The 130,314-nt window shown below is 44.5% G+C and overlaps 5 protein-coding genes across 11 annotated transcripts; all 5 read right to left on the bottom strand.

Moving 5' to 3' along the window:
• Positions 1-8,667: 8,667 nt before the first annotated feature.
• LOC121550476 (histone acetyltransferase KAT8) lies at positions 8,668-19,230 on the bottom strand. The gene is made up of 11 exons (XM_041862744.2): positions 18,847-19,230; positions 18,245-18,319; positions 17,909-18,087; positions 17,663-17,716; positions 17,380-17,544; positions 17,081-17,170; positions 16,700-16,840; positions 16,116-16,209; positions 15,567-15,717; positions 13,945-14,099; positions 8,668-8,941 (listed from the first exon to the last, which is right to left on the bottom strand). Exons 1-11 carry the CDS (start codon positions 19,175-19,177, stop codon positions 8,877-8,879), a joined length of 1,500 nt encoding a protein of 499 aa, XP_041718678.2. The 5' UTR covers positions 19,178-19,230; the 3' UTR covers positions 8,668-8,876.
• A 10,786-nt stretch (positions 19,231-30,016) lies between these two features.
• On the bottom strand, positions 30,017-40,896 carry rnf25 (ring finger protein 25). Of its 3 annotated transcripts, none has more exons than XM_045223308.1 (10): positions 40,823-40,896; positions 33,727-33,798; positions 33,070-33,166; positions 32,549-32,616; positions 32,345-32,414; positions 31,988-32,059; positions 31,632-31,778; positions 31,371-31,460; positions 31,036-31,173; positions 30,017-30,928 (listed from the first exon to the last, which is right to left on the bottom strand). In XM_045223308.1, the coding sequence occupies exons 1-10, from the start codon at positions 40,837-40,839 to the stop codon at positions 30,119-30,121; spliced, it is 1,581 nt and encodes a 526-aa protein (XP_045079243.1). In that variant the 5' UTR covers positions 40,840-40,896; the 3' UTR covers positions 30,017-30,118. The 3 variants fall into 3 exon arrangements, with proteins under 3 accessions (XP_045079243.1, XP_045079244.1, XP_045079242.1); XM_045223309.1 differs by having other exon boundaries at positions 32,549-32,556; XM_045223307.1 differs by lacking the exon at positions 33,727-33,798 and having other exon boundaries at positions 40,823-40,847.
• A 4,877-nt stretch (positions 40,897-45,773) lies between these two features.
• On the bottom strand, positions 45,774-51,687 carry LOC123480954 (ras-related protein Rab-35-like). Of its 5 annotated transcripts, none has more exons than XM_045223173.1 (7): positions 51,247-51,686; positions 49,333-50,445; positions 48,833-48,883; positions 48,582-48,705; positions 48,146-48,270; positions 46,669-46,793; positions 45,774-46,283 (listed from the first exon to the last, which is right to left on the bottom strand). In XM_045223173.1, exons 2-7 carry the CDS (start codon positions 49,391-49,393, stop codon positions 46,134-46,136), a joined length of 636 nt encoding a protein of 211 aa, XP_045079108.1. In that variant the 5' UTR covers positions 49,394-50,445; positions 51,247-51,686; the 3' UTR covers positions 45,774-46,133. The 5 variants fall into 5 exon arrangements, with proteins under 5 accessions (XP_045079108.1, XP_045079110.1, XP_045079109.1 ...); XM_045223175.1 differs by having other exon boundaries at positions 49,333-50,431; XM_045223174.1 differs by having other exon boundaries at positions 51,251-51,686.
• A 320-nt stretch (positions 51,688-52,007) lies between these two features.
• On the bottom strand, positions 52,008-57,939 carry LOC121550328 (THO complex subunit 6 homolog). The gene is made up of 13 exons (XM_041862554.2): positions 57,807-57,939; positions 57,369-57,460; positions 57,075-57,139; positions 56,775-56,878; positions 56,609-56,646; positions 56,417-56,465; positions 56,232-56,303; positions 55,921-56,023; positions 55,734-55,783; positions 53,706-53,768; positions 52,812-52,922; positions 52,547-52,675; positions 52,008-52,256 (listed from the first exon to the last, which is right to left on the bottom strand). The coding sequence occupies exons 1-13, from the start codon at positions 57,819-57,821 to the stop codon at positions 52,176-52,178; spliced, it is 972 nt and encodes a 323-aa protein (XP_041718488.2). The 5' UTR covers positions 57,822-57,939; the 3' UTR covers positions 52,008-52,175.
• A 10,258-nt stretch (positions 57,940-68,197) lies between these two features.
• Positions 68,198-81,320, bottom strand: LOC121550802 (serine/arginine repetitive matrix protein 2). The gene is made up of 14 exons (XM_045223338.1): positions 81,125-81,320; positions 79,486-79,740; positions 78,772-78,867; positions 74,382-74,567; positions 74,153-74,239; positions 73,972-74,059; positions 73,600-73,784; positions 73,399-73,512; positions 73,051-73,189; positions 70,919-72,870; positions 69,986-70,720; positions 69,760-69,846; positions 69,421-69,528; positions 68,198-68,899 (listed from the first exon to the last, which is right to left on the bottom strand). Exons 2-14 carry the CDS (start codon positions 79,731-79,733, stop codon positions 68,845-68,847), a joined length of 4,080 nt encoding a protein of 1,359 aa, XP_045079273.1. The 5' UTR covers positions 79,734-79,740; positions 81,125-81,320; the 3' UTR covers positions 68,198-68,844.
• Positions 81,321-130,314: the final 48,994 nt, after the last annotated feature.

Raw genomic sequence — 130,314 nt, 5'->3', positions numbered from 1 at the left:
CTGTTTAGAGCTGCCCTTCATAATGTCATTTAAACCCACATATGACTATGATATAAATTATTTCCATGTCCTGACCTAAATACATTCGGGAGCAGCTTATATGTATTTACTTGAGTTCGGGATGATTTTTTTGCACCAGATCACATTTTCTTACCATGGAGCTGCCCAAAATCATGGCTGACGACAAGTCGCCCACCCCACGCTACAGGGATGCAGGCCACCAGCAGATGCGGACCCTGCTCGTCCAGTGCAGAGTTGCCTCACTTGGTCGTGATATAGGCACTGCGGCTGCGGGCTCTGAGCACCCCCGCGCGAAGGTGCAGAAGATCCAGGCTCGGGCCCAAAACTATTTGTTGTTTGTATCCCTCCGGGCCTCTCGTTGATGGGTTCTCTTTGGGGTCGTGTTCTTCCTTGTGACATACACCATCGTTATTCCTTTTCTCCTCATGCTGTGCTCCTTCGATGCGCTATCAGTTGGGGCGCTCCGTGCAACACACCCGCCAGTCGGATAACAAATACAAAGAGAGATCATCAAACTACTGTCCAGCACCGTAAAATTAATTCCTGTTTTCCCCGTTTCTTACGTAGGCTGTACTTGCGTATCAAGCCACCTCAGGCCTATAATCCTCGGCAAGTAAACAATTGCCCATTGGAACTCAGAGTGATCCGGTTTGTCCCGAAACAAAGCGTAATAGATACAGCTCCTGGCGCTGGAACCGTTCATTTAGTTCTCCAGACAAAGAGGGCTCCATTGCAAAACTCATCTGGTACCAACTCGTTGCGTTATGGCTAGCAGCTTAAGCGTCTCTGTCAAGCAGGCTTCAACCCACTGTCTCTTAAAGCGATTCGGGAATTGAACAGAAATGAGAGAGTAGGCATCGACCACTGACATTGAAGCCCTGGTCAGGGATTGCGGCTGCGTGCCTCCCCCACCCTCCCCTGCAGCCTCTCGCATGGCTGTCCCGCCCCTGGGATCTATTTGGACATCTCGTGGCGAGATCCATGGGCAAGCAGTCCTTCAGCATCAGCGCGCTTCCTGGTGGTGGCATACGACCATCGTGGACATCCTAGACAGCCTGTTTGCAAGGTGGGGTCTGCCCCTCACCTACAGACTGGGCTCCAGCTAACCTCTGCCAAGTTCTCCTCCTTCCTCAGCAACAAGGAATCAAACACATCTGCACGGCCTACTACAACCAACAAGCTAACGGAGGAGTGGAATGCTTCAACCAAACGCTGAAGAAACGGCATCAGAGCACACCTGGTCCAGGGGTGCATGTTCCAAACCGGGCCCTGAACCAAACGCTAATGCACTACAGAGCAAGCAAACACACAATACAGGTTTCAGCGGCATCTCTCATCCTAGAGACGTGAGATGGAACTGCCGCCATTGGACAGACTCAAAACACAGGGTGTGGTAACACTGGCGACTAGGCGCGAGAACCAAGCAAAGAGCAGTCACCAGGCACCAAAGAGCAATGAAACAGCGCTCCGACAAGGCACAGTGTGGAAGCCGATCATCCAAGTGTCAGACTAGGTCCGAGGCCCGTCAGCCTCAGCGGTGCAACAAAATGGCCTTATTCTGGTTCCAGGTTGTTCGACAACTGAGGCCCACCGGCATTCATTCTGAGCAATCGATCGTGCTGGCATGCCAGCCACCCTAAGGTCCCCTGCCCCTCATGGAATATAAATGCCCACTCTTCTCTCACAGGCCAGTACAAACTGGACATACAGGCCAGGAGACACCACCTGATGGACCTCCTCCACCACTACCACCCGAGCCCCAGCCTTTGTGGGCACCCCAAGGGCCAAAGCCACAAGCGGTGGCGGCTGAAGATCGGCCTATGCGGGAACGACTCACCCTGCGATCATCTGGACGACTACATAACCTCCTTTCACACTTAGGCGTCTTAGCTAACCCAACAGGTTCATGGACGGAACTGTTTAGTTTTGGAGAGTTGTTGTTTACTCCTCTGCTGTTTAAGGGTTAATGTTTCTTATTACAGGTATCACTCTGCATTGTTTCCCTATGGACTTTTTTCTATGGTACCGTCCTGGTTTTGAAAAGGGGAAGGGGGGATGTCCTGTCACAATAGGCCGTGCTGTGTGGTTGTTATGGTTTACGACAGTGTGCCGCTCTAGGTATGAATGGGTTGTCAGAATGAGTGGCACGTCCTTAAGCGGCAGTGTGATGTACAATGTGAAACCATGCAGACGTATCGTTCTTCAACAGCTAAGATAGATATAAGCAGCCCTGCTTTGTGATCATTGCCTACATCAACAGCCAGGGTTGAATTAAATAGGACCTATGCCTAGGCACAATACTTTTTATTGCACATTTAATTAAATTGACGCATTTGGCAATGTTCAACTATAATTCATTGGCATAAAATGTACCATATAAACAAAAGTATTTACTGTGAAAGTTGATAGGGGCTTTGTCTCTCTGGATAAGAGAGTCTGCTTTAATGACTAAAATTATTTAAAATATAAATCACCCCTCTTCTCTCTCCCAACTGGCCCAGAAATCACCAACTTTGTGTCAACAGTTTATGGAAGGCCCTTTCCGTTTCAGTATGACAATGCCCCCGTGCACAAACCGAGGTCCACAGGAAATTGTTTGTTGAGATCGGGTGTGGAAGAACTTGACTGGCCTGCACAGAGCCCTGACCCTCAACCCCATCGAACACCTTTGGGATGAATTAGAAACGCCGACTGCGAGCCAGACCTATCGCCCAACATCAGTGCCCGACCTCACTAATGCTCGTGGCTGAATGGAAGCAAGTCCCAGCAATGTTTCCAACATCTAGTGAAAGCCTTCAGAGAAGAGTGGAGGCTGTTCTAGCAGCAAAGGGGGGACCAACTCACATATTAATGCCCATGATTTTGGAATGAGATGCCGACCAGAAGTATGTGAAGTATAACAGAGGTAACTATTTTGTATAATTCTGACAATATTTCTAAAATAGGCGATTCAACCAGGACAAAACTGCTCAGAGACAACCCTGGTTGGATCCTCTGCCGATCCCACGGGCAGTAAGTAGTCTTACTTGGGGAAGCAGTGAGTGGCGGACAGCACCCAGTCCCTGGTGATGAGGGAGCCCCCACATACATGTCCACTGGCCCCAATCTGAATGTCCACCTGCCACGGCCATGCTCCTTCTCGAGCTGCACTTCCTCAGGAGCTGTCCACACGCTGACAGAAAGGGACAGAACTTTGGTACAAGGGGGAAGGTGGGGTATGGTGGGATTAGGGGTAACATACCTCTCCCCGCTTGTCCCCCTTTTGTCACACACAAAACACCAATATTCCTTCAACACAGTTTATACAAATGCTAAGAGGAGCCTATAATTTACAAACAGATCAGGGCCAGCTGAGGGTGTACTTCTCCCTCACACAACATACCAGTGGCAGTCATGGCTCCGTCTGCATATATTATTCTACAATAATAACAGAGCAAAGCCCAGACAGCATTAAGCATATGGTAACATGTTTACCTTGAGCTTCACCTGTCCTCAAACCTGTGGAAGAGAATTGAAAGAGCAAATGTAAATTTCTTGATGTTCAGCTCTGTAGTAAAGGGTTTCTTTACCAAGAGATATTGAAAAAGTATAATCTTTTTAGAACTTTTTTTTTAAAGGTGGTTTTAGAGTTGAAGGTGAGGGGGATATACAGTGGCTTAAAAGTATTCACCCCCCTTGGCATTTTTCCTATTTTGATGCCTTAAAACCTGGAATTAAAATTGATTTTTGGGGGGTTTGTATCATTTGATTTACACAAGGTGCCTACCACTTTGAAGATGCAAAATATTTTTGTGTGAAACAAACAAGAAATAAGACCTTGAGCGTGCATAACTATTCACAGTACCTGCCGATGAAAAACATCCCCACAACATGACGCTGCCACCACCATGCTTCACTGTGGGGATGGTGTTCTCGGGATGATGAGAAGGTGTTAGGTTTGTACCAGACATAGCCGTTTTCCTTGATGGCCAAAAAGCTCAATTTCAGTCTCATCTGACCAGAGTACCTTCTTCCAAATGTTTGGGAGTCTCCACATGCCTTTTTTGACGAACACCAAACGTGTTTGCTTATTTTTTTCTTTAAGCAATGGCTTTTTTTCTGGCCAATCTTCCATAAAGCCCAGCTCTGTGGGTATACGGCTTAAAGTGGTCCTATGGACAGATACTCCAATCTCCGCTGTGGAGCTTTGCAGCTCCTTCAGGGTTATCTTTAGTCTCTTTGTTGCCTCTCTGATTAATGCCCTCCTTGCCTGGTCTGTGAGTTTTGGTGGGCGGCCCTCTCTTAGCAGGTTTATTGTGGTGCCATATTCTTTCCATTTTTTAATAATGGATTGAAATGGTGCTCCGTGGGATGTTCAAAGTTTCTGATATTTTTTTATAACCCAACCCCTGATCTGTACTTCTCCACAACTTTGTCCCTGACCTGTTTGGAGAGCTCCTTGGTCTTCATGGTGCCACTTGCTTAGTGGTGTTGCAGACTCTGGGGCCTTTCAGAACAGGTGTATATATACTGAAATCATGTGACAGATCATGTGACACTTAGATTGCACACAGGTGGACTTTATTTAACTAATTATGTGACTTCTGAATGTAATTAGTTGCACCAGACCTTATTTAGGGGCTTCATAGCAAAGGGGGTGAATACATATGCACGCACCACTTTTCCGTTATTTATTTTTTTTGAAATTTTTAAAACTAAGTTTCACTTCACCAATTTGGACTATTTTGATATAATATAATAGGGAAAATGCCAAGGGGGAAGAACACTTTTGCAAGGCACTGTATAGCGGATCAACCTTGCTATTGTACATCAAATCAATGTGTTACAAAAGGTATTAGCAGCGTTTCCCAAACTAGGGGTCGTCTGATTTGAAAATGGGGTTATCACTTTTTTCCCTTGTCAAACTGGGGTCACACACAAGAAACGTTTGGGAAACCCTGTTTTAGCCTATTATAATCGCCTATTAGCATCTACAAGCTTAAAAGGCAGTGAAAAGAAAATAGCCTTACTGGTGGCTGACAAAACAATGAAGAACTGGTTGCCAGGATTCACCATCCTGTTTCATAGTCATTACATTATCAGGAAAAAAAACGTTCAGGGGAAAATAGAATAGAGTAAAAGCCTATTCAAATTTCCAACTCAGTGTTGTTGCCATGAACAATCAAGCCATTGTTCTTACATTTACATTTTAGTCATTTAGCAGACGCTCTTATCCAGAGCTACTTACAGTTAGTGAATGCATACATGTTTTTTGTGGGTTTTTTCATACTGGCGCCCCGTGGGAAACGAACCCACGTCCCCGCGGCAAACCCTCCCCTACCTTGGATGACGCTGGACCAATTGTGCAAGCCGCCCATGGGTCTCCCGGTCGCGGCCGGCTGCGACAGAGCCTGGACTCGAACCAGGATCTCTAGTGGCACAGCTAGCACTGCGCCACTCGGGAGTCAAAGCGAGCGGAACGGAATCGTTGGTCCTTACCTGGGTGAAGGTAGTGTCCACTGTATAAAAGGAAAAATCTGCTGCAAAACCCACTTTTTTTTTTTTTTACTTAACTAATGCAGTAGTCAGAACCAGCACCGACTGAGAAGAGCTGTTAAGGGAATGCGTTGATACCAAAACATTGTTTTATTTCAGAATAACTGAGCACTATCCGTGCCCGCTAGTTGAGTCCGTTTCAGGGTGAATCTCAGAAGAACGTGGTCGACCAGTACAGGAGGCAGGGAAGGAGGGGGGAATAGGGGATAAGGTGGAAACGTGTGTAATTACCTGCATATTCTACCTGAGCGAAGTTAGCCAATCAGAACTTGCTGCTCCCTCTCCTAACTGCTCTTAGCTAAGAGCAGAGGTTATCGATACAAAACACACAAAAATACAGGCCTAAGGATAACGAAACATGTCATGAAATGTAACTAGTCTCCCTGTGTCATATTGACTTTGATTCTGTGCTAGAGGTTTCTAAATTATGTGCATTTCCTATAGGCTAGGAGAGTTGTGTGCAACCCACACCCAGTTGAAGGGATACTTCGGATAGCGCAATGACTGGAAGTCTATGGGTAACACTGCCTTCAGAAAATATTTACACCCCTAGACTTTTTCCACATTTGTTGTGTTACAGCCTGAAATTAAAATGGGTTAATTGAGATTGTGTCACTGGCCTACACACAATACCCCATAATGTCAAAGTAGAATTATATTTTTTGAAATTTTTACAAATTAATAATAATATGCCATTTAGCAGACGCTTTTATCCAAAGCGACTTAGTCATGCGTGCATACATTTTTGTGTATGGGTGGTCCCGGGGATCGAACCCACTACCTTGGCGTTACAAGCGCCGTGCTCTACCAGCTGAGCAATATGTCAATATATGAGTCAATATGTCTTCAACCCTTTATGGCAAGCCTTAAGTTCAGGAGTAAAAATGTCCTTAAGTCACATAATAAGTCGCATGGACTCACTCTGTGTGCAATAATAGAGTTTAACATTATTTTTGAATGACTACCTCATCTCTGTACCCCACACATACAAGTATCTGTAAGGTCCCTCAGTTGAGCAGTGAATTTCAAACATAGATTCAACCACAAAGACCAGGGAGGTTTTCCAATGCCTCGCAAAGAAGGGCACCTATTGGTAGATGGGTAAAAAAAAAAAAAAGAAGCTGACTGAATATGTGAAGCATGGTTAAGTTATTAATTACACTTTGGATGGTGTATCAATACACCCAGTCACTACAAAATATACAGGCGTCCTCCTAACTCAGTTGCCAGAGAGGAAGGAAACCGCTCATGGATTTCACGAGACCAATGGTGACTTTAAAAAACTGTTAAAGAGTTTAATGGCTGTGATAGGAGAAAATGGATCAACAACATTGTGGTTACTCCACAATACTAACCTAAATGACAGTGAAAAGAAGGAAGCCCATACAGAACATAAATATTCCAAAACATGCATCCTGTTTGCAATAAGGCACTAAAGTAAAACTGCAAAAAATTTGGCAAAGAAATTAACTTTGTGTCCTGAATACAAAGCCTTGTCTGGGGCAAATCCAACACAACACATCACTTAGTACCACTCTTCATATTTTCAAGCATGGTGGTGGCTGCATCATGTTATGGGTATGCTTGTCATCGGCAAGGACTAGGGAGTTTTTTGTAGGGATAAAAATAAACGGAATAGAGCTAAGCACAGGCAAAATCCTAGAGGAAAACCTGGTTCCAGTCTGCTTTCCAACAGACACTGGGAGACAAATTCACCTTTCAGCTGGACAATAACCTAAAAACACAAGACCAAATATACACTGGTTGCTTACCAAGAAGACATTGAATGTTCCTGAGAGGTGTAGTTACAGTTTTGACTTAAATCAGCATGAATATCTATGGCAAGACTTGAAAATGGCTGTCTAGCAATGATCAACAGCCAACATGACAGAGCTTGAAGAATAAAAAAATCATAATGTGCAAATATTGTACAATCCAGGTGTGCAAAGCTCTTAGAGACTTACCCAGAAAGACTCACAGCTGTACTTATTGACAATGGTGATTCTAACATGTATTGTATGAGATATTTCTGGATTTTATTTTCAATACATTTACAAACATTTCAAAAATCATGTTTTCACTTTGTCATTAAAGGGTAGTGTGTAAATGGGTAAAAAAAAAAAAAAGTTTTTTGGCCTGTAACAAAAGGTGGAATAAATCAAGGGGCAAAACTGCCTCTTACTCTTCATACTGGACACAGAGACATAATAAATGGTATCCACAAGTATCCCTTTAAGACGGTCCTGAAACAGTGCAGCTCAGCTGACTAGTAAGTGTTTGCCTGACGACTCACCCTGACTTTAATTCTGCTGCTCTATAGATCGCTACATACATTTAGTCAATCTGAAACTGTGACTTCAAAATGAGGGGCGTTGTACAAAACAAATTCATCAGCTATTGGATCGTCTAACAAATCTAACCAATCAGAGTATCAAAGTTGATAACATCATCATGTAGGCCGGCTTTGGCCCAACCCATCGGTTTCTGGGACCAATCAGAACGGTCTGAATGTGTTCGCATTCTAGAAATTGTCGAGGAGGCAAATCCAGACTCATGGTGGAGAAGAAGCGTTAGTTGGCCGGAGCGATGTGGGTGAGTAGCCAGGTAAAGTAAGTGTACCGGTATTCAGGTATGTTAGAGCAAAAGTCTGCAAACCTAACACTAGGAGGAGTGTTGTCCACCCCTGCCGTCCCATTCAATTCCTTTAACTTCTTATCACCACCATGACTTTATAGGCAAAGTCGTTAAGACAAGTGTCTTACGGGAATTTGTTGAGAAAATACCTAATGCCTCCATGTGAAATCTAATACCAACTGCTTTCTCTCACTTCATGTCATATCACTTCACACAATTGAGTAACAACTGTGTGCCATATAATACCATTGTTATTTAACAATTTTGCCATTTTTTTATTGCATCCCTGATTGTTATTAGCGGTATTTTTAAAGCATATAGGAGTAGTCTTCACTCAGTCTTCATAGTAGTTGCTTCAGGTGCCTTTGCACCCCGCCAAGGGGAAAATATATCTAGGAGAAACACTGCTATTGAGTCGAGTAGAAATCATGTCAGTACAAATCACTAGGTTCAATGAAAGAGAAAAGACCATCCAAGTGAATATCACTATTCTTGTTTATTAAAAAAACTGAAAAGACTGAAGGATGCTAGTAATATACTATATATAATGTTGGTTCCTCTTTACAACAAATAGTTTAAACTGGGGCAAAATAGAACAAGTGGAGGGAAGGAGGGATTTGGAGAATGAATACCATGCGTGTGTGGGTTGGTTGGGTGGTCTGGCATGATGTCAGCAGCTCCTCCCCTCACTTCTTGGAGAACTTGGCTTGCTTATGTTTGGGTGGGGCCCATTTCAGACACACTGTGTCAACTGAGGAGACAAGAGAAACACTAGTCAGGCTTACACACACACAGAGTGGTACTATGACGTCATCCTCATGAGACAACAGCATACTGTATACTAGTGCTGAGCGATTACGGCTTTGAGGTCGGTTCGGTACAATTATTTTAAAAATAATCCTGTTTTCATTTTTTACATTAAAATGCACTATGCATTTGTGGGTTGAATATTGTAACACAGAATAAAACAATTAATAAAAAGTCCCATGATGGTAGTGACTGCCCATTACTGCTTATCACACAGTGCATTCGGAAAGTGTTCAGACCCCTTCACTTTTTCCACATTTTGTTACATTACAGCCTTATTCTAAAATTGATTACATTGTTGTTTTTACCCCTCATCAATCTACACACAATACCCCATAATGACAAAGCAAAAACAGGTTTTTAGAAATTTCAGCAAAATTAATATTAAAAAAAACAACAAATATAATATTTACATAAGTATTCAGACCCTTTACTCAGTACTTTGTTGAAGCACCTTTGGCAGCGATTACAGCCTTGAGTCTTCTTGGGTATGACGCTACAAGTGTGGCACACCTTTATTTGGAGAGTTTCTCCCATTCTTCTCTGCAGATCCTCTCAAGCTCTGTCAGGTTGGATGGGGAGCGTCGCTGCACAGCTGTTTTCAGGTCTCTCCAGAGATGTTAGATCGGGTTCAAGTCCGGGCTCTGGCTGGGCCACTCAAGAACATTCAGAGACTCTTCCCGAACCCACTCCTGCGTTGTCTTGCCTGTGTGCTCAGGGTCGTTGTCCTGTTGGAAGGTGAACCTTCGCCCCAGTCTGAGGTCGTGAGCACTCTGGAGCAGGTTTTCATCAAGGGTCTCTCTTTACTTTGCGGCGTTCATCTTTCCCTCGATCCTGACTAGTCTCCCAGTCCCTGCCACTGAAAGACATCCCCACAACATGATGCTGCCACCACCATGCTTCACCGTAGGGATGGTGCCAGGTTTCCTCCAGACGTGACACTTAGCATTCAGGCCAAAGAGTTCAATCTTGGTTTCATTAGACCAGAGAATCTTGTTTCTCATGGTCTGAGAGTCCTTTAGTTGCCTTTTGGCAAACTCCAAGCGGGCTGTCATGTGCCTTTTACTGAAGAGTTGCTTCCGTCTGGCCACTCTACGATAAATGTTTGATTGGTGGTGCTGCAGAGATGGTTGTCCTTCCGGAAGGTTATCTCGTCTCCACAGAGGAAATCTGGAGCCCCGTCAGAGTGACCATCGGGTTCTTGGTCACCTCCCTGACCACGGCCCTTCTCCCCCGATTGCTGAGTTTGGCCAGGCGGCCAGCTCTAGGAAGAGTCTTGGTGGTTCCAAACTTCTTCCATTTAAGAAAGATGGAGGCCAATGTGTTCTTGGGAACCTTCAATGCTGCAGAAATGTTTTGGTACCCTTCCCCAGATCTGTGCCTCGACACAATCCTGTCTCGGAGCTCTACGGACAATTCCTTCGACCTCATGGCTTGGTTTATGCGCTGACATGCACTGTCAACTGTGGGACCTTATATAGACAGGTGTGTGCCTTTCCAAATCATGTCCAATCAATTGAATTTACCACAGGTTGACTCAAAATCAAGTTGTAGAAACATCTCTAGGATGATCAATGAAAACAGGATGCACCGGAGCTCAATTTCAAGTCTCATAGCAAATGGTCTGAATACTTATGTGAATAAGGTTGCACCTCTGGGTAAGACTTTTTTTTGCCTATGGCACATTCTAATGCCTTGATTCCATCTGAAATACACAGCAAAATTACTGATTACTTTACCTCCCAGATTGGATTGGGGGGTTAGGGGGCAGTGTATTGTTAGTTGTTTTGGATATTGCCTAGGTTTTGGCCTATATGATCAGGACTATTTTCTAAGTAAGATAACATTTAGCGTTTAACATTTTACCTGTCATCTCGAGATTAAAGTGTTATTTACAGTTTTACTGTATGAATTGCCACAATGATGTTTGTTCTTCAAATTATGTATTTTATTAAAACAGAAAAATGAAGTAAATAGCTCACATTATCTTGAAAAATAAAAAGGTGTTTTTCCAGATTTGAGTTTTTCCACAATTTTTAATTTTTATTTAACCTTTATTTAAATAGGCAAGTCAGTTAAGAACAAATTCTTTTTTACAATGACCCCGGCCAAACCCTCCCCTAACCTGGACAACGCTGGGCCAATTGTGTGCTGCCCTATCGGACACCCGATCACGGCCAGTTGTGATACAGCCCGGGATCGAACCCTGGTCTGTAGCGACGCCTCTAGCACTGCGATGCAGTGCCTTAGACCGCTGCGCCACTCAGGTTTTCGCTCTTAAAGTCACACTTTGTTAATAGAAAAACAACTAAATTGGATGTTACAAAGCTTAAACCACATCAGGAGACCACTTCTAAGGTCTGGGAAAAAATCTCATCCATTTTTATTTCTGGGTGTAGTTACCCTTTAATTCAAGTGTGCACCTAGCAAGAGGCTGTTGTTTAGCTGTGTTTTTGTAGGGCACGTGATGGTAGAAACAAATACCCACTGGATTTATGAAAATAATCATGATATCATTCTGCCAGGTAAAGTATAGGCTACTTTCTAGTTACCATTTAATTAGTTTTTGGGAAAGCCTTTCCATCTACCAGAAGACTTTTCATTAGCATCATTGCTAACGGCTACACAAAGTGTTAGATGCGTACACCGCACATACAGGGGAATTCTCGTTGTTTATTCAGAAAGTTGCAAGAAATACAAATCACTGATGCATTCTGTTCATGTCTTATGATAAACTTGGGCAATTAATTAATACATTTAGTTGATTCTCTACTAAGGCAATACATGTTTTAATATTGTTGAATCCCATTTTAATGCCTGGATTCCATATTTTGGCCAGAATTAGGCTCTTCACTACCTATTGCTGCGGTCAAAACATTCGATGAAAACATCTTCATCGAATGTTTTCATAATGTATCTGTAGATAATCGCCAAAAAGACTAGGCCTCCCAATAGCCTATCCAAATTAGGGAGCCAAATGAACGGCTTTCTCACCGATGCGATTCGATAGGCTACAGTGACTGACGAGACGAGAGTCACTCACTTTAGCGTCACTGTCTGGCAAGCCCCGACATCCTAGGAAAGGAAACCCTTTGGTTTACTTGTCCCGATGTGATACCATGGACATATAACCATATGGCATGATCTATGGGCAAAGGATATAGGAGATCACCTCTATTCAGTCAGTTCCACACCTTTTAGAAACTAGTCAACACTTGCTCTTAAGTTGTCAAGCAACGCAAAATAAATAATCTACTATGTGTCATGACTCTGTGTGGCTGGCTATGTGAAACACGCGAAAGAAAATAACTGACTGTCAGAAAACAATAGTTCGGCTAAGTCGTGGATTTCAACTCATCGTTACCACTTACATTACATTGGTCGGGCAAATTCAAGAGCATCATGCTCTCTCCCTCCTCCGTGTAAAGATATTTGACTGCAACCACAGATCTGTATATAATGAGGAGATGCTCATGTCTTCGCCCTAACAATAGCAGGCGACAAGCTTAGCTCCAAAATAAGCCCATAGAAACGCATTGGGCTTATTTTGGACAGATTTTGGCAAGAGTTAAAACCTCTCGCTTCGCCTCTTCCTCTCTTTTCACTTCCCTGTCGTCGCTCGATTTGTTACTGGACAAGCACCTATCCTATCAACAGATCGCTAGAAGATACATATCGTTCATTCTAGCAGGAGAGGGCTCGACGGACTAGCGAATTTAAACTTAAATGAAAAGTTGCCTAGCTAATATGAAGTGGAAAATGGAAAACACCGTCTGTCTCTTCCCTCCCTCTCCGTATCTGCCCCACATAGACTGGACAAGTAGGCGCGTAATGGATTATGGCCATTGTAGTTAATTACCACATTTTCTTCTCTAAACTATGTAGAATATTGGCCTGTTGGAAACTACAACTCCCTACTACATCACACAGTTCGGGCTTGATCTGATTCATCTCTAGAGCGCATTGAGCTCGCAGACAAAACCCGAACTAAATGGAATTCAAATAATTGAACCGACATCTGTCAATTAGCTCAGCACTACTTTATACACATTAATGCACACAACACACACCCTTCTTTCAGCTGTGCCAAGTCAAAGAGAACCGTGAGAAACAGGAGAGAGTGGGACTGGGAGAAAGAAGGAGAGATGTGGCTGTGGTGGGACCCACAAGTCTTTAAATTCTGTGTTTTCCTTCTTGCTTTCACTTATCAAGTCCTTCAGATAAGTACTCACTAAGGAGAGGACTGGGGGTTTGTCTCAAATGGCACCCTATTCCCTATATAGTGCACTATATAGGGAATAATAATAATTAGGTGGGTGCTTAGATTTGTTCTATTTCACACATGTACAAGTGTGTATTATACGCATGTGAATTGGACATTTGGTTTTTTGCATATCCCTGAGACACCCTCGGAGAGCGGGGTCAGAGCCAGGGATCAGCCATTATTGACTGCGACCCTGAAGCAATTAGGGTTAAATGCCTTGCTCAAGGGTACATCAACAGATTGTTCACCTTGTCGGCTCAGGGATTCAAATCTAATTTGATTTGTCACATGGGCCCGAATACAACAGGTGTAGACCTTACCGTGAAATGCTTACTCACAAACCCTTAACTAACAATGCAGTTCAAGAAATAGAGTTAAGAAAATATTTACTAAATAAAGTATAAAATAAAAAGTAACAATAAAATAACAATAACGAGGCTATATACAGGGGATACCGGTACCGAGTCAATGTGCGGGGATACAGGTTAGTCGAGGTAATTTGTACATGTAGGTAGGGGTAAAGTGACTATGCATTCGAACCAGCGACCTTTCAATGACTGGCCCAACGTTCTTAACCGCTAGGCTACCTGCCACCCTGGGGGGGGGCCATTCGGGCTCTGGTCAGTAGTGCACTATATAGGGAATAAGGTACCATTTAGGAAGTGAAAAGGTAACGTGTCTACCTGTGATTGGCGGCTTCTTGTACTGGGCACTCTTGAGGTGTTCTTCAACCAGTTTGGGCGTGACACAGATGACGTGCTGGCCCTTCCAGTATTTCACCATGTTGAGGGACTGCAGCGTACTGATGATGTCACCCTGGGTGATACTGGTCATCTGACTGTGGAGGGGGAAGAGCATTGAGAATCTGGGGCTGAGTGTGTGTGAGGTCATATGTGTACAGGTATGACGTGGAAGTACTTGGCATATGTACAAGTGAATGCAAGTGTACCTATGATGTGTATGTGCAAGTGGATGGATATTCACATACATGAGGATGTACAGTGCATTCGGAAAGTATTTCCACATTGTTACGTTACAGACTTATTCTAAAATTCATTAAATCAATCTACACACAATACCCCATAATGGCAAAGCGAAAACAGTGTTTTAGAAATGTCTGCAAATTTATAAAAAATGCAAAAACAGAAATACCTTATTTACATAAGTGTTCAGACCCTTTGCGATGAGACTCGAAATTGAGCTCAGGTGCATCCTGTTTACTACACCTTGACTGGACATGATTTGGAAAGGTACACACCTGTCTATATAAGGTCCCACAGTTGACAGTGCATGTCAGAGCAAAAACCAAGCCATGAGGTCAAAGGAATTATCCATAGAGCTCCAAGACAGGATTGTGTCGAGGCACAGATCTGGGGAAGGGTACCAAAAAATGTCTGCAGCATTGAAGGTCCCCAAGAACACAGTGGCCTCCATCACTCTTAAATGGAAGAAGTTTGTAACCACCAAGACTCTTCCTAGAGCTGGCCGCCCGGCCAAACTGAGCAATCGGGAGAGAAGGGCCTTGGTCAGGGAGGTGACCAAGAACCTGATGGTCACTCAGACAAAGCTTCAGAGTTCCTCTGTGGAGATGGGAGAACCTTCCAGAAGGACAACTATCATGTCTGGAGGAACCCTGGCACCATCCCTATGGTGAATCACGGTGGTGGTAGCATCATGCTGTGGGGATGTTTTTCAGCGGCAGGGACTGGGAGCCTTGTCAGGATCAAGGGAAAGATGAACGGAGCAAAGTACAGAGAGACCCTTGATGAAAACCTGCTCCAGAGTGCTCAGGACCTCAGACTGGGGCGAAGGTTCACCTTCCAACAGGACAACGCAGGAGTGGCTTCATGACAAGTCTCTGAATGTCCTTGAGTGGCCCAGCCAGAGCCCGGACTTGAACCCGATCCAACATCTCTGGAGAGACCTGAAAATAGCTCCCCATCCAACCTGACAGATCTTGAGAGGATCTGCAGAGAAGAATGGGAGAAACTCCCCAAATACAGGTGTGCCAAGATTGTAGCATCATACCCAAGAAGATTTGAGGCCGTAATTGCTGCCAACAGTGCTTCAACAAAGTACTGAGTAAAGGGTCTGAATACTTTTTTTTAGCTAAAGTTTCTACAAACCTGTTTTTGCTTTGTCATTATGGGCTATTGTGTGTAGATTGATGAGGGGGAAAAAACTATTTTATCCATTTTAGAATAAGGCTGTAACGTAACAAAATGTGGAAAAAGTCAAGGGGTCTGAATACTTTCCGAAATGGTGAAATGAAAGAGGTTACTTGTGTGTGTGTGTGTGTGTTTACCTTAGGTCTTTGATGGAGAGCGTGCCCCTGAAGTCCCTGAGGATCTCAAGCAGCACCCAGGACCAGTAGCTCCTGTAGCTTAGCTTGCCCAGGTCTGACAGGGGCTTCTCTGGAGAACCCACTGTACTCTCCAATTTAGACAGCTCATAACCTAGAGGGAGAGAGAGGAGAGAGAGCACGTGATAGTGTGTGTTATAGCTGGGACGATAAACCGAAAATGATCGTCACCAACCAAACCGACCATTTAGCGACAACATTTTACTGATATCGATAATAACGATAAGTAGCCTTTACGGGAGCAATGTGGAGTTTGAAATGGAATAAGCCTAAGCCTGCTAATATGAGCTATTTCTAACGGGACAATTGCTAACATTCAAAGTAGCAGTAGTAGTTTAAAGGGTAAAATAAAATAACTGGTGCATAATAATTGTATTAACTTATCGTACAATTTATCGTTAACCTTATAATTCAGTCAATTTATCTGATTTTTGTCCATATTACCCAGCTCTAGTGTGTGTGTGTGTGTGTGTGTGTGTGTATCCCACTCACTGAAGGCTATGAGGAACTTTCCGTAACCTCTGCGCTGGTAGGGCGGGAGGGTGAGGATACACGCCACGTTATTCCCATCTGGCGACTCTTTCTCCTGTGGATCACACATAACAGGCTCAGCTTTTATAGGCCAATACTATACCAGTTACCTGTTCACCTAAAACAATTAACAATTTCCTTCAGATTTGGGACTTTCCTCAAGACATGAGACATTTGAATAACAATCAGGTAGCTTAGTGGTTAAGAGTGTTGCGCCAGTAACCGAAAGGTCGCTGGTTCTAATCCCCAAGCCGACTAGGTGAAAAATCTGTCGACGTGCCCTTGAGCAAGTCACTTAACCCTAATTGCTCATGTAAGTCGCTCTGGATAAGAGCGTCTGCTAAATACAAAAAAAATAAAATAAAAAAATCTGTTACTAATCTCCCCCCTAAAAAAACAGCTACATTACAGATATCAGTTTTTACTTTGGACAAGCAGCCACAGATATCCCCATCCCAGTACTGGGACCAGTGTTTACTTTGGAGAAGTATCCCACTATGTGTGCTCCCATATAACCCCATCCCTGTACTGGGACCAGTGTTTACTTTGGAGAAGTATCCCACTATGTGTGCTCCCTGCCTGTTGACTTCAGTTAGGATGTAAAAGACAAAAGGCTCCACGTCAAAGTACAGGGTCTTGTGGTCCAGGAAGAGCTTGGCCAGTAGACACAGGTTCTGACAGTAGATCTACAGAAAGAGACAAGGGTCAGTATTACCATCAGTGGGTTTGTTCATTTTAATACATTTTGCAGATGCTCAATGAAGTAGAGTCGGGTGTGTTAGTGCTGGGCTGGAACAAACATATGCAAACCAGGGGTACCCCCGAGACCTAAGTTGAGAGGTCTAGGTTGTTATTGTTCCCAGTTGCTTTCAGGCCACAGTTTGGGATCATTCTCTGTGGTCTGGTCCTGCCTCCTGTGTTCTTACCTTGTGGTCGCGTCCGTCCACTTCATACACAGAGATGTTGCTCCGCCTGTAGATCTCTTTCCCAGGAGGCTGCCTCCACTGACATTGGGACTGGAGGATCAGATTCAGTGAGGAAGAGAGGAAAGGTAGAGAGGAAGTAGAGGTGGAGAAGGATGAAACATGAGTATGTGGTTCAAAGCTTTTCAACTATATATTGGTAAAATAGAAGTGCTAGTCTCCAATGCTAGATGGTAATGAAAGCCAACAGCAATGCTGAAGCTAACAGTGCTTTTAAACTGTTGAAGCTGAAAGTCACTGACCAGGTGGTATCTGAAGGTCTTCTCGTACTTCATGTACTTGAGGCAGTACTCGCAGATCCACAGCTTGGGCTGCTTGCCGTAGTCCTCTGGGAATGGGGAGAAGTACCAGGCGTCAATCTCAAAGTTACCAATCTGGATCTTGTCCACGTACTTCACTTTAGTGATCTGGGTGAGAGGGAGCGAGGCAAGGACACATTTATACTTCTCCCCGCTCTAGGAATTGTATTGTTTTACTACTACATTTATCAAAATGGTGTCTAACATTAGAACTACACACGCTTACAGCCTCATGCTCCTTCTCCAGGGCAGCTGTGGTGGGGTCCATCTCTGCGTACGTCTGGAGGGTGAGAGGACTTCCATTAGAAAACCGAACAGAGGGAGCCCATTTAATATCTGAATCTAACTCATCTGACTGACAGAAGAACAGTTTAGAAATGTACAAAGTGGATTTGATCCCCCGCCGTGGGGGTATGTAGTCCAGAGGCTCAGGCTGCTGTGTTCACCACTAGAACCTCCTGCACTAGCCTACCTTCTGCACGTGGTTGATCTCATCATGTTTGCGTTTCTGGTTGCGGGTGATCTTCCTCTCAGGCTGTTCCCCCAGCTCGCCCCCTCCTCCCCCCTCAGCGATTTTTGTCACTGCGTCCTTCGCCGTCTTGGTCAGTGCCAGGCGAGCCTTGCCCACCCACTCATCCAGACGTCTGTTAACTACAGGGCCAGGGGAGAGGTAGAGAGAGAGGGGTGGAGGAGGAGAAGGAAGACATGATAAAGGGAGGTAGAGGAAAGTAGAAGGAGAGGTGTATGAAAAGATAGAGGAGCATGGAAGTACTGTGTGTGTGTGTGTGTGTGTGTGTGTCCCACTCACATCCAACATAGTGTACGTAGAACTCCTCTCTGCCCTCCTGTTCGTTCAGCCTGGACTGGATAACTTCAGCAGAATCTGAAAGAAAGAGGTTGAGTTTTACTGAATTAACTGTAGCGATCTCAGTAAAAAAAAAAAAACACATCTAGCTAGCTAGCTAGTTTACAGCTCATAGAACTTGATGGCCTTCAATGTACACTATAAACAAAACCACAATTTCACAAATCTAATGTCCAAGAAGCAAACTTGAACTTGAGATCACCAACAATAAGTCGATAAAATACCTGCACAGTTAAACATTTCGTGACTAAGTTCTCTATCAGTCTGAAGATGGTGGTCCTCTGTAGCTCAGCTGGTAGAGCACGGCGCTTGTAACGCCAAGGTAGTGGGTTCGATCCCCGGGACCACCCATACACAAAAAATTTATGCACGCACGACTGTAAGTCGCTTTGGATAAAAGCGTCTGCTAAATGGCATATTATATTATATTATATTATTATGGTGAACCAGTCGGAACGCACTGATAAATACACTAGTGTTCTGCCGCTACATTACAGCCTTATCAAACGTAGTTAACTATTATTGGCTTATAAACAAATACTTACGCCATGTCTTGTCGGCTCGCTGACATAAATACGTCTCTCCGATTTCGACTGACACCTCTTGTTCCCTACCCAACAACACTCCTTCCCCGTTGCGCTGAGGAATCGAGTCCCCGGCTTCTCTTTCCCGATCAATGGCCTCCGACTCGTCCTCCTCCCCGCCACTGCCATTAGATGAACAAGGGGCTTGTATTCTGTTGTCCAAGTCTTCCCGGTCCGTTACGTTGTGTCCTGGGTCGATTGCATCGTCCATTCGGTCCTCTGGAAGATTGTTGTTGTAGTTATTATCTCGAATATGACGCTCGTTCGTCGTTAGCACTGTTCCGGCAGACATCTTGTCTTATTTCAAAACACTGCATGCCCCCGGACGATATGAGTTTGCGCAGTGCAGAGGGGGGCATTCTCCACTTTTCTAAACACGTTGCTCTTCTAGCAGATCTAGGATCAGATTATCTTCCCCCATTCGCCGTACATTGGGGGGGGTGGGGAGTAATCTGACCCTGTATCAGTGCTTAGACTGAGGAAAAGTGCACTGTGCTGGCAAATTTGCCAAACAATTTGATTCATTCAATCAATCAGTCCACCATTCAATCAATCAAACAAACATGTGTTATTTGTGTAGGAGGGAAACGTTCTTCGGAAAACCGTAATAACCAGTGGTGCAGTACTATTTTTTTAGGTGAGGGAGCGCAAAATTTTTTAAAATGACGTAATCATTTCCTCAGTCAAAGTTTGTACCGAGAGATGTAGCCTATTTATTAGCCTATCATTACAGCGCTCTCCAACCCTGTTCCTGGCGCGCTACCCTCCAACCCCAGTTGTAACTAACCTGACTCATTTCATAAACCAGTTAATTATTAGAATCAGGTGCGCTGGATTAGGGTTGGAATGAAAACCTACAGGATGTTAGCTCTCCAGGAACAGGGTTGGATATCACTGTTATAGAATATGCAAGCGCATACTCATTTTTACATTTTTGTCATTTAGCAGACGCTCTTATCCAGAGCGATTTACAGGAGCAATTAGGGTTAAGTGCCTTGCTCAAGGGCACATCGACAGATTTTTCACCTAGTCGGCTCGGGGATTAGAACCAGCGACCTTTCGGTTACTGGCACAACGCTCTTAACCACTAAGCTACCTGCCTATGCCCACATATATTGTCTCAAGAACATGTTCTATTTTTAATACCCTCAAATACCAAGTTAGGCATACCAAATTACAAAATAGGCCATCATCACTGTCAATCGTGAATGATAATTAGGCCGATTCACGTTTTACCGATGAAACCGCATCTGCATGCCAATCATTTAATTGATGTCAATCAATTTAATGGGAATAGCCTATGCATTTTGATCTTCTTGAATTACTGTTTCATGAGCGAATTAGAGTAGATGGTGTTATCAAACTATTAGTCTTTCTTGTATTTTGTTTCAATCAAAGCATCTTGCGTAGTGGCTCTGTTGAGTTTTGGCGCATGATACATTTTTTTTTTTTACTATTAAGCTTCAGCTAGCCATCTTAAAATCTCATTAGAAATTAAGTGTTTTTGGCGTAACAGTAGTGTTGAACAGTAACGTTATAGGCCTACTATGCTATGCTATTATATTCGGTTCTGTTATGTAAAATACTGGTTAATAGTTATGTGATGTGGCGAGACATTGTTTCAGATTTGATCAAACTTTACTAAACGAGCACCATTGTGAGAAGTGAATCTTCCATTTGTAATAATAATAATACTATCAATTCATGTATTTGCATAATTCGTTTTAAAACAGCCATAAAATCAAGCTTTTAGTTTATTAATGCATCTCAATAAACTATAACCTAAATGCATTATTACCTCCAACTTGGCCCAATTCACATTTCCAATTTCCCATCCTGACATACCAAGCTAACGGGCCCTGGGTCTCAACCAATAGCCAATATACTGTAGGCAACTTCCAGAGAGGGTCAGGCTCTTGGGCATTGCGGTGGCCACTCTGTCTTGGGTGTCCTCGGCAGAACGTCGCCGTAACCAAGTTGTCACATATCGTTTTAGGTTCCACTGCGCAAGAGGGAGTCGGTGAAGTTTTATGAACAGCAAGGCAGACATTGTGAATTTAGAATATTTTTTTAGACCTTCTGATTTGCTAAAGTTGTCAAGCCTCCAAAGGGCCTCCGCAATGCACACATGTAGCCACGACCAGAGAGAAGACAGGGAAGAAACCACCATTTACCTACCTCTAGGCACAGTGAGGCGAAGACTTTTGGAGGATGGTATGGTGTCAAGAAGGGCAGCGAGGAAGCAACTTCTCTCCATGAAAAACATCAGGGGACAGACTGATATTCTGCAAAAGGTACAGGGATTGGACTGCTGAGGACTGGGGTAAAGTCCTTTTCTCTGATTAATCCCCTTTCCGATTGTTTGGGGCATCCTGAGAAAAGCTTGTCCGGAGAAGACAAGGTGAGCGCTACCATCAGTCCTGTGTCATGCCAACAGTAAAGCATCCTGAGACCAACTTTTGACCACGACTGTATATGAATTATATGTATTTTCAAATGTGTTTCTTTTAGACCAGCCCTGGTGCCACAATGGTTGTGGTAAGACTTCCCTAGTTCTGACTTCACCTCAGTCCATTACTCTTCAGTCATCTCATAGCTGTGCTGTCCCACACAAACACAGTTCAGACCAGCAAACATTTCAACTGACAGAGGCTTTATTTGTATTTTTTCTCTCCTTTAGAGGACAGCCCCTCTTTCTGGCCCTCCCTTCCCAACTCTCAGTATGGGGGGGCCAGGCAGTCGCCGATCAACATTGATACTAACCAGATGACCTTTGACCCCAGTCTCCGCAACCTCACCTTCAGTGACATCACTAATCCACACAGCATCAAGTTCCTCACCAACAATGGACACACAGGTACTCTTTTGTTGAATCTCCTTGGTCCTGTCCTTATAGTGTGTCTGTAGGATGTGTTGTCTAGCCTTCTTTAAAGTAATCTCAGTAGCTCAGGACACAGGTATCATTTTCTCATTAACAGTTGTTAGAGAATACACAATACCATATTAACTTATACTACGGTAATACCGCAACTTATTTTCGTCCTCCCAATGAGCTGTATGTTAGAGGAGGGCCTGATGGAGGTGAGAGGAGGGGGGCTCTCTCATGCCTACACGGCTGGCATGATGCATTTCCACTGGGGAGGCGACTCACTCTGCCACCCAGGCTCTGAGCACACAGTGGATTCAGTCAGATACCCTATGGAGGTGAGATACTTTACTTGGAGAGAGAGAGTGTGTGTGCAGTAGCGGTGCGTGTGAAAATCACTGGGGAAGCCAAGCTCCCCCCTCAAAAAGCCATATTACAACCTATGTGTTGTGATAATTGCGTTGTTTGCTGTATAGCCTGTTAATTCATATGCCTTGCGACCGTGATATATAGGCCTAAAGGCCGAGACAATAAGAAGACACAGTGGCAGAATGAATTCAACCACACCTTTGTTTTATCACAAATCCGGATAGTAACCTCTGTCCAGTGATGTCCACAAAGCATATTGCAGGTACAGTAACAGACAGTTACATGACCTACAGCATGGTCAAGCAAGTTAATGTTTCCGACATTTTCGGACCACTAAACAACTATTGATTTAAAACCACAGAGAGTTACTGCAAGTCACAAAGAAAACAAGAGCTGCCTCCACTATTTCAACTTCAACATTTCAACATCATCAAATCACATCTGCTTAGTCTAATACAGTGACAACTAAAAGATACCAAAAACAATTTAGTCCAATCCAGGGGCGGTGTGTTCATTAGGGCGATATGGGCGACGCACTGCCAAACGGGAAAAGGAAGGGATTTTTTTTCTAATCAATTATATCACGGCAACAGTAGTTATCAGTGTTCTAATCTAGACGTCTGATCTGCCACTAAATGTCCAATCAGGCTAAAGTCGTGCTTCAAATGGCCCCGCCCCTTTTGGGGCGATTTCAGTCAGGTTGAAAATCGCCCCAGAAGTCTCTCATAGACTCTCATGTAAAATCTTTTTTTTTCAAATATCAGAGCTTTCAATACAATCTCTATGGGTTCCGGGAGGGCTTGCACTTACGCGCTTTCATCATACGTAACATAACCATGAACGTAACTAAGAAAAGAGCGGGTAGCAGCGTGTAAGGCAGAGCAAATAAGTGTCCAAAAACCGGCTGACAGCCAAAATACGAAATACTACCTAAGACTGAAACAAATAACAAAACAGGGAGAACACTTCTCAAGTACCTGTTCATAGGTCTCCGATCAGACACTGCGTAGTACTGCTGGACATAGTGAAACTAGCAGAGAAAACTGAGCAAGGGAACACAGGGAAGTGAGGGCATAAATACACAGGTGAACAGGTAGACAAAGGTGACACCAATAGGATACTGATTAGTCCAGACTGTGAGTGAGGAGGTGCCTAAGGTTGTCGGAGGATGACACCTAGTGGGTCGCTACGGAACTGCGACCCCCTCCTGTAACAGGATTGTGTATATAAAACTAGGCTACCCCTGGCCTGCCCTGCTCTTGCTGATGTAAATTCCTGGGTGCTGCTTAACCAATGGCTGTGCTGTATACGGTGGCACTTCAGGAAGCAAGTCAAAGGCTTCTTCCGCTAAAAAAAAGTATTTGTCCAAAAAATTCAATATCTGTGCGTGCGGACTAGGCCTACTGATGTCCTGTTCAGTTTGAGAGAGGGAGCGCGAAGATGAGAAGGGACGACCGGGGTTTCGCTTGCTACTGCTATAATTTATTTTAATAAAAACACTATGTTTCATTGCCCATAATGAAGCTATTTATCAGAGTTATTAACCTCACAATAAGCCAATTCGAGTAATTACATAACTTACATTACTAGGAAGCGGCAGCCGCGGAGATGGCCAGCGCATCGGTGCTGAAAGTAGGCTAATTCAAGAAGGCCTAATTCATTTAAACAGTCTTCATTTAAATTAGACTTTAGGCTACTAGCAACAAGAGGGCTTTGTGTTGGAGCCTATTTCTTCCTATTCAAGAAATAAGAGGTAGGCCTACCTGTTTGACAGATGAAATTATAGTCTACTATCTATAGATTTTGTCAGCCAATTCCTTCAGTTACCATGCACTTCTTAAATAGCTCAGTGTCAGTGAAGGGCTTGGTGTGTTAAGTTAAAACCAGGGTTCGAATTGAGGGGGTATGTATTTGAGGATAAATGGCTAAAATCATAGGCCCTACCCCTTGTTAGGTTAAGATTTGTTTTTAATTAAATGGACCTGATTATATAAAGTGATCTGTAACAATGCTTTAGTCCACAATGCTTTATGCTAGAAACAAGCTGTAAAATGCAGGGGAAAGACATGACTGATACATATGGGATAGCTTTGGTTTGTGTCTATGATATTCAGAGGCTGAGCTACAAACATCTATAGCCGAGGAGACAAAAAAATGTACTTTGCTTGGGAAGTTCAGTATTGTGTGATTCTGTGACTATCACTTTACATTCAACATGCTATTAAACACCATACGAACTCTAAATCAGTCAGGAGCAAGTCTGCTAGAAGGAAAAGGGTGGCGGGGTTGGAAAGTAATAAAGGTGAATATATATATATATTTTTAAAGGATATGTATGTATGTATGTGTGTGTGTGTGTATGTATATATATAAAAAAAACATGTTACATTGATGGAAGTTACAATCTATCTGCAATATTAAGCTGATCCACCCCCCCCCCAAAAAAAGAAGTCTGGTAGAAGGAAATTAATTATAGATTAATTATATATAGCCTGCCATTTAAGAAATAAATGGTGATGTATTTGTGACAGCTACAGGCTGGCAGGATTTCAACAACACATCAACAACATGCCTATACATTTCGCATTTAGGCTGTATAAAATGAAATGTAAAAAAATTGTTACTTAGAATTAAATAATAATGAAACGAAAAATGCCTTATTAGGCTATACAGTTGTCGTGGAAATTCACCACTAAGGACTCAAATTCAAAGTAAATTAAGCAATCTTTATTATCACGGCCGGAGAGGTTCACAAACTCAATGCAAGCCTGATGAAACTCTGAAAAGGGGCGTTCCCTTTTCAGTCCTTTTATACTGCTACACAAACAAGTCATATAAGCATGGTTGGTTCCTGCATGAGTTTGACTGATACCATAGCCTTACCTTGATACTGAGATATTGTATCGTCACTCCTTCTAGTTCACAGAGCGATGTTCTGGGCGTACTGCCAAATTGCTTATCAGTGAAAGTGTGGATTCCTCCTTTGTACAATCAATCAGTCACTCGCATGAACCCAACCAAGTTGGTTATTAGAAAAGCAGCATTGTGCTAAACATACGTTCATACACACAATAACATTTCCATCACACAGTCATTCACTTTTAGAAACACGAGTTTGGCAAGTCTTTGGTTTGAGGATCATGAGCGTACCCGGCTCCACGAGAGGGCTAAAGGGGGCTTAGCCCCCTCAGTTCAAACTTGTGCCCCCTCAGTTTTAGTTTTATGTTGCTATATAAAAATAGCAAAAAAGTTAAAATGATTGAGTTACAGGTAGCACAAAATAAATCTGTATCTCCGCTGCGCTTTTGTCAGCACAATGGACGGAGCGCCCGGTGGTGTGTGTAGGGGGGCTATGGAAAGTCACTGGGGCAGTTAGGTATGACTCCTTTGGGTTTCCATAAAAAGCGGGATATAATCTCTGTGAGGCTAAGAGAATAACATGAAACGCCTTTCATCCCGACATTGACTGACACTGAATTGATTATGACCTAGCTGGAGCCTGAAGAGGAGAGGGTGTGCTCTGACCCTTTCCCCAGGCTTGGAGAGAAATTGACTCCACCACAAAATGTTCCTGGGTGTGGCAGGGAAGTTGTGTCACTGCTGGGGGGAAAGGGGGGAGACAACCCCAGAATACTCCCTTACCTGCTTCATCAAAGGCCCATGGAGGGAAGTTTGTGCCCCCTCATCGCCAAAAGGTTAATGGAGTTGAGGGAAAAGTGTTCATCTGCCTCGGGGCAACTGCTATGATGTTCCTTTATTTGCTCAGCCAATCTACATTCACCAAATGGACATACCCATATTGGTCAATATGTATCATGTACCCAGTGCCCTTTTGGAATGTGCCATTATGCCTTGTTGTCACATGTCCATTAGTTTGGGTAGTGTCTGCGTTTAAGGAGGGTGGTTAGAAATACTGAACTGTAAAGATTTCAGTTGAAGGGAAAATGAACACTGTTACGTCCCGAAAATGTTTGAGGTTACTGTTTGTGTGAGGAACGTGTCTCGAGCATAATTTAAAATGTCGAAAACAGGATAAGGGGAGAGGTGTGTGGCGAAGACGTGCTATAGGCACGACTCCCGCCAATTCGTGCACACTATTTGTTTCATTGTGTCAATGTTTATAAATGCTCCGTGAAATATATATTCATCAGTGAAGTTTCTGTTAATCCCAACATATCCCCCCCATTAATTTAAAATGTTTGGTTACGGAAATGATAATTCATTAAATATAATATACATTCATACCATTCTCATTCTCCAAGTGGAAACGTTGTTTAGAGCGCTTGCAAACTGCGCAACACTTGTGATAAATAACTTTTGGTTTATTTAATTGCATTTACCAGTTTACTGTCAATTTCTTCATTGTCTTTGGTTGGAGAGCATGTGTCTGGTTTCTTCATCATGTTTAATTTTGCGTGAACGCGCACGCTTTAGCGTGCATAGATATACCTGGCCTGCGCGCCAAGAATAGGTGTGGCCAAATGTATTTAAGTACCGGTTTGGGGATGTTAGTTCACTTTTGGGTAACTCAAGGGGAGGCTGTATCTGAGCCTGGTAGACTTCACCTCATTAGTTAAGACAGGTTTTGCCTGATGAGTCTTTTTCGTTTGAATGCTGACATTGAAGTACAGTGTATATACTGTATTTGTAAATATCACTGTCATCTTTGTCCTTACGACTGCTAGAAGGCCCATATTTTACGCTGATACAGCGCAGTGAAGATGGGCTACAGATTTCGCACCAACCTGTCACTTCAAAAGCACTCAGTGGTCTCAGTATTTGAACTTTATGTTTGTGGTATAGCGTGATATAAGCAGAATTCAATATAATTCTGATGCAAGAACCCCCTCAAACAAAGTAACTTTATCCTGGCGCCAGATCTGATCACGCGGTGAGCTATGCATGCCTAGTTTGTTAATGTAGCTTAGCAGACACTCTTATATTCATTCCCATGCCCTTATCAGTCAACACAAATTATTTTGTATTAGAACATGATAGTTTCCCAAATGAACAGAAAGTTACAAGTGCATATAGGCCTACCTGATGATATGCGGCTGTTGTGTTAAAACACAATTGTAATTTTCTCAAATTCATTGATGATCAAATACTTCAGTTGTAACTGGTTCTGTTGCGCTACATTTTTACTGTTGATAGACAACTTTAGCACTGTTCCAAACTTAGACTATCCCTTTTTTTTTTTTTTTTATATATTAGGCTGTATAGAAATCAAAACATCTCAGGTGCTGCAGCATGCACTCATTCCGTTGTCATGCTCTGTTGTGGAATTTAAAAATATTCTGCTTGTCTCCAGTCATGTACAATGACATAGAACTGCATGAAATGCGTTTATAAGAAGGCACATTTTTCTCGGACCGCAAATAAGATATACTGGATTCATGCAGTGCTTTTATTATAATGGAGATCTTTTCACCCTTGTATGCAGTGGTCTGCAAATCCACACCCTTCTGGCTACTTTGCCATGTAATGCTTACAAAACAAAGAACAGCTTCTAAAACTGCATATCTAAAGGCTCTAGTATGTCCTAGGAGTGAAGGTAAATGGTAGACATGTTCTCTGCTATCCACTTTGTGTTTTAACACTGCAATATAACTTTTTTGGGCGACTGACCAAATTCACATAGAAATGTGAGTTATAGATCTGTCATTCTCAGTGAAAGCAAGTCTAAGAAGCGGTAGATCTGTTCTGTTCGCTATTTCTATGCTTCCTGATCTTAAGTTTCATTTTTGCGTCTTTTACATTAGGTAAGTACACCAGCTTCAAACAGCTGAAAATACAACACTTTTGGTTATGGAAAATACACTATATATCAGGGTTCTTCAATTCCGGTCCTGGAGGGCCGAAACACCTCTGTTTTTCATCCTCTCCTTCTAATCAGGGGCTAATTCAGACCTGAGACACCAGGTGAGTGCTATTAACTACCAGGTAGAAATAAAAAACAGAAGTGTTTCGGCCCTCCAGGACCGGAATTGAAGAACCCTGCTATATATACACAAAAGTATGTGGACACCCATTTAAATGAGTGGATTCAGCTATTTCAGCCACACCCGTTGCTGACATGTATATAAAATCAAGCACACAGCCATGCAACCTTCATAGACAAACATTAGCAGTAGAATGGCCTTACTGAAGAGCTCAGTGACTTTCAACGTGGCACCGTCATAGGATACCACCTTTCCAACAAGTCTGTTCGTAACATTTCTGTCCTACTAGAGCTGCCCTGGTCAACTGTAAGTGTTGTTATTGTGAAGTGGAAACTTCAAGGAGCAACAACGGCTCAGCCATGAAGTGATAGGCCACACAAGCTCACAGAACGGGATCGCGTATCATGTAAAAATCGTCTGTCCTCAGTTGCAACACTCACTACCGAGTTCCAAACTGCCTCTGGAAGCAATGTCAGCACAAGAACTGTTCGTCGGGCAGCCGCACACAAGCCTAAGATCACCATGCGCAATGCCAAGTGTCGGTTGGAGTGGTGTAAAGCTCGCCACCATTGGACTCTGGAGCAGTGGAAACGCGTTCTCTGGAGTGATGAATCACACTTCACCATTTGGCAGTCCGACAGACAAATCTGGGCTTGGCGTATGCCAGGACAACGCTACCTGCCCCAATGCATAGTGCCAACTGTAAAGTTTGGTGGAGGGGGAATAATGGTCTGGGGCTGTTTTTCATGGTTCGGGCTAGGCCCCATAGTTCCAGTGAAGGGAAATGTTAACGCTACAGCATACAATGACATTCTAGACGATTCTGTGCTTCCAACTTTGTGGCAACAGTTTGGGAAGGCCCTTTCCTGTTTCAGCATGACAATGCCCCCCTTGCACAAAGCGAGGTCCATACAGAAATGGTTTGTCGAGATCTGTGTGGAAGAACCTGACTGACCTCAACCCCATCAAATACCTTTGGGATTAATTGGAATGCCGACTGTGAGCCAGACCTAATTGCCCAACATCAGTGCCCGACCTCACTAATGCTCGAGGCTGAATGGAAGCAAGTCCCCACAGCAATGTTCCAACATCTAGTGGAAAACCTTCCCAGAAGAGTGGAGGCTGTTATAGCAGCAAAGGGGGGACCAACTCCATATTAATGCCCATGATTTTGGAATGAGATGTTCGACAAGCAGGTGTCCACATACTTTTGGTCATGCACTGTATATTTCACAAGGGTTTAGATGGGACTATGATTCTCTACATTGCTTTTTTTGTCACTGAAATTAGGCGAACTATTAGAATTTCTGCATAGTGCACATTTAATTATTATTTGGGGTATAGGGGAGGATCACTTTTAAATACATTTTACTGAAGGGAGGGCCATCTATTTTTATTTCAGAGGTGTGATTTCCTCCAGGTATCCCTCATAAATAATGTACAGTGCCTAAACTAATCCTGTCCCACTCTCAGGTGGAGCTGTTTCCTAAAACCCTGAAGTACAGAGCCATCTACCGGCCAATGCAGCGCCTCAACGGGCGCCCCGTCTACACTTCCCTCAGGGTGTCAGTGTCCCCACTGGGCAGTATTAGCAACGGCCAGACTTCCAGCATGGGGGCTCTCTCGCCCGGCCTACTACTACTAATGACTATCCTACTGATGCTGGACGCCCAGGGGGAGGGGAGGTATGCAGAAATAAGGGGTGGACGGAAAGCAGGAGGAAAAAGGGAACTGGATGGGGGAAAATAAGTTGTTGAGGTGTATGATGTTCAAGGGAGGTCAATTTCAGCTGATTTCTGTCAATAATAAATGTACTGTATGTTCCCTCAGACAAATGTGGCCGTCATTTCTTAGTATCTTATGCAGCAAAAAGAATGCTTCAGCATAAACTAAACAACTGCCCACTGACAACAACAATTCAAACAGTAATAGGAAAGAAGGCAGGACACACCGGTTCACTTAGGTGCCAGACAGTGCAAAGCTTTATTTTAGCTGTGTCGAGAATGTAAATGGAGGTGCAGACATAGTTGTTCTTAGTTCCTCCTTTGTCCCTTTGTCATAGAGCAGCACCCTCTCTCCCCACCTCTCCCTCTCCCACTCTCTGATGGAAGCCCCTCCCACCAGCCATGTGAGCCCCACCTTCTCTGCTACGGGGGTAGTTGACACCTCCCCTGCTTCGCTGACCTCGCCCGTTCCAGTAGCGATGGTACCCGCCCCCCCGAGCATCCCATTGGTCCGTTCCTCTGAAATGCCTCTCCTGCCTTTGGTCAGGCTGTTGCGCTGAACCGCGAGGGCCCCTCCTCCTTCCCCTCTCCCTATGGCCTAGCCCAGCCTCCATTTCCATGTCATTGCTAGGTGGGATGTCCGTTTTAGAGGTGTCCAGGCTTGATTTCCTTATTGGCTGACCGTCTTTAGGAACTGGAGCCTCTTGTTGGCCTAGCTCTGTACGTCCCTCCCCTTCTTCCTTCTCCAATTGGCTTAACTGTGCTTGTCCCAGTTCTGGGTGGCTAGAGTTCTCCTGAAGTCTGGCTTTGTTTGGTGCGTCATGAGAGTTGGCAGGAGGAGCACTGTGGAAGTTGTCATGTTTCTCTGAGGACAGAGAGAGTTTGTCCAGATGGTCAGTGGGGGGGACAGGTCTCCCTGGGTGGGTGTGGGGCCTGCCTCTCCCTCTCCTCCTGGGGCCCCTGAAGTGGCCCTGCGGCCCCTGGTGATGGCACTGGTGACCTGGCCCTCCCCTGCGATGCGAGTGGCCAGCGTGCTGCAGCTGTGGTGCTGTGATCTGATTGGTGGAGGCAGGGGGAAGGGAGGGCAGTGATTGGCTGAGAGAGGCATCCCCGTCAGCGCTGATGTCTGAGTTGGGAGGCGGCTGTGAAAAACAAGTCGCAACGTTGTTTAATTAATGTATCTTATCAGGAAAGTGCGCACACACACTTCAGCAAATATTTGTTGCTAAGCCCCGCCTTGCTTCCTTACCTCATTAATGTGTATGAGGAAGCGGTTAGACTCCGCCTCTGTGTCGATAATCCCACCTTTTGCTTTCTGACGCTCCAAAAGGTTCTGGAGCTCAGCCCACTTCTGCCGGAACGCCACCCCTATCACCGCTCCCTCCAGCTGAGTAGAGGTCAGCACAAATGCATGGCTTTATTTGCAATAGTAGCCACTATAATTTAAGGGGTTTTGTGTCCCTCAAGTAAGTGGTGTAGTTAAAATTGCAAGCCATGAAATAAATATATAGTACAGTGCTGTAGAGAAAAAAGAACAGCTGCAAGAGTACAGTATGTTGTCAGTGTGTGCAATTGTGTCTTTACCTTTGGAAAGCTAGGGGCGGGATTAGACAGGAGCTGGTCAACGTTGTAAGTCAGAGGTTCTCTACACACGGGACACACAACCGTTAGCTCCTACAGGGGGAGGGAGAAAGAAAATCACCACAAAGTGAATCATCACTGTAAAATCTCCAGGAATATAGCTAAAAAAAAAAATCCCCATCCCCCCAAAAATTGTGTTTCACTTCAGGAACTCTCAGGCGCTCCCCCTCAATTCCACCGCTGCATATGGATACTTGATCTCACCTCATCGTCGGTCCTCTCCCGTGTCTTGTCCTGCTCCAGCTCCTTCTCCCTCTCCTGGAGTTCAGTCTCAGAGTGGGTGATGTAGCGGCCTAGGCAGTGGGAGTGGAAGTAGTGGTAGCATCTGGTCTTGGTGAACGCCTCCCCATCCTGGGACAGACCAGAAACACATAAGGGAGGACAAGGTTTACATCAAACAATGCTGCGGTCCCATTTTGGGTCCACTTGCTCACTCCCCCACATGGATTTCAAAAGCATTGGATTGGTGTAAACATGGGCTACAGAGAGTTTCAAACAGGAAGACTAGTTTAAACTTTCATCTTGTGTGGACTAATGGTAATACTAATTAAACAGCCCACCTTGAATCCGTAAAGGCAGATGACGCAGTTCCCATGTGGAATATTACTCTCCGTCAGGATCTCTTTGGCTTTCTGAGAGACAGAAAAGAGGGACCGAGTCAGGTACTTGATATTCATCTCCATTTATACATTTCTAAATGAAAAAAAAATCAGGACAAAGGGCATCCTCGATCCACAGTTCTAATTATAATATCACAAATATAGTTCTTAAATTACTGTGGTCTCCAACTAAAAGATTTCAAATAAGAACAGAGAGAATGAGAGAAAGAGAAAATGAGGGAGAGAGGAAGGGGGAAATAAAGGGAGAGAGAGAGAGAGAGAGAGAGAGAGAGAGAGAGAGAGAGAGAGAGAACTGGCCTCAATGAGCTGGTACAACACAGGGGAACCCAGGCAGGACTCCGCCTCTGTCTGCAGACATTTCTGCACACTGGAAGAGAGAGACAAATCATGGAGCAATACAAGCAACAGGGGACACATACAAAATGAAACTACCCTTCATCAGAGCAGTGGATAAGAATACAATGAACCTAAGATGGAGAACAACAGATTTACTCTAGTTACCTGCACAGCTTGTCATCAGAAAGACCCCGAGGGTTGTGGATGGAAATGGAGGGAGGAGAGGAGGGATACTTAGGAAGAGAGCGAGATAGAGAGAGATCAGTGTGTAACATTTGGAAGTGGCATGTCCTGAGAATTAAAGGGACAGGGCAGGGTTCTAAGGACAGGACATTATGAAAGCATGAGGAAAAACTTTCACATGAGTCAGAGAGAAACAATATGACAGGAAGTGTTGTTGCTACATGGAGAGTTAGCTCAAGACTCACACAGGGACCCCTCAACTCCGGTCCTGGAGAGCTACTGGGTAAGCAGGCTTTTGTTACATCCCTGCACCAATACACAAAAGTGTACACACCCTGTAGGTAGCTCTCCAGGAGCAGGGAAGGCCAGTATATCTAGGGGGTACACAAAACTTTTTTTTTTTTTTTTACACAAGAAACCTAAATGCATGCTCTAAGCCAGGCGATGGGGAATTATTTGTCCAATCAAATGGATTGCAAAGGAAGAAGAGAATATGAGCATACCTGCAAGTCGAGAGTCAAAGTTAGGGTGAGTCGCACAAACTGAGAGAGGGAATCTTCACCCGTGGAGGGGTATAGAACCAGGCTCACCTCCCATCCCCTATAAGAGAGAGCAACAGAGAATGTCAATTAAACACACACGCACACACTTCAAAGTCTATCAGCTATTCATCTACTCTTATCTATTGGCCAGGGGAGGCTAATCAGTCATACGTTATAGTTAAACAACCGGGGATAGAAAAGAGAGCAGAAAGAGATGTTTAAGCGTGAACGCTGATAGACCTCTTCAGAGAGCAGTTGGGAGGACAGGATGTTGAACACAGAGGAGGGAACGCAACAATCAGCTGAGCGTGATGCAACAGACCTGTAATCTCCCTCTATCTGGCCCATCCTCCTGATGCTACATAAAACATAGTACACTCCACCTCTGATACAATGGTGGGTGTTTGTGTGCCTATAGTATTCTAGTCGGGTCACAGATCTGTACTGTACGTGCTTAAGCTGTCATTTGTTGCTATGCCACACCAGCCCAAACAGATCTGCAACCAGGCTACAGCTGGTATTCATATAGATTCATGAGTCAGCAAAATCCTGCTGCCATAGAAGTGAGGTCTTAGTGGTGCTCTGCGGCCTGGGCTATCATCAAACTGAGTGGCTCACCCGTCATCTCTCTTGTTAGTCTGCAGCTCTTCCAGATAGATGGACTGGAGAACCTCAATCTCAGACAGCACACTGTAGAGAGGAGATGTAGCCAATGTCAATGAATGATGCAACAATCTGATGTTACAGCAACAATTGCTTGAATTGTAACTTATTAACTTACTGCAGAGCAGGATCATTAGCTAGCTAAACCAAATGTAAAATGTAGAACCTGCATAGCTCAGTGAATCATGTGTGGCAAATTATCAAACTAGCTATAAAATGACAACAGGGTCGTTCAACCTCAAAAAGCACAAGCAAGAGGATTGACACCCACCATCTCAGATTGTTCTGAAATTGTTTCTGTTAGAAACAGATAAGATTACCATTCCTGCAACATTATTTTGTCTAAATATAATTTGATCTCTGAGAAACTAAACTAATTGATTGCACCCAAATTGGCTATTTGAATTAATAGGATTCATATAATATTAAATAAATATAGTACCAAACACCTGATTTGGACCAAACTTTTTTCCAACAATGAGTTAGACATGAGGAATCCAAAGAAATTGTCAAAAGCCACCCATGGACGCCCATGCCAATCCCACCCCAACAACGAGTATATAGTATCAGTTCTCTATGTCAGACAAGTAGTATGGAGCTGCGGCTCAGAGTATTGTTTCTTCATCCTATGTAATGTTTTCTCAGTGAATTTGGTGATGGTTTTTACCCCCCTGTTCAGAGAAATTAGTAATTAAAGTTGTTAGGTTTATGTCCCATCCTACATCCTGATATTACCAGGTTCTGACCACTACATGGTGTGGTTCCAGGTGTTTTTTAAGAACCCCCCCATGCTTTGGTTGTTGTCCACTAACTTTTTAGCATTTGTGACACAAATCCAATGCAAGTCAATGGTGCCTATATTAGAATTTTCACGCTTCATGTCCAAATCATTCTAAAGTATCTCAAAATGTATTGTGTACTATATATGATTTGGATATGAAGCGCGAAAATGATAATATAGGTACAGTGCCTATAGAAAGTCTACACCCCCTTGAACTTTCACATTTTGTTGCATTACAACGTGGGATTGAAATAGATTTATTGTAACTTTTTGTCATTGATCTACACAAAATACTCCATAAAGTCAAAGTGAAAAGACAATAATACACATTTTTACAAATTTATAAAAATGTAATAACTCAAATATAGTCATTGCAGAAGTATTCACCCCATTTGTTTATGCAAGCCTAAATTAGTTCAGAAGTAACATTTTGGTTTAACAAATCACATAAGTTATATGGACTCAATGTGTGTGAAATAATACGGGTTGACATGATTTTTGAATGACTACCCCTTCCTCTGTCCCCCATACATTAATCTGTAAGGTCCCTCAGTCAAGTATTGAATTTCAAGCACAGATTCAACTACAAAGACCAGGGAGCTTTTCGAAAGCCTCATAAAGAAAGGCAGGGATTGGTAGATGGGTAGCAATAACAAATCAGACATTGAATCTCTCTTTAAGCATGGTCAAGTTAATAGTTATGCTGTGGATGATGTATTAAACCACCCAGACACATCAAAGATGCAGTCATCCTTCTGAACTGAGCTGCAGGACAGGAAGGAAACTGCTTAGGGATGTCACCATGTGGCCATTGGTGATTTTAAAAACAGCTAGAGTTCAATGGCTGTGATGGGAGAAAACTGAGGATGGATCAACAACATTGTAGTGACTCCACTAGAGCTGTCCCCGACCAAAAAATATATTGGTCGACCAAGAGTAGCCTGTTCTTTCGACCAATTCATTTTTTTTACGTGTCTTTTTCCATATATTAGACACATCCTATGTGTTTTAATCAAATCAACTATATGCACTGAGCTTGTCCGATGCTTTAAGCGAACTGTTTGATGAAATAATTAAGACACAAATGACTAGAGGGAGTCCGACCGCAATTGATCTGATTGTGCCGCCTGGCTCAAACTTACTGCGCTGTGTTAAAAAAAAAAAAGCACCCATTGACTTCCTCTCCTCCCTGCTGCAGCAACCACCACAGAACATCAGTGTGTATAGCACTGTCCGTGTTGCTGAAGCTGCAACATAATTACAGCCAGTTCTGACTGAAAAGTTGTTACCAAAATCCCTCATTTGTTTAGGAAAGACATTCCCTATTCCCTCAAACCTTGCTCTCTTTACGTGACACGTATGCATCGTATACACGTGACCAATAGGGCCTGACCTATAGCATATCTTAATCACATCAATAAATTGGTTGTAACAAACTCTGAACACCTTAACACGTGACAGCAAGAGGTAAAGGGGAAGTCAGTTGTGTGGAATAAATGTGACTAGTTGTGGAAAATACTGGAGATCAACAAAAATAATGTATGGGGCAATCGCTGCGTGCATATTAGGCCTGTGTGTGCCAAACAGGTGCTGTTAGATTACAATATACATTTTTCTGACCGTTTGGAACAATGTAAAGAACACTAAATAAATTATAAGCGTACCAGAGAGTCTGTTGTACTGTTTTTTTTTGTAAAGCCTTTATTACAGCAAAGACAAAAAACTGTCACATTTATTTGTGAACGGAATTTCCTAAATAGAACGGTTTAGGCCTATTTACCCTAATTATTCAATGGTTGCTTTATTATTTTTTTTAAACTAAAATGCTTGATTGCATTTCACATCATGAATGACTCGTATGCTGTGTGATGACATGAACGAATAAATTATTGATTGATACAGTAGCCTACATAAGTATTGAAATATAGGCCTAAGTAAGTTACGGTATTAAGACTAAACAGGATGCGCACTTAGGCCTACAGCTCGATGGTGGTTATACAAGGTTGCTATACTAAGCCTACTAATTATATTACTTATTATTATTATAATGACAATAATAATAACAACAATAAGGAGATCAAGGAAAAAGGAGGGTTATTATTCTAAATATAATTTCGGACTATTTGAAACAGTGTACATTCAATAAATTACAAATACCACCAGAGGCGCTGGTCTAATGAAAAAAGTGTCAAGCCTTTATTACAGCATAGCAAAGATTAAGAACAGCCGAATTTGTGAAATTGTTGAGTGAGGCTTGGTGCTCACGGAATCAGTAGGCTATCAACCAAACATTCAAACAGGCAACAGAAGCAGGATCTGTCTTATTTCTGTAGATATACACTACCAGTCAAAAGTAGACACACCTACTCATTCAAGGGTTTTTCTTCAAGTGTTAAACAAATCAAAATATGTGTTATATTTGAGATTCTTCAAATAGCCACCCTTTGCCTTGATGACAGCTTTACACACTCTTGGCATTCTCTCAACCAGCTTCATGAGGTAGTCACCTGGAATGCATTTCAATTAACAGGTGTGCCTTCGTAAAAGTTAATTTGTGGAATTTATTTCCTTCTTAATGCATTTGAGGTGGGTATACAAAAGATAGCCCTATTTGGTAAAAGACCAAGTCCATATAATGGCAAGAACAACTCAAGTAAGCAAAGAGAAACGACAGTCTATCATTACTTTAAGACATGAAGGTCAGTCAATCCGGACAATTTCAATAACGTTGAAAGTTTCAAGTGCAGTCGCAAAAACCATCAAGCGCTATGATGAAACTGGCGCTCATGAGGACCTCCACAGGAATGGAAGACCCAGATTTACCTCTGCTGCAGAGGATAAGTTCATTAGAGTTACCAACCTCAGAAGTTGCAGCACAAATAAATGCTTCACAGAGTTCAAGTCACAGACACATCTCAACATCAACTGTTCAGAGGGGACTATGTGAATCAGACCTTCGTGGTCAAATTGCTGCAAAGAAACCACTACTAAAAGGACACCAACAAGAAGAAGAGACCTGCTTGTGCCAAGAAACACAAGCAATGGACATTAGACCGGTGGAAATGTGTACTTTGGTCTGATGAGTCCAAATTTGAGATTTTTGGTTCCAACCGCCGTGTCTTTGTGAGACGCGGTGTGGGTGAACGGATGATCTCAGCATGTGTAGTTCCCACCGTAAAGCATGGAGGAGGTGGTGTTATGGTGTGGGGGTGCTTTGCTGGTGACACTGTCTGTGATTGATTTAGAATTCAAGGCACACTTAACCAGCATGGCTACCACATCATTCTGCAGCGATACACCATCCCATTTGGTTTGGGCTTAGTGGGACTGTCATTGTTTTCAACAGGACAATGACCCAACACACCTCCAGGCTGTGTGAGGGCTATTTGACCAAGAAGGAGAGTGATGGAGGCTGCATCAGATGACCTGGCCTCCACAATCACCCGACCTCAACCAAATTGAGATGGTTTGGGATGAGTCGGAGTGTGCAAAGCTGTCATCAAGGCAAAAGGGTGGCTATTTGAAGAATCTCAAATATAAAATATATTTTGATTTGTTTAACACTTTTTTGGTTACTACATGATTCCATATGTGTTATTTCATAGTTTTGATGTCTTCACTATTATTCTACAATGTAGAAAATAGTAAAAATAAAGAAAAACCCTTGAATGAGTAAGTGTGTCCAAACTTTTGACTGGTACTGTATATGGATGATTTATAAAGCCTCACTTAGACAATTTAGACAATTAAGGCAAGGGCAGTTCTCATCTCCTAACTATGTTGCCTCTGCCGCATTGTTCTCAACACCAATATGCTGGTTAACTTTGCTATTATGCACATATCAACATGGTCTAGGAAAAGGAGCCAATTCAACAGCGCACTGATGTGTTTCAGAACCGCGGACAGCGACCACTATCCAATGCGGGAGAAAGCGCATTTGTTATAAAATAATATAATTTGTTTTGTGTTGCACCATTGTTCTTACATAATATAACCAAATACAATTTCAGTAGCACATCTTAGAGTGATGGCATCCAAACGGCCTCCATCCCAACAGCCTCCACAATGGACCAGTCCACTCAGACAGGCGTGAATCAGACAGGTGTCTTGTACACCATGATTATTTTTTTTATTGTATATTTTGCTATTGCTCGACTAAATAAATCTCGGTCAACCAACAGCCTATCGACCAAAAAACACTGCAAAGGAATACACTTTTATGCTTAAATGCAAAGCCTTATGTTTGGGGAAAATCCAACACAACATCACTGAGTAACTGCCTCCATATTTTCAAGCTTGGTGGTGGCTGCATCATGGTAAGGGTATGCTTGACATCGGAAAAGACTGGGGAGTTTTTCAGGATGAAAAGAAATGGGATGGAGCTAAGCACAGACAAAATCCTAGAGGAAAACATGATTCAGTCTGCTTAACGCCTGACACTAGGACAGGAATTCACCTTTCAGCAGGACAATAACCTACAACAATGCCAAATCTATACTGGAGTTGCTTACCAAGAAAACAGTGAATGTTCCTGAGTGGCCAAGTTAGTTTTCACTTATTCAGTATTTCCTTAAAAATCTATGGCAAGACTTGAAAATTGCTGTCTAGCAATGATGCCCAACACCTCGACAGAGCTTGAAGAATTTTGAAAAGAATAATGGGCAAATTATGCACAATACAGATGTGCAAAGCTCTAATGAGCCTCCTGTAGCTCAGTTGGTAGAGCATAGCGCTTGCAACGCAAGAGTTGTGGGTTCGATTCCCACAGGGGGCCAGTATGAAAAATGTATGCACTCACTAATTGTAAGTCGCTCTGGATAAGAGCGTCTGCTAAATGACTAAAATGTAAAAAAATAAAATACCCAAGAAGACTCACAGCTGTAATCGCTGCCAAAGTTGTTTCTAACATTGATTCAGGGGGGTGAATACCTATCTAATCAAGGTATAAGTGTTTTATTTTTTCATAATCTTTAAAAAAATGTTAGAGTATTTTGCGTAGATCGTTGACAAAAAAATGACAATTAAATCCATTTTAATCCTACTTTGTAACAAAATGTGAAGAAATCCAAGGGGGGTGTAGACTTTCTATTTGGCACTTTACCATTGACTTGCATTGGATTTGTGTCACAAATGCTAAAACGTTAGCATTTGAAACAGTGGCCAGGTAAACAAAACCAAAGCATGGGTTGCTGTTACCCTGTAAGCCATTTATGGACAAGGTAAGGAAACCAATGTCATTTTGGTTAATTATCCCTTTAACATTGAGGGGCTGTTTTTTTTAAATCACCTACTAGCAGGAACAACACCATCTAAATGGTCAGAACCTGGTAATATCAGGATGTAGGATAGGACATTAACCTAACAACTTCAATGACTAATTTCTCTGAACGGGAAAAAAAAAAAAAAAACATCACCAAATTCAATGAGAATACATTTGATAGGACGAAGAAACAATACTCAGAGCCGCAGCTCCATACTACTTGTCACTCGTTGTTGCGGTGGGTTTGGTGTGAGTGGTCCATGGCTGGCTTTTGACAATTTCTTTGGATTCCTCATGCCTTACTCATTGTTAGAAAAAAGTTTGGTCAAAATCAGATGTTTGGTACTATATTTATTGGATATTAAGAATTCTATAAATAAAAATTGCCAATTTGGGTGCAATCGATTAGCTTATTCATTTAGCAGAGATCATATTACAGTTCACCAAAATAATGTGGCAGGAATACTAATCTTATCGGTTTCTAACTACAGAAATGATTTCAGTACAATCTGAGATGGTGGGTGTCATGGCTTGCTGAAATGACATGGAACGAACCAACACTGAAACAGAATCGGGCCTTACGGGAGACGTTGAACATAGCGATTCTCCTCGCCATGTTCAACGCATCCATTAAGGCCAGATTCTGGTTCAAGCAGATATAAGCTTAGTGTATTTTCCTAAATGGACATCAGCTAACTAGTACTGTATGTAATATCTTTGGTAAGTTACAATGTTGAACAAACAACTGGCTTGTAAGAGACTTTTCGCATGATCACAACATGCATCATCCCCTGCACTCAGCTGTCTTGTTGGGTAACTGAGTGGAGCTAGCAAGCTAGCCAAGTATCGTCACACGCTAGCGACACATAGCTAGCTAACCACAATCTACAAGTACATATCATTCGAAGATACATTTTCAATTAAATGGTATCGTATTGCATATGAATTAACGTATTATACAAGCATTTGACACATTTTCTCCACCTACACGCTCTCATCAACAAACTCACTCGTTTTCAGCGGCCATCTTCGTTCCACGGACCAGGACAACTTCTTCTTCTATTTCTTCTTCTTCAATGGTATATTGGCGACCGCACAACTTAATGTGCATACCGCCACCTACTGTGCGGGGTTTAAACAGGAACTTGAACTAAATACCCCCCCACCCCAAACTGCAAAAAAAAAAAAAAAAAAAATCTACTCAACTAAATCAAACAACTTTTCTGTTAAAAAAATTAAACATATCTGATCCCTACACAGGCTCAAGGGGAACCTGTGAGGGAGGGTCTTCCAGCGCCAGTACCCCTTGCAAGTCTTCAGATGTAAAATCCTTGAGTCCCAAAAACCTTTCTGCCGCAGCCACAAACATGTCCAGTTTCTTAGACTTCTTTGAGACTTGTACCGTACAGTTTATAACTGTGGCAATGAACGCAACAAAATCCACCTTTTTAACACACAGGGTATCTTTTGACTGGCAGCAAACATTTACTACAGGCTGTGGTGCATCCAAAACCATATCTTCACTTGCATCACTTGTTTTCTAAATTATTTTAAATCGCCTCCACATAGCAGATTCGATTGACTGCTCTAACTTGCCACCTCAATCCCCTTCACCCTTACAGGGCACTCCAGGAACTAGGGATCATGATCCCTAACACAACTGCAACACCATCGTCCTTCTACACACCGTTCTTCAATATACTCTGTCCATCTGCACACACTTGAAACATGACCAAATCCTTTACAATTCTTACACATTAATGGTTTGGGAACGAAAGCTCTTACAGCGTATCTTAAATAACCAAGCTTCACATGCATAGGTATTTGCTCTTTTTCAAAAAAACAACAGGACTGACAGAGTTTCTTCTTTTCACCCACCGGGTCAGACGCCGGGCACCAACCACACCAGGAATTTTCTTCAGGTATTCAACCTGAACATCCGTCGTCACCCCTGAGATGACTCCTTTGACGGGTGCTCTACTTCGAAGTTCAAAACACAAAACGTCTGTTGTTCGGATTCTTTTGAGGCTCACTGCAATCTTCCTCTGTTCTTCAGAAATACAATTAATCAAAATAAGACCTCTCCTGGTCACTCTGTCAGACTCCACTTTTCCCAGCATATACAGTACCAGTTTTCTACATTGTAGAATAATAGTGAAGACTTCAAAACTATGAAATAACACACATGGAATCATGTAGTAACCAAAAAGTGTTAAACAAATGAAAATATATTTTATATTTGAGATTCTTCAAATAGCCACCCTTTGTCTTGATGACAGCTTTGCACACTCGTGGCATTCTTTCAACCAGCTTCACCTGGAATGGTTTTCCAACAGTCTTGAACGAGTTCCCACATATGCTGAGCACTTATTGGCTGCTTTTCCTTCACTCTGCGGTCCAATTCTTCCCAAACCATCTCAATTGGGTTGAGGTCAGGTGATTGTGGAGGCCAGGTCATCTGATGCAGCACTCCATCACTCTCCTTCTTGGTCAAATAGCCCTTACACAGCCTGGTGGTCTGTTGGGTCATTGTCCTGTTGAAAAACAAATTATAGTCCCAATAAGCGCAAACCAGATGGGATGGCGTATGGCTGCAGAATGCTGTGGTAGCCATGCTGGCAATTTGAAGAATCTCATATATAAAATATATTTTGATTTGTTTAATACTTTTTAGGTTACTACACTTTTTAGGTTATTTCTATATGTGTTATTTCATAGTTTTGATGTCTTCACTATTATTCTACAATGTTGAAAATAGTAAAAATAAAGAAAAACCATTGAATGAGTAGGTGTGTCCAAACTTTTGACTGGTACTGTATATATTTTCAGTTTGCGAGTGATATGGGGATTGGAGACATGTTTATTTTGACATTATAAAGAAAAACCTGGAAAACCACATCAGTGTCCATCTTTTGGCTGTGAAACAGTGCAGTGCATGATCCTCATGATTCCTGTAATGAAAGTGTCCGCCTTGTGCCTGTGCCCCTCGCTGGGGCCTGCTACTGTGATGAGCGAGCCACTCTCCTCTCCCCCCATTTCACTGAAGAGAAAGATGCGTTCTCATTATATAACATTTCAGAATGCAATTGCAGGAAAAACACAGATTTAGAAGCTTCAGCCCCTTGTCCCAGTCGAACTCTCAATATTCAGCTCAATAGCAACTATTTTACAGCCAAGATATTCGATATGGCTTTGAGATATGGAGCGGTGTGCACACAAAATGGGTACCAGCCATTGTGAGGGCATAGGCCTACAGTATACTGTAGGTCTCATGTCTCCTGAGTGGCGCAGTGGTCTAAGGCACTGCATCGCAGTGCTAACTGTGCCACTAGAGATCCTGGTTCGAATCCAGGCTCTGTCGAATCCAGGCCGGCCGCGACCGGGAGACTCATGGGCGGCGCACAATTGGTCCAGGGTAGGGGAGGGAATGGCCGGCAGGGATGTAGCTCAGTTGATAGAGCATGGCGTTTGCAACGCCAGGGTTGTGGGTTCAATTCCCACGGGGGGCCAGTATAAAAAAATTATATATGTATTCACTAACTGTAAGTCGCTCTGGATAAGAGCGTCTGCTAAATGACTAAAATGTAAATGAGTAGCCTACAACTTAAATGTTTTTTAGGACATTACATTTACTGTCACCCAGGAAATGGCTACTAGCAGTGGGTATTATACACTGCACAAAAATATAAACGCACAATGTAAAGTATTGGTCCCATGTTTCATGAGCTGAAATAAAAGATCCCAGAATGTTCCATATGCACAAAAAGCTTATTTCTCTAGAATTTTGTGCACACATTTGTTTATATTCTTGTTAGTGAGCATTGCTCCTTTGCCAAGATAATCCATCCACTGACAGGTGTGGCATATCGCAGAATAAACAGAAGGATCATTACACAGGTGCACCTTGTGCTGGGGACAATAAAAGGCCACTCTAAAATGTGCAGTTCTGTCAAACAACACAATGCCACAGATGTGTCAAGTTTTGAGGGAGTGTGCAACTTGCATGGTGACTGCAGGAATGTCCACCAGAGCTGTTGCCATAAGCCGCCTCCAATGTCGTTTTAGAGAATTTGGCAGTATGTCCAACCGGCCTCACAACCGCAGACCATGTGTAACTGCACCAGCCCAGGACCTCCACATCCGGCTTCTTCACGTGCGGGATCGTCTGAGACCAGCCACCCGGACAGCTGATGAAACTGTGGGTTTGCACAACCAAAGAATTTCTACACAAACTGTCAGAAACCGTCTCAGGGAAGCTCATCTGTGTGCTCGTCATCCTCACCAGGGTCTTGACCTGACTGCAGGGGGCCATAGCAACTATAGTCTAATTGTCAATCCAAAATTACTTTCTAAGATAATTACTCATGATTTGGGTCTGACTAAATCATGGGCTGGTGCGACCAACTGTAAAAGTTAGTGGCACCAGTGACACCGGGGGAAAATGTTAGTGTGGAGCCAGGGGAAAATGTAGAGCCCCGTAATAGTAATTAACACTTAGGGTAGGTGTTGATTCAGGGGAACACATATGACAGGCACTAATTAGCAATATAGCCTAAGTTATTAGCTTGGCTTTTATAACATATAAGGCTTAAGCAGACAGACATACAGAGAACAAGAAGAAGAATAGAGTGACAGCAGAGATGATGCTGAGACAGATCGACAGCACAACAGGGAGGCAAACAAAATGGCTAGAGCAGAGGCACAGTTATAGTGGTGAGTTGTATCTCCAGTGGTTCTTTTACATATTGTATTTGTTTTAAACATGAGCTGGTTAAAAAAGAGGAGGAGGACCATGTTTTGCCAGTCACTGGTATAGAAATGGTTGAGAAACGCTGTACTGTACTGCCTATGTTGTGTCAGCACTACTGCCTGTGTCTAAGTAGGGTGTGTATGGGGGTGAGTTGGCGGCGCTCGCAGTGGTGGGCTGGTGTGGATAAAATGCCAGTCCGCCCCTAGCCCATTTTACTAGTCTGGCTATCTCTGGCCTCTCCATGCTCGCAAAACCTTCATAGCAGGTTAGGAGAGCATTTTCGCTAACCCCAACCCTTTTCCTGACCTTAACCTCAATCTCCTAACCTGCATGTTAATTCTCATGACCTGCTGCGTAAAAGTCATTTCCGTATCAAAGTGGCGTGAAAATAGTTTTTCTCAAACCGCTTGAGCAGCCAGGGGTGCATTCAAGATAATTGAGTAAATAGTTACTGAACATTGGTGTTAAAGAGGCACAAGATGCATAGTTGTGTAAAAAAAGAAATCAATTACCATAGTCTTGCATTACAATAGATCTGTCTATTTTGCGTTTTCATATTTTGCATCACCTATGCAAATAAACTACTGGTTTGTAGCCCAAAGGCCAGCAGAGAGCGATATTGAATCGCCTTTGCAGCCTGAATGCAGAATGTTTTATGTATGAACCGGTCCACGGGGGATACAAGTATATAGCCGACTGCATACATACCCTTTGGACAGTGAGATGAAACGACTCAAAATCGCCATCTGCCGGCCTGGTATAGTGAATGTTGAGGTCTGAAATACATTAAGTTTGAAGCATAGGTTTGGAGATTCCAAAGTAATAATACATTTATCTTTCTGGAGCTAAGCCTCTCCCATTGAATATTCATTATATTGGCCCTTCAAAAACTAATTCAAAGTGTTGTGATCTTGAACATAACCCAAATTTGTCTTCACATGGCTTTATGCCTCTTACTTATTTTCTTTAAGTGGGCTGTTGGTAAGTGCCCTAATTATCAACATTGAAGCACTGGCAAAAACTGACTTTAAATGATGGATATACTGGATAATGTGTATTAAACACTTGGGAATCTCGTGTTAATTTACCACACAAAGAAAAGAAAGGTAAACAAGTGTGTAACGGGGTTCAGCATTGAAATACTGATTATTTTTCTTCTTCAACACTTTCAATGTGTTAGCAATGGCATATTGCATATAAAGGCACACAGATTTACTTTATTGCTCACTGTTTATTTAGACATGTTATCTTTTTCATTACAAATAAGACAGATACATCACTCTAGTCACTTTTGAAGTCATTAGTGTATTTCCTAAATTAGGGGTTTTAATGATAATTTGACACTTTCGGGATCCAGTTTCCCTTTTAATGATAAAATGACATTAATATACATTCATAAAAATAACTGCTAAGGTAAAAATTCAGCACGTCCTTAACATCTTGGAATCTTGTCTCAGTGCAATGTCAACATGTAATGTCCTGGCTCTTTTCCCATGAGTGCAGACAGACTTTGGATGCTCGACTCTCCATTGGTCTGTCCTGTTCTTAGAAATCTCCTCCCTTTCTCTCCCTCAGCAACACTTCTTCCCCCTCTTCCTCCTCTCTCTGTGTCTGTGAGAGTTGATGTCGACCGTTTCCTTCTCTCGTTCCCGCTCTCTCTCTGCACGACTCTGACTCTGCTTCTTTGTCCGAAGGACCATGTGAGTGAACGCCATAAACATCTGAGAGAAGGAAGGAGAGATGGGTAGTGGGAGAGAGAGAGGGGGAGCGGGAGAGGTAGAAGGTGAAGGAGAGAGACAGGGCAATGACTGTAAAATACATACACACCCTGATACATAGCAGTACACACGGAAGTGCTATTCCTTGGAAAGGGAGTGACCGCCATGACTAAGGTGAAATAAGATAACCGTTTTATAAAAGGACACACAACAGTAATAAGAAATGCTGTGACATATCAGGTCCCAAGCTCAGCTTTCCCAAAGACATCCGGGAGATTTGAGGCTTTAGTTTTATTTTGATGGAGCTGACTATTTTTATTTTATTATTATTACTAGGAGGAAGCGACTGAGGTGCCCCCAGGGTTTAGAACATGGCTGCTAGGCTCACCTCTTCCACGTTGATGTTTTCTTTGGCGCTCGTCTCAAACACCCGGACGCCCACCGACTCCCCGAAACACATTGCATCCTGGGAGTCCACCTGCTTCTTGGAGGGGTCGTCATTCTTGTTCCCCACTGAGGGATGGCAAGAGAGAGAAGTGGGGATGAATAAAATAGGTTTTGGACAGTATAGTACACTACATGACCAAAAGTATGTGGACACCTGCTTGTCGAACATCTCATTCCAAAATCATGGGCATTAATATGGAGTTGGTCCCCCCTTTGCTGCTATAACAGCCTCCACTCTTCTGGGAAGGCTTTCCACTAGATGTTGGAACATTACTGCAGGGACTTGCATCCATTCAGCCACAAGAGCATTAGTGAGGTTGGGTACTGATGTTGGGCGATTAGGCCTGGCTCGCAGTCGGCATTCCAATTCATCCCAAAGGTGTTCGATGGGGTTGAGGTCAGGGCTCTGTGCAGGCCAGTCAAGTTCTTCCACACCGATCTCGACAAACCATTTCTGCATGGACCTCGCTTTGTGCATGGTGGCATTGTCATGCTGAAACAGGAAAGGGCCTTCCCCAAACTGTTGCCACAAAGTTGGAAGCACAGAATCGTCTAGAATGTCATTGTATGCTGTAGCGTTAACATTTACCTTCACTGGAACTAAGGAGCCTAGGCCAAACCATGATAAACAGCCCCAGACCATTATTCCGTCGGACTGCCAGATGGTGAAGCGCGATTCATCACTCCAGAAAACCCATTTCCACTGCTCCAGAGTCCAATGGCGGCGAGCTTTACACCACTTGGCATTGCGCATGGTGATCTTAGGCTTGTGTGAGGCTGCTCGGCCATGGAAACCCATTTCATGAAGCTCCCGATGAATAGTTATTGTGCTGACGTTGCTTCCAGAGGCAGTTTGGAACTCGGTAGCGAGTGTTGCAACCGAGGACAGATCATTATTATGCGCTTCAGAACTCGGCGGTCCCATTCTGTGAGCTTGTGCGGCCTACCACTTCACGGCTGAGCCGTTGTTGCTCCTAGACGTTTCCACTTCACAATAACAGCACTTACAGTTGACCGGGGAAGCTCTAGCAGGGCAGAAATTTGACTAAATGACTTGTTGGAAAGGTGGCATCCAATGACGGCGCCACGTTGAAAGTCACCGAGCTCTTCAGTAAGGCCATTCTACTGCCAATGTTTGTCTATGGAGATTGCATGGCCGTGTGCTCAATTTTATACACCTGTCAGCAACGGGCGTGTGGCTGAAATAGCTGAATCCACTCATTTGAAAGGGTGTCCACATACTTTTGGATATATAGTGTATGTCTATCAGTTCACAATCAGGCATAACGCTAGCACATTGGACTGGAAGTCAAAGTCATTCCTCAGTGAATTTTCCTTATTCCTAATTTTCTATCCATTCATCCAATCTACTCTTTCTCTTCATCCATCAATCCATCACCTCAGCACACCAAACTCACCCAGGATCTTACAGACGCTGTCACAGTTCTGACTGATCTCATTAAGCCACCTCTTCACGTTCACAAACGACTCTGGGTTGGTGACGTCGTAAACAATAATCACACCGTGGGTATTTCTGTAATACCTGGTAGGAGAAACAGGGAGAGGGAGAAAGGGGAAAATAGCAAAGGATTGTAAAGAGCAGTGTATAAAAACAGGAAATCATGGCATTGTTTTTCAGGGGACAGTTATCGTTGGCTGGCACTCTGTCCAGGGCTGGTATCAATAGCACTTAACTGAGTTAATGACTATAAAACAAAGAAAGAAACTGAAATTGAGCCTAAATCTGACAGTGGGTTTCAGAACCAACTGTGGTCATAAACAGCATTTGTATTGACATATTGATGTATAGCTTCTATACATGTAGATAGATTATTGCTATAGATGATGGATTACGTTGAGGTGATGGTCCTGAAGCGCTCCTGGCCTGCCGTGTCCCAGATCTGCAGTTTGACTCGCTCCCCGTCGATGTCCACCGTACGGATCTTAAAGTCCACGCCGATCGTAGTGATGTAGCTGCCTGCAGGCCAAAGCAGAGAGGTTAGAAACACACTCTTGAAGAAAATATAGGAAACACAGTTCCTAACCACTCACACATTCACATCATTTAATAGTATATATTGACCAGATAGAGAACAGCAACTCACCAGAGAAGGAGTTATCTGCAAATCGTAGTAGTAGACTGCTTTTCCCTACATCTAGAACAGAGAGGTCAGACAGGGATGAGAGGTTACGTGATTAGGCCTTTCTTCATTCACTTCTGAGTATACAGTATCAGGCTACATTACTATCAGGCATATCACTACATCATGAGTAAATGTTTTAAAATCTATCATATTTTCTGAAGAGTTAGCGACAAATAATTATCCTTCATCAGTCATCAGAGCTGTAAGCTTGGTGAGTAAGTGAGGCATGTCCATCATAATCACCCAATGATAAGCAGATTGACTGAAATTTGCTGTGTTACTAAGGAGCTTAAACAGTAATATTAACCTAGTCCGTTAAATCACACAATATGAGCTGCCTGCTAAACATCAGTGTCACAGCACAGCTACACTTGAATTGCACTACTATTTCAACACAGACAGAGTAAGCACTAAGGGACCACAGGAACTTTGTATGAAGGAGGAAGTTAAGATGCACTGACTGGAGTCTCCAATGATGAGCAGTTTGAAGAGATGGTTGTAGTCCTTTCCCGGCCCCGCCATTTCTGCAGACAGTGCTCTGTTGGTTTCAGTAATTCTCTCCCAATAAATGCAGTTCCACAGGAATAGATTCCAGTCTTCCCAAATCCCAGGATGAAACAGTATTTTCCCCCCCAATGCTACCAGTTCAGAATGGAAGAAGATTTTGTACAGAAAACATCCTCAAACCACTTGCATTGCAATTTCATTTCCAGTTTATTTCCCAGATCAGTTCCAGTCCACTCCAGAATTCTTAATCAATATTACAAACGATTCCTGTTACCGCCAAAGTGCAATAATTACCAGTTAAATCAAGCGTATTTCCAGTTTAGTACATGGCATTCTGTTGTCGTGCTAAGGCCTCTGTTGGTTCTGGTTCCACCTCAGTTCCAGTTCCTCCCACTAACTCCAGTAAGGGATTCCCAGTTCATTGCAGCACCACATTCCGACTCATCACAGGTTCACCTAAGTTCTCTTTCCACCAGTCCAGTGCAGAAATGTGTTTTCCCCCCCTTAAAGTTGGACTGTAGTGACAGACGGAGAAGGACTTCTGACACTTGAAACTCTACAAGGGCAAAGAGACTATCCTCATCACATTGCGGCCTGGCAGAGTCAGTCACTTCCTCCATGAGCACCTGAAAGTGCTCATAGTTGTTGGTCTATGTGTCCAAGGTACACAGATTGTTGTTGCTTGATTAGCTAATACTTAGATATTCCAGTGGGTAGCCTATGGATGTAAGGATTCACGTCACTGCTCTTCTCAGTTACCACTCTTGCTTTTCCCACAGTCTCGCTGTCAAGTTATCACGCACCTCTTACAAGGAACAAAATAACAAGCAGAGGGGCCTTAAAGGTTGGACAAGCAGAGACCGAAAGCAAAAATCTGAGAGCGTTCTTCCTCTTTCAATCTACAGTCCATGCAACGTTTTCATCCATTGAACTGCTTCGGTGTCAATCCCTTGGTTTCACTTCCTCTCTGAGCTATGGGAGGAGAAATGGTGGGCACCTCACAGTATTTGGTTTGTTTCAGGCTTTCCTCAGTTCCCTTGTTTGGACCTTACCCTGAAAAAGAAAGTCTGTATGGCACATTTATCAATGACAATATACAGGGACAGCACAAGGAGACATTAACCTGTAGTCTGTCATTGTCAAAAATTCCCTGACCATATGCCAACCCAGTCCCTGTATGCACCCTCCCCTCCCTGTTCACTAGAACAGCTGTGTCTCTAAATTTAATGTTTCCAACCGTTTGCCCTCTCTCCACACACTCATTAAATATAGGCCTATCTGAACCACACCTATATGAAACATCAGCCTGCATATATATGGTTGAAGGTGAAATGGATTGGGAAGAGGTTAAAACAAAATGTTGGGGGAAAGGTTATAGGGTTAAATAGTAGAGAGGGTATAGGTATCATACCTTTTTTTTTATTTGATATTGACTAAGTTAACAAAGTATTTTCAGGGCCAGCTCAAGAATCCCTCAAATCTGTCCGCGTCGCCGATTTAGGGCGAAAGAACTGAGGACTGTTTTTTGTTCCATAATAAAAACAGGAAAGAGTACATGAGGCGGGCGAGTTAGTTCTTGAAAGTGAATCCTGACACATTGGTACAAAGTTAAAATATTTGCTAGGGCTTCTTCTTCATCGTGATTATCAATGAAAACATTACTGAAAACCCTGGGAAAGCGTCCCTCCCTAGTCCCTACCCAAACCTACAATCGTCAGCTGTCTGTGAGAAAAACAAGCTGGCTAGGTCGCAACAATAACACACTTCCTAAATTAGCTACAATCGCAAACTACTCAAAAACAGTTGATGACACAAACCACAACGTTTGCTTTAGTTAAACCATAGAAATGTGGGTTGAACACACTTACCTACCATGTAACCAGAGGACATTATCACCCGCAATGATCTGCAGTGACTGCCTGAGCTGAGGCTAGATTCGTTTGTATCCGGGATCTTCGGGATTGCTATATTAGCTAGCCGCTCGCCCACAGACGAAGTTAAAAGTTACTTTCTCATAAAAATTTGATAAACGCAAAACACAACTCAGCTAGATAACGGTATAGGAAGATTTCCTCGAGAGTAGTTAAGTTTCTATGCTTATTTCAAACGCGTCGTGCTACAAAACGATGACTTGGTCAGTCGGAAGGAGGTCAGTCGGAAGGAGAATAAGAGGATCTGTTGACCGTTACAGACGTCTTGGTTCCGGAGGGATGACTCAGGAAAGTTTGGAGCCTGAGACTGGTCAACGGCCCGAAGTCTTCAGGCCACACCTGAGTGTTGTTGAGTCACTCACATCCAAATCATGTGCTTCTCCCTCCTCTCTGTTCACCAAATTTCCCATCATGCCCAATGTGCTTTATCTTGTCTCATCAATACATACAAAAAAACTAAATAAATAGGGCTGTGTATAATATACTTGTTTAATGGGATTATTATAGTAGTAGGCTGGGTTACTTACTATCTCTACAAATATGAAATAGAAACACTGGGGAGATAACCCAATATTCTAGAAATCTAAATTGATCAATCCAAGACTTTATGTAGACAAGACATTCAGCTATTTCAGACAACGTATTCCTTCAGAGCATAATGCAGGGGTTAATTTATCATCAAGACTGATGCACAGATATGGAAAAGCGATCAAAATATTTTATTATCATAAAAAAACATCAGGATGAATCCTGGAATGGGCGTCCTTTGGACAAGAGAGGCATGAGTTTTATGTACAGAATAGTGTAGAACAATTAATAAAGACATCCCACATTATGTGCTTAAATCAGGTTATATGTGTGTGTCCTCAGAAAGACAGCGAGAAGGTTCTGTAGGACAGGTTGGTGAATACGTCTATCTGGTGACTGCTTCCACCTACTGTCAGCACCTGGAACAGCAAAGAAAACAGAACACAACATGTACTGAAGCTTTGATATGATGTGGACAAAACAATTTACTACATTTTAGTCATTAGTATACTTTTTTCGTACTGGTATCCCTTGGTAATCGAACCTACAACCCTGGTGTTGCAAGGGCCACGCTCTACCAACTGTGCCACACAGGATTTATGAACGAGAACAGGAAGACAACAAGGGCGATGAGTGAAGGAGGAAATTTAACCTGAGGGGTTGGATGAGTAATGTAGAGTGTTCAGATGGTCTGTCTAAAGACGCTTACCCTGTGTTCAGTGCTGTTGAGGTTAAGTGCCAGCGTGTTGAGGGAGTGGGGGGTGCAGGGGATCTGAGCCTTTACCTCTCCCCCCAGGAGACAGTGGGACACACACTGGCCCTCACCCACCGACAAGATCTACAGGTGGGGGGGGGAGAGGTCACAAATACACACACTGAGAGAAAGACAAACCCATAAACTCTCTTTCTTCCTTCCCACACACAGTCTGACCCACACACACCCACCCTGAAGATCACACACACTCTTATCTCACCATGTCCTGGTAAAAGTTGGCTTGTCGCTGGCATCCAGAGAGAGGGAAGATGGAGGTGGGTGACATGGAGCGGAGGTGCCATAGAGAGAGGGATGGGCCTCCTCCACAGAGCTGGTGGGGGAAAATAAGGGACAGGGGTTAGGGAGAATTATTTAATTACATTAAAGGAGATCAAATTGCAGGAGGAAATGATGAGTAATGATACAGTATCTGAATTGGGGAGAAAACATTTCTGGCATCTCGACTTTTCATCCTGAAGGAGTAAAAGATAACAGCTTGAGACATTCAACAGGTGGAGTCGACCCTAATGTATCGCCACGGCAACCACACTGATAACAACATAAGTGCCACATTTCATACTGAGGTACTGAACAAGTCTGGACCAGTGTTGCCAACTCCTCAGTAAGGAAAGTAACTATTGGCTGCCCTAAAAGTCGCAAATTTACGTCATCACCTAATTTGCATAATTGGCCATGTGCATGTAATTGTGATGGACACGGTAGGAGAGGAATAACGTCGTGGGAGAGACAAAAAGTGAGTAAAAAGCTGCGCGAGGACTGGGCCGCCTGTGAGTGCTTTGGGACGAGGGGGGGGGCTCCCATCCCCACAGCAGCACCCGCTGCTCGTTGAGAAGAGAAGAAGAGTAAGAATGATACGTGCTTTCACGTCAGTCTCCAATAACACCAGAAAAAGTCACTAGATTTGTCGCTAGTCGCTTTTTTTTTATGTGTAGCTAGAGGGGTCTGAATACTCGCTAAATATAGCGACAAAGTCGCTAAATTGGCAACGCTGGTCTGGACAATGCCTAGAAAGAGAGCGAGCTCATCCGATGAGGAAGGGACTGTTAATAGAGAAGGAAAAAACAACTAATCGCAAGGGCTGCCCTTTCCTCACCATCCAATCAGAGTCGGTCGTCAGGCAGCTGATCCACTTGCCATATTGGGGGCGTGCGCAGTCCTAGGAAGAGAGAGAGGGCGTGAGACAGAGAAGTGAGAGAGTAGTTTGATGTGTATTTTGTTCCGCAATCTGCAGAAAGGTGCCATAAAATAGGGATGTCAAATGTTCAGCCTGCTGCTCGGCAGGCCCCATGAACGCTCTATTGTAGACTGCCTGTCTGGTTAAATTGTGTTTAGGAGCATTTTTTAATCTCTAAAAATGGTTAAACTAGTGAGAAATGTGATAATTGAAAAAGTCTGTTAGTTTGCTTAATTTACTTTCATCGTAAATTAAGATAATTATTTTGCCATCTCTAATTAATGTATATTATACAATTTCCATGATATGGACAGTATGTGTTACTACATTACACAAGCTAACGTTTTGACCACATCGAATTGGGGGGGAATTACCTATCCTTTTCCCTCAGATTGGTGATGTTAGTTTCAAAGTTTATATTCAACACGATGACAAAAGATAAATTGCTTTAAACTGATCAATATCTTTGGTTTTGTACTGTAGATTTTATCATTGGGGTCGCAGGACTTAGAAGGCAGCCATCATTTTCTTTCTCAAATGGCATGGATAATTTGGGGGGGGTCGCTCTATGAAAGACGCTAGCAGCACATCAATACACAGACGTGACAGTCAAACGATCACTTAAATAGCAACCAACCGTTGTCACTGTTGATAGCCTATGGAGGGTCGTGATTAGTTGAAAGTGTTTTTTCCCCCCCTTCTCCATGATGGCAGCCTCCCAAAATCAACATCCACCATTCCAAAATATAGATAGAAGCCTTCTACAAATTATAATCTAACCAACAACGTATAAGTTATTCCAAGTTTCTATGTGGCCTTTGAATAGTGTTAGTTTAAACAGCGCTACACACCCAAATGTTATATTGATTTCAGCGTGATATCGATGGAAGTGATTAACAAAAAAGTATTGCGTTACCCTTACCACGTTGGCGACCCACTTGAATCAAAATACAACTTCAAAATGTAGCGGTCTTCTACAAATTCTCCTCTAACCAGTGATGTACACATTATTCCCAGATTCCATGTGGTTTTTGAGCTGTGTTAGTTTTAACAGGACATGCAGCATTACTATTACATTTTAGTCATCAAGAGCAGACGCTCTTATGCAGTGACTTACAGTTTACAGTAGTGTGCATACATTTTCGTACTGGTCCCCCATGGGAATTGAGCCCACAACCCTGGCGTTGCAAGTACCATGCTCTACCAACAACCTCGCGAGACCTCATCTCCCTCCTCTTGCGCAATTGATTTCAATGTGATAATCGATAGGAGTGATTGACAAAACAGTGTAGTTTGTCTTTCTGTTTTGGTGACCCCTGTACCAAAATGCAACATTCCATTCCAAAATGTAGCCGACTGTGTTCTGCAGGTTTTCCTCTAACCAATGATGTAAACATCTATCCAGTTTCCATGTGGTTTTTGAGCCATGGTAAGCGCATCCCCACGTTAAAAAAAAACTCCTTTAAAAAAACACAAGTAATATGATTACTATTGTTGCACATGTATCTGTAGATAGTAATTTTTTTGTTTCGTTTTCAATAGATCAAACTGTTTCTGCATATTGGTTATTGATTTTGACAACTTAAAACTGTGTTTTGACATTGTGCTATTTATCAATATGTCTTGTCAACAGGAAGCAACAACAGCATCATTTTCAACTTAAGTTTTAGGAATATATCAATTGAACTTTCAACATTAATTTCCAATGGTACTGTACTTAAATCAGGTAACAACTGCTTAATGACTACAAAAATATGCTGTGATTTATTTATTTTGATGATAACAGAAATCACCAAAACAGGTTTGCCCTGCCTACATATAAACATGTTTTTGGTGAAACAAAATTACTTAAGATCTACTTTTGCATGTATGAAAGATGCTACATTATAACTTCTGTACATATGGAGGGAAGGGGCAGGCACCCACCCACCCATCCCAATACCATACCTCATATTTGTAGACCTCAATGCAGTGCACGGATTGGCCGGTCCTGCAGTCTGGAGGCGGCGTTCAGAGAGTGAGATACATGACAACACTACAGTATAATGTAATACAGCCATGCATTGATTCCAGATGTGTCAGTCACTGACAGCGGAACCTGAGGCAGTGATAGGTTGATACGTCCGTCACTCACCCCATATCCTGACAGCGCCGTCCTCACCCCCAGAGAGGATCTCCCCCTCCCTCTCTCTCACACTCAGACAGTGGATGTAGTCTGTATGACCCTGCAGAACTGACTGGGGGAGGGAGGGAGAGAGAGCAATAAAGAGATCGAACATAAAGGTTAAGTGTGGGATAGCGAAAGAGGGAGGGATCAAGAGAGAGAGAGAGAATTGGAAGAAAGAGAGGAAGAGAAATTAAAAGATGTAGCAACAAATAATATTTATATCAATGTTCAACATCACATGGCTGAATCTTGAGACAGAATCGCAGCAATTTTCAAACCTTAAAGACGCCACTTTCCAGATCCATTATGTGGATGTTATTGTCCCCTCCTCCAATCACTAGACTGTTCTCCTGAGAGAGAGAGAGAGAGAGAGAGAGAGATAACTCATGACATGAATTTAATAGAGAACTTGTCTCAGTGGAGTGAGGTACTTAATGAATCTGACAAGTGTCTGTGTACTCACTGTGGGATTGACGGTCATAGCATTGATCTCTGGGATCTCCAGGCTGGACCTGAAAAGAGGAGCATTTATGAAACACACTTGTTGGCTACAAGCATCAGACAGCAAAGAAACATCTGGAGATAAAATAACCAACACACATGTACACTTTCTTGTGTTTTCTCAAAACAAACTTACGGCTGATTGGTGCCTTACTTGTAATTTGGCCTCCTTGTCCAAGCAGCCTTGGTATTCTGGAAGAGAGAGACACAAAGAGTTGGTCTATGTCACATACCGCCATAGACTGTATAGAAATACATACTGTTCACACTAAACAGCCATTCTATTTTGGTAGGCTTGCTTTATCTTGTAACAGCCTTACCCGCTTGATAAGCTCCGCCCAGCTCCAGGCGCTGATCTCACCATTGCCGGCACTCAGGAGGTGAGAGTCCATGGAGAAGAGAGAGAAGACGGGCCCCTCGTGAGCTGAGAGAGAATAAACGAGGGAGGGGAAGAAAGACAGAAAGTTAAACAACAGAAGAGGGGTAAGAGGGGCATAATGGGAGAGAGTCTAGGGATGAAGGGTGAGATACAGCATGTCTTGAAAGCTATTTCACACTGGTGTTCTACCATAAAGTAGCAAGTAGAGAAGGTTTGAACACATCAAAGGCAAGAGACTGACCAGTAAATGTGAGGATGGGTTTCTGGCTCAGATCTGTAGCATCTGGGCTAAGTGCTGAGGAGAGACTGGGGGAAATGATAACATGAACAGAATAGCATTTTACTGTAAAGAACCAACGTAAATAAGATACATGAGACTTGTGCACTGCAGATAAAAATGTGCTTTGTCCATTCAAACATTTAAATGACCAATTTTTATTGCAAGGACAAGCTGATTACGTCATCTCTGTTCACATCATTGTATTTTACACTAGTCAAAGTGCAAGCAGCCAGTAAACTTCATGTCTGGTCTCACCTGAATACAGCTATTTCGCCGTAGTTGTTGCCGGCGGCTAGGAAGCGACCACAGGGAGAGAAACTCTGGGAGAACACGGACATGTGGAGGTGCTGGACGAAGAACACAGTGACGCATAGCTAATGTATTTAAGATATCAAATTTATAAAAGCAATAGCAGCATTTTAAAACATATTGAATGGGCATGATACTACTAGCTAGATGTTTAACGTTACAATAACATTAGCTAACAAATGTAACTAGCCAGATGACTAATAACATATGTCTGTAAGCGTTCATGTAACTAGTGCAAACGAACTAACTAGCTACGATCACATTGCTAGCAATCGTGTTAACTTCGCTATCTGAGGAGGCGACTTGATTACCGTTAATTGCATTACTATTCCTGATATGCTCAGAAGAGAACAGTGTAAATGCATAGCTGGTAGAAATTGTTACCTCGACAGGACCCATTGTGCTGACGAATATACAGTTTTAAGCGTTAGAAAATATAAATATTGTTGAGCTCAACTACTGTTAGCGAATTTCGTGTTTCCCATTTAAACCAAACAGTCGCCAAAATATGACGTCAGAGCACATTTTACAAGCATTCTGGGACATGACGTCACTGAAGCGATAGATGCCACAGATATAACAATGAGACAGATATTTCACCGGATGTATAAATGTGAAGCATCCCGTTGGCGTTTCCACTCCACTACCAAATATGGTGATGAGAGGAAGCCCAGTGGCCGGCAGTGGGAGAAGATGGAGCGAGATTGATTTTGGTCGACATTCTGCTAATTTTCTTATCGATTAAACATTTAATCTCCATACAGTTTTCTGTTTCCAAAACTAGAATCTGTAACAAACCAAGTGGACTGCGTTTTGTAGACTTTACCTACCCGTAGCCAAAGTTTCTAAAAATTGCTTTGTTTAGAAGGAGTGCTGGGCGAATTGAGTTATTCCACACGCGCACTTCACATAGTAGGCGTTCCCAAACGGAAATATGCAAATAAATGCTAAAACACGCCAATAGACTCTCATTAGCTCGTGCTTGGCTCTGCCCACTATGATTGCTCCCACTTTAAACGACAGGCTCAGGTCTATATTGGGTTAGTTATAAAAAATATTTGTAGAGGCTGTGGTTGCACCAGAGATACTATAAGAAAGAAGTTGCATTTACTCTTTTACCATCAGTAGCTAGGTTTCCATCCAATTGGCGACAGATTTTTATGTGAATGTTCTAAAATCCGCATAAAAACAATATGCGCATTTTCCCAGAAGAGATGTTTCCATCAAATTGACTTGTTGCATGTAAAAAAAACAGTGCGTGATCACATAGTGCACATACAAATAATTTATCCGTTTAAATTCCCATGTACCGAATAAACAATACAAGTGAAATGGGTTTCCATCGCATTTTCAACTCTACTGATGGTTTTCTCATAATTTTTTTTGCATTATATAGCAAGTGTGCCCACTCTGGTATTGGCACGTGGGCTCTAGCCAACAGCTCGCAGATAAGAGTGCGAGCCTACATGATGAGATTATTACGGACAAAAGAGCTAGATTGTTTGTATTTGTCAAACGGCAGCAAAGCATCGATGATCATATCACCAGAATAAGACCCTCAATATTTATTGGAAAGGAGCATCATTTGAGTTTTTCACCTTGCACTTTCACCACCCTGTGAAATCCATCATTTATTTAATCTGTAGCCTAATAAACTGCATCCTTTCCCAAGTGTGCAACTGCAGCCCGCAATTCGGGGTGTTCCTGCATGTGGGCATTCCTGCATCTGCAGGAACGCCCCACCCCCTCGAGCATTCCATTGGTTCCTGCATGAGCACATTGTTTCCTGCATGAACGCCCCCGCCTCCTACCTGCTGTGTACCGGACTAGCTGGCTAAAGTAGTAGTGTCTTTCGCATCTGCCTGCCGAACAGCTTCTCTCGCTGTCGTTAACAGAACTGCTACGGGAAAACAGTGCCCGACGGGCGCGAACTACCGTTGTCGCCCCCGCCCCTTCTGTGGAGTTTATCAGCGGCTGACATCCAACGTTATTGTGCATTAACGCCACCTACTGTACTGGAGCGCCCCCGCCTGTCCTAGTTTCAAAATTGACCAATATAAGTATAAAGAGGGGTTCCTGCAAATGCAGGAATGGCCGCAATTGCACACTTCGAGATGCTTCCCCGACTAGTCGTAGCGGGAGGACAACACGTTATCTCGTGACTCCAAGTTTACTGAAATGGTTATGTCAATATTTGTGCATAAGAGTCTCTCGCATAATTCATTTTACTGACACAAAAAGATCCCACCTTGTCTAGTGTATTTTGTTTTGTCAACATTTGGAAAGTTTACCGACAAATGTTCTGTTACGATCAGGCCTGTCATTATATTTTTTTATCCAACATGTACTTTACTCGCCATTGTTGGGTTCTATTTTCTAATAATTGGATTGAAGTGATGAATAGCTTAGAAGGAATGCATTAATGAGGAGCATAGGTTTGAACTATACTGATATAAATTGTTTCACATAACAGGCTGTAATTCATGTGTGGAACGTTAGGGGAAGGACAGATAAGACTTGTATTTCTTACAGATACGAACACTGCCTCTTTGTTGTCTGTGAACCGTTGTCTGTGAACCGTCCTTGGATGTAGGAACGTACAGTCTTTTGGGTGCTGACTACAGGTTATTATGATAGCAACTTATGCCTGGGAACGGTGGAGCGCCAAGGGGTGGGACTAACACGTGCGCCAACGGATTGGCTGAGTAAAGTCTAAACCACACTCAGTCCTTTACTCTGATTGGCCAACAGAAGAGGTGGGAACTCTCTGTCAGAGTATTTGAGAAAGTACCTGTAAACAATGGTTTAGTTCTCTGAGTGCCCTGCGTGGTATCTCAGCGGACCCGTATATACGAACCTTCATACTTATCATACATACATTTTGCATATAATAAATTAAGCTTGGATTGAAGATCTCTTGATTCTTATTCCAATACCAGATTTGAATTACGCAATTTCTAACAATTGGTGACCTCCGACTGTGATCTGGTAGCGGAACTTCGCTGGAATTCACCCAGCCTATTGGACATCACTGTCGTCGAACTGTGTGTTTCACAAAGTGCCCGGGCTTCTAAAAACACTGGTAAGCAGACACCTATTGTTTATATAACTAAAGTTCTGCATATTGGCTTTATCCAAATTAATTTTGTGAAACACCTGTTTGATGTAAGTGAACCCTATTGTACTATAAATAACAATTACAGTATACTATTTCGATTTCATAATATACTATGCAAATGTTTGATAATTCTGATGGTTAAACCCATGGAATAGTAGAGGTGGCTGTGTGCCCCATAGTAGAGGTGGCTGTGTGCCCCATAGTAGAGGTGGCTGTGTGCCCCATAGTAGAGGTGGCTGTGTGCCCCATAGTAGAGGTGGCTGTGTGCCCCATAGTAGAGGAGGCTGTGTGCCCCATTGTATACCTTTGTTATCTGTGTGTCCTAAGAAACTTTAGTTGTGTGACAAAGAATTACGATTGTGTGTCGAGTGTAAGTGTGTCATTTATGACTGTGTGATAGGATTATGACTGTGTTTTTTTTATTTTTTTTATTTTATTTTTTTATTTCACCTTTATTTAACCAGGTAAGCCAGTTGAGAACAGGTTCTCATTTACAACTGCGACCTGGCCAAGATAAAGCAAAGTAGTGCAATAAAAACAACACAGAGTTACATATGGGGTAAAGAAAAAACATAAAGTCAGAAAATACAACAGAAAATATATATACAGTGTGTGCAAATGTAGCAAGTTATGGAGGTAAGGCAATAAATGGGCTATAGTGCAGAATAATTACAATAGTATTAACACTGGAATGCTAGATGTGCAAGAGATTATGTGCAAATAGAGATACTGGGGTGCAAAAGAGCAAATTAAATAACAATATAGGGATGAGGTAGTTGGGTGGGCTAATTTCAGATGGGCTGTGTACAGGTGCAGTGATCGGTAAGGTGCTCTGACAACTGATGCTTAAAGTTATTGGGGGAGATAAGAGTCTCCAGCTTCAGAGATTTTTGCAATTCGTTCCAGTCATTGGCAGCAGAGAACTGGAAGGAATGGCGGCCAAAGGAGGTGTTGGCTTTGGGAATGACCAGTGAGATATACCTGCTGGAGCGCAGACTACGGGTGGGTGCTGCTATGGTGACCAATGAGCTAAGATAGGGCGGGGATTTGCCTAGCAGTGATTTATAGATGGCCTGGAGCCAGTGGGTTTGACGACTGAACATGTAGTGAGGACCAGCCAACAAGAGCGTACAGGTCACAGTGGTGGGTAGTGTATGGGGCTTTGGAGACAAAACGGATGGCACTGTGATAGACTACATCCAATTTGCTGAGTAGAGTGTTGGAGGCTATTTTGTAAATGACATCGCCGAAGTCAAGGATCGGTAGGATAGTCAGTTTTACGAGGGCATGTTTGGCAGCATGAGTGAAGGAGGCTTTGTTGCGAAATAGGAAGCCGATTCTAGATTTAACTTTGGATTGGAGATTCTTTATGTGAGTCTGGAAGTTGAGTTTACAGTCTAACCAGACACCTAGATATTTGTAGTTGTCCACATACTCTAGGTCAGACCCGTCGAGAGTGGTGATTCTAGTCGGGTGGGCGGGTGCTAGCAGCGTTCGATTGAAAAGCATGCATTTAGTTTTACTGTGTATTGTGAGTGAGTGTGATAACTGTGTACTATTTTTGCTGTGTGATAACTGTATACTACGTTTAACTGTGTAATAACTGTGTACCATTTTGGCTGAGAATACAAACAATATTTTAAAACAGTAAATAATGAGAATTACAATTAGGAAATAAAGTTTAAATTGTGCAAACGTTAACAAAAGACACCCATAGGAGGTACTTTAAATAAATAGGCAGTGCGACGCTATGGCACATATCAGTTCAGACTAGATATGACTAAGTTCAAAGGAGACACTTAAAATTCTTTAAGACGGGTGACGTATGCATGAGAGTGTGAATGATAAACCTGTATACCTTGATAGAAAACTAATTGGGAATCAAAGACGTCTGTGCCTGTCCAAACTGTATACATTTGGGGATAACTGTTGGGTTTGTGGTTGCTTAAAACCGTATAACCTGTTATTGATGTTTGACATAGCATAATACTGGTTTTGAATAGTTGTGTTGAAGCAATTCGGTTTATTATTTGATTTAATGTTTGATGTTTGACATAGCATAATACTGGTTTTAGGTGCTTGGGTTGAGGCTTTTTGGTTTACTATTTGATTTAACGTTTGATGTTTGACCCTGCAAAATACTGGTTAAACAATTAGACTGAAATAATTCGGTTTATCGTTGAAATATAAATATGCACCAACTTTAACTAATTAGGTGGGAATGATTTGATTTAAATAAATAGACTAAAGTACTTTAAATAACGGCAGAATATTGGGAACACTAAAACGAAAAACAGCTCTTCAAAAGAGCCTACTCCCACCGAACACTGGAGAGAGAGTTGCGAGGGGAGGGGCTGGAGAGAGCGAAAGTGTGGCTTTTGGAGCCATGATAGACTGGGAGTTGGCTGGGAACACCACGGGGTGATTATTTGAGAGGTGCCTGGGGGTTTCTGACGATGGATATTCTGAACTTGCTCACCCGAACGTAGACGTACGTCATGGGTGGGAAAGTGGAGAATATTTACATTTGCATTTTTTGTAATTTGGCAGACGCTCTTGTCCAGAGCGACTTGCAGGAGCGATTGGGGTTGAGTGCCTTGCTCGAGGGCACATCGGCAGATTTTTCGCCTGGTCGGCTCGGGGATTGGAACCGGCGACCTCTCGGTTGTTGGCGCGGCGCTATTGATCACTAAGCTGCCTGCCGCCCCATATGAGTTTAAGGTTGTGGCGTTGTTTAATCATGTGATAAGGTTTAATGACTAATCGGACCATAACTAATGTGGTTATGGAAGTAATATATCAATAGTGGAGAACCAATAGGGGGCTCCATTGAACTATTATGGTTTATTTGGCATTTCGGTGGCATGAGGCGAAGTCAACGGCTGGTGTGGGTGGTGACCGGATGCTACTGAGTATTTAGTTTGGTAATGTTGAATGGACTATTTGTAGCGTGTTTTGGGGTTAAATAGAAAAACTAACTTATTCAATAGGGAATGGGTGAAGGGAGAGAGAGTTTTTTGCTGAGGTGAAAGCTACTGCGATTTTCATTTGGTGACATCACTTTCTCTATGAACTGGGAGTAGTTACTTTGAGAGCATCGCAGATGGTGTGGAGTGACTGGCGATGTATCTAAAGGTCCCTGGTTCGAACACAGGTAGGGACAGTAGACAAAGCTTTCGCAGTGGGGCTATATACCTAGATTACTATGTGGATTGAGAAATGTGAAAGGTTGAATTAGATAGCTTAAATAGAAGTATTCTAGAAAGGTCTATGAAAATATGTTATAAGGTTACCATGCGCTTTCCCCGAAGGAGCAAGGGGAGGGTGAGAGACAGTACAGTTCAGATGGTAGGAACATCATTAAATGTATGCTTATCAACGATAGCAAGTATTTGTTTATTAATTAGGGCATAATCAGAGAGAACAGTTAAATAAATTGAATAGCGAACTGAAATGGGTTAGCGGGAAAATATAAATTTTTGGTACATTTTAGAACGATAATGTATTTTGGTTACGTGGATGCAAGTGACATTGGCTGTTGTGATGGGGGAATAGCGCCAGCCTGTGGTGGGTTCTGGAATTGTTACATAAAACAAACTTATATTTTAAACTAAAGTGATGGAGTAGGCTACAATTATAACATTATCAGAAAAAAGGCACAATTTAATGTGAAATAGTTATTACAATTATTATCATTGATCCAGTAATGATATAAGGATAGTAGAGGAAGGCAGGGGATTTAATCTCATTTAGGGAAGTTATATTAGGAAGAAAATACCATAAATGAGGGAACATTTGATGTAACCGTGATTGTATTGGCTAAAAACTCAAATATGACATTTACAGGGGGGACAGGAACAATAGAAGGGGAGACAGATTTTCCTAGGGGTTGAACAAATAATTGATAATGGATCATTTGAGATGAGATCACATGTAGCAGAGTTAGGGTAATCAATTAAATAATCATTGTATACTCGAGGAATTTTGAGTGGTTTTATGGATTAGTTATGAGGAATTAGATTGATACAAACAATTATTGATGGGTTAAGACTGGGGATATCTGTATCATGTTTTGTGTGTACTCCCATTTTTTGATTATAACCAGGAGAAAGAGATTAGCTCATCTCGTTGGAATGTTGCCCAGGGCTAGGGGGGAGCAGTAGAGAAGTTAGGCAGTATTTAGGTCATAAAAGTGAGCTACCAAATTAACTGAGGCTGGCCACACTAGTAAATTCTAAAGGCATGAGAGGAGGACTTTAAGATAGTTTATTTTACTAAGTTGAAGGTAATTTATAGTACTGTGAAAATTGTGAAGAAGATTATAATTTGGTAATAATATATTTGATTTGAACCATTAAATAACAGAAGACAGAGTGGAGGGATGGCAATTGGATAATGAATTACCAATATTACCTAAGTGATTGTTTAGGTAGGTAAATAATATAAAAATTTAATAGACACATGGGCAAATCATGTGTCAAATGGGGGATGGATGGTATGGTAGGAGATGGTAGGATTAAATAATAAATGTATACGAAGGAGAGGACAAAATACTAAAAAAAAAAAAAAAAAAGATTAGAAATTGAGAGCTCAACATGTATGTGTGAAGATAGTTTATTAACCACACCCGTATGTAAGAGGTTTTGTGCCCCACAGGTGAACTAAAGGAGAAGGCGACCCACTCTATCTAACCAGGAGACTGGGTGTGGATCCAGTCCCTAAAAGAAGAAAAACTGGAAGCAGGCCTGTTGGGAAGGGCCCTATCAAGTCCTATTAGATCCATCTGGGTGCATGTCACTCACTGCAAAAAGGTAAACCCAGCTACACCTGACGAACAAACACAGAGTTAGGAGAAAGAACCGATCACCACTAGGGCTCGGGGGTTGGCTCCTTAACGAAGATTCCCTTACCCTGTCTGATCATCCCTGTGTGAGTTCGATAGAAGGTGAAGCAATGGGTTGGCCTCTGGCGTCTGACATGTTCTCAGGGCGAGGGTGGGGATTCACAGGTCTCCCGACGGTAGGTAGCTGTCTGATTGTGGGGGCCATATTCCTCACACACACACACCCTCCTGATCAGCCAAAAGTAGTAGTTAACCTAACACAAGTTGAAAAGGCATAGGAGACAGCTAGACGTAGGGAAAGGGGAAGTACTAGGGACTTTAGGGAAGGACATCACCATATGTATGTCACCATGTACATCCTGGGACTATGTAGTTGCTTATACCAAGCGGGGGGGGATATGTCAATCTCCATACACAGTTTAGGGACAGGTGTAGTATTGTGAAAGTAGGGAATTATCAGAAATGGCAGTGCGACCCATATAAGGGTAGGTACTGTCTGAAAGTCTGAATTATGCTAAAACAGATTACAGACCTGACAAGTGAGATATCCTCTTCAACTGGGGCACCCTATAGAGTAAACCTCTCTGAGGGAGGTAGTGAGACAGTGCAAACTATAGACCTGAAGGAAGTAGTACAGATGGAGACGGAGTAAATAGATTTTAACCTGTGGTTGGAATGGATTCAAACCAAGGTTGACAACTACTCCGTTCCCCTTGACAGGCTTTAACTCTCTGTCAGGTTTATCCTCCATGCAAGCCACCTGGGAATGTGGTGAAAGAGTCTTGTAGTAACTTGAACTATCTGTTTCCCCCGATAACAAAGTCATCCCGACCTGGGTTGCCTCCGTTTGAAGTCACAGGGGATTCTTATTGTTTTTCTAGGACTAATAAGATAGGATACAGGGTAAGGCATCTTAGCTCCTGCTCCCACACAGAGAATGTCACAACTAAAAGAGACCATGACTAATCTCTCCTCTTTGTTGCAGCCAGAGGATTTTAGGAACCAAAACCAGGCCCGTGCTGACATCTGATGGTTGTGTGGTGATAACTGATTGTGAACTCACCTACATACGCAAACAATCAAATGTGTCAGAGACTGGTGAGTTGTCACGTAGAAAGTAGGACCTCCTCCCGGGATCCTTTGATGAAAGGATATATATTGATGGGATCCACAATCAGATCGCAGCTGGGTTTGAATCAAGTATTTTCTGGTGGTCAACAATTAATAAAAATGTAGATTGGATAAATCACACTCGTGATGCAATAAAGGGATTAGCTGAGCAGACAGCGGCAACTAGCTTAATGACATGGCAGAATAGAATAGCTTTAGATATGCTTTTGGCTGAGCGGGACGGGGTTTGTGTTCTGTTTGGATCTATGTGCTGTACTTTCATCCCCAAACAATACAGCACCGGACGGGTCCGTGACCATCACCACGCTGGCGAACGAACTGGCTGAGAACTCTGGTATTGATAGCTCCATAAACGGTTGGTTTGATAACATATTTGGTAAATGGAAAACTATTGTTGTAACTATTCTGGGTGAAGTTATAGCTTCTATGGGTATACTTGTTCTTTGTGGATGTTGTCTTATTTCCTGTGTCTGAGGTTTGGTGAGAAAAGGAGATGGGGAAGGTGGTTTCCCAACAGATGGTGAGATACGGCCCAATCCCGGACTCCGACCTAAGGAATGAAACCAGGCTTGGTGGAGTGACACTCTAGAGGGTGTCTAAAGGGGGCCAAAATGTACTTCCCTGTTGGTGTTTTATGTTTTAATAATCTTATGTTTTGTGTTCTATTAATCCTGTGTTTTATGCTTTATTAATCAAGTTAACCATTGGGAATGTTTGTCTTTCCTTATGTGAAGGTTTGAAGTTCCTGGGTGACTGGTAGCCAACCGTTTGCAAGTTGGGTGTAGATGGAAGGACTGAGAGTTTTTATTTTTCAGTATCATTATTGCCTATTAATAAAAGTGTGATTCTTTTTGTTTGTATTGTATTTTAATGAGTGACACCCTAGAGGGTGTCAAAAGGGGGATTGTTGGGTTCTATTTTCTAATAATTGGATTGAAGTGATGAATAGCTTAGAAGGAATGCATTAATGAGGAGCATAGGTTTGAACTATACTGATATAAATTGTTTCACATAACAGGCTGTGATTCATGTGTGGAACGTTAGGGGAAGGACAGATAAGACTTGTATTTCTTACAGATACGAACACTGCCTCTGTTGTCTGTGAACCGTTGTCTGTGAACCGTCCTTGGATGTAGGAACGTACAGTCTTTTGGGTGCTGACTACAGGTTATTATGATAGCAACTTATGCCTGGGAACGGTGGAGCGCCAAGGGGTGGGACTAACACGTGCGCCAACGGATTGGCTGAGTAAAGTCTAAACCACACTCAGTCCTTTACTCTGATTGGCCAACAGAAGAGGTGGGAACTCTCTGTCAGAGTATTTGAGAAAGTACCTGTAAACAATGGTTTAGTTCTCTGAGTGCCCTGCGTGGTATCTCAGCGGACCCGTATATACGAACCTTCATACTTATCATACATACATTTTGCATATAATAAATTAAGCTTGGATTGAAGATCTCTTGATTCTTATTCCAATACCAGATTTGAATTACGCAATTTCTAACACCATTAAAAAGGATGGATGGAAACCTGGTTAGTGATTGCACTTGTTTTTACAAATTAATCAGTTGTGGACAGATGCACTTAACATAAAATGGTAACTGGCACGATATTTTAGTTATAGGTTGCAGAGATGACTTACAAATGATTGCATGGTTGAAAATCAATCACTGCCAACACAAATGAAGATACAACTTTTTATTATCATTCATTATTTTCACAAAGAGAGAAAAACCAAGAGTTGCAGTTTCTAATCAACATACATGGAAACAGCACGTAATCCATTCCGCGATAACCAAAATACAGATGGGTCATATCTACATGTAGAACAACGCGCAAATACAGAGGGGCAGAAAAAACGCAGTGAACGTTACTTTGTTGTTTATAGATAATTTAATAGGACTGTGTGCGTGTGCACACGCTGTGTGTTTTGAGTCTGGAACGCTTCGCTCTAGTCTGTATGGGTCTGCACAGATGTTACTGTGCTTAACTTTCCTGTAACAGACTCCTTCACCTACCATTTAGTTACATTTCTTCCTTACAGTACAGCATAAAACAATGTACAGAAACCCTTGACTAAAAGCAGACCTCGTGGTCTCTGTTGGGTTTCAAATTCTGCCTACCTTCTCTTCCTGTAACCCTATCCTCATGCCACAGAATCAACAACAAAGCTTAATTCACTCAGTCATTCACAGATCAAATGTCCTCAACCAACCCTCCCTTTAATATCCAAATGGTACAGTCCAGTTCAAACCAGCCCAGAAGTGTTTGGGAAAAACCAGAGGATCGAGGCGGGAGGGAAAGTGGCAGTTATTTCAAAGAGTGAAGGATCATTTTCTTCTCCTACTGCTTGGCGATCGGCTTGGGGACTGTCTGCTGCCACTCCTAGAAAAGAGAGCGGGCGAATAACCAATTAAATCGGTACAGATAACGCCACACTCATGATTGACATACAGTAGTTGCTAGAATAGTTTTACATTTTAGTCATTTAGCAGATGTTCTTATACAGAGCGACTGACAATTAGTGCGTTCATATTTTTTAAATATTTTTTTGTCATTTAGCAGACGCTCTTATCCAGAGCGACTTACATGAGCAATTAGGGTTAAGTGCCTTGCTCAAGGGCACATTAACAGATTTTTCACCTAGTCGGCTCACAGCGACCTTTCGGTTACTGGCACAACGCTCTTAACCACTAAGCTACCTGCCGCCCTACGGCTTAAGATGGCTAGGTGAGAATCACATCACAGTTGTAGCAAGTACATTTTCCCTCAATAAAACATTAACATGTACTTATTTCTCAAAACATGTACCTTCTGTTGGAGTCAATCATTTTAAAAGATGAGTTGATTTGTCCTATAGGAACACAAACATATTTTGCCTTCAAATTGCCTAGTTGGCTACTGACCTGCGGGTGGGTGGGGAATGTGCTGGTCGCCTCTGTCTGGGTGGAGAGTAGCTGAGGGAACGAGAGTCTCTCAGCGAATCAGCTGGCACTCTGTGAGGTCGTGCTGGGCTGGAAGAGACAATGTCAGAGGTGTCAAATGTCAAAGATCAACTGGTTCCTGTATGTTACAGAAATATTCCAGACTTTTGTAATAACATTACTTCCATTAGATGTACATCATAACGAGAAGCATTACAGTATAGGAGTTCTGGGTCACGAATCAATGGAAATAATAGATCTGTAACAAATTGTTAACATTATGTCAGCATCAATTCTGGTGGTCCTAGTCTTTTTGGTTACCTCTTTTTCTTGTCTTCCTTCTCGCTTTCAGAAGAGGATGATGAGGAGGAGGAAGAAGAGCTATGGGCAGCCGCTATCCTGGCATCTCTGGGAGAGGGAGAGAGCAGGGGGACATTGTAAAGAGAGGAATCGCGTCAGCTCTATTTAGGGCATTTCTATCCGCAATGTTCAATATATGGTGATCCAAATGTAAAACACACGTCAATCATTTAACACTCCTTCTTACCCTTTTCCCTGCTCTGCCTCAGAGTCAGAACTGTCTGATGAAGACGAGGAGGAAGTTGACGAGGAGGAGGAGGAAGATGATGATGAAGAGCTGGGGCTACCCATCTTTCCTTTCTTGTTCTCTTTGGTTCCCTTCTCGCTCACACAGTTTTCAGTCCTGACTGGTCGGTCTGTGGGGTGGGCAGCGCCGCGCGAGGGGAGCACCGCAGGTGATTGGGTCCTCGAGGTGCCTTGTAGAGAGACTCTGGTCTCTGAATGGCTGAGGGCCTGGGGCGACCTGGAGCGGGGAGGGTCAGAGTGCCGTGTTTCTTTGGGGTGGGCCCTGATTTCTGATTGGCTGGGAAGGGGACTGGTCTCCTTGGAGGGGAGTGGTGGGGGGATGGAATGAGCCTTCCTTCCTCTGTCTCCTCCTTTCTCTCGCTCCTCTCTATCACTTCTTCCATCTTTCTCCGCCGTTGGTTTCATCCCCTTTTCTGTAGGCGTCTCCTTCCTCTCTCGGGCCGGAGAGGGGGACGAGGAAGAAGAACCGGAAGAGGACGAGGCAGAGCGACGGGGCGGGGGGACCTCTTTAAGAGGTTGGCGCTCTCGCCTCTCTTGCTCTTTTTCACGTTCCCGCTCTTTTCCCCTCGCTCTCTCCAGCTCTCTATTCTTCCCTCTCTCCTGGTCTCTCTGCCTTTCTCTGGATAGCGAGTGGCTGCTTCTCCTTTGTCGAATGGGAGAGTGGGATCGCCGGGACCTGAGGGACGAGAAAACAAATACACAAATTAAATAAACAATTCAGAATCTGGTTTGGCATTCTGAGGTCTTGCCAGATTTCAATTGAGTTATTATTGATTTATGTACACAGGAAGTTGCCCCACTGTGTGTGATGTTTGATTGATGTGTGTATCGTTGAGTTGCGTTTGATTTGGTGTGAATAGGTCCGGGTTCCTACCTGTAGAGGGGGCTGCGTCTTCTGGGGCTCCTCGACCTGCTCCTCCTGGCTCCTCTGTCTCTGGAGCGATCCCTCCCTCTATCCCTCGCTCTCTGCCTCTCTCGGCTGGGCTCTAGCTCCCGGCTGCGGCTCCGCCGTGGGGCGTAGTGGCGAGTCGGGGAGCGGGACGGAGGGGAGGCTCTCCGGGTGGCAGCTTGTCGTCGGGGGCTGGGGGAGCGAGTGGGGGGGTCCTGGTACTGCCGTGGGGGGGTGCGGCGAGGGGGGGAGGGCCGCGGGACAACTGCTGCAGGGGCTTTCGGGGAGGGCGCCCCCCTCCTCTCCCGCTCTCTCTCCTGCTCAGAGGGGCTGTACCTCTCTGCCCTCCTGGCCTGGCTCTTCACCCCTCCCGCTCTCTCCTTCTCTCGCTCCCTCTCTCTTTCCACTTCAGTGGGGGAGTACCTCTCGCCTCCGCCTTGGGGGGCTCCTCTTCTGGGAGGAGAGGGTGGAGGGCTGGAGCTCTCTACCTCCGTGGGGCTGTACCTCTCCTGTCCCCTCCCTCGCTCCTTCTCTCTGTCTGTGGGGGGGTAGCGCTCAGCAGCAGGGGGCCGGTGGGAGGCAGCTGCTCTTTGGGGAGCAGGGGGCGGGTTTTCCCTTTCAGAGAGCATGAACCTGTCCCCATCTCCTCCTCCAGTTCTCTCGCGTTCCTTCTCTCTACCTGTAGCTCTCTGTCCGTCACTCTCTGAAGCGCTCTCTCTGCCCCCATTAGCCAGATATCTCTGGAAGGCGGCGCCTACAGTGGGAGGGGAGATGAGAGAGGGGAGGGCTTTTTTCGCTGGGCCGCTCTTCGCCACGGCTCCCTTTTTCTTCTCTTCCTCGTCGTCGGAGGACGATGAAGAAGAGGAGGAGGATGAGCCGGAGGAGGATGAGGAAGATGAGGAAGAGCTGTCGCTGTCACTCCCACTGCTACTGCTGCTCTCCTTAGCTTTCTCTTCCTCTCTTTCCTTTGCCCTCTCCAACTCCTTCTCTCGCTCCTTTTCCGGAAGGCTTCGGTCTCTGTTCTCCCGCCTGTTGTCCTCCTCAGTTTGTCTTTTTCTCTCCCTCTCTACTGCCCCCCTCTCTCTGTCCCTCCTCTCCCCCTCACACTCTCGCTCCGGGCGGAGGTCTTCAGACAAACAGATAGACGGATGTTGAGTAGAAGACGACAGTCTGCCGGACCGCTCTCGCTCTCTCCCTCCATCTCGGACTCGCTCTTTTTCCCTTTCACTCTCCCGCTTCCTCCGCTCCTCTTGTTTCTCCCTCTCTTTGTTCAATTCCCTCTCTCTCTCTTTACCCCTCTCCTCCGGTTTCCTCTCTTTCTCCCTCCTTCCCTCGCGCTCCCTTTCTTTCTGTCGTCCGTTGGTGAGAGGCGATTGAGGGACAGGGGATGTGGAGTCACAGGATGAGTTTCTACCCCTCCCTCCATCTTTTTTCCAACTAGGGGGAGATCCTTCTTTCGCCTTCCCTCTCCCCCTCTCTCTGTCAGCTGGGGCTCGGGGGGACACATTTCTATCCTTTCCTCGCTCCCCCTCTCCACTCCTTCCTCTCCTTGCCCCCTCTCTTTCTGGAGATGGAGACAAGGAGTCGTCGCGTCTTTCTGGTTTGTCCTTCTTTCCGCTCCTCTGTTTCCTGGTGTCTGGTTGTTTCGGGGGTGGCGAGGGGGATGAAGAGGAGTCGTGTCTGCTCCTCTGCAGCATTGTTCTCTCCTTTCCTCTCTCCTTCTCTCGCTCCCTCTCTCCACTTCTGGAGCGCCTGGCTTTCTCTCGTTCCGTTCGAGGAGGAGGAGAGGGGGACGAGGAGTCGCGTCTCTTTCTCGTAGGCTTCACTGTCTCACGCTCCTTCCCTCTTTCTTTCTCTTTGTCCTTCAGTCGCTCCTTCTCCCGTTCCCTGTCTGCCCTCGGTCGGCGTTCAGGGGAGCTGGGATACCTGGGAGATCTCTGAGAGGGAGAGAAGGAGGAGAGGGAAAAAGGAGGTAAGGAGAGTGAGGTGAGAGGGAAAAGGAGAATGAACGAGAGTGCTGGAGGCTATTGATTATGCCCAATTGGCACAAAACAGGATAGAAGGTTTTTTAAATGGTAGAGGGAGCTGATCACCGGACCAATCACAGGTGGTCTTACCGCTCTGCCTCCCGGGCGCTGTGGACTCCCGTCCTCGCGACCACGCCCCCTCCTGTCAGGAGACAGCCCCTTTCTCCCCTCCTCTGCTCTCTTGACTGGCTGGTTCTGCTGCCACTCTTTCAGTGGGGCAGGGGATTGGCTGATCAAATGGAATGGAGATATTGCATGAGAGATGGAATAACAGCATGGGGTGCAACTCAAAACTCTGCCTTGACTTTTAAGTTACTGAATTGAATGACTAGAATTGAGTAACTACGCGAGTAGGGTTGGATTTGTGAAAAACCTGGGAATTTAGGGTAAGTTACCACCCCAAATTGAAAGTCATGACCTCTGGTGACCCGGAAGTACCTGTGAGCAGAGCTAGAGGACCCACTCCTGTGGCGCCGTGTCTTACTCTGGGGCGGAGTCTCATTTTCACTTCTCTTGCGTTTCTTCTTGGATGCCTGCTTCTCATCTGAGGAGCTGAGAGGAGGAACAAACAAAGTCTTTCAGTAAACACACACACACACACACAAACACACAAAATGAACCACGTTCTGTAGGACCCACCTCTCTTTGTCATCCTTTTCTTCTGACCCATCCCTAGAACAGAGAACACAAAGTCTTCGTTCATTAAGCTGAAAAGGGTAAAGGCTCGCAAAAACCACACCGAACGTGAATCTAGCGTTTGTCTGTCGATCGTTCAGCACGCTTTGTTTTAGGGAACGCCCGCTGATGTCATTTTTCACATGATTCTACATGTAAAATCGGTGCGCAAATTACGTTCACAGGTGCTAAGTACTCTGGGCCAGCAACCACTACTGCTGTATCTGAGCCCCAATGAGTCCTCGCTAGCACAGGTGATCCACTACAAGTTAGATGTTCTGAAATAACAATATCAATGTTATGACACTACGCTGGACATGAAGTCCATTAACTGACTGCAAAATGAAAAACAAATGGAAACCTTTTCTTTTTCTTCTTCTTAGTTTTCTTCACCCGTCTAGGAGAGGGGGAGGGGCTCTCTGAGCTGAAGAGAGGAGAGTAAAGTGATCTGTCAATCAAATAAGCTATGCATTCTTTTTACGCACGCACAACAAAATAGGACTCCCTCTTCTCTCACCTGTCTCTGTTCTTGTTTTTCTTCCTTTTCTTCTTGCGGCTCTGTTTTCGGGCCGGGGAGTCCGAGTCCTCGGACTCTTCTACCAGCCTGAGAGAGAGACGGAGAGGAAGAGCGAGAAAGAACGAGATGGTAAGTAACAGAGGGGATAAACAAAGGAAAACCAGAGTTACACGAGTAAGGAGACACACACCTCTCCTACCCCACCTTCTCTTTCTCCCCCCCGACTCACCCGTATTTCTGCTGCTGTTGCTTCTCCCTCTCCAGCCTCTCCTGCTCCCTCTTCTCCTTCTCTCGCTCCTTGCGCTCCGGGTGGAAGGAGGAGCCGTCTACGTAGTCCGTGGCGATGCCGAACGCCGCCCTTAGCCGGTCGTTCTTCTGCTGATTGGCTGCAGCCAGGGCGTGAGTCTCTGTCGCCCTGAGAGAGAGAGAGAGGGGGGGGTTCGCATTGTTCAATAGGTCCTATTATTGTCACGATGGGTTACTCCTCAAAGAGTGGAACAGTGGTGTTTCACCACCTTGTTCAATAGCCACGTCATCACGCAACACACATCAGAGCACGCAACAGAACAGTGTACTGCCTACACTTATTTGAATGAAATAGTTTCCATTAAATCTTTTTTTTTATTTTATTTTTTTATCAAAGCTGAAGTTTGTATTGCTATTGATTCCGCGATCCCAGCCTTCACGGCTGGGACCGCAAGTTTGTGTCACGGATTCCAGTTAGCTGCTAGCCATCATGAAAACGGAGCAGGCGAACGTTAGCAGTGTTTTCATCCACGGCACAAATGCTTCAGGTTGAGAGGATTTCAACACAATCACAAGATGAAGGTAAGGTGAAACTGGATAATGGACAGGGATTTGTCTGCCCTATAATGCACCACCATTAAGCATATTAGGGATGAGATCTTCTGGCTGTTAGCTCGGCTGCGAGAAAAGGAAAACCTGCTTTGTAAGTACACCAACCTTGCTGTAACCCAGGCAAACCAAATCTCAGTTTTAAATGCCTCCTATAGCAAAGCTGTTGATGAGTCAGGCGGCGTTGATCTGTCCAAATCCAATGGACAGATGTTAAGCTCAACTCCGCAGCCCATGGGAGACTGGACACAGGCGTAGGAGATCGGGGAGGCAAGCTGGCCACCCATCTACCCGAGAAGATCCGAACCAGCTATCAAACAGCTTTGCCCCGCTTGAGACAGACCTAGCAGCCCCGGGAGTCCGCACGGATTCTGGGTGTATACCAACAGCCCTCCTCCACAGCAATCACAGTTCAGCAGGTCGTTTCCCCATCGGATTCCATCACTACCACAATCATTGTGGGCAGCTTGATGGTGAGAGATTTTGGCCTGCCTAAGGTCCACTGTCACCGAGGAGCCCGTGTCCATGACGTCAACGCTCTCCTGCCCACGGTTCTGGACAAATACTCCAATATTGACACCGTCACTCACGTAGGTTTTAACAACCTTCGTTCTAGGCGATTTGAGGGAGACCCTCGCTAGCACAAGGAAGATAATAATTATCTCTGGCCCCCTCCCGTACTACCGAAGGGGTTCGGAACGTTTCAGCCGACTCTGCCCTATACGAGTAACTGAAGAAACTTTACAACGACAGGAATATCTCTTTTTGTGACTACTTTGATTTACTGTGAGCGCAACCAGCACTTTTTAAAAAGAGACTGGATTCACCCTAACCGCAGGGGTTCCTATTTCCAGCAACATCGCACACTGTTTTAGAGACTGACAGGCAGGGTCTGGTAGGGCTCCAGTTCTCCCTGTCAGAATAAGCAACAGAGGACTTGGAAAGCATATCAACTCCTATAGAAATGGCACCTTAGTTATTGTGAGTAACCTAATTTATGTTCCTTTAACTCCGCCTTCTAGTGAGTTTATACAAACTGTCATCTACTACCATTCTGATAGATTGGAGACTGTCAGAAAACGTGGTTGTAACGTTAATAATTTGGTTATTCCATTGGTTACCTCTAGGCAGATGCCCCAGGGAAAGAGTGGCCCACACTCATTGAATATGGCACTCTTAAATGTTAGAGCAATCACTAGTAAAACCTTTCTCGTGAATGACCTCATTGAAACATGGCTGTCTTCAGACTGTAGTGCCGCTCTTATTGAAGCCTCCCCCCCGGACTACAGCTTTTCATACTCTATCAGAAATGGGAAAAAGGGTGGGGGGACAGCCTCTATTTTTACTAATGCTCTCAGCTGTAAGGACATTTCATTTGGTGACTATGGGTCTTTTGAGCATCATGCTTTACTGTTTAAAATGTCAGCCACCAGTGCTGGCCATAACCCTGTATAGGACACCAAAGCACTGCCACACTTTCTTTACTGAGTTCTATATTGTCCTTGAGAACTATGATAAAATCAATGTGTTGGGTGATTTTAATATTCATGTTGACAAAGAGACTGACTCCAAGGCCATTGAATTTCTGAATCTTTTGAGCTCTATGGACTTCATCCAACATATTACTGGGCCCACCCATAACCGCAGCCATACTCTGGACCTGATTATTACCAAGGAGCTTTCTATTGATATATCCTCAATTGTTGATGTTGCTTTATCTGATCACCACTGTGTATTTTTTACTACCTTGTTCCTCATAGTACAGGGTAATACTAAAGACATTAAGAAACGCTATCTTACCTCTGAAGTTCCTACAGATTTTATTGAGTGTATGAACAATACTCCATCACCTATTCTGCCTTCCTCTTGTGATGATTTAGTTGATAACTTTAATAGCAAATTAAGGACAACCATTGATGCCATAGCTCCAGGAAAGTTGTAAAAGGCCACATCCAAAACGGACAGACCCTTGGATGAGTGAGGAAACTAATAAATTAAAGAGAAATTGCAAAAAGGCAGAGCGGAAGTGGAGAAAGTCAAAGTTGCAGGTCCATTATGATATTCTGAGAGAGCAACTTGGCATATATAACAAGGCATTAGAAATGCCAGACAGGCTCATTTTTCTAAGTCACTAATAATCCGAATAATTTGAGACTGCTGTTCTCAACCATTGATGGCCTGATAAATCATACCCCGCAAACCTATGTGAACTTTCCTCCACATCGAAATGTGATGAGTTTGCGGCATATTTCAGAGATAACAAACATTAGGCTGGGTATCAGTCAAGCAAGACCTGATGAGAAGTTTGATGATATGTGCCCTAGCCTACCACGCAAAGGCACTATGGATTTACTTTCCCTGGTTGACACAGACATGCTCAGGAAAGTGGTATCAGAGCCTTCTACCTGCCTTCTCAATCCTATCCCCACCACCTTCTTCAAAACAGTTTTTAATTGCATATCTGAAGAAGTGCAAGCTATTGTTAATCACTCCCTGTTCACAGGCACTTTCCCCACTGCACTAAAAGCTACTATGGTGAAACCCCTTCTGAAGAAAAGTAATTTAGATTCTTCAGCTCTTAGCTATTTTTGGCCAATCTCCAACCTTCCATTTTTAAACACAATTCTGGAGAAATTGGTTTTCAACTGTATTTTTGAAAGATTTCAATCTGGTTTTCGGGCCCAGCACAGAAATAGCATTAGTTAAAGTGGTAAATGATCTTAGAGCCAACACAGATGCCAAACAGCTCTCTGTCCTTGTACTCTTGGATTTAAGTGCTGCATTCGACACTGTTGACCATGATGTCCTTCTGGTTTAGGACCTATTTAACCGGTCTAGAGTTTTTGGTCACCCTTGGTGAACATAACTCAGAAAATACAGATTGCATGGCGTTCCACAAGGCCAGATTTTGGGTCCGGTACTGTTCAGTTTATACATGTTACCCCTTGGTAGCGTCATCAGAAAGCACAGCATTGATTTTCACTGCTACGCAGACGATACACAACTTTACATTTCTGTGTCAGAGGATTTCAGCTCCACGGATAAATTATTAGACTGTATTAGTCATTGGTCAACTGCAAAACATACAGAATGCTGCAGCACGGGTACTGACCAAGACAAGACAGAACACACATTACACTGGTGTTAAGGTCTCTGCATTGGTTGCCTGTGAGTTTTAGAATTAATTTTAAGATTCTTCTATTGGTTTTTAAATCAATCCACGATTGTGCACCCCAACACATGTCAGACATGCTTTTAAGTTATGTACCCAGTAGGTCACTCAGGTCCTCTGGTACTGGCCTTTAAACTATCCCAAAGCCTAGGAGCAAGAGGCATCCTTTAATTACTATGCCCCCAGCCTCTGGAATAGCCTGCCAGAGAACCTGAGGGGGGCCTAAACTGTGGACATTTTTTAAAGAGATCTTAAAAACACACCTTTTTAGCTTTGCTTTTCCTTAAGAGTGCTTTTTAGTCGTTCAGTTTTATTGTTATTCTTTCGTTTTTTTTATCCTCATGTTTTTTGTTTAGTAAATATTTCATTGTTTTTATTAGTTTTTTCATGTAAAGCACGTTGCATTCCATGTCTGAAATGTGCTGTATAAATAAAGCTTCATTTGATGTAAAAGGTTTGTGCAGCCATGCTGGTCTGTAGTAGTTTGTAGTGGTCTGTAGTAGAAATGTCACTAGTCTGTAGTGATCACTAGATCTGGGGTGGTTTCACTAGTTTCATTACTCTATAGTGATCTGTGGTGGTGTGTACTTACGATGGTCTCTCGGTGGGGGCTGTAGGCGGCTCCTGCTTCTCCTGCAGCATCATGCGGAAGCTGTTCACCTTCTCTTCAATCTCCTCAGCTGAGTACCTGTTAGTTAGATCAACAGTTAAGACACCTAACTCTCTCCTTCTGCACCCCATGTTCCTCTCTCCAAATCCCTCAGTCCCTCCCATCCCATCCCTCTCGGAGAGGATTCGATTAAGATGGCCCGGCTGCCTGGAGTTTGCACCGGGTGGAAAGTGATTGCATTTGTTTTGGAGCCGGGTGCCCTGCTGGGGCCGACACCGAAATTGCCAAAAAAATTAAAAGTTGGTTAAACATGTGGAGTAATGAGTAGGATTTTGTGTTCACATACGAAAGTGATTGCTTTTGATAAAAATGCTTCATCTGCCTTCCTAATGGAAACTAGTTTGAAAATGTAAACGTATATATTTTATGGAAAAGCGATGTTGTATGTTTCTAAACAACGCAACATGCTGCATTGTTGACAATATGACAGAGGGGTGCAGATTACTGATTTGAACAGGGCACGCCTTCCTCACCGGCTTCATCCGGTCACGTGACGGGCCATAGCCCAGTGCAATCCGGGCCAGCTCAATCAAATCCCCTCTCTTACCCCCTACTCTCTCCACCCCTCTCTCTTACCCATCCCTCCTACCCCTCTTTTTCACCTGCTCATTTCACCCACCCATCCCTCTCTCTTACCCCTGCTCCTCCATCATGTCCTGCAGCTCTGCACATTTGACCTCCAGCTGCCTCTTCCTCTGGTGCTCCAGGATCTCTGCATTGGGCTGACGGTTCAGCTGGCTCTCCAGCCTCTCACGGTCCTTCTCGTCCCGCTCACCGCCACGCTCGTCCCGCGGACGCTTGGCCCGCACACTCGACAGGTTGCGCTGCACATAGCCGTTGGTGCCGCTGCCTCGCGGTGTGGTCAGGCCGATGCCGTTGTACATGGCTCCTCTGTGGAGACAGACAGGGGGGGAAAAGGACAAAGGTCAGATAAGTGTGAGTATTACAGTGATTGTGACTGAAATGGTAGAGGGTAGGCCTATTTGTCAGTCCCAAACAGACCAGAATTGACATAGCCTACAACCAGGTCACAAAAGTCAACCACATTGGGCTGGCAGACCTCGGTTGGGGTCAATTCCATCTCAATTCAGGAAGTAAACTTTAATTGCGATTTCCACTGAACTGACCACAACCCTGTTGTAAAAATGTTTGGCCATAGTATCTTAAGCCATCCACTCTGCACTATGGAGTTAGGCATGTCAATAAATACTAAATGGTTATGTACAATGCACAAATAGTTAATTATAACAACCCTCCCCATACACCACATTGATGTTCAACTCAGTTTATCAGTCCAAAAACTCCAAAGACCTAGTTGGCAAGGTTGGGTCAATAATGTTTTTATTCAGGAAGTAAACGAGAATTCCAATTATATCTTACATGCTTATCTACGATAAACATTTGGAATTCAGTTTACTTCCTGAATAAAACAGATAGCTAGCTAGCTACAACAGTTAGCTTGGTAGAGCAGAATAGATACCGATAGCTAGCTTTTGAACCCACTACTATCTAGGTAACCAACTAGCTAGCTACTATTCCAGGCCACAACGCTACGCAGCAGGAAAGAGACGAACAAGCCTAGCTAGCTAGTAGTATGACATTGGTCAGACGCTGAGACTGCTAAAGAAGCTAACTAGTTACGCACTAAACTAGTAGGGACAAATGACCGGCTAGTTCAGTTGGTAGAGCATGGCGCTTGCAACGCCAGGGTTGTGGGTTCGATTCCCACGGGGGGCCAGTATGAAGAAGAAAAAAATTATGCACTCACTAACTGTAAGTCGCTCTGGATCAGAGCGTCTGCTAAATGACTAAAATGTAGTTCGGTCTACAATGAACCGTGCATAGCTAGCTAGCGAAATAACTAACGTTAGTGAACATTACGTCGAAATGAACTGCTCCTTAACTAGCTAGTTACTGCACTTATAAAGATAACGTTTTGACGCGAAGAATACTTTTATGCCCGCCATTTCCCTCAGTGGCCAGAAAAATGATCGAACCCGAGACTTGGAACGAGCCCCCTGCCCTTACGGGCCAAACTTTGGCCCAAAAGCGGCCTTCGATCTAGGCTAGCAACTAGCTAGCTACCGTGCGCTACACCCTTGTGGAATGCATCAAAACAACATAGGTAGCTAACGTTATTTGGACAGCAGTCAGGTCATTGTATTTTTTTGTCAGCTAACGTTAGCTAGATATCGAACTCGAAATATTTCAACCCCGGATGGTCGCAAGTACAATGTTTCACATCTAGCAAGCCAATTTAGCATGCTAACGTTACCTATGAGTTCCCCGCGAACGGAGACAATGAAGGGAAGCAAATACACTGGCAAAAGCCTAAATAAAACGACAATCGAAACAAAAGAAAATCTCATTCAAGTTCTTCTTCGTAAAACAAACACCTAATGCGTGCGGATATCGTCACTGGTTGAACATCGGGGGAAAACCACGCGTGATGATGGCGACTCCAGACTCCGCGTTTACACTACATTTCCCATGTTTCCCATTAACACTTTTCTTCTTCTTCTTCTTCTTCAAAGTTTTATGGCAGACTAAACCTATTGGTGTATACACTTTTCACCTTGTTGTAAGTCGCTCTGGATAAGAGCGTCTGCTAAATGACTAAAATGCCAAATGTAAAATGTTGACTTGATGCCACAAGTAACAACAACCCTTAGTATGAGTTTATCTGCTGTATGAGTAGCCTAATGTGAAGACATTGTCCATGCCATGAATGACCCCTCCCCCCCTCTTAACTTCAGGTTATTTTACTTAGTTACAGTTCATAGAAGGAAATCAGTCAATTGAAATAAATGATTTAGGCCCTCTCTATGGATTTCACATGACTGTAGGCCCACCCAGTTGGGAGCCAGGTCTACCCACTTGGGAACCAGGCCCAGCCAATCAGAATTATTATTTTTCCCACAAAAGGCCATTATTACAGACAGAAATATTCCTCAGCACCCCTCCTCAGACGATCCCACAGGTGAAGAAGCCGGATGTGGAGGTCCTGGGCTGGCGTGGTTACACGTGGTCTGGGGTTGTGAGGCCGGTTGGATGAACTGCCAAATTCTCTAAACCAATATTGGGCGAGAAATGAACATTCAATTCTCTGGCAACCGCTCTGTTGGACATTCCTGCAGTCAGCATGCCAAGTGCACGCTCCCTCAAAACTTGAGACATCTGTGGCATTGTGTTGTGCCACATTTTAGAGTGGCCTTTTATTGTCCTCAGCACAAAGTGCACCTGTGTAATGATCATGCTGTTTAGTCAGCTTCTTGATATGCTACAACTGTCAGGTGGATGGATTGGGACCAACACTTTACATGTTGCATTTATATTTTTGTTCTGTATGGTTCATTTAAAGGCACAATCTGTAATTTCAGCATTCTTGCCACCTTGTTTGCAATAAGGTAAATGATGGGGCTGGGGAAATTAAACCTATACTGTCAAATTCATAAGTAGACAACTATTTGATTATCCATATAATAACTAATTGACTCAGAATTCACAGTATTATGCCTTTAAAAAAATTCTGCCAATGTTTATATGATCCCAATATGATTCAAACAGTCCCATTTTTAACTATTTCTTGTTGGTATTCGCCATTTATACATCAAGGTGATTAGCCAGCACCAGTGAGGGGTTGGTGTAGGGGTGTGCCGATGTGGGTGGGCATCTAGTTTAATAAATCCATTGACTATACACCATCACAAAGAAACCCATTATACATTTGATTAGGCAGAAAGAAACATTATGAAACTGAGAAAATGTATTTCAAAATAATTTAATAGTAATTTTGAGTTTAATTATGTTACTGGTCTGTGCAGCCTATAGGCTACATGGCTGTGCCATGCAAATGCAATCAATAGTTTGTTATTTTGTTAATTTAATAGACAAGACACACTTACATTCCCCTGCCCTGATAACAGTCAACACACATATATTTTATAGTAAGAATATAATGGAATATAACATAATAAAATATACATCATATTTTTTCCCAAACAACTTTAGTGTCGCGGGACAAAAGTTATATTTTGAAACAGAGTCCATGCACTTATTTTTGAGAGTTTGTAGGTGCTTGTATATGCTTTAGAAACCTTAGAATGTCTTTCCGAAAAGGACGCATTATACTGGGCGGGGCATTATACGTTCCTCCATTTATTTCATTCATTACATTTCAACGGAACGATTTGATTATTGTAAAGTTAGCTAGCTACATAGTTGTCTTGGTATCAAAGACAAAGGTGTAGTATAGAGAAACTATGGAGGTTAGCTAGCCAGCTACATTTTCAAACAGTCAACACCACAGCCACTGCTAGCTAGCCAACATTACCAGCTAGCAGTACTGTATCATTTTAGTCAATGAGAATTTTGCAACGTAAGCTTCACTTTCTGAACATTCGAGATGTGTAGTCCACTTGTGTAGCTAGCATGACTGACTTTGAGCTAGCTAGCCAACGTTTAATTACTTCTGCATTATGAAAGGAACTAGACACAGACATGTGGTCCTCTGTAGCTCAGCTGGTAGAGCACGGCGCTTGTAACGCCAAGGTAGTGGGTTCGATCCCCGGGCCACCCATACACAAAAATGTATGCACGCATGACTGTAAGTCGCTTTGGATAAAAGCGTCTGCTAAATGGCATATTATTATTATGAATGATCCATTGGTAGTTTGTTGTAACCAAGTATTGGTGCTAAACCGTGTGTTATTGGATGCTAGCATGCTAGTTAGCTATGGCGTCATAGGATACGGTGCCCTGGGCGGTTTTCACAGAAGAATACTGTACCAAGTTAGCTGAATAAACTAAGTTAGTCTATTCCTGGAAACATTGAACTACTGTAGATTACAGCAATTATAATTTCTAAAGTGGAAGTTGGAAGAGTTGTATTTGAGTGTTTCAGTGAAAGGTTAGTGAGGGAGGCCTCGTTTCCCCAGATGTTTAGTTAATTTCATTCTGATCTCCTTTGCATTAGTGTAGCCTTTTCTGTAGCCTGTCAACTATGTGTCTGTCTATCCCTGTTCTCTCCTCTCCGCACAGGCCATACAAACACCTCACACCGCGTGGCTGCTGCCTCTCTAACCTGGTGGTCCCTGCACGCACGACCCACGTGGAGTTCCAGGTCTCCGGCAGCCTCTGGAACTGCCGTTCTGCGGCCAACAAGGCAGAGTTCATCTCAGCCTATGCTACCCTCCAGTCCCTCGATTTCTTGGTGCTGACAGAAACATGGATTACCACAGAAAACACTGCTACTCCTACTGCTCTCTCCTCGTCTGACCATGTGTTCTCGCATACCCGAGAGCATCTGGTCAGCGGGGCGGTGGCACAGGAATCCTCATCTCTCCCAAGTGGACATTCTCTCTTTCTCCCCTGACCCATCTGTCTATCTCCTCATTTGAATTCCATGCTGTCACAGTCACTAGCCCATTCAAGCTTAACATCCTTATCATTTATCGCCCTCCAGGTTCCCTTGGAGAGTTCATCAATAAGCTTGACGTCTTGATAAGTTCCTTTCCTGAGGATGGCTCACCCCTCACAGTTCTGGGTGACTTTAACCTCCCTACGTCTACCTTTGACTCATTTCTCTCTGCCTCCTTCTTTCCACTCCTCTCCTCTTTTGACCTCACCCTCTCACCGTCTCCCCCTACTCACAAGGCAGGCAATACGCTTGACCTCATCTTTACTAGATGTTCTTCTACTAATCTCACTGCAACTCCCCTCCAAGTCTCCGACCACTACTTTGTATCCTTTTCTCTCTCGCTCTCCTCCAACACTACTCACTCTGCCCCTACTCAGATGGTTATGCGCCGTCGCGACCTTCGCTCTCTCTCTCTCCCGCTACTCTCTCCTCTTCCATCCTATCATCTCTTCCCTCTGCTCAATCCTTCTCCATCCAATCTCCTGATTCTGCCTCCTCAACCCTCCTCTCCTCCCTTTCTGCATCTTTTGACTCTCTATGTCCCTTATCCTCCCGGCCGGCTCGGTCCTCCACTCCTGCTCCGTGGCTTGACGACTCATTGCGAGCTCACAGAACAGGGCTCCGGGCAGCCGAGCGGAAATGGAGGAAAACTAGACTCCCTGCCGACCTGTCATCTTTTCACTCCCTCCTCTCTACATTTTCTTCCTCTGTTTCTGCTGCTAAAGCCACTTTCTATCACTCTAAATTTCAAGCCTCTGCCTCTAACCCTAGGAAGCTCTTTGCCACTTTCTCCTCCCTGCTGAATCCTCCTCCTCCTCCCCCTCCCTCCTCCCTCTCTGTGGATGACTTCGTCAATCATTTATTAAGTCAAATGACACCGCTGGTCCTGCTCACACTGCCCTACCCTATGCTTTCACTTCTTTCTCTCCTCTCTCTCCAGATGAAATCTTGCGACTTGTGACGGCCGGCCGCCCAACAACCTGCCCGCTTGACCCTATCCCCTCCTCTCTTCTCCAGACCATTTCCGGAGACCTTCTCCCTTACCTCACCTCACTCTTCAACTCATCCTTGACCACTGGCTATGTCCCTTCCATCTTCAAGAGAGCGAGAGTTGCACCCCTTCTCAAAAAACCTACACTCGATCCCTCCGATGTCAACAACTACAGACCAGTATCCCTTCTTTCTTTTCTCTCCAAAACTCTTGAGCGTGCCGTCTTTAGCCAACTCTCTTGTTATCTCTCTCAGAATGACCTTCTTGATCCAAATCAGTCAGGTTTCAAGACTGGTCATTCAACTGAGACTGCTCTTCTCTGTGTCACGGAGGCTCTCCGCACTGCTAAAGCTAACTCTCTCTCCTCTGCTCTCAACCTTCTAGACCTATCTGCTGCCTTTGATACTGTGAACCATCAGATCCTCCTCTCCACCCTCTCCGAGTTGGGCATCTCCGGTGCGGCTCACTCTTGGATTGCGTCCTACCTCACAGGTCGCTCCTACCAGGTGGCGTGGCGAGAATCTGTCTCCGCACCACGTGCTCTCACCACTGGTGTCCCCCAGGGCTCAGTTCTAGGCCCTCTCCTATTCTCTCTATACACCAAGTCACTTGGCTCTGTCATATCCTCACATGGTCTCTCCTATCATTGCTACGCAGATGACACACAATTCATCTTCTCCTTTACCTTCTGATAACCAGGTGGTGAATAGCATCTCTGCATGTCTGGCAGACATATCAGTGTGGATGACAGATCACCACCTCAAGCTGAACCTCGGCAAGACGGAGCTGCTCTTCCTCCCGGGGAAGGACTGCCCGCTCCATGATCTCGCCATCACGGTTGACAACTCCGTTGTGTCCTCCTCCCAGAGTACAAAGAACCTTGGCGTGACCCTGGACAACACCCTGTCGTTCTCCGCTAACATCAAAGCGGTGACCCGATCCTGTAGGTTCATGCTCTACAACATTCGCAGAGTGCGACCCTACCTTACACAGGAAGCGGCACAGGTCCTAATCCAGGCACTTGTCATCTCCCGTCTGGATTACTGCAACTCGCTGTTGGCTGGGCTCCCTGCCTGTGCCATTAAACCCCTACAACTCATCTAGAACGCTGCAGCCCGTATGGTGTTCAACCTTCCCAAGTTCTCTCACGTCACCCCGCTCCTCCGCACACTCCACTGGCTTCCAGTTGAAGCCTGCATCTGCTACAAGACCATGGTGCTTGCCTACGGAGCTGTGAGGGGAACGGCACCTCCGTACCTTCAGGCTCTGATCAGTCCCTACACCCAAATGAGGGCATTGCGTTCATCCACCTCTGGCCTGCTGGCCCCCCTACCTCTGCGGAAGCACAGTTCCCGCTCTGGCACCCCAATGGTGGAACAAGCTCCCTCACGACGCCAGGACAGCGGAGTCACTCACCACCTTCCGGAGACTCTTGAAACCCCACCTCTTTAAGGAATACCTGGGATAGGATAAAAGTAATCCTTCTACCCCCCCCCCCAAAAATTTTTTTTAAATAAAATGATATATTGTAAAGTGGTTGTCCCACTGGCTATCATAAGGTGAATGCACCAATTTGTAAGTCGCTGTAAACGTCAGTGTAATTGCCCAATGGGATTTCTATCTCCTCCTTTATCTAATATCTCTGGACCCACTAGCGGGCCGGGATCCGGCCTGGTTTTAATGTCTATGGATCCGGCCCGCAGGCGTATGTTTGACACCCCTGCATAACAGACAGATGGGGTAACCCAGACACATCACAGGGGCTATGAAGCTGAAGCATCCATTTAGAAGGTTTTCTCACCACCAAATATGGTAATGAGAGGAAGTCCAGTCGCGGGTAGTGGGGGAGAGGATGGAACTAGGTCAAACTGGGCTGACATTCTGACATGCTGCTAATTTTGTCATCGATGAAACATCTGATCTATATACATTTTTCTGTTCCCAAAACTAGAATATGTTACGAGCACAGTGCACTACGTTTTATAGACTTGATGCTTTGCCAAAGTTTTCAAAAATTGCATTGTTTATAAGGAGTGCAAGGTTGAATTGAGTTTGCGCACACGCACACTTCACAGAGGAAATGTTCCCTAACGGATCTTGCTAGCTCATGCTTGGCTTTGCCCACCTTCTTGCGTGTTCTGCCCACTATGCAATTCACAATTCACTGCCGGCTATGCAATTCATCTTGGGTTAGTTATTAATATCTTTGCCTGCATTGTTTAGCAACAAAACCAAAGCGTGTAGCAAAACAGCAAAACAGACAATGTTTATTGAAAACATAAATACATTTGCACAATGAGCACTTGTTGTTTCTCAAATACATCATTACAGTTGTTGATTAGCTAGATAGCGAATTTGAGCCATATTAGCATAGACTTGACATCAGTTTGTCGTGGAAATTACCACTATCCAGGGACACCTGAAGTCAATATTAAATGAATCATTCTTTATTATCAGCAAGCTGGAGAGGTGCCAACGAACTTAACGCACTATAGTACACGTCGGTTGGGAGCTCTGCCGGGGCAGTCCTGTCAGTTCTCTTGTATATGGCTATACAAAAAAATCATATAAGCATGATTTACATTATTAATTATTCATCATTAACTTTGGTTTCTGCATGTGACTGAGGCATGAGGTTTCTTCTCTCCAAGCTGAGACCTTGAAACTGAGATACCCCTTTCGGTTCCCATACAGCAATGTTCTGGGCATACTGCCAAATTGCTTATACTGATAGTGAGGATTCCTCCATGCACGATCAATCAGTCACTTGCATGAACCCATCTAATTGGTTATTAGAAAAGCAGCATTGATATGATACACATAATGTTCCCTCACATTCCCTCCTTTTATCACTCTGTGATAATCATCGTTACATTTTAAGGTAATCATTAGATTATGGCTTAAACTATATAAAAATACTTATATTAAAGTGTTTCAGTTCGTCCCGATTTCAATATCTGGGATATAATCTGATTTTCTCAAGCAGACGAATCTCTCACCTGAGCCGCCACCACCACCCTTTACGGTCCATTATGTCTTGTCCATTTTCCGACTAGTACACCAGCAGCATGAGAGAAGTTTGGACGGGATCTCTTTACATGCTCACTCAACGTGGACTCATGTCGCACTCCTGAGAGAAAAGGCATGATAGAAAACGCAGTTGATAGCTTCGACTGGATGCTGTGTACAGGTTGCTGGCTCGGACTCAGGTCTCAGGTAGAAGTGGTGAAGGAGGGGGTGAGGCCGGTTAGAGGGGGTGAGGCTCACACTGTTCTTGGTCGAATTATCCCTTCCATGCATCTAGATACCATCTGGGGTCACCTTCGCCATAACCTCAAGAGAGGACTAACTAGAACAACAGTTTAGTTTAGGGAATTTCTGATTCAGGAAATTCAGTCAAACTATTTACTGTATGACAAATTATTATTACTACCAATATTCTTAATACACATTTCTAAGACAAATGTCAAAGAGAATAACAACACACTTTTGAAACCATTTGGCTTATACTCCCCTATCACATTGGTGACCTCACCGCAGAGTTACAGGGTCAGGCAGTTGATGGCTAAACCTTAGGGAGAAATCCCGACCATCCAGCAGACCCAATCTGGTGAGATTTTGTGTTGAAGCAAGACAAAAACAAAACAAACAAAACAACAACACAAAAACAAAACAAACAAAACAACAACAGCAATACACTTCTTCATAGAAAGAGTAGCTGCTGCCTTGACAGCAGCTAATGGGGAACCATAATAAATACAAATACAAATATAAAACACCTTATCCTTTACCCAATCAAGCTCTCTGTCTGTAAGGTTACCTGCTTTGGTCCACATGGCATAGTCTCAGCACTGTCTGGTAACGATCCACAAACCCAACAATCTGATACATTCTGCAGTACAGAGACATTACTAGCTATTTGTAAGAACGTGTTTGATCCGGGGAAAACTTCAATTCATTTGGAGTAACTGTCAACCATTACCAACATATATTCTTTCCTTTTACAGGCAGGCATGTGAAAAATATTATTTGCATATTTACCAAAGGGCCCCAGGGGACTGGTAAATGGTTGACATTACTTTTTATATGATGGATCACGTTCACTTATGTTAAGATGTGTTCTCTAAGCAAAGACTGCCGTATGGATTCGTATTTGGACACATGACTCACACAACACTGCCGGTTACATAAAAAATAAACGAATCAGAATAACAAATTAAATTAGAATTACAACTCTTGATAACACCATAAGGAAATAATTTTATCCCATAAGGTAATTTAATAAATAGTGAAATAGACTAGAGACAGGTTTCCCTCATTCAGGGGCAGCGCTCTCTCTCTGTCTTTCTCGTGGTCCGAATCACACATAGGACTATTGATAAATTATAAACTTCTTCCTAATTATCAGTGTTTACAAATTACATTTAAATCTCACCCAATGTCTCTAGCCTTTCTAGTGAGGGTGATCAGGCCTCACCAGAAAGTCAGAACAGAGGTCAGAGGTCATTCAACCCCATTAAGTGAGTGTTTCTTTCCCTGTACTTCAGACTCATTATTTAAAGATATTTCAAACATTTCAAACCTTTTGTGTAGCAGGTTTACATAGGGTTTTTCAGTACATTTCTTATCAAGAGACTTTACATGTGTGCAACCAAAACTCAGACAATAGATACTTCAGAAAATGTAATTTGTGTGCCCTTCAAGGTGCATCCTTTCTAACCCTTGAAAAACCCACTAAAACCAAATAAAAAGAATCAAACACAGTATTAACACCACTAACAAATATTTATAACAGGTGGGTTGTGTGTGGGGGCTGGTGTGTGTGGTAAAACGTAGGGTAAAAACAAACAAAATGGCCAGGCCTTACTTAATTTGGAGCTCCTTTAACAGCCGGATGCTGGTAGCTTTATACTAACTGTTCTCCCAAGGCACCTGCCTCAGAAAGCATTTCAAAGGGAGAGATACAGAATCATTGGTAAACTCATCAGAAAATGTGGCAGTGGACATTCCATAAGTCCTGAAAGAAAGAAAATAAACATGTACTCAGTGGTGTAAAGTACTTAAGTAAAAATACTTTAAAGTACTACTTAAGTAGTTTATTTTGGGTATCTGTACTTTACTTTACTATTAATATTTTTGACAACTTTTACTTTTACTTCACTACATTCCTAAAGAAAATTATGTACTTTTTACTACATAAATTTTCCCTGACACCCAAAAGTACTTGTTACATTTTGAATTCTTAGCAGGACAGAAAATGGTGCAATTCACACACTTATCAAGAGAACATCCCTGGTCATCCCTACTGCCTCTGATCTGACGTAATCACTAAACACAAATGCTTTGTTTGTAAATGATGTTGGAGTGTGCCCCTGGCTATCCTTAAATGAATAAAAACACGAACATTTTGAAGACTGGTTTGCTTAATATAAGTAATTAGAAATGATTAATACTTTTACTTTTACTTTTGATACTTAAGTACATTTGAGTAATTACATTTACTTTTGATACTTTACTATATTTAAAACCAAATACTTTTAGACTTTTACTCAAGCAGTATTTTACTGGGTGACTTTCACTTTTACTTGAGTCATTTTCTATTAAGGTATCTTTACTTTTACTCAAGTATGACAATTGGATACTTTTTCCACCACTGAATGTACTTAGTTCACACTATGCTACATCTTAATCAGTCCTAAAAATTATTCATCTTAATCGAGTTTACTGCATCTTGGGCAGGAAGTCTTGAAAAAACCATACGTATACAGAATCATACTTCAGACACATCAGATGATACAGTGTCCCATTAAGCAGAATAGGCACCTTCTAAAGTAAACAATCCCAGAGCCCCTTTCTTGTAATCTTATCATTTTGACCAGTTGCATTGACATATGCCCTGAACTGACTGTCCCTGTGACATCAACTAGTCAAAATATGAAACCTGTTGTTTAACACTTCTGCTAGGTCCTGCAAAAAGTTGGTGCTGGCTTATCAGCTCAATATTCGGTACTAAAAACATTTACTTGGATCTGTTAGGTTCTAAACAAACAGAGTAAATACTCAAGCGGATTACTAGGAAAAGCTAAAAACAAGTTTATTCCCCACTGGGTCAAACAACTGCAAAGACAAAGACATGTTTCCACCAGCACAAGTATTTATACCCTCCTGTTAGGCAGAGTCAACTCCTTGCACATCTACAGTCGTGGTCAAAAGTTTTGAGAATGACACAAGTATTAAAGTCCAGTGTTAATACTATTGTAATTATTTTGCACTATAGCCTATTTATTGCCTTACCTCCATAACTTGCTACATTTGCACACACTGTATATATATTTTCTGTTGTATTTTTGACTTTATGTTTTTTACCCCATATGTAACTCTGTGTTGTTTTTATCGCACTGCTTTGCTTTATCTTGGCCAGGTCGCAGTTGTAAATGAGAACTTGTTCTCAACTGGCTTACCTGGTTAAATAAAGGTGAAATAAAAAAAATAAAAAAATTGGTCTTCACAAAGTTTGCTGCTTCAGTAGAAACATTTTTGTCAGATGTTACTATGGTATACTGAAGTATAATTACAAGCATTCCATAAGTGTCAAAGGCTTTTATTGACAATTCCATTAAGTTTATGCAAAGAGTCAATATTTGCAGTGTTGACCCTTCTTTTTCAAGACCTCTGCAATCCACCCTGGCATGCTGTCAATTAACTTCTGGGCCACATCCTGACTGATGGCAGCCCATTCTTACATAATCAATGCTTGATGTTTGTCAGAATTTGTGGGTTTTTGTTTGTCCACCCACCTCTTGAGGATTGACCACAAGTTCTCAATGGGATTAAGGTCTGGGGAGTTTCCTGGACATGGACCCAAAATGTTGATGTTTTGTTCCCCGAGCCACTTAGTTATCACTTTTGCCTTATGGCAAGGTGCTCCATCATGCTGGAAAAGGCATTGTTCGTCACCAAACTGTTCTTGGATGGTTGGGAGAAGTTGCTCTCGGAGGATGTGTTGGAACCATTCTTTATTCATGGCTGTGTTCTTAGGCAAAATTGTGAGTGAGCCCACTCCCTTGGCTGAGAAGCAACCCCACACATGAATGGTCTCAGGATGCTTTACTGTTGGCATGACACAGGACTGATGGTAGCGCTCACCTTTATTCTCCGGACAAGCTTTCTTCCGGATGCCCCAAACAATTGGAAAGGGGATTCATCAGAGAAAATGACTTTACCCCAGTCCTTAGCAGTCCAATCCCTGTACCTTTTGCAGAATATCAGTCTGTCCCTGATGTTTTTCCTGAAGAGAAGTGGCTTCCTCGCTGCCCTTCTTGACACCAGGCCATCCTCCAAAAGTATTCGCCTCACTGTGCTTGCAGATGCACTCACACCTGCCTGCTGCCATTCCTGAGCAAGCTCTGCACTGGTGGTGCCCCGATCCCGCAGCTGAATCAACTTTAGGAGATGGTCCTGGCGCTTGCTGGACCTTCTTGGGCGCCCTGAAGCCTTCTTCACAATAATTGAACGTCTCTCCTTGAAGTTCTTGATGATCCGATAAATGGTTGATTTAGGTGCAATCTTACTAGCAGCAATATTCTTGCCTGCGAAGCCCTTTTTGTGCAAAACAATGATGACGGCATGTGTTTCCTTGCAGGTAACGATGGTTAACAGAGGAAGAACAATGATTTCAAGCACCACCCTCCTTTTAAAGCTTCCAGTCTGTTATTCTAACTCAATCAGCATGACAGAGTGATCTTCAGCCTTGTCCTCGTCAACACTCTCACCTGTGTTAACGAGAGAATCACTGACATGATGTCAGCTGGTCCTTTTGTGGCAGGGCTGAAATGCAGTGAAAATGTTTTTGGGGGATTAAGTTCATTTTCATGGCAAAGAGGGACTTTGCAATTAATTGCAATTCAACTGATCACTCTTTATAACATTCTGGAGTATATGCAAATTGCCATCATAAAAACTGAGGCAGCAGACTTTGTGAAAATTAATATTTGTGTAATTCTCAAAACTTTTGACCACGACTGTAGACAGCCAATACATCTTTGTTGCTAGGCAGGAACTTAAGTGGTTCATCTCATTGGTGTAGTCATGACCCTGCCTCCTATGTGTGTACCCTACCGGTCAAAAGTTTTAAAGCACCTACTCATTCTAGGGTTTTCTTTATTTTTTACAATTTTCCACATTGTAGAATAACAGTAAAGACATCAAAACTATGAAATAACACACATGGAATCATGTAGTAACCAAAAAAGTCTTAAACAAATCAAAATATATTTTATATTTGAGATTCTTTAAATAGCCATCCTTTGCCTTGATGACAGCTTTGCACACTTTTGGCATTCTCTCAACCTGGAATGCTTTTCCAACAGTCTTGAAGGAGTTCCCACATATGCTGAGCACTTGTTGGCTGCTTTTCCTTCACTCTGCGGTCCGACTCATCCCAAACCATCTCAATTTGGTCGGGGGATTGTGGAGGCCAGGTCATCTGATCCATCACTCTCCTTCATGGTAAAATAGCCCTTACACAGCCTGGAGGTGTGTTGGGTCATTGTCCTGTTGAAAAACAAATGATAGTCCCACTAAGCCCAAACCAGATGGGATGGCGTATCGCTGCAGAATGCTGTGGTAGCCATGCTGGTTAAGTGTGCCTTGAATTCTAAATAAATCAAAGACAGTGTCACCAGCAAAGCACCCCCACACCATAACACCTCCTCCTCCATGCTTTACAGTGGGAAATACACATTCGGAGATCATCCGTTCACCCATACCGCGTCTCACAAAGACATGGCAGTTGGAACCAAAAATCTCAAATTTGGACTCCAGACCAAAGGACACTCCAGACCAAAGGACACATGTTTCTTGGCCCAAGCAAGTCTCTTCTTCTTGTTGGTGTCCTTTAGTAGTGGTTTCTTTGCAGCAATTCGACCATGAAGGCCTGATTCACACAGTCTCCTCTGGAAAGTTGATGTTGAGATGTGTTTTTTATTTGAACTCTGTGAAGCATTTATTTGGGCTGCAATTTCTGACGTTGGTAACTCTAATGAACTTATCCTCTGCAGCAGAGGTAACTCTGGGAATTCCATTCCTTTGGCGGTCCTCATGAGAGCCAGTATCATCATAGTGCTTGATGGTTTTTGCGACTGCACTTGAAGAAACTTTCAAAGGTTTCCATATTGACTGACCTTCATGTCTTAAAGTAATGATGGACTGTCATTTCTCTTTGCTTATTTGAGCTGTTCTTGCCATAATATGGACTTGTTCTTTTCCCAAAGTTAATCTATCTTCTGTATACCCCCTTTACCTTGTCACAACACAACTGATTGGCTCAAACGCAGTAAGAAGGAAAGAAAATCCACAAATTAACTTTTAACAAGGCACACCTGTTAATTTAAATGCATTCCAGGTGACTACCTCATTAAGCTGGTTGAGAGAATGCCAAGAGTGTGCAAAGCTGTCATCAAGGCAAAGGGTGGCTATTTGAATAATCTGAAATATAAAATATGTTATGATTTGTTTAACACTTTTATGGTTACTACATGATTCCATTTGTGTTATTTTGTAGTTTTGATGTCTTCACTATTATTCTACAATGTAGAAAATAGTAAAAATAAAGAAAACCCCTTGAATGACTAGGTGTTCTAAAACTTTTGACCGGTAGTGTATGTCAACGGACTGTTCCTTCTCACTTCATCTGACCTGACCTCGGGCCGAATTCCTCACTCCTCCCTACTCCACGGCTGTCCTACCTTATTAGTGACTGAAACCAGATTGTTGCACTTTGCCCCCCTCCTTAGGAGCTATGAGATTTAACAATACCATGTTTTAACAGAATGTAAACTTTCTGCACTCAGTAACTTTCCATTTACCATGTCCTTATCCACTCTCCATTGACCCCAACATATACGTTAATTAAATATGTAAAGTAGTATGGTAACATTAATAAATATATTCCAAGCTAGAATCCAACACATCTACTTCAATTTTGGACACAGTTCCACGTAATGGAAACAGATTATTGTTTTAGATGACATTACCTTCTTACTTATATCACTGGTGTTACCTAAACTATCGAATTGAGTAATAATTGGACATGGTCAAAAATGTATCTTATTCAATTATTCATACCTCTGTCCCAAATGTCCCACTGTGTCCTTTGAAGCCTGTTTGAGTTCAATGAGTACCACACATTTTCACTGGCGGCTTATGTATTTGTCCACAGGAAGCTTATCTATAACCCAAACAACAGATGGCAGCCTCTAAATTCATCTGTTTTATCATGTGACCTTGTATTGAAACATTTACTTCTTCAAATTACTAAGACATTGCATTATTAGAGTGCTATCTGAAAGCCACTAATATTACCATTCACTTTGTTACCTTCACTAGTCTCCATATCTGTTTTCTTCAACTAGGACCCTTTCTTCCTAATAGGAAGACCCTCTCAATCACTACTGCTAATACATATGGATCACTCTCAAACAACGTCTATTGTAAGGTTTAAAACCTATTGTAAGGTTTAAAAACAAAACAAAATAAACACCTCACACAAACCCTTACAGAAAACAGAGCCAATATGGACCCAGCGGAGGCAGCACAGTGTCGTAACGCATTGGCAACGCAGGGAGCTATGCTGAACCAGCACGACTGCAGCCTGCAGCAGATCACAGAGAATCTCCGCCAGCTGACGATCGCCGTACAGAGCCGGGTGGACACCCGACCAGCCCCGGCAGCCGGCGGAGCGGAAGCCGCGGCAGCGGCGTCTCCAGTCTCGCCTGCGACAACGCAGGAAACCCGCCTACCACCTCCGGAGAGGTACAACGGACGTCCAGAGGGCTGCAGGGAATTCCTCACCCAGTGTTCCCTGGTATTCAGCCTACAACCCTCCTCCTTCCTGATGGAGCAGGGCTGGGTGGCCTACATTATCACTCTATTGACAGGTCGGGCCCTTTCCTGGGCTACCGCGGAGTGGGAGAGCCAAACTCCGGCGTGCTCCGACTCCTACCAATTTACTCGGGAGCTACGCAAGGTGTTTGACACCTCTAGGGTGGTGTCGGGGCACGAGGCCAGGAGGCGGCTCACGGCCTATCGGCAGGGTGACCGTTCGGTGGCGGACAACTCCGTGGAGTTCCGGACCCAGGCTCGAGAGGCAGGATGGGAGGAGGTCACCCAGGTCTCCTTCAGGGAGCTGCCTGAGCGACTGGACGGCCTCGTCGACCTCTCGGTGCGGGTAGACAATCGGCGCCGTGAGAGGGCGTACGAGAGAGGGATGACTCAAGGCGTGATTGTCCAGGATGGAGAAACGGGAGGGCTCGCTAATATCGGGAGGGGCGCTAGCGAGCCAGAACCGAAACCCCAACCCCAGAGACTCCTGGACTGTTCTCCCTGTCAGGGTTCAGTGGGCCCGCACTGTGCATTGGGCACATGCACTGGTGGAATCAGGGGCCACAGGAAACCTGATGGACGCAGGGCTGGCCCAAGGGTGGAGCGTTCCGTTATTCTCCCTCTCCGAGCTGGTTCCGGTCAAGGGCCTGGACGGCCGGCCGTTGGGGTCGGGCTTCGTCACCCGGCGCACTGTCCCTGTGCGTGTCCGGGTGGCAGGGGGGCTATGGGAGAATATCCAGTTCTTCATTGTGGACTCTCCGGAGTGTCCCCTCATCCTCGGGCACCACTGGCTGGTCGCCCACAAACCCCGGATAGACTGGTCCACGGGGCGGCTCATCCTGGAGGAATTTGTAAACGTTATAGTGATTACTTTATTTTGTGGTACCTAATTTAAGGGTAAAAGTGTTAATCTGTGATCTACTAAATGCTCTTAATCTATGAGCCTGAGATCGATTGCTCTGGTCTCCACCCAAGTTCCCGGGGAAATCACGGTCTTTTCCTCATTACACTAAAGTTCTCAGTGAGGAAACGTAACCGTATCACTCTCGTGATTATTTCTCCCCTTTTTCAGGGGCGTAACACCTGCGGTGTTCCAGGCGTTGGTCAATGACGTGCTCTGGGACCTCCTAGACTACAGCGTCTTCGTGTATTTGGATGACATCCTCATATTTTCAAAGGACATGAGTGAACACCAGCAGCACGTTCGGCAGTACCTCCAACGCCTTCTCCGTCACCAGCTCTATGTCAAGGCGGAGAATTGCGTGTTCCACACAGAGACAGTCTCCTTCCTGGGGTTCATCGTCACCCAGGGGGACCTACAGATGGACCCAGCCAAGGTCAGCGCAGTACTGGATTGGCCCCAGCCCTCATCCCTCAAGCAACTACAACGGATTTTTTATAGCCGATTTATTTGCAATTTTAGCTCTCTAGCAGCTCCCCTGACAGCCCTCACCCAGACGAGCGTGCGCCCCATCGCCTGGACCCCGGAAGCGGGGAACGCATTTGGTGCGCTGAAGCGGCACTTTACATCGGCCCCGGTCCTAGGGCAACCTGATCCATCCCTGCCTTTCATTGTGGAGGTGGATGCTTCAGACGTTGCGGTGGGAGCAATCCTGTCCCAGCGGTTGCTCACGGACGGTAAGACTCACCCCTGCGCATTTTTCTCCCATCGGCTGACCCCGGCGGAGCGGAATTACGACGTGGGGAACCATGAGCTGCTAGCGGTTAATGCCTCTACTCGCCCTGGAGGAGTAGAGGCATTGGCTAGAGGGGGCCGCCCATCCATTCGTCGTATGGACTGACCATAAGAACTGGAAATCCCGCAACAGGGAGGGATCGAGGATATCCCTCACCGGGAACCAGCACCGCTCCTCCGGACCTTACCCCTCCCACTCCACGAGATACTGAAGGCCCCCACCCGACGCTTCGAATCCAGGATGGAACGGATGGAGTACGCCGGGGCCCCCTTGATGTCCAGAGGGGGTGGAGGAACCTCCCACACCTCAGACTCCTGGAGCGGACCAACCACCACCAGCCTGAGGAGAGACACATGGAACGAGGGGTTAATACGGTAATCTGGAGGGAGTAGTAACCTATATGTAACCTCGTTTATTCTCCTCAGGACTTTGAACGGCCCCACAAACCGAGGGCTCAGCTTCCGGCAGGGCAGGCGGACGGGCAGATTCCGGATTGAGAGCCAGACCAGATCACCCGGTACAAAGAACAGGGCCTCACTGCGGTGGCGTCAGCGTTGGCCTTCTGACGACGCACGGCACGCTGGAGGTGGATGTGAGCAGTGTTCCACGTCTCCTCTGCGCGCCGAAACCAGTCATCCACTGCAGGAGCTTTGGTCTGGCTCTGATGCCACGGTGCCAGAACCGGCATATAACCTAGTGGAGGAGTGGCGGAGAGAGTTCTGGGCATATTCGGCCCATGGCAAGAAAACCGACCACTCCCTCAGCCGATCCTGGCAGTAGGACCGCAGGAACCTACCCACATCCTGATTAACCCGTTCCACCTGCCCATTAGACACGGGGTGAAAACCAGAGGTCAGGCTGACCGAGACCCCCAGACATTCCGTGAACGCATTCCAGACCCTTGATGTAAACTGGGGACCCCGGTCAGACACTATATCCTCTGGCACCCCATAGTGCCGGAAGACCGGTGGCTCAGTAGACCGGCGAATCAGAGCGCCAGAGGGGAGCAACGGGAGGAGACGTGACAACCGGTACCCTCTGTATATAGCCTTGGTATTGTTATTTTATTGTGTTATTTTATTTTTTACTTTAGTTGATTTAGTAAATATTTTCTTAAATCTGACCAGCTCCCATCACTCAAGCCATGAACTCACCGTCTCCATCTTCGGAGGATACAGCTTTCAAAGACTTGGCCTCTATTGGTTGACCTGTCATGATATATTGCTTGTTTGTTTTTTTGCTCTTGAAGCGCTTTGAGAATCTATGAAAAGCGCTATAGAAATGTAATAAATTATTATTCATTATTATTATTACTTAAAGTAACTATCCAATGTTTCCAGATTTCTATGAAATATGATCTAAAATGAATTACAATATGAGTAAAATATTGTTCCTTCCAAAACATTGTAATTACAGTGCCTTCAGAAAGTATTTACACCCCTTGACCTCTTCCACATTTTGTTGTGTTACAGCCTGAATTGAAAATGTATTAAATAGAGATGTTTTGTCATTAGGCCTACACACAATACCCCATAATGTCAAAGTGGAATTATTATTATTTTTTTAATATGTTTACAAATGAATTAAAAATGAAAAGCTGAAATGTCTTGAATCAATAAGTATTCAACCCCTTTGTTATGGCATGCCTAAATAAATTCAGGAGTCAAAATGTGCTTAACAAGTCACATAATAAGTTGCATGGACTCACTCTGGTGCAATAATAGTGTTTAACATGATTTTTGAATGACTACCTCATCTCTGTACCCCACACATACAATTACTGTATCTCCGAGGTCCCTCAGTCGAGCAGTATATTTCAAACTCAGATTCGACCACAAAGACCAAGGAGGTGTTCCAATGCCTCACAAAGAAGGGCACCTGTTACGCACACTTGGACCTCATCATCACCTTGATTACTCTCCCCTTATTTAGTCCTCAGTAGCCTCAGTCATCAGGCAGTATTGGTTTTGTTCACGTTCTGTATGCTTCTCCTGTTTCGTTTATCTTCATGATTTTTATAATTAAACTCACCTTCTGCACCTGCTTCCTGACTCCCAGCATATTCGTTACAATACAACACATTACCGAGTACCACTCTCCATATTTTCAAGCATAGTGGTGGCTGCATCATGTTATGGGTATGCTTGTAATCGTTAAGGACTGGGGAGTTTTTCAGGATAAAAAAGAAACAGAATGGACCTATGCACAGGCAAAATTCTAGAGGAAAATCTGGTTCAATCTGCTTTCCACCAGACACTGGGAGATGAATGCACCTTTCAGCAGGACAATAACCTAAAACACAAGGCCAAATCTACACTGGAGTTGCTTACCAAGAAGAGAGTGAATGAACTTGAGTGGCCTAGTTACAGTTTTTACTTAAATCTGCTTGAAAATCTATGGCAAGACATAAAAATGGTTGTCTAGCAATGATCAACAACCAATTTGACAGAGCTTGAAGAATTATAAAAAGAATAATGGGCAAATGTTGCACAATCCAGGTGTGGAAAGCTCTTAGAAACTTACCCAGAAAGACTCACAGCTGTAATCGCTGCCAAAGGTGATTCTAACATGTATTGACTCAGGGGGTTGAATACTTATCTAATCAAGATATATTAGTGTATTATTATTATTATTATTATTATTATTTTATTCTTTGCAAATGTTAGAATTTTTCTTCCACTTTGACATTACAGACTATTTTGTGTACATCGTTTCCCCCCAAAATGACAATTAAATATATTTTAATCCCACTTTGTAACACAACAACATGTGGAAAAAGTCAAGGGGTGTGAAAACTTTCTGAATGCACTGTAAGTATGTTGAAAATCAGCTTTTCTGTGTTGGAATTGTGTGGGTGTACCCCAACAACAGAATGGTGTGTGCGTATAATGGTCATTGAAAATATGAATGCAAGTAGACTGCTGATAAGCCAGCTCTGTTTGAGATACAAGTTTGAGGTGGGTTTTTAAAAATGCTTTTTTCTCCAATTTATGCTTTGGCCACAAATACTATTAGGCTATAGGACGGGTCAACAACATTATTTGGGTACAAGTTAACAGAATATGGATTTTCACTGGACAGTTACTTTAAGAAACTGGCTCAAATCTAGGTTTTGCTTTTAGATTTTGAGAAAATGAACATCTGAAGAAGAATTTGTCACTGGTCTGTTTGGTCTGCTTCGCGAGCATCCCCGGGGGTATTTGCTGCTTGGAACTCTGGGTTTAAGAACTCTGGGTTTAAAAACCCTATTCCCTATATAATGCACTACCTTTTACCCTATGGGCCCTGGTCAAAAGTAGTGCACTATATACTGTAGAATAGGGTGGCTCAGTTGGTAGAGAACGGTGGTTGCAACGGCAGGACTGTGGGTACGTTTCCCGCTGGGACCATCTATGCAAAAGTTTATGCATGCATGAATGTAAGTCGCTTTGGATAAAAGCGTATGATAAATGGTAAACATTATCTATATATATATATACTGTATATATACTGTATATACACTGCTCAAAGAAATAAAGGGAACACTTAAACAACACAATGTAACTCCAAGTCAATCACACTTCTGTGAAATCAAACTGTCCACTTAAGAAGCAACACTGATTGACAATACATTTCACATGCTGTTGTGCAAATGGAATAGACAACAGGTGGAAATTATAGGCAATTAGCAAGACACACCCAATAAAGAAGTGGTTCTGCAGGTGGTGACCACAGACCACTTCTCAGTTCCTATGCTTCCTAGCTGATGTTTTGGTCACTTTTGAATGCTGGCGGTGCTTTCACTCTAGTGGTAGCATGAGACGGAGTCTACAACCCACACAAGTGGCTCAGGTAGTGCAGCTCATCCAGGATGGTACATCAATGCGAGCTGTGGCAAGAAGGTTTGCTGTGTCTGTCAGCGTAGTGTCCAGAGCATGGAGGCGCTACCAGGAGACAGGCCAGTACATCAGGAGACGTGGAGGAGGCCGTAGGAGAGCAACAACCCAGCAGCAGGACCGCTACCTCCGCCTTTGTGCAAGGAGGAGCAGGAGGAGCACTGCCAGAGCCCTGCAAAATGACCTCCAGCAGGCCACAAATGTGCATGTGTCTGCTCAAACGGTCAGAAACAGACTCCATGAGGGTGGTATGAGGGCCCAACGTCCACAGGTGGGGGTTGTGCTTACATCCCAACACCGTGCAGGACGTTTGGCATTTGCCAGAGAACACCAAGATTGGCAAATTCGCCACTGGCGCCCTGTGCTCTTCACAGATGAAAGCAGGTTCACACTGAGCACATGTGACAGACGTGACAGAGTCTGGAGACGCCGTGGAGAACGTTCTGCTGCCTGCAACATCCTCCAGCATGACCGGTTTGGCGGTGGGTCAGTCATGGTGTGGGGTGGCATTTCTTTGGGGGGCCGCACAGCCCTCCATGTCCTCGCCAGAGGTAGCCTGACTGCCATTAGGTACCGAGATGAGATCCTCAGACCCCTTGTGAGACCATATGCAGGTGCGGTTGGCCCTGGGTTCCTCCTAATGCAAGACAATGCTAGACCTCATGTGGCTGGAGTGTGTCAGCAGTTCCTGCAAGAGGAAGGCATTGATGCTATGGACTGGCCCGCCCGTTCCCCAGACCTGAATCCAATTGAGCACATCTGGGACATCATGTCTCGCTCCATCCATTGGCGGATGCTTTAGTCCAGGTCTGGGAGGAGATCCCTCAGGAGACCATCCGCCACCTCATCAGGAGCATGCCCAGGCGTTGTAGGGAGGTCATACAGGCACGTGGAGGCCACACACACTACTGAGCCTCATTTTTACTTGTTTTAAGGACATTACATCAAAGTTGGATCAGCCTGTAGTGTGGTTTTCTACTTTAATTTTGAGGATGACTCCAAATCCAGACCTCCATGGGTTGATATATTTGATTTCCATTGATAATTTGTGTGTGATTTTGTTGTCAGCACATTCAACTATGTAAAGAAAAAAGTATTTAATAAGATTATTTCATTCATTCAGATCTAGGATGTGTTGTTTAAGTGTTCCCTTTATTTTTTTGAGCAGTGTATATTATATAGGGAATAGGTTGCCATTTGGGACTACAGTGTATGACTATCCCTTACTGGAAAAACCCCCACATGATTTCACATGTGGAAAATCACATGAATCACGTGAAACCATGTGAAAACCATGTGGTTTTGGAACACTTCACATGTGATGATATTTTACATGAAGTTTCACATGTGGATTCAAATATGTACATGATGTCCTGCAAACAAAAAGGCCCACTAATTTTGTTAGTCACTCTCAATCAGATATGATTAAAAAAACTGCAAAAATGTCTCTCCACCCTATGGCAAAATGTGTCCAATTGCAGGAAATAAGCTGTAAAACTGCAAACAAAAAAATCTCTGCCCCATGGCAAAATGAGTAGAGTTGCATGAAATGTCTTATACAATTGCAAAGTCGTATTATTGCCCCATGGCAATGTGTAGAATTGCAGGAAATTAACTATAAGAGGGGGGCCGTTAAAATGTTTTGCTTGCAAGGTGGTGGCGGCCCACCAACAAAATGTAGCTTAAGGCGCCCAAAAGGCCTTACTGTGTGGGTAAGGATGTGGGTATACAGACCAGCGAGCCACTGCAGCCCCTCATGATGAGTTCTGATTTTTTGTGGCCCCCACCTCCATCAATGTTGCCCATCCCTGGTCTAAATACTGTAGTATTACTATATTTATATTGAACTAAAATATAAACGCAACATGGAAAGTGTTGGTCCTATGTTTAATGAGCTGAAATAAAAGATCCCAGAAATTTCCATATGCTCAAAAAACGTAGTTCTATACAACTTTGAGCACAAATTTGTTTACATCCCTGTTAGTGAGCATTTTTAACTTTTCCAAGATAATCCATCAACCTGACGTGTGGCATATCAGGTGCACCTTGTGCTGGGGACAATAAAAGGCCACCTAAAATGTGCAGTTTTGTCACTCAGCACAATGCCACAGATGTCTGATATTTTGTGGGAGTGTGCAATCGGCAGGAATGTCCACCAGAGCTATTGCCAGAGAATGTAATGTTCATTTCTCTACCATAAGCTGCCTTCCAACGTCGTTTCAGAGAATTTGGCAGTACGTCCAACCGGCTTCACAACTGCAGACCACGTGTATGGTGTCGTGTGGGTGAGCGGTTTGCTGATGTCAACGTTGTGAACAGAGTGCCCCATGGTGGTGATTGGGTTATGGTATGGGCAGGCATAAGCTACGGACATTGAACACAATTCAATTTTATCGATGGCAATTTGAATGCACAGAAGTACAGTGACGAGATCCTGAGGCCCATTGTTCTGCCATTCATCCGCCGCCATTTCCTCATGTTTCAGCATGCACGGCTCCATGTTGTAAGGATCTGTACACAATTCCTGGAAGCTGAAAATGTCCCTGTTCTTCCATTGCCTGCATACTCACCAGACATGTCACCGATTGAGCATGTTTGGGATGCTCTGGATCGATGTGTATGACAGCGTGTTCCATTTCCCGCCAATATCCAGCAACTTCGCACAGCCATTGAAGAGGAGTGGGGACAGCATTCCACAGGCCACAATCAACAGCCTGATCAACTCTATGCGAAGGAGATGTGTCGTGCTGCATGAGGCAAATGGTGGTCACACCAGATACTGACTGGGTTTCTGATCCATGCGCCTACCTTTTTTTTTTGGAGGTATCTGTGACCAACATATGCATATCTGTTTTCCCAGTCATGTGAAATACATAGATTAAGGCCTAATTACTTTATTTCAATTGACTGATTTCCTTATATGAACTGTAACTCAGTAAAATCTTTGAAATTGTTGCATTTATATTTTTGTTCAGTATATATACACTATAGTATTCACTGTAGTGTTTTGCGAACATGACTGTAGTATACTGCAGTATTTACTGTATTGTTTTTGCGGACATGACTGTAGTATATTGTAGTAACACCTGCCAACTAGGGTTAGCTAAAATGGCACAACTACCAGACTACGCCAGTTACTGTTTAATGAGGGGAACACCTCAACCAGAACATAAGACACACAGGTTCGTGACAGGTCACCTATTGAGTTTGGTCAACAGGTCTGAGCAATGCAACGGACCAAACACCTTAGCAAAAATATAAAATGTTTATTACAATTGTAACATTAGACAGGTTCTAGAACCAATAAAGGGAAACAGTACATATGCAGATAAAGAACAAGCGGTAACTCTTTACATGACACCCAGCGTCATAACACGTTATGACACGGTCATAACCATGTCATAACAGCTGACATAACTTGTCATAACAAGGTCATAACACTGTCACGATCCATATATTTACACCTGTTGTGACATATTGCGTTATTCTATGGCTGGTTATGACACCTACATAAGTGTCAAAACCCACATTTATTCAAATGTAGTCTTTCCTTGCCAAGAAGTTTTGTTTAAAAGTTTGTTTCTTAATCCGTTTGTTGTTGCTGTTGTTTTAATGAGTTCTTTACAGTCATGTTTTTTCCATGGCTTCTGGTTAGGATATGTACGTACGGTCACTGTGGGGACGACGTCGTCGATGCACTTATTAATGAAGCCGGTGACTGATGTGGTAAACTCCTCAATGCCATCAGATGAATCCCAGAACATATTCCAGTCTGTGCTAGCGAAACAGTCCTGTAGCTTAGCATCTGCTTCATTGGACCACTTCCGTATTAAGTGCGTCACTGGTACTTCCTGTTTGAGTTTCTGCTTGATACCAGGATAGAGTTATGGTCAGATTTGCCAAATGGAGGGCGAGGGAGAGCTTTGTATAGATTTCTGTCTGTGTGGAGTAAAGGTGATCTAGAGTTTTGTAACCTGTAGTTGAAAACATAGTTCAGTTTCCCTGCATTAAAATCACTGGCCACTAGGAGCGCCACCTCTGGATGTGTATTTTCTTGTTTGCTTATGGGCCTATACAGCTTGTTGAGTGCGGTCTTAGTGTCAGCATCAGTTTGTGGTGGTAAATCGACAGCTATGAAAAATATAGATGAAAACTCTTTGTACAGTGCCTTCAGAAAGTATTCATACCCCTTGACTTATTCCACATTTTGTTGAGTTACAGCCTGAATTAAAAATGGATTAAATGTATTTATTTTCTCACCCATCTACACACAATACATCAAAATGACAGAGTAGAAACATGTTTTTAGAAATGTTTGAAAATTATTGAAAATTAAATACAGAAATATTTCATTTACATAAGTATTCACACCCCTGAGTCAATTCATGCTAGAATTACCTTTGGCTGCGATTACAGCTATGCGTCTTTCTGGGCAAGCCTCTAAGAGCTTTGCACACTTGGATTGTACAATATTTGCAGATTATTCTTTTTTAAATTCTTCAAGCTCTGTCAAGTTGGTTGTTGATCATTGCTAGACAGCCGTTTTCAAGTCTTGCCATAGATGTTCAAGCCAATTTAAGTTAAAACTGTAATCAGGCCACTCAGGAACATTCAATGTCGTCTTGGTAAACAACTCAGGTGTATATTTGGCCTTGTGTTTTAGGTTATTGTCTTGCTGAAAAGGGAATTTGTCTCCTGGTGTCTGTTGGAAAGCAGACTGAACCAGCTTTCCACGCCTGTATCTTTATAGTGACTGGGTGTATTGATACACCATCCAAAGTGCAATTAATAACTTCACCATGCTCAAAGGGATATCCAATGTCTGCTTTCTTTTTTTTACCCATCTACCAATAGGTGCCCTTCTTTGCGAGGCATTGGAAAACCTCCCTGGTCTTTGTGGTTGAATCAGTGTTTGAAATTCACTGCTCAACTGAGGGACTTAACACATAATTGTATGTGTTGGGTACAGAGATGAGGTAGTCATTCAAAAATCATGTTAAATTACTATAGCAGCCACGAAAGGCCTTGTTTTCTAACAACAATATCTCTGTCAATATTGCAAAATTAAGTTGCTAAAAACCTGTTTTCGTGTGGTTGTTGTCATCAACCAGAAACCGGAAACAGGGTATGCTGTCATATTACTTTTTAAAGGGAAATTTCACCCTGGATCTGCCACGGCATATAGTCATTACTATATTAACAACATTACGTTTTTGTCATAAACATTTCACTGGTAGAATCAGGAAGTTTCGACTTCCTGTGTATTCGGCTGCTCATAGTGAACCACAAAGTCCATCATTCATAGAAAATGCAGATACCGCCCAGCTAGGTAGAAGGGGCATGCACACAAACTTGGATAATTGTTTACTTCGAATGATCAACATGCAGTAATCTCAGAACTTTCATAGGCACGATTTTTTGAAAATGTTTGTTTTTCACTAACGTTCGTCATCATGTCCGTGTGGTGTTCTGTGTCTGGCTGTGCTAACTACAAACAAACGTGAAAATGAGTTATCTTTTACCGTTCTACCTACCAGAGTTTTAGCCCGATGCTGCCAAATACTTTTTATTTTAAAAAATGTATTGTTTTCTCTTTATTCAACCCACCCGCCCCGCATACAGTGAGGGAAAAAAAGTATTTGATCCCCTGCTGATTTTGTATGTTTGCCCACTGACAAAGAAATGATCAGTCTATAATTTTAATGGTACGTTTATTTGAACAGTGAGAGACAGAATAACAACAAAAAAATCCAGAATAACGCATGTCAAAAATGTTATAAATTGATTTGCATTTTAATGAGGGAAATAAGTATTTGACCCCCTCTCAATCAGAAAGATTTCTGGCTCCCAGGTGTCTTTTATACAAATGTGACGAGCTGAGATTAGGAGCACACTCTTAAAGGAGTGCTCCTAATCTCAGCTTGTTACCTGTATAAAAGACACCTGTCCAGAGAAGCAATCAATCAATCAGATTCCAAACTCTCCACCATGGCCAAGACCAAAGAGCTCTCCAAGGATGTCAGGGACAAGATTGTAGACCTACACAAGGCTGGAATGGGCTACAAGACCATCGCAAAGCAGCTTGGTGAGAAGGTGACAACAGCTGGTGCGATTATTCGCAAATGGAAGAAACACAAAATAACTGTCAATCTCCATCGGCCTGGGGCTCCATGCAAGATCTCACCTCGTGGAGTTGCAATGATCATGAGAACGGTGAGGAATCATCCCAGAACTACACGGGAGGATCTTGTCAATGATCTCAAGGCAGCTGGGACCATAGTCACCAAGAAAACAATTGGTAACACACTACGCCATGAAGGACTGAAATCCTGCAGCGCCCGCAAGGTCCCCCTGCTCAAGAAAGCACATATACAGGCCTGTCTGAAGTTTGCCAATGAACATCTGAATGATTCAGAGGAGAACTGGGTGAAAGTGTTGTGGTCAGATGAGACCAAAATCGAGCTCTTTGGCATCAACTCAACTCGCCGTGTTTGGAGTAGGAGGAATACTGCCTATGACCCCAAGAACACCATCCCCACCGTCAAACATGGAGGTGGAAACATTATGCTTTGGGGGTGTTTTTCTGCTAAGGGGACAGGACAACTTCACCGCATCAAAGGGACGATGGACGGGGCCATGTACCATCAAATCTTGGGTGAGAACCTCCTTCCCTCAGCCAGGGCATTGAAAATGGGTCGTGGAAGGGTATTCCAGCATGACAATGACCCAAAACACACGGCCAAGGCAACAAAGGAGTGGCTCAAGAAGAAGCACATTAAGGTCCTGGAGTGGCCTAGCCAGTCTCCAGACCTTAATCCCATAGAAAATCTGTGGAGGGGAGCTGAAGGTTCGAGTTGCCAAACGTCAGGCTCGAAACCTTAATGACTTGGAGAAGATCTGCAAAGAGGAGTGGGACAAAATCCCTCCTGAGATGTGTGCAAACCTGGTGGCCAACTACAAGAAACGTCTGACCTCTGTGATTGCCAACAAGGGTTTTGCCACCAAGTACTAAGTCATGTTTTGCAGAGGGGTCAAATACTTATTTCCCTCATTAAAATGCAAATCAATTCATAACATTTTTGACATGCGTTTTTCTGGATTTTTTTGTTGTTATTCTGTCTCTCACTGTTCAAATAAACCTACCATTAAAATTATAGACTGATCATGTCTTTGTCAGTGGGCAAACGTACAAAATCAGCAGGGGATCAAATACTTTTTTCCCTCACTGTATATAATCAAGTCAACCCGCGCATCACTATCGGGGACAACTGTAATATTTTGGTAACACTTTATTTCAAGGGTGTCACGCCCTGGCTCTGGGGACTCTTTAATGTTGAGCCAGGGTGTGTAGGTTCTATGTTATAGTTTTCTATGTTTTGTTCTAGATCATTTAGATCTATGTTGGCCAGGGTGGTTCCCAATCAGAGGCAGCTGTAGCTCGTTGTCTCTGATTGGGGACCACACTTAGGCAGCCTGTTTGGCACTAGTCGGGGTGGGATCTTGTTCCGTAAAGGTTTGTGTTGTTGTAACCTCAGGACTTCACGTATCGTTCGTTTTGTTGTTTTGTTCGTGTGTTAAGTACTTAATAAAATGTACGCTTATCACGCTGCGCCTTGGTCCGTCTCATCGTTAAACGATCGTGACAGAAGATCCCACCAAAAGAGGACCAAGCAGCGTGTCCAGGAACAGACAGCCTGGACTTGGGAGGAGATCCTGGACGGGAGGGGATCCTGGACTTGGGAAGAGATTCAGGCCGGAATGGATTGCCGTCCTTGGGAGGAGACTGTGGAGGCGCGCTACAGAGAGGAGCAGCGGCAACGCAGAGGGTACCGGCCGAGGAGGAAGCCCGAGAGACAGCCCCAATAATATTTTTTGGGGGGGCTAAAAGGGTGGTTGGCGGAGCCTAGAGTTAGAGCAGAGCCAACTCCCCGTACTCAGGCTATGAAGCGTGTGACTGGGCAGGCTCCGTGTTATGCGGAGCCACATACGGTGCCGCGAGTGTTCCGGCACAGTCCTGTACGTCCTGTGCTAGCACCACGCACGTGTCGTGCAAAGATGGGCATGCAGCCAGGACGGGGTGTGCCGGCTCAACGCTCGTGGCCTCCAGTACGCCGGGCGTGACCACCACTCTCTCCTCGGTCCCGTATATCCTGCGCCAGTGCCACGTGCTGTAGCGCCAGTACGAGTGCACAGCCCCGTACGTCCTGTGCTGATGCCTCACACATATTGTGTGGAAATAGGCATTCAGCCAGGACGGGTTGTGTCAGCTCTCCGCTCCAGACCTCCAGTCCGCCTCCACAGTCCGGCCCGGCCCGTTCCGGCTCCCCGCACCAAGCCAGTGGTGTGTGTTCCCAGTCCAGCCCGGCCTGTTCCTGTCCCTCGCACCAAGCCAGTGGTGCGCGTCGCCAGCCCGGTCCGGCCTGTTCCTGCTCCCCGCACCAAGCCAGTGGTGCGTGTGTCCAGTCCGGCACGGCCCGTGCCTGTTCCACCGGTGCCTGGTCCGGCACCGGTCAGCTGCTCCACTCCGGAGCCAGAGCAATCCGCTCCACCGGGGTCCGGTCCAACTCCAGTCAGCGGATCCACTCCGGAGCCAGAGCAATCCGCTCCACCGGTGTCCAGTCCAGCTCCGGCCAGCGGGGCCAGACCAGACCAGGGGCGCAACGGGGGGGTGGAGAGAGAGTGGTGGTCACGCCCGGAGCCGGATCCGCCTCCGAGGCGGAATGCCCACCCGGCCCCTACCCTGTTGTGTTTGTGTGGCGCGGTCGCAGTCCGCGCCTTTGGGGGGGGGGGGGGTACTGTCACGCCCTGGCTCAGGGGACTCTTTAATGTTGAGCCAGGGTGTGTAGGTTCTATGTTATAGTTTTCTATGTTTTGTTCTAGATCGTTTAGATCTATGTTGGCCAGGGTCGTTCCCAATCAGAGGCAGCTGTAGCTTGTTGTCTCTGATTGGGGACCATACTTAGGCAGCCTGTTTGGCACTAGTCGGGGTGGGATCTTGTTCCGTAAAGGTTTGTGTTGTTGTAACCTCAGGACTTCACGTATCGTTCGTTTTGTTGTTTTGTTCGTGTGTTAAGTACTTAATAAAATGTACGCTTATCACGCTGCGCCTTGGTCCGTCTCATCGTTAAACGATCGTGACAGAAGATCCCACCAAAAGAGGACCAAGCAGCGTGTCCAGGAACAGACAGCCTGGACTTGGGAGGAGATCCTGGACGGGAGGGGATCCTGGACTTGGGGAAGAGATTCAGGCCGGAATGGAGTGCCGTCCTTTGGGAGGAGACTGTGGAGGCGCGCTACAGAGAGGAGCAGCGGCAACGCAGAGGGTACCGGCCGAGGAGGAAGCCCGAGAGACAGCCCCAATAATATTTTTTGGGGGGGCTAAAAGGGTGGTTGGCGGAGCCTAGAGTTAGAGCAGAGCCAACTCCCCGTACTCAGGCTATGAAGCGTGTGACTGGGCAGGCTCCGTGTTATGCGGAGCCACGTACGGTGCCGCGAGTGTTCCGGCACAGTCCTGTACGTCCTGTGCTAGCACCACGCACGTGTCGTGCAAAGATGGGCATGCAGCCAGGACGGGGTGTGCCGGCTCAACGCTCGTGGCCTCCAGTACGCCGGGCGTGACCACCACTCTCTCCCCTCGGTCCCGTTATCCTGCGCCAGTGCCACGTGCTGTAGCGCCAGTACGAGTGCACAGCCCCAGTACGTCCTGTGCTGATGCCTCACACATATTGTGTGGAAATAGGCATTCAGCCAGGACGGGTTGTGTCAGCTCTCCGCTCCAGACCTCCAGTCCGCCTCCACAGTCCGGCCCGGCCCGTTCCGGCTCCCCGCACCAAGCCAGTGGTGTGTGTTCCCAGTCCAGCCCGGCCTGTTCCTGTCCCTCGCACCAGCCAGTGGTGCGGCGTCGCCAGCCCGGTCCGGCCTGTTCCTGCTCCCCGCACCAAGCCAGTGGTGCGTGTGTCCAGTCCGACGGCCCGTGCCTGTTCCACCGGTGCCTGGTCCGGCACCGGTCAGCTGCTCCACTCCGAGCCAGAGCAATCCGCTCCACCGGGGTCCGGTCCAACTCCAGTCAGCGGATCCACTCCGAGCCAGAGCAATCCGCTCCACCGGTGTCCAGTCCAGCTCCGGCCAGCGGGCCAGACCAGACCAGGGCGCAACGGGGGTGGAGAGAGAGTGGTGGTCACGCCCGGAGCCGGATCCGCCTCCGAGGCGGAATGCCCACCCGGCCCCTACCCTGTTGTGTTTGTGTGGCGCGGTCGCAGTCCGCGCCTTTGGGGGTACTGTCACGCCCCTGGCTCAGGGGACTCTTTAATGTTGAGCCAGGGTGTGTAGGTTCTATGTTATAGTTTTCTATGTTTTGTTCTAGATCGTTTAGATCTATGTTGGCCAGGGTCGTTCCCAATCAGAGGCAGCTGTAGCTTGTTGTCTCTGATTGGGGACCATACTTAGGCAGCCTGTTTGGCACTAGTCGGGGTGGGATCTTGTTCCGTAAAGGTTTGTGTTGTTGTAACCTCAGGACTTCACGTATCGTTCGTTTTGTTGTTTTGTTCGTGTGTTAAGTACTTAATAAAATGTACGCTTATCACGCTGCGCCTTGGTCCGTCTCATCGTTAAACGATCGTGACAGAAGATCCCACCAAAAGAGGACCAAGCAGCGTGTCCAGGAACAGACAGCCTGGACTTGGGAGGAGATCCTGGACGGGAGGGGATCCTGGACTTGGGAAGAGATTCAGGCCGGAATGGAGTGCCGTCCTTGGGAGGAGACTGTGGAGGCGCGCTACAGAGAGAGCAGCGGCAACGCAGAGGGTACCGGCCGAGGAGGAAGCCCGAGAGACAGCCCCAATAATATTTTTTGGGGGGCTAAAAGGGTGGTTGGCGGAGCCTAGAGTTAGAGCAGAGCCAACTCCCCGTACTCAGGCTATGAAGCGTGTGACTGGGCAGGCTCCGTGTTATGCGGAGCCACGTACGGTGCCGCGAGTGTTCCGCACAGTCCTGTACGTCCTGTGCTAGCACCACGCACGTGTCGTGCAAAGATGGGCATGCAGCCAGGACGGGGTGTGCCGGCTCAACGCTCGTGGCCTCCAGTACGCCGGGCGTGACCACCACTCTCTCCTCGGTCCCGTATATCCTGCGCCAGTGCCACGTGCTGTAGCGCCAGTACGAGTGCACAGCCCCGCACGTCCTGTGCTGATGCCTCACACATATTGTGTGGAAATAGGCATTCAGCCAGGACGGGTTGTGTCAGCTCTCCGCTCCAGACCTCCAGTCCGCCTCCACAGTCCGGCCCGGCCCGTTCCGGCTCCCCGCACCAAGCCAGTGGTGTGTGTTCCCAGTCCAGCCCGGCCTGTTCCTGTCCCTCGCACCAAGCCAGTGGTGCGCGTCGCCAGCCCGGGTCCGGCCTGTTCCTGCTCCCCGCACCAAGCCAGTGGTGCGTGTGTCCAGTCCGGCACGGCTCGTGCCTGTTCCACCGGTGCCTGGTCCGGCACCGGTCAGCTGCTCCACTCCGGAGCCAGAGCAATCCGCTCCACCGGGGTCCGGTCCAACTCCAGTCAGCGGATCCACTCCGGAGCCAGAGCAATCCGCTCCACCGGTGTCCAGTCCAGCTCCGGCCAGCGGGGCCAGACCAGACCAGGGGCGCAACGGGGGGGTGGAGAGAGAGTGGTGGTCACGCCCGGAGCCGGATCCGCCTCCGAGGCGGAATGCCCACCCGGCCCCTACCCTGTTGTGTTTGTGTGGCGCGGTCGCAGTCCGCGCCTTTGGGGGGGTACTGTCACGCCCTGGCTCAGGGGACTCTTTAATGTTGAGCCAGGGTGTGTAGGTTCTATGTTATAGTTTTCTATGTTTTGTTCTAGATCGTTTAGATCTATGTTGGCCAGGGTCGTTCCCAATCAGAGGCAGCTGTAGCTTGTTGTCTCTGATTGGGGACCATACTTAGGCAGCCTGTTTGGCACTAGTCGGGGTGGGATCTTGTTCCGTAAAGGTTTGTGTTGTTGTAACCTCAGGACTTCACGTATCGTTCGTTTTGTTGTTTTGTTCGTGTGTTAAGTACTTTAATAAAATGTACGCTTATCACGCTGCGCCTTGGTCCGTCTCATCGTTAAACGATCGTGACAGAAGATCCCACCAAAAGAGGACCAAGCAGCGTGTCCAGGAACAGACAGCCTGGACTTGGGAGGAGATCCTGGACGGGAGGGGATCCTGGACTTGGGAAGAGATTCAGGCCGGAATGGAGTGCCGTCCTTGGGAGGAGACTGTGGAGGCGCGCTACAGAGAGGAGCAGCGGCAACGCAGAGGGTACCGGCCGAGGAGGAAGCCCGAGAGACAGCCCCAATAATATTTTTTGGGGGGGCTAAAAGGGTGGTTGGCGGAGCCTAGAGTTAGAGCAGAGCCAACTCCCCGTACTCAGGCTATGAAGCGTGTGACTGGGCAGGCTCCGTGTTATGCGGAGCCACGTACGGTGCCGCGAGTGTTCCGGCACAGTCCTGTACGTCCTGTGCTAGCACCACGCACGTGTCGTGCAAAGATGGGCATGCAGCCAGGACGGGGTGTGCCGGCTCAATGCTCGTGGCCTCCAGTACGCCAGGCGTGACCACCACTCTCTCCTCGGTCCCGTATATCCTGCGCCAGTGCCACGTGCTGTAGCGCCAGTACGAGTGCACAGCCCCGTACGTCCTGTGCTGATGCCTCACACATATTGTGTGGAAATAGGCATTCAGCCAGGACGGGTTGTGTCAGCTCTCCGCTCCAGACCTCCAGTCCGCCTCCACAGTCCGGCCCGGCCCGTTCCGGCTCCCCGCACCAAGCCAGTGGTGTGTGTTCCCAGTCCAGCCCGGCCTGTTCCTGTCCCTCGCACCAAGCCAGTGGTGCGCGTCGCCAGCCCGGTCCGGCCTGTTCCTGCTCCCCGCACCAAGCCAGTGGTGCGTGTGTCCAGTCCGCACGGCCCGTGCCTGTTCCACCGGTGCCTGGTCCGGCACCGGGTCAGCTGCTCCACTCCGAGCCAGAGCAATCCGCTCCACCGGGGTCCGGTCCAACTCCAGTCAGCGGATCCACTCCGGAGCCAGAGCAATCCGCTCCACCGGTGTCCAGTCCAGCTCCGGCCAGCGGGGCCAGACCAGACCAGGGGCGCAACGGGGGGGTGGAGAGAGAGTGGTGGTCACGCCCGGAGCCGGATCCGCCTCCGAGGCGGAATGCCCACCCGGCCCCTACCCTGTTGTGTTTGTGTGGCGAGGTCGCAGTCCGCGCCTTTGGGGGGTACTGTCACGCCCTGGCTCAGGGACTCTTTAATGTTGAGCCAGGGTGTGTAGGTTCTATGTTATAGTTTTCTATGTTTTGTTCTAGATCGTTTAGATCTATGTTGGCCAGGGTCGTTCCCAATCAGAGGCAGCTGTAGCTTGTTGTCTCTGATTGGGGACCATACTTAGGCAGCCTGTTTGGCACTAGTCGGGGTGGGATCTTGTTCCGTAAAGGTTTGTGTTGTTGTAACCTCAGGACTTCACGTATCGTTCGTTTTGTTGTTTTGTTCGTGTGTTAAGTACTTAATAAAATGTACGCTTATCACGCTGCGCCTTGGTCCGTCTCATCGTTAAACGATCGTGACAAAGGGTACCCAATGAACAATGCACAAGGCACCTATAATTTGTAAGTCGCTCTGGATAAGAGCGTCTGCTAAATGACTTAAATGTAAATGTAAATGAATAAATTGTGTGTTCACCACCCATCAATCACCACTCCCGAATTTACAAACCATTTACTAATCATTAGTTAAAGATGCACTCTGGGATCTTAAGCACAACAAATTCGTAACATATCAAACGAATTGGATTCGTAACATATCATACGAATTGCCCAAAAAATAAATAATAATAATAATACAAATAAAATTGCAGGATGTAACATATCATATGAAATGGATGACGTAGTACAAAATTGGATGACATATGCTCATGAATTTTACAAAAGTCCCTAATCTAATGTTAGCACTATTTGCACCTTATAAATACTTTATAAATGTTTTGAGTGGCCAGTGTAATTTCTCACAAAAAGATGGGCATGCCATTTTATTTGGAAAATACACCAAAGCGGCGGAATTTGGGGTACACGAGCATGAGGGAGGGGACACACCTTGCGGTTATGGAGCACAACAAGATTGTGGGACAAAAACCAGCAAGGGACACTGAAAGGTATAAAATCAAGACACAACCAACTCATTATTTCCTCTGCAGATTCTCAAAACACAATACAAAGACATGTCTACGAAACTCTGAAATCGGAGTAGATAGCCAGAGCAAATATACCAGCTACATCTTTCAACAGTTGTCGCAGTGACATTCTATTGAAATGGTTACTTGCACAGTGGAGTCTTTTGTTAAGACATGTAGCTAGCTAGCTAGGTAAACAATAAACCATAATCCCAACATATTATGTTACTACCCTGCATGAATCTGCAGATAGCTAACCAACCAGGTTCAATGTTAGCTAGCTAACATTAGGCTATAACTAGCAAAGCAAATGGCTCTGCGATATGAATAATATTACTACACAGATCATACATGTAACATTAGTTAGCAAGCCAGCCAGCTAACATTAGCTAGCTAGCTAACAGTACACTTTAACTTGAAATGAAAACGACTTTCTGTCAAAATTAGAAACGTGCAATATCTGAAAATGTAGCTAGCTAGACTATTTTACCCATATACACTACCAGTCAAAAGTTTAGACACACCTACTTATTCAAGAGTTTTTCTTTATTTTTAATATTTTCTACATTATAGAATAATAGTGAAGACATCAAAACTATAAAATAACACATATGGAATCATGTAGTAACCAAAAAAGTGTTAAACAAATCAAAATATATTTTATATTTGAGATTCTTCAAAGTAGCCACCCTTTGTCTTGATGACAGCTTTGCACACTCTTGGCATTCTCTCAACCAGCATCATGAGGTAGTCACATGGAATGCATTTCAATTAACAGGTGTGCCTTGTTAAAAGTTAATTTGTGGAATTTCTTCCCTTCTTAATGCGTTTGAGCCAATCAGTTGTGTTGTGACAAGGTAGGGTTGGTATACAGAAAATAGCCCTATTTGGTAAAAGACCAATTCCATGTTATGGCAAGAACAGCTCAAATAAGCAAAGATAAACGACAGTCCATCATTACTTTAAGACATGAAGGTCAGTCAATACGGAAAATTTAAAGAACAAGGTTTCTACAAGTGCGGTTGCAAAAACCATCAAGCGCTATGATGAAACTGGCTCTCATGAAGACCGCCACAGGAATGGAAGATCCAGAGTTACCTCTGCTGCAGAGGATAAATTCATTAGAGTTACCAGCCTCAGAAATTGCAGCCCAAATAAATGCTTCACAGAGTTCAAGTGACAGACACATCTCAACATCAACTGTTCAGAGGAGACTGCGTGAATCAGGCCTTCATGGTCGAATTGCTACAAAGAACCCACTACGAAAGGACACCAATAATAAGAAGAGACTTGCTTGGGCCAAGAAACACGAGCAATGGACATTGGACCGGTGGAAATCTGTCCTTTGGTCTGATGAGTCCAAATTTGAGATTTATGGTTCCAACCGCCATGTTTGAAGACGCAGAGTAGGTGAATGGATGAGCTCTGCATGTGTGGTTCCCACCGTGAATTATGTAGGAGGAGGTGTGATGGTGTGGGGGTGCTTTGCTGGTGACACTGTCAGTGATTTATTTAGAATTCAAGGCACACTTAACCAGCATGGCTACCACAGCATTCTGCAGCGATACGCCATCTCATCTGGTTTGCGCTTAGTGGGACTATCATTTGTTTTCAACAGGACAATGACCCAACACACCTCCAGGCTGTGTAAGGGCTATTTGACCAAGAAGGAGAGTGATGGAGTGCTGCATCAGATGACCTGGCCTCCACATTCACCCAACCTTAACCCAATTGAGATGGTTTGGGAAGATTTGGACCGCAGAGTGAAGGAAAAGCAGCCAACAAGTGCTCAGCATATGTGGGAACTCCTTCAAGACTGTTGGAAAAGCATTCCAGGTGAAGCTGGCTGAGAGAATGCCAAGAGTGTGCAAAGCTGTCATCTAGGCAAAGGGTGGCTACATGGAAGAATCTACAATCGAAAATATATTTTGATTTGTTTAACACTTTTTTGGTTATTACATGATTCCATATGTGTTATTTCATAGTTTTGATGTCTTCACTATTATTCTACAATGTAGAAAATAGTAAAAATAAAGAAAAACCCTTGAATGAGTAGGTGTGTCCAAACTTTTGACTGGTACTATAAGTCAAAACAGTACCTTGGCCACTCAGGAACATTCACTGTTTTCTTGGTAAGCAACTCCAGTGCAGATTTGGCTTTGTGCTGTAAGTTATTGTCCTGCTGAAAGGTGAATTCCTCTCCCAATTTCTAGCGTAAAGCAGGTTTTCCTCTAGGATGTTGCCTGTGCTTAGCTCCATCCCGTTTCTTTTCATCCTAAAAAACTCCCCAGTCTTTGCCGATGTCAAGCATACCCATTCCATGATGCAGCCACCACCATGCTTGAAAATAAGGAGGCACTTACTCGGTGGTGTGTTGTGTTGGATTTGCACCAAACATAAGGCTTTGCATTTAGGCAAAAAAGTGCATTCCTTTGCTGTTTTTCTTTTTTCAGTATTACTTTACTTTTGTGTTGGATTCTGTATATTTTTATTGTTCTTTTCACTCTGTCATTTAGGTCATTATTGTGGCGTCACTACAATGTTGTTGATCCATCCTCAGTTTTCTCCCATCACGCCATTGAGCGCTGTTGTTTTAAAATCACAAATGGCCTCATGGGGATATCCCTAAGCAGTTTCCTTCCTTTCCTGTAGCTCAGCTCAGAAGGACGAGTGCATCTTTGATGTGTCTGGGGGTTTTAATACATCATCCATTGCCTAATTATTAACTTCACCATGCTTAAAGATACATTCAATGTCTGATTTACTATTGTTCCCATCTACCAATCACTGCTCTTCTTTATGAGGCTTTCGAAAAGCTCGCTGGTCTTTGTTGTTGAATCTGTGCATGAATTTCAATACTTGACTGAGGGACCATACAGATGTATTTATGGGGGACAGAGGAAGCGGTAGTCATTCAAAAATCATGTAAACCCCTATTATTTCACACAGAAATATAACTTATGTGATTAGTTAAGCCACATCTAACTTCTAAACTAATTTAGGCTTGCCCAAACAAAGGGGTTGAATACTTATGCAATGTCTATATGTTAGTTGTTACTTTTTTATTAATTTGTAAACATTTGTAGAATTTTCTTTTCACTTTGACATTATGGAGTATTTTGTGTAGATCAATGACAAAAAAGTACAACTAAATGTCAAAAAAGTTCAAGGGGGTGTAAACTTTGTATAGGCACTGGAGAAATGTACCTCCTTATCTGTAGAGAGACTCCTTCCCAATCTATCCCCTCCCTTCATATCTGTCAACCAAAGCCATTAATCCAGAGCCAGCAGGATGACGAGCTGTTGAAATCTGCAGGAAGGGAATAGATTAGGGGGGATTCCAGTGAAAGCCCTAGAAGAAGCATATGGGAGTGGATCTCTCTCCATTACAACAGGCTATTTATAGGAGGTTTTAATTTGGTCTTTTAGGAAAAGGAAGCACTACTCCCTTTGCTCCTGTTACCAACACACTCATAAACCAGCATTGACACACACACACACACACTCGCTCACACACACAGGCAAACACAAAAACATACATTTAAGGACAATAAAGGTTTTCTACAGAACAGTGAAAGCAGACTGTAATTCAGAGCCAGGTCAACAGAAGGGACAATGGAATACACAACAGTATCGTCCACATACAAATACAGGTTACAAGACAAACCATTATTGTTAATATAGAAAGTAAAAAGTACTATCATATATAGGTACTGTGGGGGAAAAAAGTATTTAGTCAGCCACCAATTGTGCAAGTTCTCCCACTTAAAAAGGCTTGTAATTTTCATCATAGGTACACGTCAACTATGACAGACAAATTGAGGGAAAAAAATCCTGAAAATCACATTGTAGGATTTTTAATGAATTTATTTGCAAATTATGGTGGAAAACAAGTATTTGGTTACCTACAAACAAGCAAGATTTCTGGCTCTCACAGACCTGTAACTTCTTCTTTAAGAGGCTCCTCTGTCCTCCACTCGTTACCTGTATTAATGGCACCTGTTTGAACTTGTTATCAGTATAAAAGACACCTGTCCACAACCTCAAACAGTCACACTCCAAACTCCACTATGGCCAAGACCAAAGAGCTGTCAAAGGACACCAGAAACAAAATTGTAGACCTGCACCAGGCTGGGAAGACTGAATCTGCAATAGGTAAGCAGCTTGGTTTGAAGAAATCAACTGTGGGAGCAATTATTAGGAAATGGAAGACATACAAGACCACTGATAATCTCCCTCGATCTGGGGCTCCACGCAAGATCTCACCCCGTGGGGTCAAAATGATCACAAGAACGGTGAGCAAAAATCCCAGAACCACACGGGGGGACCTAGTGAATGACCTGCAGAGAGCTGGGACCAAAGTAACAAAGCCTACCATCAGTAACACACTACGCCGCCAGGGACTCAAATCCTGCAGTGCCAGACGTGTCCCCCCTGCTTAAGCCAGTACATGTCCAGGCCCGTCTGAAGTTTGCTAGAGTGCATTTGGATGATCCAGAAGAGGATTGGGAGAATGTCATATGGTCAGATGAAACCAAAATAGAACTTTTTGGTAAAAACTCAACTCGTCGTGTTTGGAGGACAAAGAATGCTGAGTTGCATCCAAAGAACACCATACCTAATGTGAAGCATGGGGGTGGAAACATCATGCTTTGGGGCTGTTTTTCTGCAAAGGGACCAGGACGACTGATCCGTGTAAAGGAAAGAATGAATGGGGCCATGTATCATGAGATTTTGAGTGAAAACCTCCTGCCATCAGCAGGGGCATTGAAGATGAAACGTGGCTGGGTCTTTCAGCATGACAATGATCCCAAACACACCGCCCGGGCAACAAAGGAGTGGCTTCGTAAGAAGCATTTCAAGGTCCTGGAGTGGCCTAGCCAGTCTCCAGATCTCAACCCCATAGAAAATCTTTGGAGGGAGTTGAAAGTCTGTGTTGCCCAGCAACAGGATCACTGCTCTAGAGGAGATCTGCATGGAGGAGTGGGCCAAAATACCAGCAACAGTGTGTGAAAACCTTGTGAAGACTTACAGAAAACGTTTGACCTGTGTCATTGCCAACAAAGGGTATATAACAAAGTATTGAGAAACTTTTGTTATTGACCAAATACTTATTTTCCACCATAATTTGCAAATAAATTCATTAAAAATCCTACAATGTGATTTTCTGGAAAAAAAATCTCAATTTGTCTGTCATAGTTGACGTGTACCTATGATGAAAATTACAGGCCTCTCTCATCTTTTTAAGTGGGAGAACTTGCACAATTGGTGGCTGACTAAATACTTTTCCCCCCCACTGTATATAAAAAATAAAAAATATACTTTTCCCCCCCTCCCCAAAGTAACAAGTATTTTCACATGACACTCCCCTTGTTGAATTCACCTAATTGAAACCCTCCCCCCTCATAGAATTCACTCAAAATAATGTTTACGACCACAAATAATAATAACAGTATTTATTCTGTAATGTGGATATCGACTTTGCCACTTCAGCATGCTTTTGTTGTAGAGTGCAGGCCACACAGGGCTACAGGCCAGAAGGTTCAGAGTTCACCGACCACCACAGACGAGCTCACTCTCCCTGCTTGTTTCATTACACTGTGGTCAGACAATGATCAGCTAGGGGGAAATCAGATTTTCAACATTTTCATGCCGAATTTTCCACCAACAGGTTTCTGTGCCAATGCACCACACAACCAATAAACAAAGCATTCCGACTTTGGGCACTTCAATATCATGGTTTGCGTTTTCAACACCACAATAAATAGACTATGTCAATCTCTGCTGTCAATCTCTGCTTTGCTTTATCTTGGCCAGGTCGCAGTTGTAAATGAGAACCTGTTCTCAACTGGCTTACCTGGTTAAATAAAGGTGAAATAAAAAAATACAAATAAAATCTCGACAAACAGAAAATACATCCCTCCCTACCTTGTAGGCTTACCCAGTATCGAAAGCTTGACTTGACAATCTCTGAATGTTAATACACTTTTTGGTGTTTTGTAACAGATGTCTCTTTCCATTCATCAATTGGCCGCTGCACAGTTTGGATTGATTGACTGATTTTATTTGTCAGTTAAAAAAATACATATATACACAAATATTTTTTTAAGTGACCGGGATTGTACATGTCACGATCGTCGTAGAGAGTAGACCAAGGCGCAGTGTGATGAACGAACATATTTATTATCTTTAGTGATAATACAAAAACAACAAACAACAAACGATACGTGCAGTCCTAAGGTTAACTAAAACACGAAACAAACCAAACGGAAACAAGATCCCACAAACACTAAGGGAAACAGACTGTTTAAATATGGCTCCCAATCAGAGACAACCAGCAACAGCTGACACTTGTGCCTCTGATTGGGAGCCACTCTGGCCAACATAGAAATACACAAACTAGAACTCCCACACAGAACATAAACACATAGAATCTACACACCCTGGCTCAACATATAGAGTCCCCAGAGCCAGGGTGTGACAGTACCCCCCCCCAAAGGCGCGGACTGCGACCACGCCTCAACTTGAACCAAACAGGGGAGGGCTGGGTGGGCATTCCTCCTTCGGAGGCGGTTCCGGCTCCGGGCTTGCCCACCACCCTCCAATAATCCCCCCATAGCGCCCCTGGTCCGGTCCCGCTGGCTGGAGCTGAACTGGACATCGTAGGAGCGGATAGCTTCAGCTCCGGTGTGTAGTAGCTGACCGGTACCTGACCAGGCACCGGTGACCCAGGCACGGGTTGTGCCGGACTGACGATGCACACCCCTGGCTTGGTGCGTGGAGCAGGAACGGGCCGGACCGGGCTGACGATGCGCACCCCTGGCTTGGTGCGTGGAGCAGCTACGGGCCGGACCGGGCTGACGATGCGCACCCCTGGCTTGGTGCGTGGAGCAGCTACGGGCCGGACCGGGCTGACGATGCGCACCCCTGGCTTGGTGCGTGGAGCAGCAACGGGCCGGACCTGGCTTGGTGCGTGGAGCCGGAACGGGCCTTACCGGGCTGACGACTCGCACCCCTGGCTTGGTGCGTGGAGCAGGAACGGGCCTTACCAGGCTGACGACTCGCACCCCTGGCTTGGTGCGAGTAGCAGGAACAGGCCGGGCCGGGCTGGCGACGCGCACCGTAGGTTTGGTGCGAAGGGGCAGGAACAGGCCGGGCCGGGCTGGCGACGCGCACCGTAGGCTTGGTGCGAGTGGCAGGAACAGGCCGGGCCGGGCTGGCGACGCGCACCATAGGCTTGGTGCGAAGGGCAGGAACAGGCCGGACCGGGCTGGCGACGCGCACCGTAGGCTTGGTGCGAGTGGCAGGAACAGGCCGGGCCGGGCTGGCGATGCGCACCGTAGGCTTGGTGCGAAGGGCAGGAACAGGCCGGGCCGGGCTGGCGACGCGCACCGTAGGCTTGGTGCGAGTGGCAGGAACAGGCCGGGCCGGGCTGGCGACGCGCACCGTAGGCTTGGTGCGAGTGGCAGGAACAGGCCGGGCTGGCGACGCACACCGTAGGCTTGGTGCGAGTGGCAGGAACAGGCCGGGCCAGGCTGGCGACGCACACCGTAGGCTTGGTGCGAGGGGCAGGGACAGGCCGGGCCGGGCTGGCGACGCACACCGTAGGCTTGGTGCGAGGGGCAGGGACAGGCCGGACCGGGCTGGCGACGCGCACCGTAGGCTTGGTGCGAGGGGCAGGGACAGGCCGGACCGTACTGGGAACACACACCACTGGCCTTAAACGGGGATCAGGAACGGGCCGGACCGGACTGGCAATACACCTCAGTACCTCTCGCCGCGCCTCTACATCTTCCTTCCCTCTTCTCACCAATGGCTCCCGTAACCTGGTGGCCTTCTGAATTCGCCCCTTATCTGCCTCCAGCAGCCCCGTCGTCCATGCCATGTGCCCCCCCCTAAAACATTTTTTGGGTTGCCTCTCGTCCATCCGACGACGACACTGTTGACGCCGTTGCTCCTCTCTCGCCAGGGCCTTAATCCTAGCCCATGGTCCTTTTCCCCCAAGCATGTCCTCCCAGGACCACACTTTGCCCACCTGGGCCATCGCCAACCTCTCCAGCTCCTTTCCCGGCGCTTCCTCCCATGTCCAGGCTGCCTGCTCCTGGACACGCTGCTTGGTCCTGGTATGGTGGGATCTTCTGTCACGATCGTCGTAGAGAGTAGACCAAGGCGCAGCGTGATGAACGAACATATTTATTATCTTTAGTGATAATACAAAAACAACAAACAACAAACGATACGTGCAGTCCTAAGGTTAACTAAAACACGAAACAAACCAAACGGAAACAAGATCCCACAAACACTAAGGGAAACAGACTGTTTAAATATGGCTCCCAATCAGAGACAACCAGCAACAGCTGACACTCGTGCCTCTGATTGGGAGCCACTCTGGCCAACATAGAAATACACAAACTAGAACTCCCACACAGAACATAAACACATAGAATCTACACACCCTGGCTCAACATATAGAGTCCCCAGAGCCAGGGTGTGACAGTACACCTAAAGTCGGGGACTTTTTTCCATTGTGGTCCCTATTTCTTACATATACAATTACATATACTGAACAAAAATATAAACTTAACATTTAAAGTGTTGGTCCCATATTTCATGAGCTGAAATAAAAGATCCCAGAAATGTAACATACCCACAAAAAGCTTATTTCTCAAAAATGTTGTGCACAAATTTGTTTACATCCCTGTTAGTGAGCATTTCTCCTTTGCCAAGATAATCCATCAACCTGACAGGTGTGGCATATCAAGAAGCTGATTAAACGGCATGATCATTACACAGGTGCACCTTGTGTTGGGGACAATAAAAGGCCACTCTAAAATGTGCAGTTTTGTCACACAACACAATGCCACAGATGTCTGAAGTTTTGAGGGAGCGTGCAATTGGCATGCTGACAGCAGGAATGTCCACCAGAGCTGTTGCCAGAGAATTGAATGTTAATTTTTCTATCATGACCAATGTCGTTTTAGAGAATTTGGCACTACGTCGAACCGGCCTCATAACCGCAGACCATGTGTAACCACGCCAGCCCAGGACCTCCACATCCGGCTTCTTCACCTGCGGGATCGTCTAAGACCAGCCACCCGGACAGCTGATGAAACTGTGGGTTTGCACAGCCAAAGAATTTCTGCACAAACTGTCAGAAACCGTCTCAGGGAAGCTCATCTGCGAGCTCGTCGTCCTCACCAGGGTCTTGACCTGACTGCAGTTTGGCGTCGTAAACGACTTCAGTTGGCAAATGCTCACCTTCGATGGACACTGGCACGCTGGAGAAGTGTGCTCTTCACGGATGAATCCCGGTTTCAACTGTACCGGGCAGATGGCAGGTATGGCGTTGCGTGGGCGAGCGGTTTGCTGACGTCAACGTTGTGAACAGAGTGCCCCATGGTGGCGGTGGGGTTATGGTATGGGCAGGCATAAGCTACGGACAACAAACTCAATTGCATTTTATCAATGGCAAGATCCTGAGGCCCATTGTCGTGCCATTCATCCACCGCCATCACCTCATGTTTCAGCAAGATAATGCACGGCCCCATGTCACAATGATCTGTACACAATTCCTGGAAGCTGGAAATGTCCCAGTTCTTCCTTGGCCTGCATACTCACCAGACATATCACCCATTGAGCATGTTTGGGATGTTCTGGATCGACGTGTACGATAGTGTGTTCCAGTTCCTGCCAATATCCAGCAACTTTGCACAGCCATTGAAGAGGAGTGGGACAACATTCCACAGGCCACAATCAACAGCCTGATCAACTCTATGCGAAGGAGATGTGTCGCGCTGCATGAGGCAAATGGTGGTCACACCAGATACTGACTCGTTTTCTGATCCACGGCCCTACCTTTTTTTTAAAGGTACAGTACCTACTGCATCCCTCATCCTCCACATACAACACCCGTTCTGCCAGTCACATTCTGTTAAAGGTCCCCAAAGCACACATATGCCTGGGTCGCTCCTCTTTTCAGTTCGCTGCAGCTAGCATCTGGAACAAGCTGCAAAAAACACTCAAACTGGACAGTTTTATCTCCATCTCTACATTCAAAGACTCAAAGACTCCTACTGACACTTGTGGCTGCTTCGCGTGATGTATTGTTGTCTTGACCTTTTTGCCCTTTGTGCTGTTGTCTTTGCCTAACAATGTTTGTACCATGTTTGTGCTGCTACCATGTTGTGTTGCTGCCATGTCGTGTTGCTACCGTGTTGTTTTCATGTGTTGCTGCCATGCTGTGTTGTTGCCTTAGGTTTCTCTTTATGTAGTGTTGTGGTGTCTCTCTTGTCTTGAGGTGAGTTTTGTCCTACATTTTTATTTTTAATCCCAGCCCCCTTTTGCCTCTTGTTAGACCATCAATGTAAATCAGAATGTGTTCTTAATTGACTTGCCTAGTTAAATAAACGTTAAATATGATTCTTTTTTCAAAGGCTCCTTGGATTGATGAGGAATTTTAAAACTGTATGGTTGAAACAGATGAGGCAAAAGGAGTGGCTAATAAGTCTGGCTGCACATCTGACTAGCTGATTTACTGCAAATTAAGAAATTATGTGACTAAACAAAAAGAAGAAGAAATTGTATTATGAAGCCAATATAAATTATATAAATAATGATGGTAAAGAACTTTGGAGTACTTTAAATGAAATTATGGCCAGAAAGACATTTAACTCCATCTTTCATCGAATCAGATGGCTTATTTATCACAAAATCATTTGATGTTGGCAATTATTTTAATGATTACTTCATTGGCAAAGTGGGCACACTTACGCAGCAAATGCCAACAACGAACAGTGAGCCATTGTATTCATGCATTAAAAAACAAATAATGAAAGAAAAGCATTGTAAGTTTGAATTTTGTGAAGTTAGTGTGGGAGAGGTGGAAAAATTATTGTTATCAATCAATAATGACAAACCTCCTGGCATTGACAATTTAGATGGAAAGCTACTGAGGATGGTAGCTGACTCTATGGCCACTCATATCTGTAATATCTTTAATCTGAGTGTAGAGGAAGGTGTTTGTCCTCCAGCCTGGAGGGAAACTGGTTCTAATAGCAGACCTATCAGCTTCTTGCCAGCTCTTAGCAACATTTTGGAAATGATTGTGTTTGACCAAATACAATGCGATTTCTCCGTAAAGAAATTGACAACAGACTTTCAGCATGCTTATCGAAAAGAGCACTCAACCTGTACTGCACTGACACAAATGACTGATGATTGGTTGAATGAAATTGATAATAAGAAGATTGTGCGAGCTATACTGTTAGATTTCAGTGCAGCCTTTTATATTTTTGACCATAAACTGTTGTTGATAAAACACATGTTTTATGGCTTTTCAACCTCTGCCATATCATGGATTCAGAGCTATCTATCTAATAGAACTCAGAGGGTTTTCTTTCACGGAAGCCTCTCTGTCAAACATGTAGGGTGTGGTGTACTGCAGGGCAGCTCTCTAGGCCCTCTACTCTTTTCGCTTTTCACCAATGACCTGCCACTGGCATTTAAACAAAGCCTGTGTGTCCATGTATGCTGATGATTCAGCCTGACTGCAACTCCTTGTTAAGGGTTTCAGTGACTTCCTTAGCTGTGTTTGCTGACACGTATATTGTCAGCAAACACAGCTAATGAAGTCACTGAAACCCTTAACAAGGAGTTGCAGTCAGTTTTGGAATGGGTGGCCAGTAATAAACTGATCCTGAACATCTCTAAAACTAAGAGCATTGTATTTGGTACAAATCATTACCTAAGCTCTAGACGTCAGCTGAACATGGCAATGAATGGTTTGGCTGTTGAACAAGTTGAGGAGACTAAATTACTTGGGGTTACCTTAGATTGTAAACCTTCATGGTCAAAACATATAGATTCAATGGTTGTAAGGACGGGGAGAGGTCTGTCCATAATAAAGAGATGCTCTGCTTATTTGACACTACACTCCAAAAAGCAAGTCCTGCAGGCTCTAGTTTTGTCTTATCTTGAGTATTGCCCAGTCATGCGGTCAAGTGCTGCAAATAAAGACCTAGTTAAGCTGCAGTTGGCCTAGAACAGAGCGGCACATCTTGCTCTGCATTGTAATACTATGCATGCCAGTCTCTCTTGGCTAAGAGGTAAGGAGAGACTGACTGCATCACTTCTTCTTTTTATAAGAAACATTAATGTGTTGAAAATTCCAAATGGTTTGCATAGTCAATTAAAACACAGCTCTGATACACACACTTACCCCACCAGACATGCCACCAGGGGTCTTTTCACAGTCCCCAAATCCATCTATTAATGTTCTGTATTATGTCATGTTTCATGTTTTGCGTGGACCCCAGGAAGAGTAGCTGCTGCTTTCGCAACAGCTGATGGGGATCCTAATAACATACCAAATACCAAGCTCATTGCTGTTCAACTATCCATTCAATATTTTCAGTAAAACTTACATTCACTTGGTGGGGTCTTTTAAAGTAGCCCCACCATTTGGTTTGCTATAAAGCTGAGGAAATGTATATATTTTGGTGTTTTGACAGGAGTCCAGAATAATACAGTGCATTCGGAAAGTATTCAAACCCCACTTTTTCCACATTTTGTTACGTTACAGCCTGTGACGTCACGAGAGGCTACACAGCTTTCAGCGGGATTGCTCAAGTAGTGCAAGGAGACAAGGTTCAAACAAAACAAGGATTTTATTATAGGTCTTGGGAAATTAACGAAAATATAACAAAATTCTGTTCTCTTGTGGCTCTTTAAGGGTTAACAGTTCAGGGATGTCTCTTCCACATCCAAAATCATAATTCTCACTCGCTCAGATAACTTTTCCCCAGCCTTACTGTAGTCCACGTTGCAGCTAGTGGCCAACCCAGCAAAAAGTCCTTCCAAATGTCTCTCACGTATTTCCACAGGTGCATATATCCAAAGGTGAGTATTTCCCAAAGGTAAGTATCTCCAAATCCTTATATTCCTCATGGAAGTGGACGTGCAGCACTCTTGTCCTCCAGAGAGCCCAGGTTGGAGACTGTGTCTCTTCCCTTCCCAAACCTTCAGCTCATCAGCTCCTCATTTGTTTCAGCTGCGTGGGAAGATTGGCCATAGAGGGGTGGAGTTCCCGACCATACCAGCAGATGGAGCCATAGCTGTCTGGGTTTGCAGCCACCTCAGGGGGATGTAACGTCCCTCCAGGACACAGCCTCTCGTGACATCACACATCCCCCTCCTCGGGACCGACGTCCTCGTCGGGTAAAGGCAGCGAAGAAGGCATCACGCCGGGAGAGGGCGTCCGCATTGCCGTGGTGCTTGCCAGCCCTGTGGACAACAGAAAAGTTAAACGGTTGCAAGCTCAAAAACCATCTGGTTACTCTACTGTTTGATTCCTTGTTCTTGGCCATCCACTGCAGAGGGGCGTGATCAGATACCACCATGAAACGTCGGCCCAGGAGATAGAACCGAAGGGACTCCAGGGCCCAGACTACAGCCAGACATTCTTTCTCCACCGTTGAATAGTTCTTCTCTCTTGGAAGTAACTTTCTGCTTAGGTAGAGAATGGGATGTTCTTCACCGTCATGTGCCTGGGTGAGGACAGCACCCAGACCCACCTCCGAAGCATCCGCTTGGACAATGAATTCCTTCTTGAAGTCTGGTGCCACCAGGATCGGACTGGAGCAGAGTGCTCGCTTCAGGTTGAGGAAAGCCGCCTCCGCCGCAGGGTTCCACTTCACCATTCGTGAGTGGCGTTTGGTCGTCAGCTCCGTCAACGGTGCAGCTATGGTAGCAAAATCTGCAATAAAGCGTCTATAGTAGCCAGCGAGGCCCAAAAATGACCTTACTTGCTTCTTGGTGATGGGCTGCGGCCAGTCCTGTATGGCCCGCAGTTTGGCTTCCTGTGGTTTGACCAACCCCCGCCCAATGGTGTACCCCAGGTAGTTTGTCTCACTGAAGGCCAGCTTGCACTTCTTCGGGTTTGCCGTGAGCCCTGCTTCCCTGAGCGAATCCAGCACCGCTTGTACCCGGGGTATGTGGCTGGCCCAATCCGGACTTTGTATAACAACATCATCCAAATAAGCCGCTGCGTACCTCTTGTGGGGCGCAAGGACTCGATCCATCAGGCGTTGGAACGTGGCAGGTGCCCCGTGGAGACCAAACGGAAGTCGGGTATACTGGTAGAGCCCCTCCGGGGTGGCAAAGGCTGTCTTCTCCTTAGACGCCGGGGTCAGGGGCACCTGCCAGTAGCCTTTTGTGAGATCAAGAGTGGTTAGGAAACGAGCATGCCCCAAGGAGTCTATTAAATCATCGACACGAGGCATTGGGTATGCATCAAATTCAGACACTTCATTCAACTTTCGATAGTCATTACAAAATCGTACTGAACCGTCTGGCTTGGGAACTAGTACGATGGGACTTGCCCAGGCACTGTGGGACTCTTCGATTACTC

This window comes from Coregonus clupeaformis, chromosome 10 (assembly GCF_020615455.1).
Source record: "Coregonus clupeaformis isolate EN_2021a chromosome 10, ASM2061545v1, whole genome shotgun sequence".
NCBI lineage: Eukaryota > Metazoa > Chordata > Actinopteri > Salmoniformes > Salmonidae > Coregonus > Coregonus clupeaformis.
Note: the sequence above shows the minus strand (reverse complement) of the source record. Positions and strands in the feature narration are given on the sequence as shown.

What these genes read in the sequence shown, in the direction of transcription:
- LOC121550328 (XM_041862554.2), bottom strand. An exon ending in GGCGAAATAGCTGTATTCAG is followed by an intron (nt 57,140 to 57,368) that starts GTGAGACCAGAC and finishes CATTTCCCCCAG; the next exon opens with TCTCTCCTCAGCACTTAGCC. An exon ending in TTGAGGTCTACAAATATGAG is followed by an intron (nt 53,769 to 55,733) that starts GTATGGTATTGG and finishes CTCTCTTCCTAG; the next exon opens with GACTGCGCACGCCCCCAATA.
- rnf25 (XM_045223308.1), bottom strand. An exon ending in TGTTGTACCAGCTCATTGAG is followed by an intron (nt 32,060 to 32,344) that starts GCCAGTTCTCTC and finishes TCTGTCTCTCAG; the next exon opens with AAAGCCAAAGAGATCCTGAC. An exon ending in GGGAGAGGACCGACGATGAG is followed by an intron (nt 31,461 to 31,631) that starts GTGAGATCAAGT and finishes CTCCCCCTGTAG; the next exon opens with GAGCTAACGGTTGTGTGTCC.
- LOC121550802 (XM_045223338.1), bottom strand. Translation starts at nt 79,733, where the DNA reads ATGTACAACGGCATCGGCCTGACCACACCGCGAGGCAGCGGCACCAAC. An exon ending in CAACAGCAGCAGAAATACGG is followed by an intron (nt 74,240 to 74,381) that starts GTGAGTCGGGGG and finishes TCTCTCTCTCAG; the next exon opens with GCTGGTAGAAGAGTCCGAGG. An exon ending in AAGGAAGACAAGAAAAAGAG is followed by an intron (nt 69,529 to 69,759) that starts GTAACCAAAAAG and finishes TGTCTCTTCCAG; the next exon opens with CCCAGCACGACCTCACAGAG.
- LOC123480954 (XM_045223173.1), bottom strand. Translation starts at nt 49,393, where the DNA reads ATGGCGGGGCCGGGAAAGGACTACAACCATCTCTTCAAACTGCTCATC. An exon ending in CAGCGTCTGTAAGATCCTGG is followed by an intron (nt 46,794 to 48,145) that starts GTGAGTTTGGTG and finishes GCCATCCCTCAG; the next exon opens with TGGGGAACAAGAATGACGAC. An exon ending in AAAACATCAACGTGGAAGAG is followed by an intron (nt 46,284 to 46,668) that starts GTGAGCCTAGCA and finishes TCCTTCTCTCAG; the next exon opens with ATGTTTATGGCGTTCACTCA.
- LOC121550476 (XM_041862744.2), bottom strand. Translation starts at nt 19,177, where the DNA reads ATGTCTGCCGGAACAGTGCTAACGACGAACGAGCGTCATATTCGAGAT. An exon ending in AGATCAACCACGTGCAGAAG is followed by an intron (nt 17,717 to 17,908) that starts GTAGGCTAGTGC and finishes CTCACCCTCCAG; the next exon opens with ACGTACGCAGAGATGGACCC. An exon ending in AGACCTTCAGATACCACCTG is followed by an intron (nt 17,171 to 17,379) that starts GTCAGTGACTTT and finishes CTGATCCTCCAG; the next exon opens with TCCCAATGTCAGTGGAGGCA.